This window comes from Coturnix japonica, chromosome 1, assembly GCF_054131305.1.
Source record: "Coturnix japonica strain WE chromosome 1, WE-NBRP24, whole genome shotgun sequence".
NCBI lineage: Eukaryota > Metazoa > Chordata > Aves > Galliformes > Phasianidae > Coturnix > Coturnix japonica.
Window position 1 is genome coordinate 51,612,573 of NC_140663.1, and position 121,615 is coordinate 51,734,187.

The 121,615-nt window shown below is 45.8% G+C and overlaps 8 protein-coding genes across 37 annotated transcripts; 3 read left to right on the forward strand and 5 right to left on the reverse strand.

Moving 5' to 3' along the window:
* Positions 1-11,276: 11,276 nt before the first annotated feature.
* LOC107313755 (cytokine receptor common subunit beta-like) lies at positions 11,277-19,939 on the forward strand. Its single transcript, XM_085539732.1, has 13 exons — positions 11,277-11,527; positions 12,136-12,265; positions 13,243-13,427; positions 13,736-13,881; positions 14,366-14,531; positions 15,021-15,150; positions 15,257-15,417; positions 15,863-16,008; positions 16,112-16,283; positions 17,005-17,095; positions 17,370-17,439; positions 18,424-18,527; positions 18,810-19,939. Exons 1-13 carry the CDS (start codon positions 11,413-11,415, stop codon positions 19,441-19,443), a joined length of 2,250 nt encoding a protein of 749 aa, XP_085395858.1. The 5' UTR covers positions 11,277-11,412; the 3' UTR covers positions 19,444-19,939.
* A 16,406-nt stretch (positions 19,940-36,345) lies between these two features.
* Positions 36,346-42,148, reverse strand: CIMIP4 (ciliary microtubule inner protein 4). Of its 2 annotated transcripts, none has more exons than XM_015862424.3 (6): positions 41,020-42,148; positions 39,483-39,558; positions 38,298-38,920; positions 37,661-37,802; positions 36,729-36,839; positions 36,346-36,523 (listed from the first exon to the last, which is right to left on the reverse strand). In XM_015862424.3, exons 1-6 carry the CDS (start codon positions 41,035-41,037, stop codon positions 36,438-36,440), a joined length of 1,056 nt encoding a protein of 351 aa, XP_015717910.2. In that variant the 5' UTR covers positions 41,038-42,148; the 3' UTR covers positions 36,346-36,437. The 2 variants fall into 2 exon arrangements, with proteins under 2 accessions (XP_015717910.2, XP_015717921.2); XM_015862435.3 differs by having other exon boundaries at positions 41,029-41,266.
* Positions 41,730-48,061, reverse strand: TST (thiosulfate sulfurtransferase). Its single transcript, XM_015862467.3, has 2 exons — positions 47,455-48,061; positions 41,730-42,213 (listed from the first exon to the last, which is right to left on the reverse strand). The coding sequence occupies exons 1-2, from the start codon at positions 48,038-48,040 to the stop codon at positions 41,915-41,917; spliced, it is 885 nt and encodes a 294-aa protein (XP_015717953.1). The 5' UTR covers positions 48,041-48,061; the 3' UTR covers positions 41,730-41,914.
* Positions 48,062-48,222: 161 nt separating this feature from the next.
* On the forward strand, positions 48,223-50,995 carry MPST (mercaptopyruvate sulfurtransferase). 3 transcript variants are annotated; one of them, XM_085539883.1, is made up of 4 exons: positions 48,223-48,345; positions 48,475-48,630; positions 48,837-49,470; positions 49,995-50,995. In XM_085539883.1, the coding sequence occupies exons 2-4, from the start codon at positions 48,628-48,630 to the stop codon at positions 50,291-50,293; spliced, it is 936 nt and encodes a 311-aa protein (XP_085396009.1). In that variant the 5' UTR covers positions 48,223-48,345; positions 48,475-48,627; the 3' UTR covers positions 50,294-50,995. The 3 variants fall into 3 exon arrangements, with proteins under 3 accessions (XP_085396009.1, XP_015717935.2, XP_015717943.2); XM_015862449.2 differs by having other exon boundaries at positions 48,223-48,278; XM_015862457.3 differs by lacking the exon at positions 48,475-48,630 and having other exon boundaries at positions 48,223-48,278.
* A 5,034-nt stretch (positions 50,996-56,029) lies between these two features.
* Positions 56,030-109,363, forward strand: KCTD17 (potassium channel tetramerization domain containing 17). Of its 15 annotated transcripts, none has more exons than XM_085539920.1 (8): positions 56,054-56,137; positions 57,672-57,744; positions 58,220-58,328; positions 60,070-60,161; positions 61,150-61,245; positions 61,581-61,706; positions 62,355-62,499; positions 63,887-64,599. In XM_085539920.1, coding segments are annotated over exons 1-8 (711 nt in total). In that variant the 5' UTR covers positions 56,054-56,135; the 3' UTR covers positions 63,955-64,599. The 15 variants fall into 15 exon arrangements, with proteins under 15 accessions (XP_085396101.1, XP_085396080.1, XP_085396046.1 ...); XM_085539964.1 differs by having other exon boundaries at positions 56,060-56,137; positions 62,427-62,564; XM_085539970.1 differs by lacking the exon at positions 56,054-56,137 and adding an exon at positions 56,194-56,329.
* On the reverse strand, positions 64,809-83,267 carry TMPRSS6 (transmembrane serine protease 6). 7 transcript variants are annotated; one of them, XM_015862379.3, is made up of 18 exons: positions 83,082-83,267; positions 81,527-81,683; positions 81,211-81,353; positions 80,954-81,021; positions 79,631-79,815; positions 76,667-76,708; positions 75,728-75,932; positions 75,225-75,361; positions 74,252-74,364; positions 73,617-73,726; positions 71,990-72,135; positions 71,077-71,175; positions 69,432-69,545; positions 69,204-69,320; positions 68,644-68,812; positions 67,714-67,985; positions 66,476-66,612; positions 64,809-65,780 (listed from the first exon to the last, which is right to left on the reverse strand). In XM_015862379.3, the coding sequence occupies exons 2-18, from the start codon at positions 81,672-81,674 to the stop codon at positions 65,622-65,624; spliced, it is 2,364 nt and encodes a 787-aa protein (XP_015717865.2). In that variant the 5' UTR covers positions 81,675-81,683; positions 83,082-83,267; the 3' UTR covers positions 64,809-65,621. The 7 variants fall into 7 exon arrangements, with proteins under 7 accessions (XP_015717865.2, XP_015717856.2, XP_085395941.1 ...); XM_015862370.3 differs by having other exon boundaries at positions 82,674-83,259; XM_085539815.1 differs by having other exon boundaries at positions 71,080-71,175; positions 82,674-83,240.
* Positions 86,391-98,428, reverse strand: IL2RB (interleukin 2 receptor subunit beta). 2 transcript variants are annotated; one of them, XM_015862409.3, is made up of 10 exons: positions 98,291-98,428; positions 97,074-97,171; positions 96,641-96,767; positions 94,893-94,995; positions 93,619-93,727; positions 92,572-92,720; positions 92,040-92,211; positions 90,195-90,291; positions 88,844-88,928; positions 86,391-87,442 (listed from the first exon to the last, which is right to left on the reverse strand). In XM_015862409.3, exons 2-10 carry the CDS (start codon positions 97,153-97,155, stop codon positions 86,639-86,641), a joined length of 1,728 nt encoding a protein of 575 aa, XP_015717895.2. In that variant the 5' UTR covers positions 97,156-97,171; positions 98,291-98,428; the 3' UTR covers positions 86,391-86,638. The 2 variants fall into 2 exon arrangements, with proteins under 2 accessions (XP_015717895.2, XP_032300821.2); XM_032444930.2 differs by lacking the exon at positions 98,291-98,428 and having other exon boundaries at positions 97,074-97,294.
* A 140-nt stretch (positions 109,364-109,503) lies between the features above and the next one.
* Positions 109,504-117,645, reverse strand: C1QTNF6 (C1q and TNF related 6). 6 transcript variants are annotated; one of them, XM_032444923.2, is made up of 4 exons: positions 117,437-117,645; positions 114,409-114,587; positions 113,473-113,710; positions 109,504-112,649 (listed from the first exon to the last, which is right to left on the reverse strand). In XM_032444923.2, the coding sequence occupies exons 3-4, from the start codon at positions 113,702-113,704 to the stop codon at positions 112,102-112,104; spliced, it is 780 nt and encodes a 259-aa protein (XP_032300814.1). In that variant the 5' UTR covers positions 113,705-113,710; positions 114,409-114,587; positions 117,437-117,645; the 3' UTR covers positions 109,504-112,101. The 6 variants fall into 6 exon arrangements, with proteins under 6 accessions (XP_032300814.1, XP_015717996.1, XP_015718002.1 ...); XM_015862510.3 differs by having other exon boundaries at positions 114,409-114,584; positions 117,437-117,596; XM_015862516.3 differs by having other exon boundaries at positions 113,473-113,591; positions 114,409-114,584; positions 117,437-117,569.
* Positions 117,646-121,615: the final 3,970 nt, after the last annotated feature.

The window sequence follows — 121,615 nt, forward strand, 5'->3', positions numbered from 1 at the left end:
GACTGTGGGGAATCTGGATGTCCCTCAAGGACCTGAGGGAGGTGTCATGAGTGCCGGTGTCCCCTACTCAGTGAACTTCTTGAGTGGATGGCTGGGCTGCAGGATGAGATTACCAGGCTGAGAGGTGCCTGGGAACCAGCGAGAAGGATGGATTGGGTGCAGTCTGACCCATTGCGTGCTGACTGACAGCCCTGTCCTAAGTTCCTACAAGGGGAAGATAAACCTGCTTCTCCCCGGAAAAGGGTCACAGTAACACACAGAGTGAAGGGGGATGGACCCTCATCTCTGCTATTCACTTGTTCTCATTTAAGTTGGGTGTCAAGAGGCTGTGACAAGAATACTGCAGAACATTAAAGGAGACTTTGCATCCCTTGGAAAAACATGGAAGGGTTTGGAAGCACAAGTAGTGTTCTCTTCTGTCCTCCCAATTGGTGCTGAGATCTGGAAAGAGGTAAATAGATCAGGTAAATGATTGGCTGTGTGGATGGTTCCAGGATCAAAGCTTTGGGTTCTATGATCTTGGAAAGACCTTTGAGAAACTGGGTATGTGGGCATCAGATGGAATGCAACTGAGCAGATGGGGCAGAAGTATTCTGAGAAGTAAGCTGGCCGGACTGATTTGCAGGGCTTTGGACTAGATTTGATGGAGGAAAGAGATGGAGTTCTACATGATAGGGAAGGTCCAAGAAATATGGGTAATTTAGGAAACAGCAGGGAAAAACCTCTGAATTGTCCCAAAGGTTCTTGTGAGTATTTCTCAGAGTCCTAACACTGCTAGTAGCCCGACTGAAGTGCTTCTACATCAATGCACACAGCCTGGGTAATAAGCAGGAAGAGTTGTAAGCCACGATGCAATTAAAAAAGTATGACCTAATTGCAGTCACAGTCATGCATGATACACATGACTGGAGTATGATGACTGAGGGTTAGAAGGTTTTTGGAAGAGATAGGCAGGAGGAGTGGGTGAGTTGCTCTCTAAGTTAAGAGTTGGAGTGGGAAGAGCTGCATCTGAGAAACAACCACGCTCAGGCTGAGAGCTTGTGGGTGATTATCAGAGACTGAACCAAGAAAGGACATTTGGTGGTCAGGGTTCTACTACAGGCTGCCTGATCAATGGGGAGCCTATGGATAAGCCCTTCTTGCTTCAGCTACAGGAAGCGTCATGCTCACAGAAGATACTGACAGGGGATTTCAGCCACCTGTAAGTCTATGGAAAAACAACATGGCAGGCTGCAAGAAATCCTGAAAACCCCTGCTGCATGTTGAGGATAACTTTCTGCTGCAGGCATTAGACAAACTGACTAGAGAATAAGTGATTATGGACCTGGTCCTCACTAATGCAGAGTAGCTCATTAAAGAGGTTATAAGATGGGAGACACTCTGGACTGTAGTGACCATGACTTGGTAGAATCTGTGATCTTGAGTAGGATGAACCTGGCAAAAAGCAGTCAGGACCCCAAACTTCAGGAGAGAGAACTTGAGGCTATTTTAGGAATCAGTAGCTGAGTCCCCCTGGAAAGATGTCCTTAGAGACAAAGGAGTGGAGCAGAGCTGGCAACTCTTTATGGATGTCTTTCTGTGAGCACAAGAGCTCCGTGTCCTCCTTGATATAAAAACAGAGGAAGCAGGAAACCAGCATGGCTCAGCAAGGACCTGCTGGTCAAATGGAGGTAGAAAGGACACGCACAGGCAGTCCTAGGATGTGCCAACCAGGAAGAGTCATAGAATAATAGAAACATAAAATGGCCTGGGTTGAAAAGCACCTCAAAGATCATCTAGTTTCAACCCCCCTGCCACGGGCAGGGCTGCCAATCACCAGACCAGGCTGCCCAGAGCCACATCCAGCCTGGCCTTGAATGCCTCCAGGGATGGGGCATCCACAACCTCCTTGGGCAACCTGTTCCAGTGCATCACCAACCTCTCTGTGAAAAACTCCCTCCTAAGAATACAGGGATGCTGTCTGGACATGCAGAAAGCCAGGGTGCAGATGGAACTAAACTTGGTGAGGGATATAAAAAAACACAAGAAGGAATTACATAGGTACACTGGTCAGAAAAGACACGCTGAAGAGAGCATACCCCCTCTGGTAACTCAGAAAGAACTGACTACAACAAATATGAAGAAAGCTGAGGTACAAAATAAGTTCTTTGCCTTGGTCTTCACTGGCAGCCAGGATTCTCATGTCTCTACCGTCTTTCACAATTCTGGACCTCACATCCCTAAACCTCTAAAGAGCAGATGAAATCCAACACCATTTCACAAGGCTGAATGTCTATAAATCTATGGGGTTGGATGGGATGCATCCTGGAGTTTTGGGGGAGCTGGCTGGTGGCTGACAAACTGCACTTGATCATATCTGAAAAGTCACAGCTGTCAGGGGAAGTCCTTGGTGACTGGAAAGAAAGAAAGGAAGACCTGGGGAACTATATGCCAGCATACCTCACCTCTGTGCTGGGGAAGATCATAGAACAGATCCTCTCGGAAAACATGTTAGAGCACTTGTTAGGGATGAACAGGTGATCCAAGACAGCCAGTGTGGCTTCAGGCAGATTGTGTCTGCATGGGGCCCTATCCCAGGAAGGACATGGAGTTGTTGGAGCAATTCAGAGGAGAATCAAGAGGATGATAGATGCTGGGAGAACCTCCCCTATGAAAGCAGGCTTAAGGAGCTGGCCTTGTTGTCCGTAGAAGAGGAGGCTCCAGGGAGATTGCATTGTGGCCTTCCGGTATTTAGAGTGAGTTATAAGCAGGAGGGAAATCAACGTTTTACAAGGATAGATACTGATAGGTCAAGGGCAGCAATTTTAAACCAAAGGAGGAGAGATACAGATTAGATGTCAGGGGGAAGTTATTCTCTGAGAGGGCGGTGAAGTGCTGGAGCAGGCTGCCTAGAGAGGTTTTGGATGCTCCATCCCTGGTGGCATTCAAGGCCAGGCTGCATGGGGCCTTGGACAACCCTATCTAGTGCTTGATCTAGCAGTTGGCAACTCTGTCCATGGCAGTGTCACGGGTTACTTAGATTTACCTATGCCCGTGACAGGGGAAGCCACCCCACGCCCCCCCCCCGGGGCCTGGAAAGGAGGGGGAAAAGGGGAGTGGGATAAAACAGCGACAATCTAAGGAGGAAAAACTTATTTTACTAAATATGATATCGAAATACAAGATAACACAATATAATATAATTAAGGCTAACAAATCAAACGAAACAGAGAGAGAGAGAGTCTCCGAAAACCGAGAGGCCTACTGTGAACTCTAGGCGACACGGCTGGAACGCTTCCCACTCTCCGAGAAGTTCGAGAGAAGAAGGAGGGCACTCCAGCCTGGGAACGAGATTATATAGAGTCCTGGTCCCGTGACTTATTGTTACTCCTGTTGTTCTCTGGGATATGTAGTCTTCTTCTGTGGACTGCACATTCAACAGAAGTATCCATACTTGACATGATGTTATGATGTGGAATACTGATAGCAAAATTACAAAATTACAAAACCATGACATTCCACCCCTTATTCTACATTATTACATCATGGTTAATATATACATATATATACATATATATACACGTATGTAAAATTGTGATAGCTAAATAGTAGAATTGCATGTAACATAACTAAATGTACAACTATAATAACTAAAATACACTACACATGCAAACATATATATATATATATAGATACATAAAATTATTGACTGCACTCCCCCAGCATCAAATTCCCTTGTGGCACACATTGAACATCCCCATCCTTCTGCATTACCCACCAAGTGCACCCAGGTCCCTGGGCAAAGACAGTTCCACGGATAGGTTTGCCCTTTCCAGAAGCTGGAAGGACCCAAACAGCTTTTCCCAACATGTTCTTTACATGTATAACAGGGACCTTATCTCCTTCTACAGTGTGTAGGGGGCTAGATTGACTAGGACCATCACGATTGACAGATCCTCTAGTATTGACCAGCCAAGTGGCTTCTGCCAGATTCTTCTCCCAGTGCTTAAATGTTCCACCACCCATTGCTTTCAACATAGTTTTCAACAACCCATTATATCGTTCAATTTTACCAGAAGCTGGTGCATGGTAGGGAATATGATAAATCCACTCAATGCCATGATCTTTGGCCCAAGTATTTATAAGAGAATTTTTGAAATGTGTCCCATTATCAGATTCAATTCTTTCTGGGGTGCCATGTCGCCACAGGACTTGTTTCTCAAGACCTAATATGGTGTTTCGAGCAGTTGCATGGGGTACTGCGTATGTTTCAAGCCACCCAGTGGTTGCCTCTACCATAGTGAGTACATAACACTTACCACTGCGAGATCGTGGCAAGGTGATATAATCAACCTGCCACGCCTCCCCATATTTATACTTTTGCCATCGCCCTTCCTCCCAGAGAGGTTTCATCCTTCTGGCTTGTTTAATTATGGCACATGTTTCACAATCATGAATAACCTGCGCAATAGCGTCCATGGTTAAGTCCACCCCTCGGTCTCTGGCCCACTTATATGTTGCGTCTCTTCCTTGATGGCCTGAGGTCTCATGAGCCCATCGAGCTAGAAATAATTCGCCCTTATTCTGCCAATCCAAGTCGATTTGAGCCACCTCAATTCTAGCAGCTTTATCTACCTGATGGTTGTTTTGTTGTTCTTCAGTAGCCCGACTTTTGGGCACATGTGCATCCACATGACGCACCTTTACAACCATATTCTTTGTTCGGGAAGCAATGTCCTTCCATAGTTCAGCGGCCCAAACAGATTTTCCCCTCCGTTGCCAGTTATTTTGTTCCCACCGCTGTAACCACCCCCATAAGGCATTTGCCACCATCCATGAGTCAGTATAAAGATACAGCATTGGCCACCTCTCCCGTTCAGCAACATCTAAGGCCAGCTGGACAGCTTTTACCTCTGCAAACTGACTTGATTCTCCCTTACCTTCAGTGGCCTCTGCAACCTGTCGTGTGGGGCTCCACACAGCAGCTTTCCATTTGCGATGCTTCCCTACAATGCGACATGATCCGTCTGTGAATAGGGCATATTTCTTTTCATTTTCTGGTAATTCGTTGTATGGTGGGGCCTCTTTAGCACGTGATACCTCTTCTGCTGGTGATGTTCCAAACTTTTTATCTTCAGGCCAGTCCATGATTACCTCTAGGATTCCTGGACGATTGAGGTTTCCCATTCGCGCTCGCTGTGTAATCAGCGTAATCCACTTGCTCCAGGTGACATCAGTAGCATGATGGGTGGAGGGAACCTGTCCTTTGAACATCCAGTTCAGCACTGGCAGTCGAGGTGCCAAAAGGAGCTGTGTTTCAGTCCCGACTACTTCGGAAGCAGCCCGAACCCCCTCATACGCGGCTAAGATCTCCTTCTCAGTTGGAGTGTAGCACTCTTCAGACCCCTTATATGATCGACTCCAGAATCCCAGGGGTCGGCCTCGGGTCTCTCCTGAGGCTCTTTGCCACAAACTCCAAGTGGGGCCTTTCTCTCCAGCAGCAGTGTAGAGGATGTTCTTTACATCCTGTCCAGTCCGTACTGGCCCCAGGGCTACAGCACGGGCTATCTCTTGTTTAATCTGTTCAAAAGCCTGCTGCTGCTCAGGGCCCCATGCAAAATCATTCTTCTTCCGCGTTACCTGATAAAGGGGGCTTACAATGAGGCTGTAGTTTGGAATGTGCATCCTCCAAAAGCCTACTGCACCCAGGAAAGATTGTGTCTCTTTCTTGCTAGTTGGTGGAGACATGGCAGTGATTTTGTCGATCACATCTGCTGGGATGTGACGACGTCCATCCTGCCACTTTATACCTAAGAACTGAATTTCCTGGGCAGGTCCTTTTACTTTGCTTCGCTTAATAGCAAAGCCAGCTTGTAGAAGAATCCGGATTATCTGCTCTCCTTTTGTGAAAACTTCTTCTGCTGTATCGCCCCACACAACAATGTCATCAATGTACTGCAGGTGTTCAGGAGCACCACCCTGTTCCAGTACAGTTTGGACCAACCCATGGCAAATGGTTGGGCTGTGTTTCCACCCCTGGGGCAAACGGTTCCAAGTATACTGAATGCCTCTCCAGGTGAAGGCAAACTGTGGCTTGCATTCTGCGGCCAAAGGAATAGAAAAGAAGGCATTGGCAATGTCAATGGTGGCATACCATTTGGCTGCTTTTGACTCCAGCTCGTACTGGAGTTCCAACATGTCCGGCACAGCAGCGCTCAATGGGGGTGTGACCTCATTCAGGCCACGGTAGTCTACTGTCAGCCTCCATTCTCCACTGGCTTTACGCACTGGCCATATGGGACTGTTAAAAGGTGAGTGAGTTTTACTGATCACTCCCTGATTCTCCAACTGGCGAATCAAATCATGAATGGGGAGCAAGGAATCCCTGTTGGTGCGATACTGCCGTCTGTGCACTGTCTTTGTAGCAACCGGTACCTGCTGCTCTTTTACTCGTAGCAGCCCCACAACAGACGGGTCCTCTGACAGGCCAGGCAAAACAGACAGCTGCTTAATGTTGTCCATGTCTACAGCAGCTATCCCAAAGGCCCATCGATACCCCTTAGGATCCTTGAAATGCCCCCTTCTGAGGTAATCAATACCCAGTATACATGGAGCCCCTGGGCCAGTCACAATAGGATGTTTTTGCCAGTCTTTGCCAGTGAGGCTTATTTCAGCCTCCAGCACAGTCAATTCTTGAGAGCCCCCAGTCACTCCAGAAATATGGATTGATTCTGTCCCTTCATGACTGGAGGGCATTAGGGTGCACTGTGCACCGGTATCCACCAGCGCCTTATATTCCTGTGGTTCTGATGTGCCAGGCCATCGAATCCACACAGTCCAATAAACTCTATTATCCCTTTCCCTCCCCTGACTGAGGGCAGGGCCCCTCTATTGGTTACCTGTGATGACTGGAGCAACTCCACTGGTGGTTGGTATGTCTAGCAGTTCTTTCACCCGTGCTCGTAGTGCAGAAGTAGGCTGATCATGCCACTTCCTCATGTCTTCTCCACGGTCACGTAGGTAGCGCCACATGGAAACACGCGGTGCAATCGTACTGTTGTTCTTTGCTCGAGCTGGGAAGCGTGTGCGTTTAACAGCTGAGACTTTTGATGATGCAGGTGGGGAGTAGGACTGGACTAGTTTGATCAGATCCTTCATTAGACCTGGTGGCCCGTACGAGGATTGACCTTCATCAGTTGTTTCTGATACTATTACAGGATCATTACAATTAGTTGATGGAAACAATTTCTTGCACATTTCATCTACTCGGTTTTCTAGCCGTGAGATGGCAGAAACTGCGGCATGCAGTTGGGGGAGCTGCTGATCGATGGTTTGAAGCATTATAATCAGCTCAACAACTCGGGGCCATCTGTCCACGAATCCTTTAGATCCTGATACCAATGACTGTGCAATTCTCTCTGGTGCTGTACTTGTGATTTTCTGCCACATGTCAGGATCGGCCCTCACTCTCTCAGGGTCAAGTTCGCTTGGATCAGGGCTGTACAACATTTTCGCCATGGCCAATTCCCTCAGGCGCTGAATACCTTTTTGGACGGTATTCCAACTATCAAATTTAGGCTTCAAAGCATCCTTATAGGGGTACCTTTCTCTCACGGCTTCTAACAGCCGCAACCAGAGAGTGGCAGCTCCATCCGAACATCTGCTAATCCCTCTGTCGATACCTGCATCTTGGGCAATGCTTCCTAGTTGGCGAGCTTCATTACCATCTAGAGACAAGCTGTTGGCCCCGTTGTCCCAGCAGCGAAGCAACCAAGCAAGGATACCTTCATCTTGACGCCGTGTGAACTCCTTTCTTGAGCCTTGGATTTCAGTCAGCTTCAGAGGTCGACAATAGGTGATTTCCTCCTCATCATCAGTCTCTTCTTCATGCCTCTTGGTTTTTGCCTTTGCTTTTTTCGGTACTGCTCCATGCCCGGCACCTGGGTCTTCTGCAGCCCCCCCCTGTGCTTCTCCTTCTTTTCGTTCTAGACGCGTGGACACCCGTTTCCATTTCTTGCCTTCCACAGGGGCAACTGATATTGCTACTGATGCCTCCTGTGACTGATCAGAATTAACTTGGGCTTGAATCTCAGATCGGAAACTCTCTCTCTCCAGAATAGTATGATACAAAGCACGGTATGCATAAGCCAAACCCCACATAAGGTTTACCTCCTTAGATCTCTGACCCAAATACTCACTTAATTTCTTAGGGTCCCTTAGGTGTTCAAGAGTGAAATCCCATGACACTGCGGGTCCCCATGCTTCTAAGACTTTTCCTAAACCTTTCCATATTCCCTGCCAGTCATCATTCTCTGGTTCTGGAGGGGACTTCCGCATAGAACGAATGCATAGGAACATATATGCATGCATTGATAGTGATAACATGAGTGCAAGTATGAACCCTATCTCAGTTATTGAAAAGCGTGTGGAAATCTGAGAGTACAACCCAAATAAAAAGGGTTTTTTTAGCCTGTACAATGAATTAAACATGGTGGTTTTTGTAAAATTGCCTGTTCCATCTGGGATGCAAGTATTTGTAAAATTGCCTGTTCCATCTGGGATGCAAGTGTTTGTAAGATTCACAATTCCATCTGAGGTGTAGATGCCAAAATTCTGACCATACCACATCTCGTAAAAGTACCAGGCAGGTGTCTCCATCAGTATCCACCTTATTAGGCTATATATCTGCACAATTCCACAACACCAAATTATGGTGTTAATAGTTGACCAATACTTTAAGAAGATCATAATTGCTTTCAATCCCTTAAACAGAGCAACTGGGATGAAGAGTGGATTCATAGCTGGCAGGCTCTGTAAAAGTCAGAGCTAGCTAGCTTTGCTCTAAGGGAGAAAGAAATCCCTTTGTTTTCTACACAAAAGTTAGATAGCAATGCTGAGAATGTGCAGCAGCCCTTAATGTTGACAATTTGTCTGGTATTTCAAGGTCACGTTCTCTGTGAGCAGCTACGGAAAGATAACACTCCCAACACTCCCGTAACGAAGCTCTTTAAGAGCAAAGAGAGAGTTGTTCTAAAAGCTAAAAAGCTCTATGCCCGCATTCTCCACCAAAAATCTGTCACGGGTTACTTAGATTTACCTATGCCCGTGACAGGGGAAGCCACCCCACGCCCCCCCCCCGGGGCCTGGAAAGGAGGGGGAAAAGGGGAGTGGGATAAAACAGCGACAATCTAAGGAGGAAAAACTTATTTTACTAAATATGATATCGAAATACAAGATAACACAATATAATATAATTAAGGCTAACAAATCAAACGAAACAGAGAGAGAGAGAGTCTCCGAAAACCGAGAGGCCTACTGTGAACTCTAGGCGACACGGCTGGAACGCTTCCCACTCTCCGAGAAGTTCGAGAGAAGAAGGAGGGCACTCCAGCCTGGGAACGAGATTATATAGAGTCCTGGTCCCGTGACTTATTGTTACTCCTGTTGTTCTCTGGGATATGTAGTCTTCTTCTGTGGACTGCACATTCAACAGAAGTATCCATACTTGACATGATGTTATGATGTGGAATACTGATAGCAAAATTACAAAATTACAAAACCATGACAGGCAGTGAGTTTGGAACTCATTAATCTTTGAGGTCCCTTCCAACTCAAGTCATTCTATTATTCTATTATTCCCTTATTCAATATATATATATATATATATTCTATATTATATGTATATGTTCTTTTGTATATTGTAGGAGTTGTTGTGAGTGGCTATATCAGCTGAGTGTGGTTTTGGTCAGATTTTAGAGGTCTAGTGGCTGTGAAAAACAAACAGACTGAAGAGTTACATTCTGTATCTGGGGACCCATCTCAGCCCCTTGTACTTTACTCATAAGAGCACAAATCTGAGTATGTCTTTCATAGAACCACAGAATGGTGGAGATTAAAAGGAGCTAAGCCCCAGTTTTCTGTTTCCTCTACGTATTATAAAAATCATCATCAAGTATTAATTGCTGAAATCAGTAAAACGTAGATGGTTTTAAAACATTGCTCAAATTAAAGGATCACAGCGATAAAGGTAGTCTCTCTAGCTTCAAATTACATATATGCATACAAACACAAAGTAAATGATGATCCCATTCTTGGAGCTTTTTAAGACTACAGTAAAGCAAGAAACAATACTGGAGTAGAAAGAAGAGGATTTCTTCCTATACTTTCATACATTTACTGCAGTCAAACCTTTTTCTGCCCCTTTTTTCTTCATAAATACACTAATCCCAAGAACAGATAACTCTTAACGAACAGATTAGCAGTGACATACTTCCTTCCCCGTATTTCCTGCTTAAACAGTCCACACTGAGTAAGTGCTTAGGAGCTTAAAATAGGAGAAACGTGATGATGCAACTACACAAACATCTGCTTTCCTTGAAAGGGTGTGGTCTGCTTCTTCAAAACTGATATACAAATGTATGGAAGGTACAAAAATCTTGTAGCCATTTACAGATTCCTTTGTGGCTGGTTGCTGTATCAGAAGATTCTCAATACTGCTGGGGAAGCTGAACAGTGAGGGTCATCCATCTGGTTTTATCATCTGCCTCCTGGACGGCTCTGAATGCAGGTAAGGGAACTTCCTTCTGGGGAAAGCAAAATAGCAGCCTTCTCTCACAGAAAGTCTTGAGAGCCCTTAAGGGAACTCTTTGTGATGATTATGCAAGGGCTCATACAGCTGTTTCTGGTGTCAAGAAGCAGCATTCAGGAATCTGAAAGTCAAAAGGAATTGAAAAGGAGATCTCTCCATGTTCCCCAGCAGTAGAAAAGAGCTAGAGACTGTGTGCTCTGTGACTGTAGGGGTCTGACCTCTGTAAGTTTATTATACTTTTGAGAGAGCAATGAGAGATGGCCAGAAGAGGTAGTATTCTAGTACCAAAGAATGTGGACCATGGCCTTCCACAAAAGAAAAGAAATGATTTATTTTGAATTGTTGCTAAAATTTGCAATTTGTCCAGGGAGTACTCTATTCAAGAACAACCGGAAAAAGAATGAATATGGAAATCCAGTCACATACTCTGGAGGTATGTGGTTATGTAACATATTTTTAAGGAAAGTAACAAAACAGAAGGAAGACAAGGAAGACTAGAAAGAGCATAAGGACGAGTGAATTTGCGAGATAAATTTATTCACAGAAAATGCATGTTTCTTGAGAATAGCTGAAAGAATCTGTGCACTTCCTTTCTATGTGCACATTTACTCTTCACTCTTTGTTCATGTTGCAGGTTCACACAATAAGAAGACCAGGTTTCTGCCCATCAGTAAAGGCTCTGTAGACATTCTATCTGAATTTTATCATGGCAAATTAGTGGAGGGAGTTCTTGCCGAGCATCACTTCAAGAGAGTATAAAGCCTAAGTTCCCTAATTCAGTTTTACTTCTCTTTACAAGAAATGAAAACAAGAAGCTCCACAATAAGACAAAAGCAGAGTGGGCAATGAAAACATTTATTTTTGATAAAAATATGTGTTCAAAGGACAGTATGAAGATGAAAGTGTTTTGCATTTTTTTTCTACATCTGTCATTGGGCTTCAGTGACCAAGCCATTAAAGGTGAGTTTCAGATTTATAATTTCTTTTATTTGATGCTTGCCTTCTTCTCTTCTTTTTAAAACCGGTCTCCTCTCATTAGTTACTCTTCCTCATTTTCTACTTTTTCTTGTTCCTTTGGGTCCCTTTTTCTCTGCTGTAGGACAACAAGCATTCTGATAAAAAGCAAACATTTTGTGGCAAGTGTAGGTGCAGACGGATGGGTCAGAGTGTGGAGGTTGGTTGCAAAGAAATCCCATAGAAAACACACAAGGATGAGATAATCACCACATTACTGCTGACTGTGATATTCACTACGCCCAGACAACTGTCTCTGCTTGGAAGTGATACTTTGGCCAGAAACACATCCAGCAGGCTGAAGGGTCTCACTTCACTGTTGTTGTACCTTGGCTTGACCCTTCTGTACTGTGGAGATATGCAGAATGAACACAACTTCAAACATATTTTCACCAAGGGTTATTTTTTATGATGCCACTGGAAGAGTGCTGCTATCAGTGCCTTTCCCATTCTGATGGCAGAATCATTCTATTTCCTGCTGTCATCTCTCAGTATTTCCATTTGTAAGCAGTGCATCTTTATTTATTTATTTATTTTTTTGCATGCCATTTCAGAAAGTGTTCCAATGAAGAGCTTGAAATGCCACAGTGACTACAACTCACTTGTGACCTGCACATGGAAGGAACATTCAGAGGCTCACGCCCTACTTGGTTTGACTCTGTACCAAAGGAATGATATTCAAAAGTAAGTATTGATCAGTTCTGAAGACCTTGAATAAACTATGCATGTGAAAGTGTGATTATAGGTAACATCATCTGGGCCATGAAACTTAATCCAAGAGGAGGTTGATACAGGAATCATGACTGGTCGGTCCCATCCTTACTTCAGAAATATCTCTGGTTTCCTTGCTAGTAGCCAACATTGACAGTTATCAGTACAGCTGAATAATGACTGCTGACGTACAGTTGGCTCGGAGACCTCATCCTCTCCTGATGGACAGTAGTTTGGCACATATATCCACGGCTTTATCTGTACAAGAACAATGGGCATGAAGTTGTAGGCTCATGCAGAAGTCCAGAGGGTACAAAAAGGAATATCGCATCTCTTCAGCAGCTCAGACCATCGCAAGCTCACAAAGCTTATTCTCTTATGATCACGTTTTTTGGTCTGGAGAAAGGCCACCTAAAACGATGCCTAACATTCTGAAGGAAACTAATGAATACATAAGGTCTCTTGACAGAACAGAACTGCTAAGGCTACAGAAGTGCATTTTGGCTGAATTAAATAAAATGTTTAACTGTCTTTCTGGGACTGCCAAAGGAATTCCTTCCAGAAGCTGGGGATCATCAGAAACTTTCTTGCCTTTCACTCAAAGTAAAAGATGCATTTCTCTGACATTATTTTTCATCAAACCACCACTCTCATAAAATTCTGAGATTATCAAGGGTTAGACTGACAACTAAGAAAGCCATGCTGATACAAGAACAGAATACTGTACGGCAAAATTGGAAATGAAAATGGAATTGATAAAAGAATAATGGCGATTAAAATGTTAGAAAGAGTAACTGATGCAATATGGGAATAGTAGTGATAATGAGGATATAATTTTCCATGCAAATTAGATAAACATTTTGGGGTGGAAACATTTTCAAACATTTATTTCTGCATGAACTGTATAGCACCAGATCAGATCTTTATAGATGACTTTTTTACACACACAGTGACAGTCAGGAGATGCATTGCAAAAAGGAGCTGGAAGAAGACATCCATGAGTCTTCAGATCCCTACAGCCATTGGATTTGTTGGAAAAAAGCAGAATATTTTGGAATTGGAGTGGATGACTATTATAGCTTCAAACCCAAGCAGATTCTTGACGTACAACTAAAAGTTCATCTTTTCCAAAACGGTAAGGAAAAAATCCCAAGGCAGCAATTTTTCAAATGCTTTTGGGGGATCCTTGAGAACTTTTTTGATGTTCAATTAGGAGATGAATTGCAATGATATTGCAAAAACTGACAAACATCTCTACACTGAGATTGAAAAGGTTGAACGTGAGAACTGGTGGACGTTGGAGGGGTACTCAGCAGGCAGCTTCCTATTATAGGATCTGATAAGATATTGTAGAAATGAGAAAGTTAAACTACATGTTATCTTCCCCGCTTCATGTCCCTGTCTCCAATATTGCATCTCACGCATTGTACTTTCATCTTCCAGTTCAGCCCCTTCCACCTCAAAACCTCTTGGTCACAGAAAGTTCAGGAGCCTTCCTGCTGACCTGGACAGCACCTGATGGAAGCCAAGGTCTGGGCTGTGCATTGGAATATGAAGTTGCTTACAAGCGGGAGTGGGAGTCCTGGGAGGTAAGAGCAGGAGGAGCTGGGCTGTCTTGGCTCTGGCTGCAGCCTTTTGTCTGGTGGTGGGTCTATGTTAAACACCATGCAAATGGGCAGCCTTTCTGTTCTCTGGCACTACGAAGAGTTGCAATAAATGCTGAATTAGGCCAGCTGGAAGAGGCTTTCTTCTTTCTGCAAGTTTCTGTCTGCAAGTGGTTTTTCCTGGTGAAATACCACTTGTCCTGACTTAAATGCAAAAATCAATGCTTCACTGAGAAAAAGCAGTGCAATTGGGTGTTGAGTTGGCATGTATTTAACCCTGCTTCTGTCCCTCATGAATTTAAAGCCTGTTTGAAGAACAGCCTGTGGGGTCACATGGGAGAAAGGCAAAGCAATGTGGAAAATGTTTCATGTGAACGGGACTGCTTGGAGAAGCATCTATACTCCTTCTCTGCCTTCCCTTCATCCCTCACCACTGATTCCTGTTCTCTCTCCTTTCCCCTGCTGACAGAAGGCTGCTTCACATCGGCTCTCCAACATCACTCATTGCCATCTCAGTCACCTCGTTCCAGGGAGTAGATACGTTGCCCGTGTGAGAGCCAGAGCAGAGCAGAGCACAGGCTTCTCTGGGCAGTACAGCGAGTGGAGCTCAGATGTGTCCTGGGAGACCCCTGAAGGTAGGGGGAGATGGAGCGGGGCTGTGCAAGGGTGGGAGATCCTGCTGAGAAGCCAGGGCAGGTGGGCAATCCTTGTGGGTCCCTTCCAAATTCAGAAATTGCAGGGGAAGCCCTTTCTAGTTATTGCTTTCTCTGTGGCAGCCTCAACACTTGTTTCACTGGGATAATCTTAGCAGTGATTAAATGGCTGGGGGCTGTGCCCCTCTGGGGGGGACTGGAGCACTCCATGGGGCTGGTTGTATCTTGAGATGTGTGGCTCATGCAGAAATCTCATCTTACTGCATTCCGTTTTGGTGCTAGGCTTGCTACCACTTGGAAAGATAGGTATGTCCTAGAAGAGCATAGAGAAGTTTGGAAATGCAAGCAAGAGCAAGTATCCATCTTGCCTCTTTCAGTGTTTCCACCCCATTGTATGATACCTGGTCATGCAAGACAAAGGCTTTCACTGGACTTTTCCTTCTTCTCAGCTCGCTCTGATCTTCTCTGTAGGTGGCATTCATCCCAGGAACCTTCGTTGCCTCTTCAATGGTGCATATCTGATGTGCAGCTGGGAAGTGAAAAAAGCAATTGCCACCTCTGTCATCTTCGGCTTGTTCTTCAGGGTCACTCCAGCATCAGCGTATGTGATCTGCCAGGGGCAGAATACTTACCCCTGCCTGTCTTATTGGGCTTCTGCTCTGTACCATTCCTGCTGATCTCATTGCCACCTTCTTTTCACCCCTCAGGGAAGAGGAGTGCTCTCCTGTGTATGAGAAGGCTTTGCCCCATGTCCCATACGTCGTGCAGAGCTGTGAGATCCCTGTTAGCAACATCAGGAATCGAAGCCAGTACCAAGTGTCTGTGAGAACCAAGATGGAGGAGAAACTGATAGAAGCCTCCAAGAACAGTGAGTTGCTCTGTTGTGTCTTCTGTCTCCTGGGTGTTTTTGGAGGGGTTCCTGTGTGTAAAAGATGTGCTGAGGACATTGGTAGTGAGGAAAGGTGTCTGGGATGAAGAAGAGATCTGACTTGGAAAGGGAAGCATGTGGTTGATGTGGTAGGTGAGACCCAGTGGAGCTCTGGGAGGTTTGACAGCGATCCCTGGAGCAGGGTAGGAGATAGGGCTGATATGCTGAGTGAGGTGAGCCAGGTGGACTGTGTCAGGCTGCATGCATCTGGAGGTGTTGGTGATGTTTCCACAGACTGGAGCCAGTGAGAGTTCCCACAAACGAAGAAGATGTCGCTTTATATGTGAAAATCTTTGTAAATGTGATAGATGATTATGGAAGATGGTAAATGGATTTACTGGGTCTGTGTGCTGGTGTGTACTCTGAGATATTCTCTGTGTTCTAGTTAAGGTGCTGCCACCTGCAAATGTGTTAGTGGAACGGATAGAAAAGCAACAGTATGAACTGAGGTGGAAAAAACACACTTTACGGAATGGTTTGATAAAGCAGCAGTATCAAGTCCAGTTCTGGGAGCACAACCAATATGAAAAGGTGAGTAATGGAAAGTACAGGAGTCCTGGGTTTCTCTTTGCTTTGTGGCTGGCCATGACACTTCCTCTCACCTCTTTCCTTCCTGCTTCTTTCCTCTCCCCAGACTGTGCAGACAATAACAATTACCAATGATGAACCTCCCTTCATCTTCACTGATCAGATGTTGTCACCGTCTACAAAATACAGGGGAAGAATGCGTGCAATGGTGAATACTCAGGATTACCAGGGATACTGGAGTGAATGGAGTGAAGAGTTCACCTGGGAAACTCAGAACGGTACTTCTTCCCCTCACCAGGCAAATACAGCTAGCTGGAAAGGTCTGCACATGGTGGACCACAGAAAGATCCTTGCCAAAGATCACTGCTGTTTCCTGATCCCAGAATTTTATTCTGCTTTAAGGAACTGAAGAGCCTGAGAATGCAGGCATACAGAATAATAATCATCCTTTTCCTTTTAGAGAGCAGCCATGGCGTTGGGTAAAAGACACACTGGAGCGTAGTGGAGATGCAGATCTTATCATGTTTATGCAGATTCTGGAGTTAGAAGCAGAAGGCCTGTGATTACTGTGGTCACATGCCCAAAGTTATGCAACATTATAGAATTTGTCCCTAGGGAAGTAGCAAGATGTTCATCTTGTTTTTCATCTATATACCTTAGTAGTGGCAGCTCAGGAGAACTCTGAGATTCCCATCTTTCCAGTACTGCACAAAGTTGGGCAGCCTAAGTCCTCTGAAAACATCTAGTTTTCATGGTGAAGCTAGGTACCTATCTAGGCTTTTATTTGGACAATTTTTTTCTCCTATGGGATTGAAACATAGAAAAAGGATCAATGACGGAAAACATGTCTTCCTTTGGTCATCAATAAGGTACTCAGGGCACATTTGTTCACTTCTACTTCCCTGATATGCTTTCATGAAGAATGACCTGAATGCCAAACCTGTTATGGGAAGTGGAGCCTCAGATGTTGTTTCCCCCTTTCTTTTTTCTCTCTTTCAGTTCTTTCACCAGTGATTCTCCCACTGATGCTCCCAGTTATCATCATCACTTTGCTCATTGCTGCTTACTGCAGCTTTAAATACTTCCTCAGGTAAGTTTGTTCTGTGAGGAGGCTATTTAGCTGCGTGTTGGCCATGGGAGTGGAATAAAGGGTGAGGCACTGCTTGTCTACCGTGGGAGTGGTCTGTGCAAAGAGGAGCCTTGGTGTGCAATGTCAGCCTCGTGCTTGGCTGGACAATGGTGAGAATTTGCTGCTGGACTCCCGGGCCATGGTTGGGCCATGTAAAGCAGCACGGTGCATGAGGTATAGTCCCTTTCTTTTGTCACATTGAGACACAAACCTTGAAATCTTGGTGTTGTTGCAGGCAGAAGAAGCAGTGGGAGGAAAATATTCCAAATCCCAGCAAGAGTCTGCTCTTCCAGAGCTACTTAAAGGTATGCGGGATCTGTATCTTTGAAGGTTCATTTTTTCTTTCTTCTTCATTAATCACAATAATTCATAACTCCTCTTTGTCACCTAATCTGCAAGGGACATACACTTTAATTAGCCCGTTCCTTACTGCTAGAAGTTCAGTCCATACGTAAGCTAGGAAATTTTCAGATGTTTTAGAACTTAACTAACTGAAACAATCCAGTGTCACTGGAAATTCATTATCTGTTGCTTCTGCTTGTCTGCAGATAGTAACTATTCAAAGTGTTTTATAGTGAGATGGTAGATGTGTTTAAGAAACTTTCGTTTTGAGGGGTTGGATTTTCTGGAATTAATATTACTACATGTCTGTCTTTTACAAAGACAATCATTCTGTCTTGGAATGAGACGAACACACTTAGCATTTGTTCAATGAAGTTTCCCTCCTTCCACCAAAAGTGGAAAAGGAAAAAGTGGAACAGGCATCTCTGAATTTTGGTGGTAAAACACTTCAGTCTTGCATGAGTAGAATTTCCAATTCTATAGTGTCCTCACTCTACTCCCACTGCACTTCCAAATGTGTTTTTGTCCAACAGTTACTCTGTAAACTTTATATATATTACATGGCAATACAATACTTTATGTTATTACATGACCTTTGTGTGAGGCAGACACCATATCTGCATTTATGTGTGAGTGAGTGCCAGGACCTTGCACTTGGTCTTGTTATCAATTGGCCTCAGCTCATCAATCCAGCCTGCCCAGATCCCTCTGTAGAGATTTCCTACCCTCAGGCAGATTTGACACTTCCTCACAGGAAGTGTGGTGTCATTTGCAAATTTACTGACGGGACACTTAATCCCCTTGTCCAGACTGTCAATAACAATATTAAACAAGGCCAGCCCAATACTGACCTCTGGAGAATGCATCATCTGCATTTACTCCCCTCCCCTCCCCTCCTCTCCTCTCCCCTTACCTTATGTTACCTTACCTTACCTTACATTTTCCAGAATGTTCCTCTAAGAAACAAGCATGCAAGAAGTCAGCTGGACGTCAACAAATGCAGCCTTGCAGAGAACATGGATCAGCCTAGCTTCCTTCAAGTTGTGGACAGGTGAATTAAGAGAACATTGCAGCCACACTGTGAATGACACGCTCATCAAACTCCCTAACTCATGGGAAGCCATAGTCAAACGTTCTGTCACCAGAACTGCCCATGGCAGTTACTTCTGAGCTGGGGATACAATTCTGTGCTATCTGGTTTAACTTGCTCCCCTATACAGATCATTCTAGCCATGTGCATAGCTACTTCAGTTTTCTACTAAGCTTGTGTTTCTGCTTTGTGCTTACCACAAACATATATTTCATGAGCAACTTTTAACTGTTCCTCATTCAGGCAGACGAAGATTTTGGCAGAGTCCCCTGAAGCACGGACTGAGAAGACAGCTGCATTAGACCTACAGAGCCAATACCAGGCTATAAATGCCCTAGTTGTCTGCCCAAGGACAAACTGTGCTGATGCAAATATGACTTCCCAGACAGCAGTCACTTGCTTTGCATTCAATGGCCCATATTTGTACAGCCCAGTGACATCCTCTCAGTCTGAGATGCATCAGACACTGGAAGTGACCTCGAATCCAATGGAAAAACAGGAGAAAGCCATGTCCCTGCAGTATGTGATCCTTCCAGACAAAGACAGTCCCCAGGCTGCACAGAGGCAAGAGCAGTCAGGAGCAGGTCCTCTGCAGCCCTTCCTTCTCCCAGATCAGAAGGAAGTGATGCGTTATCTCAACTACAAGAGGGAAGTTTCACCACTTCCCACCAGCTGTGGGAAAAGCACAGATGTGAGAACAGAAGATCAGAAATCTCCAGAGGCTCGTGGCTGTCCTGCATTCCTTCAGCAGTGCTCCTTGGAGTACATCAGCACAGACAGCCTGTTACTGCCATCAACCAGCAATGCCACACACCTGCCATTCGTCACTGCTGCGGGGAAACCCTGTGATACACAGGAGCCCCAGCAGACCATTTAACTTTTCAGAAACTTGAAATCAGATGATTACTTCTCCTGGCAGCAATCTTTTGGATCACAGAAATCTGCTGAAGGAGCAAATGTCAGTGAATAGCAAAGCTAAGAGTAGCTGAAAGAGGTGGCAGCTATCTGATAAAAATGGACTCTGCAATCTAGGAGCAAATATACAACAATTGCTTTTTCTATCTTCCAGTGCAACATGTTGAAAGCCATTGCTTGTTCTCATCGTCAGTGACCTTTGCAATTTTGTCATAAAAGACAATCTAAATGTTGCCATGTTGAGAGACATGGTGTTTTTTGATCTTTTTTGGTTTAACATGGAGACATTACCGAGACATATATTACTGTAGAAAATCCCAAGGACATGGTACAGTGAAAAGAACAGAATGGGCCAATAGAGGAAAATGATGAGAGAAAAGTTGTGAGGATGTATAAGCCTGTGTCTGGTGGGGCTTCTCCATTTCTGTATGTTTAAATACAAAATGATTTTCTTTTAAGTTCATTGGTTTAGGTATGTTATAATTCATCTTAACTATATGGTGTGTTCTTTTTTTCCCTTTTTTCTTCATAAGCTGTATTGTAAAAGAGGAACCACTTTTTGGGGGTCATGAGTAAGAAAGCCAGTTTCTTCCAGGCTGTATGGTTGTGCCCTGTGTAGGCTGGTAATAAACTTAGATGTTCAAATTCATATGAAAATCAGGTATCTGGATTCAGATCTCTGATATGCATCACCTTGATTAGCCTAGGATTGCTACAGTTTTAATAACCAAGAAGAATAGGCAGTGAAAGAATTTCTGCTCCACTCAGGGCTTTCAAATGAAGTTCATTTACACTGTGATTGGAACTCTGAGTGCTGTCTTTTCCTCCTGCACTTCACTGGGCGTTTGAAGAGACAGCTCTTGGAGACAGGATTTATGGATACAGAGATGTTTATATGACCCCACAGAGCAGCACGAATAATGTGAAAATTACTTGAGGAGCCTGGAACTTGAAGAGTAACATGCCGTTGTCCAGGTAGGGGAGCTGAATGGTGGTTTTCATCAGCAACTATTAAAATCATCTTGGAACAGAAAGAATTTCTGCTAAAAAGATTATCTGTGCAATATTCACCTAAGCATCATTAAAGAAAATATGTAATGCACAGTGGAAGGAGGCAAAGGACTTCTGGCTACTCTGTGCTAGTGAAGTCCTCTTATTACACAGTTACAGAATCAAGGCTTCTATAAATTTTGTTTTTGTCTTACATTCCTTTCTGCATGAGGCCTAGTTGCAGTTGGAATGCTAAAATCATGCAATTCTGTGTTTTGTTGGCTTTGGGACTGTTGCATGTTCTAGTTCTTAGCTTCCCTGGTCAGTAGCTCAAGCCCCAGAGTTACTGTGCAAAAGGAGGCTGCAGCTACCTTCTGTTATGCTAGGTACTGATATTCAGGAAAGGAAGCATTATGATGATTGGACTGTAAGACTTCAGTGGTCTTTCCAATCTTAATGATTCTGTGATTCTGATGACACAAGATGCACTTATAATAGGCTTCAGTGATTAGGTTTGCCACAAGGCAGTTCAAGTCCCTCACCCTGTGTATCTGAGAGGTGATTTCCTGTATTTCTTAGGTAGCCAAAAAAGGAGAAGCAGTTTAAATTTAAAGTGTGGGTCACCTTTTATAACTCTCTGACTCAAACTTCACAGATTCTGCCTGTGTTTTGACAGTAAAAAATTTTCTCCTTCTTTCTCTCGGCTAATAACTTTATTATTGCTTTATAAGAATAACTCTCAACCAGAAATATATTACCTGACTGTGCATAAGGTTAAGATGCTAAGTATATTGTGGCCTCAATGGTTCCAATGACAATCCATGTGGAACTAGTCAGCTGTTTTCTTTCTGTGAGTCTGGGGGCTGTCTTTTACATAAAGAAGGAAACTGAGGGTGAGTGGTTTAATAGAAAAAAGAAACAGCAATGGAAAGCCCACAAAGAACAGAAGCTGGAGAATTTCTGAGAAAACTGTATCTGCAGAGTAATGCAAAACAAGCCCAACCCACCCGGCCAACTGCTATACACCTGTGTATACACTGTCAAACACATTTGTACACAGTCTTATTCCTGTACATCTCCAATGATTAAACTCTGACTCCTCTCACTCCCTATGCTCTCCCTCAGTTCTCACGGTAGAGCTGAACTTTCCATGAAAAGAAACCCTCTGAATCATCTTCTGTAAATGGAGAAGAGCTATAACAATTATTTCAACACCTGTTTTGTCCCCTTGTAACATTTTCCTAGTGGCTCCCAGTATTCTCTAGCCTCAACCATAACAACTCCTCACATTACTCCATGGATACTTCACCATGGTATTAAGCAGGTGGGCTCTGACCATACAGACTTGCTCTATGTAAGCCGGATTTGGTCCATAGCTTTGCCGATTCATTATGTCCTTTTCAGCTCATTGATAGGGGAATGTTTGGTTCTCACCACTGAAGACTAAATTGTTTGTCTAAAACAGCAGATGTAAAACTATCTGAAACAATTGGCTGACTTTTTCCTATCTGTAGTAGAAATGCTAAGTCACAGCTGGTGGGAAGGTAGGGCCAGCCCAGGGGAGCTCAGCTGCACACAATACACCTGAGTGACCAGAAGGGGTGGATCCAGCATCCATTCTTTTTCAGACCTCATTTAAAGTTGGACATGGAGAGACAAGGGTATCTTGCTAGAGGTCCCTGCTTACCTGTGGTCTTCTGTGCCCATGGCTGTTGCATTTGTGTGAATCCTACTTGTTGCAGCCTGAGATCTCACTTCCTTACTGTTATTGTTGTACTTTCCCTTGTGTTACACTATCCTTATTTCAAAGCCTTCTAGCACCTTGTTGTGTGCATTTCGAGTGGAATACTTCTGCATCTGCTGGTGTCCTATAGTATATATTTTATCTAGTTATCTGTCTTTTGCATTCAGAAGTCTGTGGGATAGCTATGGATATCTTGAGTTTATTTTCATTATTGAAGACTCATGATGGATTCATGACCACAGAATCATAGGGGTTGGAAGGGATCTCAAGAGACCATTGGGTCCAACCTTCTAAGCAGGCACCTCATAGTAGATTGCACAGCAGTCTGGAGACATCATTTTCTTCTCTTTTACATGGAGCAAAGTCTGTGATACTGAAATGCAGAGAAAAACATAGTGGGGCTAAACAGTCATTACATCCTTTCTGATATTCTGACTGCCTATAGCTTACAGTGGATGCTTAAAGCAAGAAAATTGAGGCTACAGAAACCCTACCTTTATAGCATGGGCAGATTTGCAGAAGGCTTAAGTTCTCTTCCAAGTTCCTAAATGATTATTTAAACAGCTCATTTATTGCTTCAGACATTCGACACTTTAAATAGCTTTTTGGGCTTCTTCTTGTCTCGTTTGTATGTTGTTGTTTCAACTTGTACTGGGTCTTGTTTATTGTTTAGGATTAAATGATAGTTTATCATTTTTTCTTGCATGTATGTTCATAAAATAACTCCAAGAAGCAATGTGATACCTACATCAGTACTGGGAAATAAATATCTTAAGGACAGAAGATATGGGACAATCATGGAACCTCCACATACCCAAACTCTTCCTCAGTAGTAGGAGGGGGCCTTTTCCACACTGTGTATTGGAAATTGTCTTTGACTTGCTTATTGAGATGGATAACAGACATATTAAACTGTTTGCTAACATCTGAGTGAAGCCTGTGATCACAGTCCTGAGCTCAAGCCTTTGTCTTGTCCTGGTGTAGTCCTCCAGTGCAGACAAAGTCTGCGTCACAGTGCACTGTTATGTTTACCTTGTCTAGTGTGATTGGAATGTTCCATTGTTATAGATTGTCTCTAGCACCAAAACCTTGATTCGGTCAGATGATTGATAGCACAGCACCAACAACATACTGCTCTTTTTATCATGTAACAAAACTGCACAGCTGTTGAAATTCTGTGTTACAACACATACTGTTTGTCACCATACACTCTTTAGCATTAATGTGTAAAAAGAAACAGTTTGTCTTATATGGAATCTGTTTTCCATTATTAATGTTCCAGTGAAAACCTTCCTGTCATTGAACTTCCATCACTAAAGTTCCCCTATAAAACAAATATGGGCATCCCCCAGTGCTTCTGTCATTTCATCTATTTTAAAGTTGAGATATTTGAATGGAGATATTTGGACATTTGACTTGATCTGGTTGCTTATTTTGATGTGTTCTCATTATTTGGTGTATTAATTGCTTTTCTTTGTTTTGTTTTGCTTGTTTTTCAGTACCTTCTATTTTATTGATTTTTTTTTCCTAAGTCATTGGTTTTCTGTGATTCCAGACCACACAGATATATCACTCTGAACAATTTACTTTCCACACTTGGCATGTTTTCCTCGGTTTTCAGTTTAAAATTATCTCATAGCACTTTCAATCTTAAATGTCAGCAGCACCGATTCTATTTTGATTAGGTAGAACCCATCTTATATAAACTCTATCTACCTCAAAAATTTACCAGACACTTGTAAGCATAATCTCCTTTTCTGTACACAGTTTAATCAATCATGCACTGAACCTCTGCTGTCTGACACAGCGTATGTGACAAGGACCACTTTGAAAAATGCTCCTATGTAGGACTGCATTTTTAGTTTCTTGGTTTAAGCTTTCTTTCAGGACCTCTCCAGCTGATCGTGTTATTCTTGTTCACCTGGTTAATTACCATTGATTGTTTCATGAGTATGAAGATGTCTGAATTCCTCATGCTATGTGCCATGTTTCCAACTGTATGTGCTTTTTATAGTAAAATGTTTGTGTTTGTAACTTTTTCAAGATCTTGTTTAATTTTGTTAGAAATGAAGGAGGTCTTTTTCTCCTGAAGGAAGGCCATCTTTCTTAGGACATTCAGCTACCTTTGAACTGCATGATATCTGTTGGGTAACTTGCAGTGAGCACTCATAGCTGTCAGGATCCCTTCTTGAAGGTGATCTTGTCCTGCAGGTGAAGATCTGATCCAGTCTGCCCTCCAGGGATATCTAGATGATGCCCTGTCTGTGATATAGCATGTCAGACAGAGGTTCCATTGAGTGCAAGGAAGGCTATAGATGACCTATGAAGATATGACAAGATTCGCATTGTGTCTGAAGGATGATCTGGCCTCATCCTCATGTTCTGTCTTGGAGGTGAAAGTCCTTGTCTATCCTTTCAGCCAAAGTATAACTCATTTGGGGGTTAAAAAATACTGTCTGGCTAGTAAATTTTTGGTGTGTTACCAGTTTGTGACTTTGGGTTTTCTAAAAGAATGAATTTAAGCCTTTCTGGTCAAGGATCCCATCCCAAGTGGAACTTAGTAGTCATGTATATGTTGCCATTGAATTTGTGACTGTCTGCTCACTGTCTTATACATCCATGAAGACTGATTTCACTGTGGCTCTGTTTGTAGAGCAGAGGAAATCCAGAATTTAAGACTCATCTCTCCTACCTGTTCTTTTTACCAGAAGAATTGTCTTCAATGTCTGTCTTAAGCTGTTGTGAAATCTGCTAACAATCTTGAACTTTAGGTTGGAAATTAATGTATGTGCAACACTGGCCTATGCATGTTCCATGTAAGATGAAATCACTCTAGCAGCCTTACCAAAGAGACGTGTTAGTTCCAACCACTTTCTCCTTTCAAGGCTCTGCAAATATGTGGCATTATTTCTGTCCATTAAGAGTAAAAAAAGGATAAACTCGCATCTTTTTTTTTTCATCTTTGAAAGAAGTGTGAAGGGAAGGACAGTGCACATTTGACCTTCAGTGACTGCAAAGACAAGTCTCCAGTCTCAAGCTTGTGTGCATGTAGCGTGCAGTATTAGCTTTGAGTTTTAATCCCTTATCTGTGGTCTTCTTATAAACAGAATCCACACTTCTGATGCTGCTATTTGTATGGAGACAGCATTACAGGAGTCAGGTTACATCAGTAAGATGACATTCACAATGTTTTATTTAATGACTGTTTGACTAGGTGGCAAAGAATTTTCCTTTCCGAAATCATTGCACACAAGGAGAATGGTGAGTTAAAGGGGGGATTTTGAGTACAACTCGGCAGAAGAGAGAACAAATTGCATGTCTTTTGCCGAAAGATTAGCCTCTTTTCTTGGGAAGTGTTTAAGCAGAACACTGAAAAGTACTTCCTTCCCTCTTCTTCATAATTGTATGACATCTGATCAGGCGCTTAGCTGTTGAACTTATGCTGTAAGCTGGAAGGCTAGAGATAGTGAGTCACACATCTGTCTCTTTGCTGAAGACAGTAACAGCATTACCAAAGAGCAAAGAAAGTACAGGCTTATGCAAAGAGGTAAGTCTGGAAGTGTCCCAACAGCAGTTGTATTTGCACCAACTCACTGTGAGTGGTAAATAAGAAAGTCACACATCCACTTTCTCTCTGAAGCACCTGTCTTGAAGATCAGTCAGCATTCCTTTAAGGCAAGTGGGAGGAAGGAACTGGCAGTGAACATTCTCCCTTCAAACAAACAAGGGCTTAAAAGCCCTATGAATCAGGGCTTTTTGTAATGGTAAGAAGTACATGGACTGTATCTCTCAGCTTGCCAGAACTGTATTATTGTAAGGGGGAGTGGTAAGAAAGATAAGGAAGTGCTTCCTTTTGAACAGGTTTATTATTCACAGAGGGTGTAATTTGTGTGGATTGGGAGGGTGAATCAGTGTGGATAATTAATTCCTCCTCATAAAAAAGGGTTTATTCCTTACTCTCAAGGTGAAAGAAAGTGGTCAAAAACCTTGTCATCAGTTCCAAAAAGCAAGTTTTGATGTTGTCCTTTGGCAAAGATGTAGAAGTTTTTCTTCTTAATAAGCATCTCCATATTAAACTACTTTGAAAGGTCACTCCAGTGCTGATGAAAAGGTAGTCTGGGGCCAGGAGGCCGCCCATGGCTTACCCAGAAAACCACATGAATTTTGCTTCCAGCTATAGCAGATGGCAAAGAATGATGTAGAGTAGCTGTAGAGCATAAAGGAAAAACAGTCAATGATGCAGGGAGTTGTTGCATGACAAATCATGCTTGTGTGTAAAGATGTGAAGATGACAGAGTTAATCATTCTTCTGGCTCTATGCATGATTTAGGGAAATAGAACAATTAAAAGTGAATATTTGTCTTTGTTTATTCCCTTCTTTCTTCTCTATTGTTGTTTTTCTCTTATCAGGACAATTTTTCCATCCTACTTTCATCTTAGTGACAGAAAGAGAATGAGACTGAGTGCACACGTGGCTACCAGGGCTATACCAAGGGCTCCAGATGTACATCAGTGGCAAGGCTCTGAACTGTATTTAGGTGTGACCTCAAGCTTCATGGGGCAGGAAACACTCAGTCTGCTAGTATTTTTATTTACACAATTTATTTGTGAAATCTCAACAGTATGAGTTGAACTACACAGAGGGTGTTCCCAGCAAAGCCTGTAGCCCCATTCCTCACTCCTCTCTCTCTGTTTCCTCCAGCACAGGAGCAGAGTTCATGTTCCTTTTACTGTTTCCTACTACTAGCTTCGTGCCCAATTTGTCTTTATTTTCTCCTTTCAGAGAGCATCCCAATGCAGACTTCATACTATCATGATGACCACAACTGTCCTACAACATGCAGAGTACTCAGAGGCACATCCATTCCTGAATGTGACTGAATTTTAACTATAGCCACGCAAAGTAAATGCCTGGCTGGTGTTTTGTGAAGAGTCTGGAGGGGCTTGGCTGCTGAACCTGGGAGATGGAGATGGGCAATAGGACAGTGGCCTGGGCTTCAGTTAGAGTAGTATCCAGCATACAGACACAGATGTTATGTTCTGGCTCAGGAGAAAGTTGGATCACTACAGGATAAGGAAAAATAGTATGCACAGCGTGATAATCAAGGACACATTAATTATTTTGCTTGAGTGCAGAAGAAAGTGCTACATCAGATACAACTGTGTTAACAGCTAGGTAGTATGGCATAAAAGGATGCTTCTCTGTCCTTATGCTGGTAAGAGCACAGCTACTCGGAAATAATTTCTTAGAAACAAGCCATGAGAAAGTCACAAGTCACACATGTTTGTCTCACTGGGTTTCCTTTCAGAGATGCTGGGTTGTGACCGTCACTATCTTTTCACTACTTCTGCTTCCTTTCAAGAAAACACAGAGCCTGTGAACTGGAGAGTATGAGGGAGAGGAAGGGACGGAGAAGGAGGAAATGATAGAGGAAGGAGAAAAATAGATAGCTGAAGCAGGAGATGGAGGGCTGAACATCAGATAGATTGAAGGGTATTAAGAAAACGTGTGAAATGAGAATGGAAAGAAGTTGTCTTGGTTTTAGTTCTGAGAAAGAGCTATTGGATTTAATCACAATCCGACATGACAGCTGATGTAGTCAATGGAGATAGTGCCCCTTACAGTAAAATAAAAAGTCGATGGGTAGAGAATCACATCCAGAATTTGAGCAGTTCTGTGTTCTGGGGGAAGTGTGACATTGTGCAATGTTGCAGGAAACCAGCAGAGCACCTGGGGCGGGGGGGAGGTGGTGGTGGTGGTTGGTGCAGTGGTCCCTGGAGCACGGGATGAGAAAGAGCTGCATTGCTGAGTGAGGTGTGCCTGATGGATCATGTCTGCCTGCATGCATCTGGAGGTACTGGTGATATTCTTCACAGTCTGGAGCCAGGGAGAGTTCCTGCACTGGGTGAAAATAGTAGGTTCACATAAATGCCCCTGGAGATCAACATGCTGAAGAAAATTTACCAAGAACTGGGAAAACACCCTGAGCATTAGTGGATTTTACATGCATAAACTAGCACTCATCAGTCTTGCTTCTCATGTGATTCACTCACACAGGGTAATCTTTTTAATGTTTCATATGTAAAAAGACACTCTTTCCTCATAGCAGCTTTTATCTCCTTGTGAGAATACGCTGTTGTTCAGGCATGTCAGACCTGCAGCCTTGCCCTGGGCATGGGACCATTAATCAGCACCAATGGAACATTGATGCACTATTAATGCTGTCTGGGCTGAAAACAGGGCATGGAGAGGGTGCAGTGTAGTGCTGACTCAAGGTATGGCAAATAACTGTATGCCACCAATACTCTGTCACATTTTGTTGCTGTGTGACACTGTGGCAGCAGAGGGGCAGTCTGACAAAATGGTGTCTGACATAGAAGTGTGTATGAAGCAAAGGTGTGTCACTGAATTCCTCCATGTGGAAGAAATGGCACTCATTGACGCTGAATGTTTATGGAGAGCAAACACTGAGGTGCTGGCACAGGCTGCCCAGAGAGGCTATGGATGCTCTGTCCCTGATGGTGTTCAAGGCCAGGTTGGATGGAGTCCTGAGCAACCTGGTCTAGTATTTGATATAGAGGTTGGCGGCCCTCTCTGAGGCAGGGGGGGTTGGAGCTTGATGACCCTTGAGATCCCTTCCAACTCAGGCCATTCTGTGATGCGAGCCCATTGAGGTGGTGGGTGCTGTGTTTCAGCAGTGGTGGCAGTAATGGTGGTGGTGGGTGCTGTGTTTCAGCAGTGGTGGCAGTAATGGTGGGTCACCTCTGCTGATACAGATAGTTACAAGCACAGCATGCAGGCTCTTGTTGGTTGGGGGTTGGACACCCACGCTGTTCTTTCTGTTGATGGCCTTATGCCTATTGCTTCTTTCTGAAAAGATCATGACAGCACAGTATGACCAAGCACACCCCCGGGAATGGAGCCAGCAAGAACACTTTCTTCGATGTGGGAAAGGAGAGAGCGAAAAGTAGTGTGTGTTCTTTGTACAACCTTATCTTTGGAAGCACTTTAAGAAGTAAATGGCTTTCTATTCTCCATCTCTCTCTCTCTCAGCCATTTCCTGATCTCATCTGTAAGGGCCATGCAAATCTTGTGATCTGTATAACTGATATCGCAGTAGGTGGATATCACCAAAACAGGCATGGTGTGATACATACTTCACATTTTATGAAAATAGTGCCTGAGTTCCACTGGAATTGACTCTTGTGTGTCTGTTTCTTACTAGCAGAATTCCGCAGCTTTATCTATCTGCACGTCTCCCCTAAACTGCTGGATGTGTATTTGATCTCACATCTGTAACATCTCTATCTCCTTAAGGCAATGTTGCTAATCTCTGTTCCACAGACAGAGATCATGCTATTTTTGCCTCTGTGTATTATCTTCTACTTAAGCTAATTGACTTCCACCTGATCTCTGGCTCCCTGCAGTCTAAGTCAGCAATGCATAACTGTAGGGAAGGGGGGTCTTGGTAAAGATTAACTTCTCAGTTACCTTTCCAGTCCCAATACTTTGAGCTTTCCACCCCTATCTTCAGTATCAACCTCACCCCTTACCTTGAAGATTCTTCTGTCCCATTTCATCCTTTGCTCTAAAGAGGAGCTTTGCTTCCTATTTCAAACCCAGCTTTCCATCTGCAAGTGCTCTCTATTCTTTGTCACGTGGCTGTGAGAATTTAGATGTGAAGGAAAAGTTTTCTGAAGGACAAGAATGTATTTTGTAGCCGTGAAAGTGTGATTGCTTTGTGTTTTGCTCCTTTGTGGCTTGAAGATTGAAGACAAACAGATCTCATCTTGTTTTGACAGGCGAATGAAGGCTGAAATGTGAAGAGGACCTGCTGTTGGAGCAAGGACAAAGGAGAGAAAAGCTGGTAGAAAATGTTAGAACAAATTGAAAGGATATGAAGGTGCCAGGAATTTATTCACACTGACAGTTTTTAAGCCTGTGTCAATCTATTAAAGATGGCCCGTAGCAATGTTACTGCTGTGTTTAGATAGGGAAGCAGCGTGGCCCTTCAAATGAGAGTGCCAAGGTTGTTGGGACAGAGTTTTCTTTGAAAAGATCGCTTACGAAGCACAGGTTGATAAATTGTTAAAACTATAGAAGGCATTGACCAACTAGGGTGGAAGTCTTGCCTGAATTCCTCCTATTCCCTCTGAGCATAGCCCCCCTCTCAAACAAATATGCATATTCCTTTACCTCTTTCTCACTCAGAAATGACACATTCTCAGGTCATTCAAGCGAAGACTGACTTTGATATGGAGAGTGCACACAGAACTGCAGAGGATCCAGCCACTGTGGCTGATCAGTAATAGCTCCAAATTGTTCATACAGCCTCAAATATGTGCCAGGTTTTTAAAGGTGAAGGGGTGACCACAGTGCTCTGTTAGAGGCTGCAGAGCAGTCAGGGGGAAGCTGACATAAACAAAATGACTCTTGTGTTTTGTGGTTATATGTTTCTTAGGGGAGAGATCATCTCTTTTCAGTATATGCTTTTGTAAGTCATGTGAAGGACAGATGGGTTATGTTAATTATTTCATTGAAATATTACTTCTCCTTCCAAGCACCCTGATCTAGTTGTAGATGTCCCTCTTCATTGCAGGGGAGTTAGACCAAATGACCTCCAAGAGTTCCTTCCAACTCACATGATTCTGTGTTTCTCCTTTTATCAAGCTTCACACTCAGTACATGTAAGATTCCTGAGACAAGGCCCTTTATTTTGAACTGCAACTGCAAAGTACCACTGAAAGCTCTAGAGCTGCATAAATGCAAATGCTAGCAGTCACATTGCCTGACTCTACACTACTAAATAAATCAGGGCCAAGATGTAGTATCAAGCACTGCCTTGTAACTGCTCATACTGCTTTTTGCTGTCAGCAATCTCTGGCCATGGTTTGGCCTCTGCCAACTAATGCTCCCCAGGGCAACATCCTGGTGCAATTTGAGAGATAGCAAAGGGCAGTCATTGTTCCCAGTGGGCAACACAGACATCCTTGCAGCAGGTTTGGCTTTCTGCAGTATCCTTCAGTAGAATTCTAGTAATTTTGTACCCAGGCCATGCAACACACAGTCTTGCTCTCATACTGCAAGTACAGCTGTAAGAAAGTGCTCATGAGGAAGAAGGGCTTTAAACTAAAAGAGCGGAGATTTAGGTTAGATGTTAGGAGTAAAGTTTTCACTCAGAAGGTGGTGAGGCACAGCACAGGCTGCACAGAGAGCTGTGGGAGCCCTATCGCAGGAGGTGGTCAAGGCCAGGTCGGATGAGGCCGTGGGCTTCTTGATCAGGTGGGTGGTAGCCCTGCCCAGGGCAGAGGGTGGGACTGGGAAGGCTTTAAGTTCCTCTCCAGTATAAGCCTTTCTATGACTCTAGTCTGTGTTTTAGACTGTAGGAAAACCATGGGAGACCTGGCAAGCAAGCAGGGCTATACACTGTGGACATGGCCATTTACAATGTGGTCCAAAGGATGGCCCCTGGCTCTTTTTCACTTACAATAAAAGCACAACCTTTCTCAAAAGCTAATTTGTGCTTGCATGTCTTGGCATAGAGTTGGTGTTGGCAGTAGATACTTGGCACCTTGCTGTTGCACAGAAAAGGCTGAGGTTTGCATCTTCTGAGGAAAATACAAGAGATGTGGCCAAAGATTCCTTCTGGCTTCCTGGAAGACTGAGCAGCCCTTTACAGGAGCTCCTGTTTGTTTGCAGAGATCACTTCAGAGAGCTGTCAATTAGGGAGCTGTCAATTAGGGAGCTGTCAATAGCAGCTATTCCCTTTGCTTTTCACCTAAACAGGGTGATTAAGAACATCTGAGCTGAGTTCCCTAGAGCTAAGGCAGAGACAGTGAAGGTTCCCTGTTCTACACTGATTCTGCAGATCTCCTGTCAGACATTAGAAGTGCCAATTAAAATTTCACTTTTGTTAGCTGTACTTGCTTGCCCATAGAATCAGAGTGCAGGACAGTGCTGCCTATTGGTCAGACTTCCATGCATGAGTGCTCCTGATGCAAGTATGGCTTCTTAGACAGCAATCCCTTGCTTGGCCTCCAATGCTCCATACTTCTACAGCCCAGTGGTGTCTTCCCAGCCTGGAAGTGGACCCAGCAAGAAACAAGGAGAAATTGCTGTCTGTTCAGCCTACTCCTTTCTTCCATATATGTATTTGGTAAAAAGGGGCAGGCTGTAATTCTAATATACCTGCATTTATGTAAGTCTGTTTTGCATGCCACTGATAGAAATGATTGGCAAGGGAAAAAGCCAGATTTAGCTATGGCTTCTTTCTAAAAATAGGTAATCAATTTCAGCTCAAGCGTCTCAGGTTATAGGAAAAGAAAATGATTTTGCTTGGGCACATAATAAGCTTGGATAATCAGTTTTCCTGCATAAAAGCAATGAATCCAAGTGTTTAAAAGAAAAGGAATTTTATTAAAAGGGGTAAAATGGAAACTCAAAATGAACAGTGGAAGGTCTGTTTACTGATGTCACCAACAGAACCCAACAGAACCTGAAAGCATCTTGGTAAAGTAACCTGCTCCCACATTTTGCTGGGAGTTTAGAGAGTCCTTTGTTCATGTGTAAGGAAATGTTGTTCTAAACCTCTCTCTGCTGTTCACAAATGCAGTGATTCCATCTCATACGCTGGGCAGCTGCTGTAGCAGCTCTAGCCCAAAAAACCTTGGTTCACTGCCCTCACACATCCTTCTCAACATTTCAGATCCTCAGGGGAGGAGTCATTGGCAAACAAAATCCAGAGACAACCCTCAGAAAATAAAATAAAATTAAATGTCTTCCCCCATAGCTCCTTTGTTCTACGAGTATCAACAACACAGGTAATTCCTAATGCTCAAAACATTATTCTCTCCTAGTAGGCAATGATGGTTTAAATACCTTCCAACATAAGACACAATTGCATTTCAGTCCCAGTGCCCAAGACTGAAATCCACTGAAGTCAATTCACTTGCATTCTCTTTGCTGGGATCCCCAGCCACTTTGGGAAGCTCTGGATTTCTCTTTTATCCCATTATAGGCAGGATTAACAGTAAGTACTCCATTCCTTTAGGAATACTGGGTTTATCTCCAGAGAGATGTAGCTCTGAGTTTTATTTCAGTGCAATCCTTACAGTATAGTGAATTTATAGCAGGGTGAAGACTTTTTGCACTGACATCTTACAATTGTTAGGATTTCTTCAGTGAGCCATTCTAAATTACTTGCAGCAGAGATATCAGAGATTGGAATCGTTCAGCATAGGACAGGATAGGCAGAAGTCGGAGGGCGAATTGAAAAAAGACTGGCTGGAGAACAGAAAATCTTTCTTAATGGTGATATCCTGCAGAATCACTTGTTTCTCTATTAGAGGGATGCATAAACCTAAAGTAGGAAATATCATTTACTGCAGGAAAAAACTAGAAAGTAGGAGAATCTCAGAATCATAGGTGAGTTGGAAAGGACCTTTAAAAGGTCATCTGGTCCAACTCCCCTGCGGTGAACAGGGACACTCACAGGTAGATCAGGGTGCTCAGAGCCTGAACCAGCCTGACCTTGGATGTTTCCAGGGATGGGGCAGCCACCATTTCTCTAGGCTGCCTGTCCCAGTACCTCACTGCCCTTATGGAGAAAAACTTCCTTATATCCAACCTAACTGTCCTCTCTTTTAGTTGGAAACAATTTCCCCTTGTCCTATAAAGAACCTTGGATATATTTGGTCTCTCCAGTTTCAAACGTCTATAGTATGGTTATATTTCAAGTGCATTAACTGTTTATAGATGACTGAAACAGCACTTGAATAGCTATTTTGGTAAACAGTCTAAGCAAGTTAGAGAATAATCCTTATTTATTTATTTATTTATTTATTTTGTAAGCTCTTGCCTGCCAGATAAAACATTGGCTCACAGCTGCCACCCAATGATAAGACCGGGTAAAATCACTGAAATGCATTGCAAACTGCTTAGTGAGACTGTACAGCAGAGAGCAACTTACTTAATAAAAAAGGCAATGAAAGACATTTACCTTTCCACTTCTTTTCCACTCCTCTTCCCCAACATCTGCATAGCTCACCACTCATTGCCTTACCTGTAATGTGGTCTTTTCCTTAACAAGCTTGATTTGTTAACTTTGCTTTTCTTTCCCTTCTGTATTGATCTTCTACTGATCATCAAGTGGAACTGGTTCAAAGTATTGGCAGGTAAGCAAGCAAGAATGAATAGCTGAGAGGAGATGAATGGGTAGAAGGGAGACTTTCAGCTGTGGTGAGAGCTTATTTCAGACCAATTCTTGCCTACTCTCATCTAACATGCTATTTGGAGATCCCCAAACTGGCTTAGAATATGCATGTTTTGGTACCCAAAGCAATCCAGTCATCATGGAATGCCACATAGCAGTGTTCCTAGCCAAGATTCTGGCTAAATTATTCTGTTCAGCACTCGGAAACTTCAAGTATTGATTGATTCCAGGAGCTGAGCTGTCTCCTTGAAAGCCATCTCAGTTATCTCAGCAGCTTTTGATGTGTCACCTATCACAAAGTGTTTGCCCCTGTCTGTGTTGTCATTTGGTGAAGCAGTGGAGATGAAGGGGGATTGTCACACGTGTGTGTTCAGTTGGCATCAAACAGCTGCCACCCACTCAAGTCCACTATACAGTGTCAACTGTTTTGAATCATTGAACTGCTTATAAATACAATATTTTATTTTATAGGAAGCATGTAAAATGACTTTGCTGCTCTTCGCTGCGGAAGGCAAACAACATGGTTTGTGACAGCATGTAATGATACAGCAAGACCTTCCAGTCTGTTTTCCTTCTCACCGAGTCTCTTCATTAGCCTTTCATGGGTAGCAAAGTGCATTTTCTCCAAGCTGTAGAGTAATTCTGCAGTCTGTCTGCTCAGACATTAGGAAGAAAACTGTAAAGTCTGTATGCTGATTCAGCCCACATGTTATGTCTTATGTGTGTATTAGCTAACCATACCCTGAACTGCATACTTTCAGCATGCCAAGCAATATTGGTATATTTCTGTTTATGTTTACTGGATTAGGATTTGCCCCTTGCACTGTTTCAGAAGATGGTATTTATTATGTACCTGGATACACATTGGTCGTCAGAGACAGATGAACCCAGAACGGGGTGTTCCTATAGGGCAGTGCAATGTATGATGCTGTAAGGCCTCCTCCTCCACCCCCCTCTGATCAGGGCTGAACAAACCAAGGGACTTCAGCTACCCCTCATGCATCTTGCCCTCCAGACCCTCATAATCTTTGTAGACTTCCTTTGGACACTCTCTAATAGTATTCTATCCTTCTTATATTAGTGCCAAAAACTGCATGCAGTATTTGAGATAAGGCTGCACTGGTGCAGAGCAGTTCATCCTTCACTGCTTTTATGCAGCCAACGTATTGTTACCTAATCTCCAACCAATGGAGTGCAAAGTAGAAATCCTCATTCTACCCCCAGACAGCACATATCACTTAGTGGAACAGCAGTCTTTTAAAACTGTGAAAGCTTGGGACCAGAGGGGATGACTCAGGACATCAGTATTTGCAGACATGAATTGCTTTACTGCACTGGTACACTTTATGGAGCTGGAAGGACCAATCCTGCAGTAAGAACCAACAGGAATCCCCAAATACCCTGCACATCCAGCAGCATTCAAACCTCTTGGTGATCCTAGGTTATTATTCAGACACACTTCCTGAACTTCAGATTGTATAGACTGCGTGGTAGATGCATCCAGTCTGGTGATGACGCTTCTCTGGGAGACTGGGAAAGGGCTAGCACAGATGAGTACAGTTTATAAGAGTTTTAGTAGGGGTCCATTCACACTGTGGATTCAGGAAGGGTGACATTCAAAAGCTCTGCTTACTTCCACCTGGACTTCATTCTCCCCATTCACTCGGTGAGATTCCTAGCCCTGCCTCATCAGTGCTACTCCACCTTATGAGCTCATATGGCCTCCTCTCACATCCTTCTACCTTCTGAAATAGCATGTACTTCACACCTAAGTCAGACCCACTTTAGCAGCGACCATCAAAAGTGTGTATATATATATATATATATTTGCATTAAATTTATCTTGCACTGCTCTATGAAAGACACACTAACTGAGAGGGAAGAAAAGCAACAGAAACAAATCTGTAGCTGACAACTATTGAGCAGTGGGTTCGTGCTCTACATGGAGGTTTATTAGATGGCCGAGGAAGATCACCTGGTGAATGCAGGTCAGTACTTAACCTTCATCATCTAGGGCTGGGCTTTTTTCTTCCCGTATTTATTTTCCAGTGCTTTCTGCAGGCTAAGATTTAAGGCATTCTTCTGATGCCACCTCCCTGTAAAGAAGAAAATGATGGTTCAGTCACAGTTTCCCTTCTAATGTTGTTATCCCTCGGGGATTTTTCTAGTTGCAGAAATCCTCTCTTGTGTAAATGCCAATTTGTAGTCCTCACTCTTTGCCCAGATTCATCCATTCCCCCTGGCAGAAGCAGAACCCTTCTCAGGAATTCAGCAATGAACTTTTCCTGGCAGATTCCATACCTAAATCATCAATCCTCCTCCCATGCCAGTTCCTGGGATCCCTGATTGACTTCTGAATTACATCAGGGGTGTAGGAATCTTTCATCAAGCTTCTGCATTCCAGTGGTCCACCTACAAGGAACAGTACATGAGCAAATGTATGCATATATCTCCCTAATGCAGTCCTGGGATTGAAGCAGGGGAGCCACATTAGCAGTTTCAAGGGCATGGGAAAAGTCATGTGTTGACTGCAATACCCTTGGATCAGATGCGTGGCTCAGTGCTGAATAATAGTTTCATCATCACCCAGGAGGGAACTTATGTTTGCCGGTGTATCTGCTTTTTGTTCTTAAAGATGAGACATGTACAACAAGGGTATCTCCTTTATTTGTATCCCAGTGCACTTTCTTTACTTAAGTGCCCACCTGATCTCCCTTTGAATCTCCTCAACCAAGTGAGTAGCTTCCTACTCAGTTTCACAGCTCCACTAAAAGCACCATCACACCACTCCAGGCCTTCCTGAGCTCCTATTCTACCGTAATACTTATAATTATCTCCTAACTGTGACTTCCCTGTTTACTGTCTCTTGACTTCTGGCCATTTGGGGAGCATTATTTTTATTCTCTCCTCCTCCGTTTCTTTTATATTGCACCCTATCCTTGATAATAACAATTTTGAGTTACTTGGGAGATGTTTCTCCTTTCTATGTGACAAAGCCCAGGACAATGCAATCTCCAATACCTAACAGAGTTTTGAGAAGACATTTCAAATGTTCATATATCTAAATATCGTGAAGATAAGTAATGCTAGTATTGAAAATTGAGGTAATTTGAGACAAGAGATGACAGGGAACATTGAATTCCAAATGGTGTCCATTTAGCTCTGAACAGGGAGAACTGGGGTCATGATACAACTTCACTTGAAGGTCAGGTATAGGTACAGGCATCCCTTACCTTGGAAGATATTTGACCTCAGGTTAAAACCCAGCTCATTGAAATCACCAAATGACTCCAGCTTCCTTTTTAGCATCCCAGTGCGGTCACTGAGTCTTTTCTGTCCCATGATGAGTGCTGTCAGGCACAGAGACCGCCGCTCCTGGAAACACAAACAGCAAGGAACAACCATCTTTCAACACTCCCTTCATGCAAGAGACTCCTGGAGTTTCTATCCCTGCATAAGATTTTGAGCTACAACTAATCCCTGAGACTTGAGTTTGCCCTTGAGCCTCCTTAAGCAGATTCTATATGCACCGTAATTGCATGGGACATTTGGAAATAGTAAAATAAGTGCAAATCAGAAAGGGGCAGGGGTGTTGGGCTCTGGACTGGGTCCAGCTGCCACCTTGTTTCACCTTGCTGAGCTACTACACTGCCTGCCTATGGGAACCTTATAAATGAAAAGGTGATGGAAAAACAAAATGAAAAAAACCCAAAGAGATGTGAAAGGATGTTTGTGGAACATGTCACCGCCCCTCACTGTGAAGCCCCAAACCATCCCTCCTCTCTCTGTCCTATAGAAACTGCTAATATTTCACTCTACATCATTAAACAGTGTGCCATAAAGGAGACGTAAAACATCTTTCCTCAGTACCTCTTCATTGCTGGCAAATTCATCTACACTGGCAAATTTATTTTTGCTGTTGTCACGGGTCACACTGTTTTTCTTCTCCAGAGGCTCCTTCCACTCTGCTTTCCTATCTGGTGCTACTGCTGTCAGGGACTCATTCGTCTCCTTGGTTTTTTCACATCTGGCTTTGGTCAGAGATCCGGGCATTTTAGAACGTGGGGTTTGCTGCCGGCCTTCTACTAACTCTTTGCCAGTGGGCATGGATTTGGTGTTCTCTGCCTCCCTCTGCCTGGATGAGGCAGATTGACTGGAAATGCTGTTCCTGCCTCTTTGCTGAAGCCTCGTCCTTGGATCTTTGGTGGCAGAAGTATCTTCTTCTTCCTCTTCAAGTCTTCTTGAATGATGATTCTGTGTGTGGGGTGTTTTGGCTTGGAGATGCTGTTTACTCTGTCTTCCATTCTGAATATCCTTTACAGAAGGAGATACCTTGGATTTAATATGTGTGGAGTTCTTCTTAGTTGTTCCTTGAGCTGCTGAGCTCTTGGAGACTTTGCAGGAGACTCTGCTGGGAGTTTTATGGGATGTTCTCTGTCTGGTGGGACTTAAGCCTGCTGGAAGACGCTCCTTTTTCTCTTCCTCAGGTTCCACTTAAAGACAAAAAGCATAGCTCAATGAACTTGAAACTGTCTGGATGATTGATAGGGAGTAACATAAACAGAGCTGGAAAAAAACCAGCATGTCACTCTGTCATTGGCAGACAAGAAAAGAATTAAAGTCTCAAAGAGAGAAAGAAAGCAGAAATGAACAACAGTAGCTTTGTGTCAAATTTCATGCCAAACCAGAAGGTGCCTGAGTAATCTTAAATGTTTTTGATACATGAACAGGCACAGAAATATACAAGTAAAAATCTTGTGGTCAGACATGCACACACAGGTCTGTATTTTCTTACATGTGGTTGGCTTTTCCAACTCATGATCATTGTCACATTGGTGAAGATGCATTTAGTGTCTGTCACTCATTGGTATTTGTTGATGAGTTTACTGAATAGCAGCAGCTTGCTGCACAGGGAGGTGAGTTGGGGAAAACACACTTGGGGATCTTAACCCACCAGCCTTCTCAGAAGGCAGAGAGGGAATGACACACTGCATCACAAGCTGTACTGCAAAGCAAGCTGTGGAGGAGGGACAGCTTCACTGCCATCTTGCTTACCTGATGCGTTGTTGGAAGGCACAGAGTCACTTTGGGCCACATCAAGTCTGGGGGATGTTGGGGACTTCGTGATTGCCTTAGAAGAAAAACAAATGCTGTGTCAGGTGCCGAGAAGGGAATTAATGGGATGGTGGCCTTGCTCCTCTGCTCGTCTTCTGGTGACTTTATTCTCAAGCAAACAGAGCATAGCCAGTTTCACTCAAGTGAACCCTGTGACAGGTTAGAGCTGAAGCCATGCTCTATGATGGTGAACATGTTGTTTGTGAATCTGCTGGCACTAGCATCAATACAAAAGTGATCTGGATCAGGAAGGGATATATATGTCTGTGTTTGTCAAATGAGCTCAGGGTATGTCATACATGCTTTGTTTCTGCTCTTAAGGCTGACAGATACCAGCTGAGGGGGCAGGAAGCCCACTGCTTCAAAGTTAGCCCATGGGAACAAACAGGGCTCATCTGAGCCAGCAACTTGGAAGAAGTACACCACTACACCAGTACTTTGCACCAGCATGTCTAGTACAACACTGGGATCGTGAAACTGGAGCTGCTGTATAAGTCAGACTCCAAATAGAAAAATGCCTTGATATGCAAAGAAGGTAGCCCTGACTCACATGGTGGCTTCTGCTTCTTTTCTGTATTGCTTTTATAGAAGAGCTAAACATTTAAACATGTGCAGGAATCTGTGTTTCTAAATAAACTGTGTTAGCTCCCACCTCCTACTTAAAACAAAATCGTGTCTGTTATTATTACTATATTCAGTGGAGAGAACATTGCAGCTCGCTGTTGTAGAAATTCCTCCTCTCTCCATTTCAATGCCCCTTTCTCAATGAAGCAGTTTCTGAGAACAGTAGCAGTGTTCTAATTTCTCAAGCCCCATTCACTAATAACCTCAATCTCCCCAGTTCATGCTGGACAAAGTGATGCTGAAGTCCTGCAATTGCCCTCACTTTCCTTACTTGTAATTGGATTTGACTTTATTGCTATTGTTAATTGTTCGTTTTACTTTTGAGCCAGAAGGTCCAAAGTCAGAACACCGTTCTGAGACTCCTAAATATGAAGGACTCTGAGATCATTTTGCTGTCCTCCTAGATAACAGACACCACAGAACTATGTCTACTTATTCCTTTGCTAAGCCAATTATGTGAGGGACAATACATGACATACCAGAAAAGACATTTATTGGTCAAACAGACAAAAATGATTAAATTTGATACCTCCTTCTGAAAAGCAAAAGTGTTTTTATAGTCTATGACTTTCTTTACATAGAATCATGGAGAAAATACAGGTGTACAAATCAGCAGGCCATTCTCACCCAGTCAACAGATGTGATCAAGCATGGTCTTATATGCCTTCTGCATCTGGCTCGGCCTCCAAAATATGAGGATATTTAATTGACTTTCCAGACCTGAGAAGTTCCATAGGAGTCACAATGTAGTGGGATCATTTCTATCCTTTTCTTTCTTTCTTTTTTTTTTTTCTCTCTCCAATATAGAAAAGATCTAAGGTTTAACAAGGGGCAGAGGCCCTTCCATAATTACCTCTCTCACCTGGTCCATGGTCCCTGATGTGGTGCCACTGTGATTCCTGCAAGCAGGCAGGTCCCTCTGGGTATGGAGGTGGTCTGAAGGTTGAAAGGAGGGAACAGTTGCTAGGGAACAACCCTCCCTCTATCTATGAGCTGTAGTCACCATGGGAACCAGAAGAAACAAGACAGGGATGAGCAGCATCCTTGCTGATCAAATACCAAAACCAAGCCAACAAAACCAGAAAAAAAAATCCAAAAAACAACATAGGAAAGAGAGTAAAAAACTCATGTCTGTAAGTCTTCACTACATGCATAGGATTTCTTGGAGACTTTCATGAGGTAATCCTGATTACGAACTGGATCTTATATCGTTTCCAGATGGTTCATGTGAGCTCAATGAACCCCATCAGAGAAGCAGGGAAAGGTGCCCCCATTTTCCACATTGGAAAAGGGAGTTGTTTGGCTGGCAAACAGCACCACATCCAGTCAATAACAGAATCAAAGCCCGGCTCTCCTGTTCTCAGCACTCAGAGCTATAATTTAATCCCAGAATTTTCACCTGATGCACTACACTGTGGACTTGCATTCTCATAAGGCCACAATAATTTCTGGAAGCCTCAAGTGAAGAGAGCAAATCTCCCTCAATGCTGCAAAGCGGCTTTTCCCACCCAGCACACAGAAGTCAGGGGCAACAGAAAATGATTAGAGACATTCCTAAGTGCATTATTTTAGAAGCAGATTTTATTTCACTATGAGAAACTGCAAGCTGTGATAGAAAATTTCTGATTATTCTGAGAAAAATAGGCAAAATATTAATCAGCATGATTTTTTTTTTACCTCCTTTTTCTACCTCCTCCCTTTCCTTTCTGCACCATGGGCTACAGACAGCCTAAGGAACAACTCGCCCTCTAGCCCTTGTTGCGCTTCACCTCAGTGACCTTGTACTGAGGTGGGGCACGGTGGAACCATTCGGACCAGGAGCCATCATAAACTGCCACATCAGGCTTGCCACACAGGTAGGCTGCCAAGGCAATGTGACATGCTGTGACACCTTTGCGGCATGTGGCAGTCAGTGGCTTTGAGAGATCCACTTTCTTCTCGCGGAACATCTGCTGAATCTCCTCAATACTCTTCTCATGGCCGCTTTCAGATAGGAACGTTGAGAAAGGCATATTCACAGCACCAGGGATGTGACCAGATTCCAGCCCTACGAGAGCGAACAAGAAGACAAAATATGAGCAAGGAGTCATTAATGTAGGTGATGAAGGACACCTACAAAAGAGACACAGCTGCAGATACTCCCTAAATTGTTCAGTTGTTTCAGGTAGTGATGGAAATGCAAAGCAGTATGGAGCTAAAAAGAGGGCTAAAGTTATTTAGAAAATTGTTTCCCCCTGAAAGCAATAGGAGGTAGGAACCTGAAAGCCTTGGCAGCCTTAGATATGACAAGAATCAAAGAACCACCACAGGAAAGATCCTAGCAAACGTGTTAAGCACACCAGCACAAAGAGAAACATGGCAGTATATTTCTGACCTGCCCTAAGTAGGCCAGCAGCATGTAGGGACACAGCTTTCAGAAGCATGATATGTGGCTTGTACGTGAAATTTGTGAAGGTCGTTCGCTGTTTAAAGTTAAACTCCTGCGACACATTAAAATCATGCTTCAGAAATGTAAAGCAACCTTAAAGTGATAGACATTACTGATAGGGCAGATATACCAGGGCAATAGTGTCAGGGGAGTAAGAATTTAGTTTCTTCACTTCTTATATCTACCTCATAGATGAAATCAGTGTGAGTTCTGTTTCTCTACTGGTATAACTAACCAGTTAAGCTGAAACTTACATCTCAAGAAGAAGCTCCCTAGAGAGAAGCAGGTACAAAAATACAACAGATGAGATTTTCATCACATCCTTGAAACACTCACCGTAGGTTTAATCAAAGTCTATTACATTCAACTCAAGTTTTTCCACTGACTTTGAAAAGCTCTAGATCAAGCCTTGTCAAAGCAGGAAACATTAAGTATTACCTTGAATGGCTCCTTGCTAGGTTTGAATTTCTAACAAGATAGCCCTGGGAAAGTTGCAAAAATGGTAATCTCTCATTTATAGCTTTCCACTTCCCTAAGGCATTAGAGTAGCTGATCTCAGGAGATGGGAAGAGATTGGAGCAGGGAATCTTTGCTGTAGCCAAAAGATTAAAGTAACATATGGTCAGAGACTGGCATCACCATAATGATGCTGCAGATTCATCACTCATGCAAAATGATGTCATGACATGACAGGACATGCCACAAGGAAACAGGATTATAAAGTGCTATTAAAGAGGGGATTTTTGCTTAGCTGGCTAAAAGTAGGAGCTTATAGACAGCAAAAGCTACCTCTAGACATCAAAATCTTTCACTGTTCAAGACATACCCTCATTGTCTCTTGATTCATCCTGAGCGTCGTGCAAACCTGACACTGCTGCACCAACACAGATGAGACTGTGAACCACATAACTGCAGCCTCATACCATCCTGGGGCAATGGGGAAGAATTCTAACGTCAAGAAATCCTGGGGGCTGAACTAGAGAGGCCAGCCCCTGCTGAAAGAAGCTTGCTGGATCACTGATTCAGTTCTTAGCTGCTCCAGGTCTAACGGTCATGACAGTTCACAATAAGTACATTTGCATCCTCTTACTGGAGACCACAGTCTTTTATGCACCGCCTTTAAACAAATATTTAGTTAGGAGCAGGGCAGATCAGAAAAGTCTCATTTTAGAGTATTTTGGCTTTCATCTGTAGAGACATTCAAAAGTTTGTGAGAGTCAGAAAGACAGTGCTCATGCTCTGCAAGTGAAAGTTGAGGAAATCTGTAGAAACAGCACTTACTCTTGTGTGTGGGTGCTCAGCTAAACAAACTAGCTGACACTGCACAATCACAGCTCCTTGGACTGCTGAAGAAGTGCTCTTGAGTGGCTGAGGAAGTTTTATCAGCTCCCTCTCTTCTAGCTCCCTCCCTTGAGTATCGAACAGTACTTGTGTTACTTTCCCCCTCCTCACATTGAGATAATAATGGCCCCCTTAACCTTATGTCCAAAGTATCAGTGAGGCTTTAATGGATCAAATCTACTTTGAAGCTGCTTCTAATAGCTGGAAGAAAGGATCAAACATTACATTCATGCGTATGTATTTCCTTTTCTCTAACTTTGCAAATCAATTCTGTTGTCAAATAAATTGAGCCCTTAGTAGGAGTGCAAATTTACCAAGGTATTTTATTCAATTCTGCTTTCACTTCAAATATGTTTCCTTGAAAGGTTTTTTGAAACCATTACAGTCTATCAACGTTACATTATTAGAGCAACAGTTACACAGGCCATTCTGTACCTCCTATCCTAAGTAAAAATACAAGCCTTGCTAGTGTTTCTCTCCTGCAAAACCATCTGCCTCACAGATTTGAGCACATGGGTATCTTTTTGGTTATATACTCCATTTAAAAATGATAATTTCTGCCTCTCTCCCCTTGCTGTGCTACCATTCACACTACTCTATAATAGATTATATCCTCAGAGGAAAAAAAAAAACAAAACAAAAAAAACAACCAATAATGACAACAGAAAACACTATATCAAAATACTATGCATGTACAACAAATAAATAAACAAACAAATAAATAAATAAATAACATCCAGGAAACTTAAAACATCCAACAGCACAGCCTCAGTATTATTCTGAAGCTGTACACAGTCTTTCACCCGAAAACCCAACTAACTGCATAGCAATCTTGTTTACTCTCTCTCTCTCCTTGTTTTCTTTTTATTCACTTTGCTCCAGCAGTTTTTGTTGTTTTAATTTCCTTTGCCAAGTCTCTCTCACTCAGCTTGGCTTCTGGCAATTCTTCCTCACACTTTGTAACCTGCAATATGTTATCTTCTTCACTGTTTAATCCCTTTTTCCACATCTGTTAGGTTCTTTGCTTAAACCTCTCTTTTTTATTGGCTATTTATCTAGCTGAGAGTACAGTTCCTTCTCTCCAGACTTTCCCTTTGTGACAAAAGCTCCAAATGGAATTTCTTCTGGGCAAAAAGATAAAAGATGTGCCTTGTCCACATTTAACTCCCTGCGGTCCTGGAGTTAGCAGAGTACAAATAGTTGTTCCCTCCAAAATCCCCCTGTTGCCAACTTCTTTCTCTCTCTTCCACTCAGACTGTATGTTTTCAATGGACCGTTTTATTCTATATTCTATTAATGATTACATCCAACCTAATGTGAACTCACTGGAAGGAACACTTTACATTCAGTCCTGACCTGATACATCCTTGTAGCCAGATCAGTAAGCCTTTGCCACCAGTGTCAAAACACTGTGCATGTATATGGCCAGAAGAGTTGACTTGAAGAACTGTCATGATGCTCATTGTGGCCCCTGATGTTTGTCTGTCTGGTCAAAAGACGGACACCTTTGACTGTAAGCTCTTGTGGAATGAAACAGACTTTGAAAGTCTCACTCTCCATGTTGTGCCTCAAGTACTACTTCACGAACAATGTAGAGTCAGTGTGCATTATGCTACAGACTCCTCTTGAAGAAGAGAGGGATATAGTAGGAGCATCTAATTCACCCTCTCACTGCCACTGAACGTTTCAGCTGAGCAAAAGCTTTGTCTGGGAGATCTGAGAGCTTGGAAAATGGGCAGAACCCAAAGAGTAGGGTACATGAATGGGAGACAGGGATGCAGGTACCTCCAGGGACAAAGCAGCATGTAGGGACACTTAACCACTCAGATCGGCTATAGACGCACACCATGTACAAACACCAGAGCTTCTTTTTCATCCAAAGCAATACTTGTATTTAAGACCTATGACATCCAGCTTAAAGACACATCATTTATCTTTCTCCACCCTGGCAACCTGTGTAAACCTCTACTAGCAAGTAAAAATGAAACATGTATCGTGGCTTATTTCAAACATTACAGAGACCTAATTCCTATCAAGGTAATGGTTATATAAGAATAAAACAGGGGCAGCTAATCCCTACCACAAGGAGCTGAAAAAATTACACAGACAAAAGAGTCAGCTGAAATTAGCCTCTTCTGGAGATGGAGTTCATGGAACTGGAGAGATTAATGGACTTAATTAGGAAGTCAAGAGCTGAGGCAATAATTAAACTGAAATCACGTAAGAACACATTAAGTTCCTTAACCTCAAGACCATTCTTCCTTTCTAAATTGCAGGCTTCGTTTCTCCTCCCTGATTGAATGACCCCTGTAATTAATCAGCATTGATTTCAAATTGCTCTTTTAGGTGTAAGCACTACCTTTTACCTACCACTGGTTGTAGCACAGCTATTGGCTAGCTTGGCTCAGAAAGCTGTCGAGCTCTTGCAGAATGAGCAGCTGCAGATGGAGTACTTACCCTGCTGGATCTGCTGTGGGAAGCAGAACTGGACTACCACAAATAAACTGTTTCATGCTGACTCACTTCAAAGGAAAAATCTGTTTCCAAGATGCTGTCAGGGGCTGCAGTATTTGCCACCCAGTGACAACGCCCACTTCGGGAATGAGAATATGAAATTCATCACCTCCATCAGCAAGGAATGCTTTATTCATGTTTTGAGGTTAAAACTCAGCCTTCACTTTGATGGGCTGTAGTAGGCAAGAAAACAGAATGAGCAATAAGCCTAACTACCTTCTCTCTCTGCAACAGCCTCCTCTGTTACTCCTGCAAACTCTACTACCTTTCACAGTGCCTAGCAGTGGTCAAGCATGTTTGGGGTTCACCACAGACTCTTGGGCACTTAGTATCTAAAGAGGAGCTATAAGAAAGAAGTGGACAGACTCATTAGCAGGGTGTCTTGCAATATGACAGAGGAGAGATTTAGACTGGATGAAAGGAAGAAGTTTTCTACAGGATGGGTAGTGAAGCACTGCAATAGCTTGCCCAGAGAGGTGGTGGTGGATGTTTGGGGCTTTCCTTTCTTGTTAAGATTTATGGCAGAGAGCAGAAGCACAGTGATTACAACCAGAAGTTCACTACTTGTTAGGAATCAGAGCAATAAGGACAATGTCTCCTGAGTTACAGCACTGCCTGAATCAAACTGGGCTTTCACTAGTGTATTCATTAATGTGAGAAGTGCCTGGATTAATACTGAACATTTGTGCACATCTGATAGTAATAGAGTAAGCCCAAAAGAAACCTCTGGAAGCTCTCATCTCCCATTCTTCATTCTGAAGCCAACTGACTACAGACTTCTGAGCATTTTTCATTCCCTTTTCTGCTATTTTCTCCTACAGCTTTACAACAAATTACAAGAAAAAGCATCCCGTGAGAGTGCTGGAATCCAAGTGCTCAAACACAGATCTGTTAAGGTAAATCCATGAGCTGGGTTGAGGCACCTGCTGGCTGGGAGAAGCGGTTCCACCACCAACGCTCATCCTGCTACAACACAGGGAGCAGCTGCTGTTCACTCTACTTTACCTTGGTCCAGCTCAGTGCCCTGAAACCGGCCCGCAGGGCGGGAATCCACCACCTGGAACTTCTTGGACCCCACGTTCTCCATCATCTCCTCGAAGGTCTTTAGGAGGGTTTTGTCCAGCTTGGCCTTAAAGACCGCTGGTGTGGGCTGGCTGAGCTCCGCCGTCACAGGGTGGCCTTCCTTCACCCAGTTCTTGAAGCCACCGTTCAGCACGGAGACCTCGCGGTGCCCAAAGACCCGGAACATCCACCAGGCACGGGGGGCATAGAAGGTGCCCAGCTGGTCACCGTCATACACCACCACGTGGGTGTCGTTGCCGACCCCCAGGCGCCCCACGTAGTCGGCGAAGTGTGCCTCGCTCGGCAGCATGAAATCATACGGGGAGGACTTATCCCGGCACTCCTCGATGTCGAAGAAGGACGCGCCGGGAATGTGCCTCTCCCTGAACTCCTGCCGGGCGTTGCGCTCTTGCGGGGGATACCAGGAAGCATCCAGCACCCGCAGCCCGGCCCCGACCCTGCCGGCCCGCACGGCCTCGGACAGCCACTTAGCGCTGACCAGCGCGCGGCCCAACGCCTGCGCCGCCATCTCGGAGCACCGAGGCCGAGCACCGAAGCGGCGGCCGCAATGGGCCGGACCGCGAGAGGGGGCGCGGCCAACCAGCCTGTACGGGCGGGGCGAGGCCCACCGCTATACACACACACACACAAAATGGCGGCAGGGGGGCGGGCGGCACCGCCCCGCTGGGAGGGTCCTGGCTCCCACCCCCTGAGGCGACATAGGCCAAGGCTGCCCGGGAGCTGCTCGGCAGAGGCCCGGCGCGGAGGTACAGGGCCTTGTGCATTCACCCTCTGTGCGCGGGGTGCGCGGGGTGGTTGGCAGCAGGGCGATAGGTGGGCTGTCCTCAGGGTTCTTGGGGCTGCCTTGCTCCCTTGGTGCTGCTGGATGTGAAGGGCCCTGGGTATAGCTGCTCTGCTTGGTGCAAGGCTTGGGTTTAGCTCTGCGTGACTCTTTATCCCCAGGGCTGAAGCACTGTGCCAGCAGAGGTTCGGATTGGATATTAAGAAAGATTTCTTGGAAAGAGCGGTGCTGCAGTGGCACGGGCTGCCCAGGCAGGTGGTGCAGTCACTGTTCCTGGAGGTGTTCCAGAACCATGTGGATGTGGCACTGAGGACATGGTCAGTGGGCATGGTGGGGATGGGCTGATGGTTGAACCGGATGATCTTTGTGGTCTTTTCCAACCTTAATGATTCTGTGATTGCAAACTTATCACTGTATTCTTAGCTAGCATCTCAGTGCATACATGGGGCTTTGGTACCTAAACACATCTTTGGTTGCTTTTTGTGAGGCTGGCCTCTAATTTGTAGCTTTCTTGCTTTTGCAGGCAGGTGTCTCCGGTAATCTTAGTCAGGATTTGGGAGCGATGTCGCAACAACTCCTCTACCGTGCTCTGGTCTCTGCAAAATGGCTTTCAGAAGCCATCAAGTCCAAACAAACTGGACAGGCTTTGAAGGTTGTGGATGCATCCTGGTATTTGCCGAAGATGAAGCGTGACCCAAAACAGGAGTTTGAGGAGCGCCATATCCCTGGTGCAGTTTTCTTTGACATTGACCAGTGCAGTGATCGTACTTCACCTTACGATCACATGATGCCTAAGGCCAATGAGTTTGCTGAGTATGTGGGGAAGCTGGGTGTAGGGAATGATTCCCATGTTGTGGTGTATGATGGCAGTGACCAAGGGCTCTTCTCAGCACCACGGGTGTGGTGGATGTTCCGAGTCTTTGGACATGAAGCAGTTTCCCTTCTAGATGGTGGCCTGAAGAACTGGCTGCGAGAGGGATTTTCAGTGAGTTCTGGGAAAACCCAGGTAGCTCCAGCTGATTTCCATGCCACCTTGGACAAGTGCATGGTGAAAACCTACGAGGACATCTTAGATAACATGGATTCCCATCACTTCCAAGTCGTGGATGCGCGTGCTGAAGGGCGGTTCCAGGGAGTAGAGCCAGAGCCCCGAGATGGTAATGTGCCTGCACAGATACTGGCGTAGTGAGCCAGGGTAGTCGGGAGACTTAAGGTGTTTTGACTCCTGTAGAGGTAGAGCTGGGAAACATTGTTCTTCATTGGGTAGTACTTGAAACAATGTATTCACCTTTTCTCTTTGCCCTTTGACTGGCTGCTGTTCTTTGAGAACTCTGGAGTGGGGAAGCTACTGGGGTTGTTTGGTTGGTTTTGCTTTTCTTGAAGGGCTGGGATGAGAGCAGTTCTCATACACCTCAAAGTATTGATCTCTCCATGTACCGGTGCTTCTCTTCCATTGGAAGAGCCTGTGGAAATGCTTCAATGAGAGACTGCAGCGTGAGTTTCTCTGATGGAGGGAAGATGTGGAGGGAATTGAGAGGAAGAACAGAACTTTAACAAAAACTGTTATGCTTTTTGTTTAGACAAAATACATTAAATACACTGTGAAATACAGAATGAGTTTTGCACTAGAATCCTCCCAGACAGTAGAAGTTAATTCCTATGTGTACTGCTTTTCTTTCAGGAATAGAGCCTGGTCATATCCCTGGCTCCCTGAACATCCCCTTCACCAGTTTCCTTACGGAGTCTGGATTAGAGAAGACTCCAGAGCAGATCAGAAGCCTGTTCCAAGAGAAGAAAGTGGACCTCTCAAAGCCTCTGGTAGCTACATGTGGCTCTGGGGTCACTGCCTGCCATGTGGCTCTGGGGGCATACCTCTGTGGCAAACCAGATGTTGCTGTGTATGATGGGGCCTGGGTGGAATGGTACATGAGGGCACAGCCTGAAAACATTATTTCTGAGGGAAAGGGGAAGACTGTGTAATGAGCTGTTTCTTCTCTTAGTCATATGGATAATCTGCCTTGAAACTGTATTTGGGAAAAGATGAGTTTATATGTTCCTGATTATGTGTCATAAGGTGAAGGTGTTGGGGAACATGTATTGGCATGTGGTGCTTCACACTTTTGCCTTCTCTGACCCTTTGGGAGCATAAAGATGACCTGACCAGCCTGCTCTAGGTGACCATGCATGAGCAGGTGGTTTGTCCAAGATGATCTCCAGAGCTCTCTTCCAACCTCAACCATCCTGTGGATCTGTGACCTCTTTGCAGTTCCATATGGAGAGAGCACTGGTGGTAGTGTGGGAATGTTACTGTGTCAAGCTAAGCTTATGACTCAAGACATTCACTATGTTTAATCACAGGATGGTCATATTCGTATAGCTGTGCCTCATGGTCTTACTCTCTGCCTCTGCCCTAGAAGCCAGCCATACATATCAGGGCTGTTTTGGGTGAAAAGCCCAAGAAGAACAAATAATAAAGCTTTTAAGGGAGGAAGTGTGTTTTCCAAGTTGGCACTTATCAAGGTTAGAGATTTAGTTTGCATTTCTGCTTGTATTTGGAGTCTTAAGTGCAATGTGTATATTTTAGCCAATTTTGTACCTCCATTGCTCAAAAATCCCCCCCTTAAAAAAAAATAATAATTCTGGACTTTTGAAAAATATCAAATAAACATTTGTTTCAAGGTCTTTCTGCTGAATGGAACTTATCTAAGTGTTGCTTGGATGAATTCTTTCCAGGAAATTGTTTAGATTATGGGGTGTTTCCTTCTTCCTCCTTATGTGGGTATAGGCTCCATTTTTGTGTATCTCTTGTGGAGTAAAGAATTCTGCTGTTCAGGTCATGTCTTCCTTTTTCACACATACGTTATGCCCCTTTTCCACCACCCTTCCCTCCCCCCCACTTCCAGTGACTGAAAACATTACATTTCTTTGGTTGCATTTTGTCTAGCAACTCAACTCCTTAGGGTCTTGGGGCTGACACTGCAGAAAGCACTGAATATACAGAGTACATGGGAGGCTGAAACAAGTGATTTTTAAGGAGGGAGAGCAAGACTTAGATTAGAATAAAATAATAAAACTTTATATTTGCCAGCTTCCATGTAACTCTTTGGGATTCAACTTCCCGAAAGAGCTTCTTTTTGCAAGTTTCATCACAGCTTGAAAATTGTGAAAGTTTACCATTCTGGATCGGCTCCTCATCTAATTGGCTGTTTAATTTTATTCTTCCTGCTAGGGAAAGATTTTCTACTCCCATGCTTTATGGATTTCCCCACCCATCTAATTGCTGTGTTTGCAAAGGCTGGTAGCAACACTTTGCTTTAATCCAAGTGGGGTAATTTGCTAGCAACTGTTTCCTGCAGTAGAAAGGGAGGAACTGGTCCATATGTCACGTAGGACATCTGATGCTTTTTCCAACTGGTGGCACTTGAAAAAGGCTTCTTAAGCTGAATTATGGTACTGGGCTAAAAATGGAAGGATAAGCACTGGTGTGGATCAGCTGGTAGGTTCTAAACTTTCTGTGGTTGGGCATCCCAATGTGAACAACAAGAACCCTGTTTTTTAAGACACACCTTAAATATGTTTGTACAGACAGCATTGTCTAATATGCGATCTTAGAAGGGGCATGGCCCTCTAACATCTTTTCAGGATTTTCAGCTTTTCAGTCCATGAGCCAACCTTACCTGTGGTAGGTCCATCAAGGTTTAACTTTATGGGTGCAGTGGGGAGGTGTGGCAGATTTTGTCAATATGTACAAGTGGGCAAGCAGGAGCACTGTGCTTTCCCTGCTTCTCCATGGAAATTCATTTCTTAGTGACAATGAATGCATTCTTTCAGTCTTCATCATTTACAGTAGATGTAGGGGGCAAGCTTTGTCTTTTGTCCTTTCAGAGTATCTGGCACACTGCTGTGCTGCCCTTGTTTCCTTATGAGACAGAGCAGTCCTTGGTGTTAGTGAGAATCTTTAGTTTCCTCTTGATCCTGAGTTTCTTTCCTTTATCATGTGTATCAGGCAGAGGTGTCTGGTGTAGCCCAGCAAGTCACCTGGAGATGACAAAATGAAAGATTTCCTTCTCCCCATGCTCTGTGTTTTGACTGTGTGACTCCGTGGCATCCAGCAGGGCCCTTTCCCTCTCTGGTAAGTGTGCCAAGACTTGCAGAACTCAACTGCTCTTTTTCTTGCTGCCTTTAGAATTACAAAATCTTCTCAGCAGTTTTTCAGCTTCCCAGCTTTCAGTAAATCTTTTACCAAGCACTTTGCTTTGCTCTGACTTCCCCTCTCAGGTGAAACAGAGAACTTCCTTTTCACACCAAGATATTTTGTGCTTTTGGTGTATGCCCTGTTACATCATATACCAAAAATCTGTCCCAGACAGTCTTCTGATGTTTTCCCTCCCTTTAGCTGAGATCTGTTCTCACACTGCGAAGAACTAGGAACACTGTGGGAACTGAGACTTAGTTTTCAAAGCCTGGATACTGCAAAAGCCTATTTTGAGCCGTAACAGATGCTGCTGGACATATGGAACAGCTGAGGGGACTTGCACCAGGACTAAAAATGTTCTGCAGATCTTTATGTCTCTCTCACAGTGGGTGGGTTTCCTATGGAACTGGAAACAGGGGAGATGTGGAGATGAGTGCAAATCACTAATGTTTATAACTCTGCTCTGGAAAATTTGCTATTGGGAAAGAGGAATAGCATATCTTGGGTAACATAGCATTCCTGATGGAAGAGAAGTAGTCTGAAAAACAAACTCGATGTGGGAAGATATTGATTTGTGGCTAACTTCAGGCTTGAGCTTTTCCAGCTCCCCCTAAATTTTAGGAATCTGAGGTCAACATGTAAACATTTAATTGGTATATTTTACTATCTGTAATGTTTTCACAGACAGTAAAAGCAGTTTGGGACTTGTGAACAAACAGTCTGGTCAATGAATAACCCTGTGCCTCTTTCAGAGCACAGCTCAGCTTTGAGAGTTTGAGTATCCCCAGCCCTGCAGGGATGAGACCACGGTGGCAGTGCCTTGGATCTGCTCTGCACTTGGCAGTGTAGCAGTGTGCGCATTATGTGAAGCAGTAGTAATGGAGAGGGAGAGGAAGCACCGCAGCTGCCTGGTAAGTCCACTTGTGAATCTGAATTCAGCGGGAAAGGAAAATCATAGAAACACAGAATTATTAAGTTTGGAAAAGACAACTAAGATCACCCAGTTCAACTGCCAGCCCATTCCCACCATGCCCACCAACCACGTCCCTCAGTGCCACATCCACACGGCTCTGAAACACCTCCAGGGACAGTGACTGCACCACCTCCCTGGGCAGCCTGTGCCACTGCAGCACTGCTCTTCCTGAAAAGAAATTCTTCCTCATATCCAACCTGAACCTCTCCTGTCAGAGCTTATGACCATTCCCTCTCATCCTATTACTGTTACCTTGGAGAGTAGGCCAACCTCCTCCTTGCTATAACTTCCTTTCAGGTCATGAGAGTGATAAGCTGACTCTCCTCCAGACTGAACAGTCCCAGCTCCCTCTGCTACTGTCTGTAAAACTTGTGCTCCAGAACCCTCACAGTTCCATTGCCCTTCTCTGGACACGTTCCAGGACTTTTACCTTCAGTCAGCTTTCCAGCCACTCTGCTCCAGTCATGTAATGCTGCATGTGGCCAAAGTACAGGACCTGGCATTTGGTCTTGTTGAAGCTCGTACAATTGGCCTCTGTCCATTGATCCAGCCTATCCAGTTCTCTGTAGGGCCATCTGCATACTCACTGAGGGTGCATTCAATTGCCTTGTCAATAAAGTTCTTAAGCAGGGCCAGCCCCAATACTTACCACTGCACAATATCACTTGTGACTGGTTCTCATCTGCATTTAACTTCAAAATGCCAAAGAATGGGCACTGTTCTCCTCCTACAATTCCAAATCATTGTGTAGCTCATGTTTTGACCATAAGTCTGGCCATATAAGATACCCTGCTGTCCCTGCAGTTCCCTCTCAATCCCTTTTCCCCAGTTCTGGTGCCAGTCATTCTGTCACATATAGAGTTTCTCCTCACCTTCCAGGAACATTGACTGTGTCCCTCACGTGCACCTCCTGCTCCATTTCATCACACATTTGCAACACAGCTCCACCTTTTATAGGGATTAAGCATGAACAGTTCTCTAACAACTATCCTACAGTCTCACGTTCTTCACCTGTCTTCTTTCTCCCCTGCCACCTTCTTCCTTCCCTTCTTCTGTGCAATCCTGTTGCATTATTTCACGCTTGACTTCCCTGTGGGCCATTTGTTCCTCCACAAACTTTCCCAAAGACCACCGTCTCTTCCTACACCATTTCTTCCTACTAATGATTACTTCATGAGCGATAGTAATCACTGTTACCTGTATAGGTTTGTCTTGGTCCTCCCATCTCTTCTGGTCCTAGCACACAACTAGGCTCTATTTACACCCTATTCTGTACACAGGTACATTGCTTATAGGGACTGGAGAAAGATCAGCCAGCCTGTATGCTATGGAACCTTTTCCCTCCTGGTCCGACACGCCTGGCTCAGCTGGCAGTCAAATTGAGCTCTCCTGGTTATAAGTTAACTGTCTTCCTCTCATCAGCATGTCCCATCTAGGGATTTTCCTTTGCCCAATTTGCAGTGGGCTTAGAGGCAATCTGAGTGTTACTTGCTTTCCACATAGAGAAGAGATGGTTTCTTCTCCAGTGTCTCATGCCACAGTATGTTCAGAAGAGATTTTCACTTACAATGAGAAACTCCCTGGCCTGAGGGAGTTTCAGTAAAGCTCATACTGTATATTGCAGGACACAAGGGATGTGGTTGTTGTACCTTGACCTCTTTTCTTACTTACATGTTACTACTTCAGATTGAATTACTTGCCTTTCACCCCATTGGCCTGGGGTGAGCAAGGGTTGGCTACAGATGGCAACTAACATTGATGGAAGAAGGTGCGTTCTGAATACAGGCCATTCCTGACCCATGAGCAGCATTGGCATGGGAGAGATTGGAGAAGAAGGCATCAAAACCAAGGGATTGTATCTAAAATGGAGAGAGAGACTGAGGGGCTGTGAAACAGGCTTGGAGGAAAGGGAGGCAATTTGGACCCTTTGTAGAAAAAGGAACAAAACAAAGGCAGGGCAGATTTCTTGGAGGGGTAGATAAGGGGCAGTAGGTTGCCACCTTCAACCGCTGCATTCATATCAGGGAGCCACAGTCCTCCCTTGTCTGCTGCAGCTGTGGGCAGAGCTGACAGGATCTCATATTCCTAACACACCAGAGTGTAATGCAAAGCTCTCAGATATGCCGTGGCTTGACTCAGAGCCAGAGGTAGGAAGGAAACAGTCTCACAGCCCAGAGTTATGTTGTACTGTCTGATGCTTCACCTCAGGTTGGTGACAGTCTGAGCATCCTTGATGTCTTCTGCTGCTCAGTGGAGAGTGGTCCAGGGGCTGGGGATTAATTTATTAATGGACCTGCTCAATGCAAATAGGAAAATAAAAAAAAAAAAAAAAAAAAAGAATTACTCTCTCCCTATTAATAGTCACTATAGAGCTGGCAAGCTCTCAATGTAAATTAAAGGAGACCCTGCAGCAGATGATTTGTTCATGTGCTTAAATTAAACTGGAGGTCAGCAATTTCAAAACCTTTTCCTTGTTACCTTTGCTTTCCCCCCTCTGCTTTGCATTCCTGCACTGAAGGAGCAAAGTGCAGTTATACCATCTTTGTGAAGAGAATTCTGGGTAACTGGGGGGAAGGGTGATGCTATGCTCACGTTCTGTGATGATAAAAGGGAGTGATTTTTAAGCACAAGAAAAGAGAGGATGAGGAAAAGAAATGTGAGTAAAGCACGATCTTTGTCTTTTTTCCACCCCCTCTCCCCCAGTAACTCCCGCCTGGAAAGACCCAAGATCTAGGTGAAAGAACGAAGCGTCCACAGGGCAAACGGCGTTCCTGCAGTGCTGCATTGCCCTGGCAAGGAGGAGCCAAGTAGTTGTTTCAGGTGAAGGAAGACTTTGGGCCACATTCAGGTGAAGCGTCAGCTTTTCCTTTCCATCCCCAATGTGCCTGAGCTGCTGGCAAGCACAATTGTGTTTCAGAGGGAGAGGAAAAAGCAGAGCTGCTGGAGAAATAACTTATTCAGGTCATGACCATGCCAAGGAGTGCATTTGAATGGAGTCCCATGAGTATGAGCTGCCGAGCTCCATGCTTGACTGGCAGGAGGAGTGGCAGAGGCAGGGCTGTGCTCAGCAAGGAGCAATTGACACATTGGTATCAGCATGCGATATGCCTGAGGCAGAGGTGAAGATCCATGCAGGGCAGGGTTAAAATCTGAGCTCTTTGCAGCCAAGACAATATCAGACCTGGGAAATAGTTGGTGGTCTCTGGAATGGTTTGTGACTGTAGAACCGTACAGGGAGGAGGGGGATGGGGTTGGGGGGAGGGGAGAAGGGGAACATTTGCTGAATCGGTGACTCTTCTGAGTCAGAAGAAAAATTGTTCCTGCCCCCCTGCCAGCACTTCGTGCAGATCCAAGATACCGTTCCCAGAAGAGTCCCTACATATGTTAGCAAGAAGACAACTGCCTGCACATTTTGCAGCAAGAACAGTGTAGCAACTGATGCAGCGCTGTGCTGTGAGCCTGGGGTAATGTATCTCCTGGAGGGAAAGCTGCGGAGAGCAGTGCTGATGGGCTTAGTCTGCTGACTGCCAGAGATCAGAGATCTTCTTTCTGACTCCAGGGGCGCTTGCCTGCAAGATTTGCAACTCAAAGCAAGCAAATGATTAGCTGTAGTTTCAGGGTAATGTATTACAGCATCCCCTTGTGTGGGGACAGCAGGCTGGAAAAACTACAGTTCCCAGCACCCTTTTGTGCACATCCCTGCAAACTACAGTTCCCAGAACCTTTTCATGAGCCGGGGAGGGAGGGTGTACGTGGAAGTAATTGCTGAGGAATTTTGCATCGCTCCCCATACTTTCAAAGTGCTGCCCAGCCCTCGGTTAGTGAAAACCGAAACGGAGGAAAAGCCAAGGAGCGTTGAGACTGTGGTTTTACCCACCCCTAATAACTGCAGCACTAAGCATCCTTCTCGCCCTGGAGTCTCCCTGGGCAGACGCAGGGAGGATTCTTGCCCCTAAGGGAAACACGGCTGCTGCGGAAGGAGAGCAGACTAACTACAGATCCCAGCATTCCCTAGCAGGCAGCACCTGCGGCAGTCCCTGCGTGCCAGGGGGGATGAGGATGTGGATGGAGGGCGGGGAAGAGATGAAGGGCGCAATGGGGCTACGCTGCGGCTGGGACCCACCTCCCATTGATGCCCAGGCCAAGTGGGTGAGGCTCAATGTGGGGGGCACCGTCTTCCTTACCACCAGGCAGACCCTGTGCCGGGAGCAGAAATCTTTCCTGTGTCGCTTGTGCCAGGGCGAGGAGCTGCAATCGGATCGGGTAAGGCAGCTGTATTGCCTCCTGCACCATGCCCTTCTGAGCACGGGGAGGGCTGCAGGGCTGGAGTCAGATCCCAACAGCTGTAGGAATAACCCAGAGAAAAATACCTTCATTTTCTCCCCTTATCCTAGCGAGAAACTTCTCTTGCCAGATACTTCCTGGCTGTGTTGTAGCCCAGTCCCCTGCACCCCTGCTGCTCCATCACCGTGTATACCCTGAGGGTACTCCCCAGATGTAGCAGCCTGACTCAACCCTTTTTTCACTTCGAGGGATTTCAGCTTCCTCACACCGGGCCTGTACTTATAGTTGCAGGAGCCTGAGGTCATGCTGAGGTGGACATTCTGAGCATAATAATGCAGGAGTTAATATCTGAATGAAACTGTCTTGGCTATAGTCTATTATAGAGATGTTGCAGGTAGGTGCAGGTCAAGATGCCCCGTGTTTTTTCATCTCATGGTCTACCTCTTGTTGATAGGATGAGACTGGTGCATATCTAATAGACCGGGACCCTACTTACTTTGGGCCCATCCTGAATTTCCTCCGTCATGGGAAGCTGGTCCTGGATAAAGATATGGCTGAAGAGGGTGAGTCTTGGAGCTCAGAAACTTACCACTTAACCACTGCTGGAGCAGCACAGTAGGGTTTGTAGTTGACCTCCTTGTCTTTTGTTATCCTTCTGAAGATTGGTGTGGGAGATTTGAGAAGGCCATCCTTGCAGCTCTTGGAAAGCATGTTTCCTTCTCTAAGTGGGAATGGAGCAGGTGGAGAAGGGATCCTGCATATATTGAGTCCTTATGGCTGTTAGTTGAGCGAAGGTGTCACGGAGATGGAAGCAGACTAGGTCTCTCATCCTTGAAAAACTGTTTTATTACCTGTTCCTGATACACTTTTAACCAGGCTTTGTGACTGAGGTTTGTACTAATGACTGAGTGTTTCTAATTAGGAGTGAAAACCCAGAAGACCAAACAGACCAACTGACTGTAATAAACCCCATAATTAATCAGTGACACGTAATGTATGCTAATAGTGCTCTGATGGGTTGTGGACTGCAGCAATTCCAGTGGAGCAAGCCAAACAAACCAATCCCTCATTTGATGTTGACAGGGAGTCCAATAGGATAACTCAGTAACATCATCATGGTGTTACGAGCCAGCGATCCCCAGTGCCTCATTATTTTTTGGATGTTAGGGACTAACAAGCAGCCAATTTCAAAGACAGGCTGTGCTGTCCAGCCCTTGCCAAGCACAGTTTCTGCAGGTTCATTAGCCTTCTTGCCTCCCTTACATATTTTTACCAAGGAGTGTTTTATTCAGAATCATTTTATGACTTATAATGCAAAAAATATATATCTAAGAAATAGTACAGAATTGTAATCAACACCATTCAGAGATGTTTCTTACTTATCATTGGTTGTCACCCTCGTGTCAGACAGAGTTCAGCCGAGGCTTTTAATACCAGATCTGAAACGTAAACAGGAGTTCTTGTTCTGTTCACAGCTTCCTTTTGCTCCTGCCACAGGACAGGCTGGCATGAAACCAACCTGTTTGAGGGTATGGCTGAATGGCTGAATGAGGGACTTATTCTGAGTTCTCATGTAGAGAAGGATCAAACCCATACCAGCATTGTCTGCATGCTGATCTGGGTACCCATGAATGTCGGTTCCTGGCCTCCTTCCCCTCACTAACCCACTGAGAACTCACCTCCCTTTCCCTGATGGCTTGTTAGCAAGCAGTAGTATCTCAGGAGGGGTGAAGGATGCAGATACCATGCAGAAAACTCAAAACAGTTCTCTGTTTGCCTGCTTTGTGATGAAGCATGGGTGAGAGAACCAAAGACTGAAGTCATACAGGGATGCAACTCTAACAGGCCTGGGAGGAAGGATGAAATTTTCTTTTGCTGGAGAAGTCAGAACAAATTGTGGTTCCCTGTCTTCCAAAGAGGGCTGGAACAAAACAAAAACTAGTGGTCACTGAGAGCATGGATCCTACATTTATTCTCCTTGGCCTGTAATCTGAAAGTTGATTTTGGATTCTCAGGGAAATCCTCCTCTTCCCTGGGAATATAGTAGCAGACCTTGGTACCAACCTGCACTGTTTCTGTAGTAGTAGGCAGCATAAAGAAGTTGGGGTGAGCAGTAGAACACAACATGAGAGCCAGTGCTCAGTTCTCTGCGGTAAAGGTTTCAAACCTCTTAAGTTCTGAGCAAGGCTTGAGTATCATTTCATCCAAGGGTCATAACTTTGGGAAGTGTATTTAGAGTTGGTTTTTTGGCTTGCAAAACAATCTGGCTGTTAACTTTGTGGTTTCTCTGCCATTCTTTCTTAGGGGTCCTGGAAGAAGCGGAGTTCTATAACATCGGCCCTTTAATCCGGATAATTAAGGATCGACTGGAGGAGAAAGACTACACAGTGACTCAGGTATGGTTGGAAATGGCAAACAAAGATAGTGAAGGAAGGAGGAAATGCTGAAAGAGAAAGCAGATGTGGCAGAGGCAGCGAGGAGTGGAAAGAAGCAACTAATTAGAGTTTATGTGCTAATCTCTGTTCAGCAAAATCTTGCTCGGGGAGAGGCTGACACCAACTTAGTCACCATAAACAAATTCCACATTTGTTTTGCAGCTCCAGAGGTAGTGTTGGATGTAACCTCTGAAACAAAATGGGCTCCTGGAAGAAGCTCGCTAGTTGCTGTGGTTGGCAACCCTGCACACGGCAAGGAGGTTAAAACTAGATGATCATTACAGTCCTTTTCAACCCAGGCCATTCTATGATTCCATGATTCTGTGTTTGTAGTAAGGCAAGAGATGTTGTGGGGAGGAGTATTTTGGTATGGGGAGATCTGAGGATGTAATCACAGTGAAGAATGTGGGGATACTTCTAGAGAAACCTGGAGGGAATGGGTGAAGAAATGTCTGTAGAAAAGAAATGCAGAACACGAAGCACAAGGAATCAATCCTGTGGCACAGTCACACCTTGTCTTGGCTAATAACCTTTTCAAAGCTATCTTCTGGGAATCCTGACTGATATCTCACTTTTCATAATGTCTGCCTTAGGATGTAAGCCTCCAGCAATGCAACCACTTTGTGCTTGCAAAACTCCATCAACATTTATGGCATTTGAATAAATTACTTTGTAATGACAAACTCCCTGTTGGAAAGAGGAGGACACTTCTGAGGACACTGAAAGAAGCTCTCAGTTCAGTCCCTTTTCTCAGAAAATGAGAGCATTTTTCTTTCTCCCCAAAACAGTACAAGGCTTGGTTGTGGTTTCCTCTCCATCTTGAATCTTGGACATGGTGAGAAGGAGAGCTCTGTAAAGAAGGGGTGCTATCTCTTTCTTCTGCAGGTGGGCAATGGCCTTTAGCATTTGACCTCTGTCAACATCTTTGTCTGCATTTTTTTTCTTTCAGGTGCCTCCTAAACATGTGTACCGTGTACTACAGTGCCAGGAAGAGGAGCTCACTCAAATGGTTTCCACTATGTCTGATGGATGGCGCTTTGAGCAGGTATGGGGAGGACAGAGGAGGAGGGTGAGGAGTTGTCTTTTGGAATACAGATGGATGGTTGTATGGATACCATATAGCCCCCATGCAAAGCATCTTCCCTGGCTGAGAATATTAGGTCAGTTGTTGATCATGCTGTCACACCTACTATCTCTCATCTCTTTTATTGAAGCTCAGAGGACATTCCCTGTTCTCTGCACTTGCTCAGCCTAGTTATAAGGCCTTTCTACTGGGGGCAGGGACTGGAGTCCTGCTGTGTGGTGGGCTTCCTCCCTTACTCCCTAGGTGAAGTGGAAGCTTGCAGTAACATTTGTTATTTCTTTTCTGGTCTTCTCCAGCTTGTGAACATTGGCTCGTGCTACAGCTATGGGAATGAGGATCAGACAGAGTTCCTGTGCGTGGTTTCCAAGGAACTGTACAACTCTTCCAATGGCCTGAGCTCTGAGTCCAGCCACAAAGCCAAGGTGAGACCAACTTCACTATGGTCTTTTTCCTATTGCTTATGAAACAGTTTGCTCTTGTTCACCCCCTTTTCCTTTCTTCTCTCCACTGTGACCATGGAGCACTCAGTAGTGAAATAGATGGTGATATACAGGGTTTTTTTTTTTCTGGTATTCAGCACCATGACAATATACCAGTGGCCCAAAACAGTGCTCCAAGTGGTGATGCCTAGCTGTGTGTGGCAAATAGCTTTACCAAGTGACCCTGGCACTTCTCATGCTTCTTTAAAATCTCCCTCATACCTTCTCATGATCATGCTGCGCGTGTGTCACCCTACCATAAGGCTGTGATTTCCCCAGAGTTTCTGCAGCATTCTCATTCCCTGCTGAGTCCCATCTAAGAGACAGGAGGTCAGTTTCTCTCCTTTGGAAGGCAGGACAGGAAAATGTGGCATTGCATGACATCATGTAGATACCTAGATTCAAGGAGGAGCACTAGAAACTGATGGAAGCTGTTGGGCAGTGGGATCACAATACTTGTAAGGGCAGCCTTTACATGATGCTCCATAAGAAAAGCCTCTTGGCCCCCTGGCCCAGAGCTGTCTTGACTGTGGGGAAAGGTCCCTTTCTAGTTCAGCATCATGACCATTGCTTTATGCCCTTCTGTGTCAGCAAGAACTGTCATGGCTCATCTTGCAAGTGTCTCCACTATTTCTTCCCTTTGTCCTGCATGCTGGCCCGCAGAGCGCAGAGGAGGACGTGGAGGAGGAAGAGCAGGAGATGGAGGAGGAGGCAGAAACAGAAGCAGAAGAGAAAGGTGCAGCAAATCCTTGAGGAAAAAAATAGACTAACCCCCCAGGCATAGACCCATCCACCTTTCTGGTGAGAACTCCCAGCAAGCAGCAGGGAAGAATTAGGGCACATGTGGGGTGGAGGGGATGTCCTCCTAAGGAGCAGGAGTTTCTCTGGAGATAAAGCTAATAGGGAGGAGTTGTTACCTTGGCTGCTGCTTTGTGTTTTTGACTGTTTGGTTTATTTATATTATATTTTTATTTGCAGACTGTCCATGTACCAGACACTCCCTCCTGCTCCCCTCTGTCTCCATCTCTGCACTGTCACCTGCCTGGGGCACCCTACCCCATTCCCCAATCTCCAACATTCTTCTCTTTGCTCTCTTTGCCCCTCATGGCCTCCTTCCAGCAGACCTGGTTCCCGTCTCCCCTTCCAAACCCAAGATTCTGTGTTTTCCCTGCTCAGGGCCCCATCTCTCTCTGCTCCTCAGTTTTCCTACTCTGCAGGTATGTGACCTGTCTGCACTCTTAGATCCTGCCAGTTTGAGCTCTGCATGAGTAACTCACATCCTTCCCTCTTGTGGATAAAGTCCTGGTTTGTAGAGCTTGGGGAGGTGGAAAGCTGGGGGAGGCTGAGTCATTTCTAAGGTGGCTTTTCTGATTCTCATCATACGTGTGCCTTCACTTGCCAAGCAGTTCTTACAGCTCTGGACTGGAGGCTCTGGCAGCAACAAAGAAAGTGCAACCAGGAGTAAGGAGGAGGGCTGGGGAAGAATGCAAAGCAGGCAGGGGTGGCACAGTGGAATGCCTGCTGTGTGGCTGCCTGCCATGCATGTCAGATCACATTTCCCGATTGCCATCCATTCCTGCAGCTCCTTTGCCCCTCCCTGCTCATGCAGTGGCAGAAGGTGGTGAAGGTGCAGTGGAAGCTGTGGGTCCCTAATCCAGATGTTCCTGCAGCTGTGCTTGAAAGGGGCCTCTGTTCTGTCTTTCACTGAGACAGGCTGCCCATCTGCAACTGAACAAAGAAAGCTTTCATAGAAGGACCACTCTCCTTAGCTGGAAAACAGATTTCTTGTTGAACTGGTGATGCTCAGTGCCACTTTCCATCCTAACGGGGGGCACTTGTTAGCTGGGTGGCATTTCTCACTTCTCCCATTCAAAAGCCTCCTTGTTCATGGCTATGGGACCTGAGTGTTATTGTCTCAAAGGGCAGTGTGTGTTAATCACAGACTTCTCCCTCTTCGTTCTCTTTTCACCCCACCCTCAATCCTCTTCCTTTCCTCCTTCCTTTCCTTTTCCTTTTTTCCCCTTTCCTTTCCTTTTTCTTTATATCTTGTTTCCTGTCAGGTGCTCATTCCCTTTTCCCATTTCTTGCCCTCTTTGATTTGGTTTCTCTCTCTCCTTCTCTAGCTGTTACAAGCCAGAGGCCTGAGGATGCGATCCTGACTCTACACTCCAGCCTCTTAATTTCTGCTTGATATCTTTATTTTTGTACGGTAGCATCTTGCAGCCCCTTGTGCCGCAGTGACACCCGCAGCCCCCTTCACTCTCCACACTCGGCTGTTGACTTTTACAAACTCTGCCCGGAGGGGGGCAGATGCTCCAAGGAGAGCTGCAAGGGCTGGAGCCCCGTCCTTTGCCTAGTAGAATGGCTTTCTTTAATGTCACAGTGGCCCCTGCTGGGGACATCAGTGATCAACCACTGCAGAACTTTGCTCCCTTCCCGAACACCGGTACCCAGATGTGGTGGCATCTGCAGTAGGACCACTCCTTGCCCGTTCACAGTTGCAGGCAACTGGTCTGGGCTTTTCACCAGAGGGGTAAATGCAGAGACACTGCTTTTTTTTCTTCTTTTCTTTTATTTTTCTGGACCACCTTTGCTGCTGGTGGAGTGTCCCTGTGCTGGATGTCACCTTGCTGGTGTCTCACTCCCTGTTCCCCTAAATATCTCCACATTGGATGGGTGAGTGGAAGCAGCTGTGTGCTGCCTGAGTACTTGTGTGGGATGTGCTGGCACTTGACAGAAGGTCTGGCAGGACCTCAGGGAGCCAGGGGTTGACTTCACCGCTGTGTCTGAAGATGCCACGTTGTAGACCCTAAATAAATCTCACGCCTTCTTCCTCCTTGCTGCCTCTCATTTCAAGTGTTAGAAATTTGGTGCTGGGAGGATGCTGAGCCTGCCTGCTGGGTACAGGGGTATTTCCTGGGCAGCCTGTGCCACTGCAGCACTGCTCTTCCTGAGAAGTTTCCCCTAATATCCAACCTGAACCTCCCCTGGTGCAACTTGAGGCTATCAGCTCTCATCCTAAATAGTAGACAATAATAAATCAAATTAAAGAAAAAAAAATCAAATTATTTTTATTTCTATTTCCAGAGTGGCCATACTGTATATATACATATACCTACTTATCTGTGTATATATATATGTGTGTGTGCATGCATTTCTTCAGTATAAAACAGCCAAACCCATTGCAGTCACTTTCTAAAACACTATGCCCCTAATTCTACTCCTTCACCTCCTGGATTATCTGAGTTAGGATTCTGAAGCAGTTGAGAATCACCCATGTTAGAGATGTTCAGAAGGGCCAAAGGGAGAGAGTAGGAGGGTGCTCTAATAGTTTTATCGCAGGTCTGGGATATTCTGTTCCATCAGGGAGGCAAGGCACGATGCTGTACTTGTGTATGAGAGTCAGTGAGACATGAAGAGTTGCCTGGCGAAGCTGAACAGCACACACCAGCTAAGAAAATAAGCAATTAGGAAGATGGAAGAGGAGGAGTGATGGGAGGGAAAGGGGGAAGAAGGACAAGCAGCAGGAAGGAAGAGGGAGGGAGATTGATTTCACAGTTACTGGAATCTCTAACTACATCAGTCACATTTTCTTTCAGCAGACATTCCAGCGTAAGACTGGCTGAATCACATGGTTCATGGAAAGTTCAGCTCTTCTTGTACATGGGTACACTTGCTTTCCTCTGCATCCCCATAGTAAACTTCTTTTTTTTCCCCCCCGCCCTGCTCAGAAGAGCATCCTGGGGCTGACAACATCCCATACAGAAACTCTCTCTTTGGGAGGCAAATGAGCAGGGTCAGAAATGAGTGCCGTTGTGAGCGTAGATCTGATGTGGAGAAAGTAGAGGTGCACGTTTCTTAGCTCATGGTCTGGTTCATCCAGCCCAGAACTTGAGTGATCCTGGTGTACACTCCATAGTAATTTGGAAGTCCACACCCCATTCCCCAGCTGACCAAACCAGCCAGAAACCACCTGCCACTGGGCTCCTCACAGGCCAGTGGACCTCCAGAATCACCCTAGAGAAAGGGAGAGAAAAACAGTGTAATGATGACCCACCAGCTTCTCCTACTATGTGTTTTTCATTGGCTTTGGAGTCCCTATGCACATATGTCTCCTCAACTCATGTCTGGGCCATTCACAACATCCCTTATGCCTTAGACAGATGTCAAAACTGGCTCCTGCGCAAACATCTGATGTATTGCTGCATCCTTTCATCATGCAAATGATGTATTGCAAATCCCTCCCCCTTAGCCAGCTCCCAGGCAGCTGGCAGATCTATTGTTTCCTTCTGCTCCATGAGGCATGTGCAAATACATGGAAGCTGGTGGAACTTAACAGGATGTCCTGAGGGATGGGAAACAGAAGAATTTCTTGAGATTGATTTACTGTAATGAAGGAACAGACTGATTATTGTGTCTGACAGATGCTAATGAAATGAGAGGGGTAGAGACTGATGTAGACATGTGACTTTGAAGGGGGAGGTGAAGAGTGGAAAACAAGCTGGAATAAGAAGCTGAGAAGTTTCTGTGTATTAGGAGGCAAAAATACTAGGAAGAAGTTGCCCTGTGAGCTGCTGAGATCAGAGGAAGGACTGGGGATTCAGGTGCTTTATGGTCTTCTCACCCTCATTTCAGGCTATAGAGTGCATTTGGAAGGCGCAGGACACGGCTTACCCATGTTACCCACCCTGCTCCCATAACCCCACTGTCACCTGGCAGGCATCCTTCTTGCCCTTGTTGTAGCCAGCACAGATCATCCTGGGAGAAATCATGTAGTGATAGGCCTCACTGCAGATGTCCTGCTGGATGATCTGCACATCCACCTTCTGCAGGATATTGCTAATGTGCCCTGGGGATAGAGAACCAAGAGCAATGCAGGTGAGAAAGAGTGGAGCTTCCCACAGCTGACTACATTCCCCCATCTTATTGCCTACTGAAAGCTGCTACCTGAATTTCTGTTCTTCTGTCCATGAGCATCAGAGTTTCTGACTTTCAGCAGAGCACTCCACCTGCCTGACAGGAATAGCATTCCCCTGCTTTCCATGTAGTCATGGGCATCTTAGCTTTTGGGACAAGGAAGATTCTGGTATGGGCCAACCTCTTGAATGCCATCATTTAGGTTTGCTTCTCACTGAAATGGATTTTAAGCCCTTCTGGCAAAGTAATGTAAAGCCAGAAGTGTTCAGTTCTGGACAGAATCCTCTGAGTATTTCCATTTAGGAAGCAAAGGGAGGAAGTCTGATTGTGACTGAAGACACAAAGCTGAACTGAGTGAGCGTGTACGTATTCCTGTGCCATGCTCTATGAGCAGTCTGGGCCTGTTTTTGGTGGCCTTGTGTGAAGGAAATGTGAAGGGTTATTCCCATATAGCTAAACTCTCTTTTCCTCACCAAACAAAGTGGACTGTAGGAATGATGGGAACATGTCTTGGACCATGCTGTCTCCTAGCTCTGTGTATCCAAACTATGCTAATGTGATTCTTGGACATCACTCAGACCCTGCACTAAATTTACTAGTACAGTTGTTGCTTGGGAAGGTATAGCTGATAGGATCTTTTATACGGCATCCCCAGGAGAGACAGCACTGGTTTGATGAGTAGTAGAAAAATGTGACAGGAGCCAACATGCCTGCATAGCATGAAGTTGGGCTTTGGGTCTGGGGCTGCTCCATGACCATGGGTAGCCAGACTAATAAGTTCTGCAGGGTTATTCTAGACTTTGGATGAAGGAACATATTCTGTCCTCAAATATCTTACTAGACTTTCAAACTTACCTCTTTGAAAGAGGTTTTGAGACATTCAGCAGGTAAATTGTAACCAAAAAGCCAAGGGAATGAAGGATGCATAATACTTTGGGGTGAGCAAAAGCCTGTTCTACCTACTCTACATGTGAACCTATGTTTCCACCTTGGTCTTGCTGCTGTAGGCCACCAACAAAAACATTGCACTTACCACCTTCCTTGAGGGCTCCCCAGCCAGTGATCCAGCAGTGAAGGCCAGGCTCAAAGAGGTGGGAAGCGGCAGGCAAGCAGATGGGCTGGATGAAGGGCGAGATGATCACAGGATGGTCCAGCTGGAGCAGCGCCACATCATAGTCATGGCTATCCTCCTCATAATAAGGGTGGAGGAAGAGGCGGATCACTTTGAAGGACACCTCTGTGTGGCTGGTGGTGTTTTGGAAGTATTTGCCCAAGTAAACGGTCCAGACAGAGGGAGATGCCAGTCTGTAGGATGTAGCAGAGAAAACTCATCACATAAACAGGGAAGGATGGGAAGAGGTATCAGTCAGGATGATACCTCTAAGAAAATCCTATCTCCAGCAGGACGGTGAGGAGCACAGGGGAACTTTCCTGGGGCCTAAGCAGAAGGAAGCAGGAAAAGATTGTTTTACACTTGAAATTCTGTCTTTTTGCCTTACACATGCTGCTTTCTCCTACACTACCTCTCTGGGTGCAGAGATCTCCCTGTTTTTGTATGGCCATCTCTCTGTTCCTCTTTTCTCTCCTTTTATTAATCTCTCACCTCACTTACATTGTCTCCCTGTCAAGTGCATGCACACACATACCATCTAACAGGGCTGCACTAGCTTTATCCATTCTGCATCAGGATTCCTCATGATGACCAAAGTTCATGTTTCCTCCTGAAAGGACAGGCCCTGGGGATGGGCAGTGTGGGAACCAAACAGCATCTTCAGCAGGTGGTGGTATCCCAGTCCCATCCTACCACATGCTGATGTGTCTAGGGCAGTAGCAGCATGGGAACTGGCCATAGCCAAAGGAAAGGAGAACCTATGAGGTGTCCTTCACTACCATTCTTCACCCAATGCCACGCAGTGAATCTTAACATCCTTCTCTGGTCCATCACCCTCCCCTCTCTATATACCTTTCATCCTGGAAGCAATGTGCAGCTGAGACCACCCAGCGGTCAGCAATGAGTGTTCCCCCACAAATGTGGCGTCCCCGGACTTGCAGGCTGGCTTGCCATGGCCATTCCCCTTCCACAGAGTTAGCACCACCGATGATCCTGCTGAGAGGGGCCTGCAGCCCACAGTCTGTGCAGGAGAAGACATGGTTCATTCTTTAGTGGATGAAGGAATGAGAGATATTGTGTCTACCCTTCCTTTTCTGTTTCATTCACTGAAGAGTTTGATCATCTGATTGTAGATTCCTGGAGGTGTTCAAGGTCAGGTTGGATGGGACCCTGGGCAGTCTAATCTGATGGGTTGGAATCTGATGGTCTTTGAGGGCCCTTCCAACCCAATTCATCCTATGACTCTGTGATTCTACGATTCTAATCCTCTGGACCCTTGCCCTACCTGGCAGTGTGGAAGTTCCAGAAATACCAAGAAGGGCAATCAAAGCATAAGCTCTCTCCCTGCCCAAATTGGGGTTGTGGGGCATCCTGAATCTGCTTATCTATCGTGGGGCTGAGCATTTTCTTACCGCAGTACTTTTCATCAGACATGTCCTTGCAGTCCACAGTGGCATCACACAGTGGGTTGGGTTTCTTCACACAGGTCCCATCGTCACAACGGTGGGTGAAAGGACCACAGGGGACCCCTGTGAAGATGAAGGGGAGACGGGGCTGGGGGAATGTGAGCTACACTACCAACAGCCTTGCTCTGAGAGCAGGACAAGCCATGTGTCAGTCCCTCCCTGTCCCTTCCCTACCTTCATTGCAGTGCTCCTCATCACTCCCGTTGACACAGTCCCGCTGCTGATTGCAGACCCTGCTGAACTCAATGCAGGTGCTGTCCTCTTGGCATTGGAACTTTGCAGGGCACACTGCACAGGATGGAAACAACCAGAAATTACATATACAAGACATAGTTTTAGGTGTGATTTCACCAATAGGCTCCACAGCCTTTTCTCTGCCTCATGAGGGCCTGGCAGCCTGTGCACAAGGCATTTAATTTCAGGTCCTCGTTGTTGGTGTTTGCCTGAGCAACACAGTTGGTATTTCTGCACCACATCTTATACTGTGCTCATTTTGACCTGGCTTGCCTTGATTTCTTGGCTTCACCTCAGACCTGCCTCAACACTGTGGGCTTGTCTCGTGGACCTTTGACTCTGAGTTGACTTTGGTTACCAACACTATAGCTTCTCTACTTACCTTGCTCAAATTCTATGGGGTTGCACCCTGGCTGCTGAGGTTACTGTTCCTCCTCTTTGCTCTCACCATTAGCCCATGGATCACCTTCCTCTGCTAAGCAGCTGCTCCTCCTACTCTTTGCTAGGTGAGACCTGAACCTTGATGGATTTCCTGGTGTCCATGATGTTTGGTAGTTGCTCAAGATGGAAACCAATGCCTACTCATCACAGCAAGAACTGTTGTTTTTGTTGTTTTGCTCTGTTCTTTTGTGTATTTATGTAGACCACCAAACATGATGGATCTCTACCTCCTAGGCATTTTCTTACTGCAAAGACTCTAATTTCTTCACATTGTTGCAGCAATGTGATGAGCACTCACTCATACCAGTGATGGGATATGGTTTGAATTAAGTGTCTTGTCTGAGTCTGAACAGCTCTTCTTATGAGAACAGGACTTTGCAAGAATCCTGGGCTACTGTGGGCAGTGTCTGAGTCAGTACTAACTGGTATTTGTGCTGAGAATCGGTGGTTGGTCAAAGACTTAAAATATTTCCCAAATCATTGGCTACATGTTGTTCAGAATTTATGCATTTAATGTGTCACAAATGGCCTGGAGGAATGAGGAGGAAGCAGTGTGGATGATGGTTTTGAGGAGGCTCTGATAGGGAGGGGAGGGTTGGGAAGGGGACACTGAGTGCAAAGACAGCAGAGGGGGCTGTAGACCAGGGCTGAGATAGATTGCTAGGACGGGATGGTGGAAAGCAGGACAAGGTGGTGGGCAGATTGGACAGGAGGATCTTTCAGACTATCTGAAGCTTTTGGTGCACAGTATTGCTTTTCCAGGGATGACTGCACTATGCACAGGAGATGTAGTGGATGGTCCATCCCTGGAGACTGGGTCAGGCTAGAGAGACTCTGAGCAACCTGATCTAGCTGTAGGTACTCTTGTTCATTGCAGGGGAGTTGGACCAGATGCCCTTTAAAGGCCCTTTCCAACTCAAACCATTCTATTCTTCCATGAATAATTGCTGCTGCTCCTTCCAGAACAATCTGAAACCATTTGGCAGTGACACTTTTGTGGATACATAAATTTTATCTCTTGAAGGGGGAAGCACAGGTTGTACTCTGGTCAAGTAGATCCTCCCCCATCTCTCCCTACCTTTGGAAAAGCAAGGAGTTGTGTCCTCCTGGGATCAAGGACAAGCAGCTAGAAGCCATCACTCACCACAGTTTCTCTCATCCAGCCCATTGGGGCAATCTTTGATTCCGTCACAGGCTGGGACGCACAAGCCATTCACAGAACACAGGAACTCCCTGGGACAGGCTGTGAAACCACCAGAAAGCAATCAGTCCCCACTGACTGGAAACCTTGAAGCAGAGCATGGTGGCTTAAAAGTGGAGCATGGAACCGCATACCTTCCTGACTACACGCAAGCTGCAGCAGCTTGTATCTGGCTTCACTAAAACCCCCACGTCATCCACCTGCCTGGCACACTCTACCTCTGATCTAGCACTGTTCCCTGACTCCTGAGCACTGCAGCAAAAATGAAGTCGTTTCTTTGGGGCTGCGATTATATCTTTGTCAGGGCCACAAAGGGGCTGTTTTTAGACGTGTTGCCAGGTGCACATATTCAGGGACTGTTGTGGGTTACAGCAACCCTATAGGAGGGAACTGGAAAAAAAAGTGGAAGGTGCACAGTTGCATACGTATGTGTGCATATTCGTGTGTAGTTTCCTTTCTGCCTCACTTGCACCTATTCCAAGTCGAGCAGGAAACAGCTCTAAGTGCTCTTATGATCAAAACAAACACCACTTCAAGTCAGAAATGGCCTCCCATTGAAATCCCAAGGCCAATATGTGCTGTGGGTGCAGGGATGAGCCAGTAGGCAATGTTCTGGAGCTGGACCTTGGCACCAGAATGCTCCGGGAACATGAGTCAGAGATAAGTGCTGAAGCAGCTTTAGATATAAACACTTCTTTTTGGGCGATCAGTGGTGTGTGCATGTGCCTGAAGAGAACTTGGCACCTGGAGCTCATGGGATGTGCCTTGTGTTTCTCCTAACACAACCCAAGCACACAAAGGGCTGCTGGTAGCCATCTGGGACCCCCACCACCTCTCCAAGGAGCAAAGGACTTACGATCAGATTGGTTGTATAGGCTGTAAGCTGCCTGCACACCAGGGCCAGTTAAGGAGATCTGCGAGGTGAAGGTGATGGCAATGTCAGCTGAGGATGTGGCCGGGATCCTCTCAGCATAAGTTTGTAGGGTCCGCAGGCCGCACAACCTGAGGAGCAAACACAGATGGGATGTTGCAAGCAGTGAGAGAGAAGACAGCCAAGTGGGGCAAGGGGGTATTTTGGGAGTAGGGGTGATGGGAAGGAGACCACATAGATGGGGTGCAGGAGATAAGGCAAAATACTTCAAAACGGTATAAGATTATGAAGGAGCAGTGGGAAAAGGCTGTTATTTACACCTATGCCTAGTCAACAGGTAGGGGAGCTGACACTAGATCTTGCTTTGCCTGATTGAATCTTGCTTTTCCTGGCCAAAGAACAGTGGCTGAGCAAGACCAGGAGGGGAAAGAGTAACCCTGCAGAAACAAGAGGTCCTCTCTGGGCACAAAACATTATAACTAAGCCAGGACCTGCCCCAAAATGACTGAAGAAGGTGGGTGATGGAGCCCCAGAGATAAATAGGAATGAAAAAACACCACAGACGTATGCTGTGGTGGGAACTGATGCAGAAAAAAATGGAAACAAGTAGAAAGGCCAAGAAATTCAAAGCTAAATATCTGGGCACAACAGAGCACAACTAAGCCTGATGAACAAGATGAGAACAGCCGATACATATTGTCACCCAGTTCTACTCTCTAGCCATATACGAGTCCAGAGTGACTCTATTTTTGGACATTTCCCACTTTGGGGGTGAGTGTTGAAGTCAGGCTACACAAAGCAGTTCAATTCTTGTATATATCTTCCCTAAGAAATGAGGTTGTAGAAACTGTAGCTCCTATGGTTTCAGAGAGGAAGGTAAGTTGAGAAAAAATGAAAATCCTAAGCCAGGGGAATGCAGTGTTCAGTAATTTCTGGATCAGATCCTTCAGGGGAAAACGAGTTACCACTGCAGGAGTGGCAGAGAGGAAATCAGTGAGACATGCTGGGGAAGGTTTTGGAGAGAAGAAGACAATCTTGCAGCGATTCTTAGGAAACAAAAGGGTCCATCCAGCTCCATGCCCGCTTTGAGCACTGCATCTGTGTCTCCTTGCACATAGGTGGTGGTGAGCAGCAGCCTATGTATGGAGGCTGATTATGGGAAGTCCCACAGGGGTATGCGGTTCTAATCAAAGCAGGAGGATCTGGAGCTTGGCGGAAGATCTGTACGGAGGTGGATGCGAGGCAACGGCACACACAGATAATATTGCAGAGGTGGTGACAGGCAGATTTGCAAACACAGGAGACGTGGGAGGACACCAAGGTTACACACAAAGGGGAAAACTAGGAAGCATGACGCAAACAGCAAGACAGAGAAGGCAGGATGGTAGTTTGGAGAAAATTTATAGGAAATGTGTTCACTAGTGAGCTTGTGAATGAGAGAGGCCGAAAAAGAAGTAGGCAGGCAAGAAAGAGGCACCGTCCCAGATTGTGACCACTGAGCAGGGTGATGGGATCTCCTTTCTTAGACTTGGTGGCTGAATTGAGCAGGGAACTTGCAGAGGTTTCTCCCCAGTGGGAAGCAAGAGACAGAAACCAGGACACTAACACAAACCTTCTGTTCTGAATTATCCACTGGCCTTGTGTACAGGGAAGGTCCTGCTTCTGTCTGCTGAGTGCATAGGCGTCGAACCACAGAGTGACCCCATAGTCGAGGGATGGGACCTGCAGGGGAGGGAGTTGAGAGCAATGTGGAGATGATGGCTTCCTGTGAGTGCTGCAGCCCACCCCATGCAACAGAAGTGAGCAGGGTAGATGTGAAGGGGAGAGCTACTAGATCGCACATTGCAAGCCAGAAGGAAGGACCACCTAAATTAAGGCCATATTATAGCCAAAGGTGTCTCTGCTGCCAGTCTCAAAGTGTGGTAATTTCTAGTAATCTGTTTTTGCCTTGAAGAACAGCTCTGGGCCAAGATTCCAGATTCCTGCTCAGCAATGGCATCTCTGCTCTAGCATGCAATATGAGACTCCCTTGCCTCCAGAGACACACATCAAGCACAGGCTAGGTAGGTTGCTGCCATCTTTTCCTGATTATCTTATAGAGAGAACTGGCCAAGTATACCACCTGAGTCACAGAATCACAAAATCATGGCATTATGGATTTATAGAATCACAGAACCACAGAATGGCGTGGAATGCTGCAAGGATTTCAGGGAGAAGGTGGATGCTCTTGTAGGGGCTGGCTCTTACCGACATGTGCCAGGTGCACTGGGTATTGGGTGAGTAGTAACTGGGGTAATGTGGGGTGCTGATCTTCCCCTGCAGCTCCAGGCCTTCCCGCAGGGTTATATTCACTCCGCAGGCTGTAAACAAAGACATTGAAAACCCTGCTACCTGTCAGCTCAGACTCCTCCTGATATATCATGTACTTATCCAACTGTGGTAGCGAAGAAAAGAGAATCTAAGATCTGATGCTAAAATTCATAGAATCACAGAATCATTGAGGTTGGAAAAGACCTCTCAGATCAAGTACCATCAGCCCACTCCCACCATGCCCACTAACCATGTCCCTCATATCCCCATGGTTCTTCAACATCTAAGATGGTGACTCCACCACCTCCCTGGGCAGTCTGTGCCACTGAAGCAACGCTCTTTTGGAGAAGTTGTTTTTTCTAATATCCCACCTGAACATCCCTTGGCACCACTTGAAGCCATTAGCTCTTGTGCTATTGTGGTTACCTGGGAGTTGAGGACAACCCGCACCTCGCCACAACCTGCTTTCAGGTCATTGTTAAAGAACCCATTGTGGAATCCATTTACTGAGATATGACCCCCTTTAAGAGGCTATTTCCACCTGGTAAGACTTTTAGCTTTCTCCTCTTGTCTGGAGAAGCACAGCTTTTATGGATTTTGTTGCTTTAGTTTCTTATATTGAATTTACATTTATCTGAGTGTAGCTGGATGTGTTGTCTGGCCTGTGCAGTCACAAGAGTTTGAGCTTGCTTCTGAAGTATCTCTGCTTGTCAGAGCCTGGACTTCCTAGTTTTGAGCCAGATACTGATAAGTGAGCCCAGGCCAGTGAGCAAAATTTAACTTGCTTTTTGCTCACCAACTCTACCTTTGCAATCTTGGCCCCTAATGGGAATGGAGCACCACTAGGTGCATTGTATTGTAGGAGATAACCTTTCTGCACTTATGGCCACCCTCATCTAGCCTTCCTCACCTTTGAGGGGCACCACCTGTGCTGAGAGGACAAAGGGGTCATAGTAGCTGTACAGGGCTTTCTTCCACACAATGGACATGACAGGGCCTGATGAAAGGACTTCCACAACAGGCTCCTGCCGGCTGCAGCCATAGATCCTGAAAGGAAAGAGGAAACAAAAACATGGGGAAAAAGGATGTGAGTGAAGCAAGCAACAAACAAACAAAAGAGAAGAGTGAGAGAGACAGCAGAGGTCTGTGTTGTCCAGAGCATGCCCATTGTGACACACTAACTGAATCAAATACAGGGCCAGCAGAGAGACAGCTTGTGCTGCTGTAATCTATCAGACTGCAGGGCTGCCTGCGTGCTATCCCACATCAGTGAGTTCAGCTCATCAGTGAGAGACAGGTTTTTCATCAAAGAGAATTTCCTCTGATGAAGTCTAACACCTTCCCCTGCTGTGGTGTGTTCTGCCATCCTGCCTTGCCTCCCCACCGTGTCTGCCTTGCTCAGGAGCTACCTACGAGGTGATGAGGTGTTTCTCCAGGGGACCAGCTGCGTCATACATAGCCAGACGGTCCCTGCAGTCTGGCAGAGTCCACTCTAAGCGTAGCTTGATCATGTAGCCCTTGAGGCCGTGGAGGTGCCAAAGACAACTGGAGGCCAGGTAGTCAGGGCCTTCCAGTCTTAGGATGTCATCCTCTTGGACGTAACTGTATCTGTAGCAACCTGAATGCAGAGGAAAGATAGACGGTTTTAAACCTCAGGGTGATGTAACTGGAGGAAAGAGAAGCTTAGGGGTGGTTGTAAAGGAACTTAAGATATGGGATTGTCACTTGGGATATCCGTGTGGGCTCTATTTCAGGGTTAGGCTGAATCATCCCAGTGATCTCAGTTTACTTTCACACATGTCTCAGTGACACCAGTCCCCTCTTACTGATGTCCCAGCTTCCCTCTGTAAGAACTGTCCCTGCTCCCTTGGATAAGCCCATACTGTCTCAGGTTTTAAATATCACAATACAGTCATCATCCACTGGTTTCCTTTTCTTTAGCATCTCTTTCTCCTCTCTTCCCCATATTCTTCCCAGATTTACAACCCCCGTGTTCGCTTTCCAGGCTTCAGCTGCCTCCCAAACCTGCATTTTTGAGCAACAGTCTGCTTATAGGTGAGTTTCTAATAGTAGAGCTAATGCAAATTGCCAGCCACAACACTTAAAGCACCGCCCACAATTACTGAAAGCACTTTCAATCATCATTAGGAAAATAGATTGCACCACATTCAATGCAGAGTCATGGAGGGAAACCCCCAACTTTATACAATAGATTTTCTTGTGCTCTCTTGCTACTGCTCTTATCTCCCCTTCCCAGGTTTTACAGCCTCAAGAAATTAATAGACCTTCTGTCCTCTGTAAAAATCCCTCCCCAAGGTAATAAACGCAAAAGGAAAGTAAAAAGTAGCCTACCCAGAGTGGATTTCAGCACCACTATGTCTTTCACAGTGGATTCTGTTAGAAAAGAAATATATAAAGGAAGATAAACAAAAACAAAAATGGTTGTATCTGAGTGCTAGCATAACAGGTGATGACTGCCTTCCTATGTAGAAGACTTGCTCAAAACTTTGGCTTGGGGCACTCTCCATGTACTTCTGTCTGCTCTCAGAGACCTGTTTCAGTCATGCATTTCTCATCCCATCCCACTGGAAAATCTCCCTGGCCCCTTTACTAAATCCAACATCCCCAATTCATTCTTTCCAGCTCACTAAAGTCTTCTCTTTTTTCCCTTTCCCACTCCCTGGTGCTACCTCAGGGGCTTCTCTTTCTTATCAGGGCTGGACATTGCATTAGGCACTCTCTTCCCTGGAAGCCACACCACAGATCATAGCCTCCCATCCCAGAGCCTCCACCTTGCTCTTTGAGTTCAGATAGCTCTCACTGAAAAGCATGGGATTTATTGACGGTAGAGAAGCAGATTTCTTGATGGTGTGTTGTTGAGAGCTACTGAATAGCTTACAGCATTCAACTCTGGGGAATCATAGAATCATTAGGGTTGGAAAAGACCTCCAAGATCATCAAGTACAACCATCCACTCATCACCACCAAGCCTGAGGAGAGTGGAGCACAGGAGTGATGCCTCTGGGCTTTAATGTGTGTTTTGGAGGTGCTGGCAGCTCTGCTTCCTGGACTGAATGCTCCTGGTATCCTGGTTCTAGTCCCCAGATCAAAGAATCATGAAGGTTGGGAAAGACCTCTAAGATCATCTAGTCCAACTGTCAACCTATCACCACCAGGCCTGATAAACCATGTTTCCATGTGTCACATCTCCACTTTTCTTGAACGCTTTCGGGGATGGTGACTCCACCAAATATCCAGGTCCCAGCTGATACTGAGGTCCAGGTCCTGAAATTTTGCATCTGACATCACGGGGTAAATCAGATATCCTCCCTCTTAATTCTGTTGCTATAGGTTGACAGCTTGTGCTACATGGCAAAGTCACAGGAAGGCTCTGCTGATATCTGTGTGAATAACCACTGTTTTTTAGGGTTAAACACAGTAACTCAATAATTCAAACAATGTCTCTGAGCCTCCCCTGAGACCACTCCCTGGTGTAGGATAGACTCTTGGGGAGAGGTTTCTGGGGATGTGATGGAGAAAAGCACCAGCATGGACTCTACATTTACACAGAACAAAGTTACAGGGTATGCAACCCTGCAAGGAGAATGAAGGAAGCCCTGATATTCACTGGGGGTAATGAGGGACTTGAGGTGAATGTGGTTGTTAAAAATAAAGCACTGGAAGGCTGGAAAATGTTCCTGCGCTAGTCAGTAGTCCACAGCTCTGCATATTATGGCAGACTGCAGCAGGAATTCATATTTAGAGCTAAGCAGGTCAGCAAGTGAGACTGTCAGAAAGCAATGAAGTGCTAATGGCTTGCTATTAGCTAGCTGTTTTTTCACTTTGCTTTTAAAGAGCAAAGGAAGCCAGAGGTTAAGCCACTGGACTGAACTCACTCTGGCCCTGCAGTGTAAGAGGTTGTGACTTAGACTGGAATGCAGGAAGGATGAGAGAAAGCAGAAAAAGCCAGAGAAACTATGACTAGCGTGTTAACTCTAAAATAGGAAGATGTGTGTTCTGCTCATGCAAATCTACCTGAAATGAAGACAGCAGTGAAACAGGTGCAAAGGGAATAAGAGGGAACTGGGGACAGATAAAAAAGTGGTACATCATTTGTAATTTTTATGAATTAAATAAACAGAAAATGCAAGATGGTCTGAGTGTAAAGCAGTTAGCATTTTGTCTTACGACATCTCTCTTAAGAAAGTTAATTTAAGTTGGCTGAACATAAGGTCTAGTATGCTGGAAACAAATTATAGGCAGAGACAAATGATAAGCAGAAGTGACTAATTCTAACTGCAGGCAGAGAGGTGTTCATGGGATGCTAATGCAGTTTCAGCACAATATCTTAACACAAATATATGGATGAGGGAGTGAGATCATTTTAAGAGAATCAAATTTACTTTAGGGACATCAGAAAAATTACAACCAAATCAAAACAACTGAGATGTGGAGGGAAAAGTTAAAGAAATATGAGTGAGATATATTAACATAAGATTTATCTTTGAAAAACGCAACATAATGTTGTCTGGGGAAAAAAATCCTTGGAGCTGTAACATTTAATGTGAAGAAGAAACCTGGGAGTGAGATACTGTAGAGGAAAGAAGAAACACAATGTGTTTTAAAACCTCTGTGGTTTGGGGCTCTGTAGGAGGGATCAGATCAGGATGAAACTCTACATTTCATTATAAAGGCTAAATACAGATTCCATTGAACTTAGATGCACTGAATGTAGACACATCCTGTAGTCCCTTACCTAACATACACTTAGAGAAGTTCTGTAGAGATTTCTTTTTAAACAGGCTGTGATTTTACTTTGGGAAAGAATCGTAGCTGCTGCAATGTGTTGTCTCAGAGTAAGACTAGTGGTGACTGAAATATGCTGACCTTGTTCTTTCAGTCAAGTAGACTGGCATATGAAAGGAGACAATGAAAGGAGACAACTTAATTGATAAGCTCAGTTCAAAATTTACAAGTAAAGTCATGATCTGTGTAAGATGTTACTTCACAGAAGCCAAGGCTGACTGGGAGAAGGTGAATAAAACCCACAATTGTTACCTAGCTGGTCATGGTCAGCTGCATCTCCAAGAACATTTAATCCTTCAAGGGAAGGATGATCATTATGAAAGTTGAATTCCTCTATGAGGAAGAAACATGTAGTTGTCTTGATCCTTATTTCTTCCTTACCCTCTTAGATTTGTCCTATTTCCTTCCGTAGTGACTTCTGTCCACTTCTCATGACCTTCCTTCAGCACCTTTGGCCAACTTTGGGCCATTTCTGACTGCTTAGGTCACATTTGGGCAGCTGGTACTTACCCAGCAGAATCAGTGAGTCTGGGTTCACCGTGTATTCTGTCTGGTAGGACAGGCTGCCTGAGCTGTTGAAGCTGTTGGTAAGCTCTTGGCGTAGCACTGCATTTACCCTCTCAGCAGTCATCTCCTTCTGCTGACTCTCAGGAATTTGGAGGGTAAACCAGAAGAAGAAGGTCAGAGCCCCCTCCCTAACAGAGAAATGACATGTTAAATATCTTCTGTGGTGGCAAACCCCAGAGATTAAACCCCCAGTGTTTATCCACAAATACAAGCATGTCTGAGAGGACCCTCAAACTCATTGCTTTGACTCAGAAGAATCACTGTGACCGGTGTGGAAGAGCTGCTATGGCCACACTACTAGTTAAATCTCAGGCCTTTGAAGGAGGAATCCATTTGATACCATCTGCCTTTAGTGATGACCATATGCAGGCAAATTTATGTAACCAAGACTGGTTAAATGAGTAGTATCATTTCAGGTAGAAGTGACCTCTGGTTACTGCTGGCCCAGGGCTGAAATGACACAACTCAAATCTTCACTGTGTCACCTCTCAGTGGTGACAAGGGGAAGATGTACCACTCATTACCTTATCACAAGCCATTAATGCTAAGGAGGCTCAAGTGGTGTGGAAGGTTCTGTCCAACCAGCTGACAGAAAACTGGGTGGTGGTGGATGGGGAAGGGCTGGGAAAGGGATGTTGAAGCAAAACTTTCTTCAGTAAAAAGCTAGAGGAAGTATTGCAAGTGAAATAATTCCTTCCTCTATTGAAAATAAAGTTACATCAAAATTGGATTGTGTAGTTTTCCACAGGAAAAAAAAAAAAAAAACACAACAAAAACCCAAAACACAAAAAACAGAAGCAATTGTATATATCAGTTTGCAGGTTATTCCTGCTTTCTTGAGTTACTGTGATGGTCCCACATCTGTCCCATTCTGCTGTTACCCTGTTCCCAGGTGGATCACGTCTTGGCCAAAACACCTTTTCCAAGGTGCATTCTGACCTCCCCATTTTGGTGCTTAGAATCAGGCCACAAAAAATGACTTCCTTGAATTAGAGAAATTAATTTTCAGCTGCTTAGTTTCTACTGAGAGTGCCAAGCCCAGATTTTTAATATCAGTTTTGGCTTTTCACCTAGACCGTAGATGAATATGAACACCAAAACAACCATAGTTCTGTCATACTGGAATGACTGCACATGGACTGCCCAACCTAGTCTTGTGCTCATGGTGGGAACTACAGCAGCTTGTCTTGTCCAGATTTCAATGAAACCAATGTGCAAGGGAACATTCTCATGCAAACAAGTGAAAATACTGTGGATGCTACTCACCCAAATGCATACACTGTGCTTGAGTTGTAATATCGACCCAGCTCTGTGGAATGAATGAGATCCTTCAACTGCAATGAGAGAGTCACTTGATAACAATCATGCAATGATTACAGTGAAGAAGTACATATGTCCATCCCTCCATCTCTCTTGCTGCATAGACACACCAGGTCTGTTACTTGGATGAGGATGGCTAACCCCTTCCTCTTTCACTCACTGAACTGCCTCAGGGCCAGCTCTGGTCATAATATTGCTCTCACCATGTTCTGGAGTTTAGCTGACTCCAGCCAGAAGGCTCTGGATTCCACCTGCCCAAGCTCTGAGAAGTAACGGCGATTGAGGACCTGGAGGCTGCCGGAGTAAAACTGCAGGATGGTTGGTTCCAGGTGCCATGGTCTGTAGTCTGCCAACAGAAGACATTTATAGATTACCTTGCTGATATGTAGGAGAGAGGGATTTGCTCAGTAATTTGCCCAGTTTTCATCTGTAAAAATCACCAAAAGTCACAAGCGCTCTTTGGCCTGGATGTTGCCCCATTCACCTCCTATGTAGGGATAAAATATGTTGAATTTTTACCTAGGAAGTACCATGTTGCTGCAGCAGCTCCAGCCAGCAAAACAAAGACTATTCCAAGAGATACATAGCGGAGGCAGACACGTGAGTTAGTCTCCGAATCACTCTTTGAGAGGGAGCTGGCATCTTCCTCCTGCTCCTCGGCCTCCATCAGGGTTATCTATTGACAGAGTATACCACAGTCAGGCTGAGTTTCCAACAGCCTCTTACATCTATCTTGGGAATTGCACTGTCAGCTTTGTGGCCACCTCCCCAGATCTATATCCCCAAGACATCTGTGGGCTAACCATCAAACACTTTGCTCATCGCAAACGCAAGATTGGTGTCCTCTCAGGCTAGGGATGGTTTTAGAAGTGGTATATTGTTGACCTGGAGATCAACACAAAAGCAAATTGGTGCCCTCAGTTTCATAAAGAGGTCGCACACAGCAGCCCCAGTCTGGGAGCTTGCAGTTGCACTTTGCTCTCAGTCCCCAAAAGCAAACAAACTGTGCCATTCCCACCCAGACACACATCCCAGGGCTAAGCCCATGCTGGCCCTGACTCAAAAGCTGTGCTAGCACAGGGAGAGCATGCAAACACCTTTCATCCTTGGGAGCATTCACAGGGCAAAGACTTCTCAGCCTGCCTCCTCTCCCCCCATTACTGAGCCTTAACACTTCAGGCTGGCTTGCAGCATGGACACTTGCTCACACAGTGTAAACACCAAGCAATTTACTCCAGAAAATCAAATTTAGCTTGATCAACACTCTGACACATAGCAGCACATTGCTTGCTCTGAGGCAGTCTTCCAGAGGGGCATGCAGTACAAGCAGGCCTAGCAGGGCTTCCCTGCATGGTCACCTTTCTCTGGGCTCTCCTCACCAAACCCATTGGGCGGTTCAGGGGAGCTGCTACCAAAGGATCTTTTCAGCAACAGCAGACATAAGCAAAGAACCACAAACCAAGGGGCAGGGCGAGAGGAGGAGAGCAGGAAACAACAGCAGAAGAACCTCTTTGTTTGAAGGTTTAATTGTAGACACAGGGGTTTCCCCCCAGAGCTGCAGACCTACCTTTGAAACCCGCTGCCGCCTTTTGAGGCTGAGCCCACACCCCCCATGCTAGGCAGCTTGCACACACACAGGGAGGGAGAGGAGGGGACACCTATTTACCCAAGCTCAAGGTCTCCTCAGGGATCAATAATTGGATGCCATGTCTCTTCAGCTCGGCCTTTGTCCTGCACTGTCCCGCTGCGGTGGGTCAGCACACCCTGTGCACTCAGAGATGGAGATTTTGGAGGCTTGCTGAGGGGAAAGATCTACAGGTTAAGGAGCACCTCCAGCTGTGCTGAGGCAACCCTGGAGGCTGGTGAAGGTAGTTAGGCTGTCCTCCTTAGGGGAAAGCGAGTTGCTGAGCAACTGCTGTATGTCTCAGACACCCTCCTTGGTTCCATTGGGTGCTGGCAGGCAGAACTCCCTGGCTGACAGGCAAAGAAGGCTCAAAGGAGGGAAGCAGGCTGCATGCAGTGACGGCAGTGGTCATGCTGATGAAAGCAAAGCACGGTGTCCATCAGTACAGACCTGCAGCAGTCCCTCTGGTCTTCCTGGGCTCCTTGTTGCCTTTTCTCCTGCTGTGGTGCTCCCCACACTCAGTTGCACCACTACTCACTCTTTCCTGCAGCATCTGCTGCCTTCTATTCCCAGGTCTTTCTTGCCTGCACTACCTTCTCCCTGTGGCCCCACAGCATCGTTTGTGCCCCTTATTTTTCACAGTGTAAATAGAGCTATCCAGTCAATAAAGCTGGGAGGAGGACACACGGTCTACTCTTGACCCACGACTGAGTTCCAGCCAATAGGAGACCAACTTGCGTTTGAGTGGCATTCTGAACCTGCCTGACTGATGCAGGACTGAGCGCTTCCTCCTTACAGTTTGCAGAGGTGTCGTGCAGCAGGTAGGGTTTCTTCCCATCATCACTGCTGTAGTTGCCTTATGGTGGGTTTTAGTAGAAAAGACATTAAGCGTGGATGAAACCTGCAGCGTTTGACTGGGAACGTGTCAGTGTGGTTATCCTGACTAAGTCATTACTGCACATATAGGAAACTGAGGCATGCAATGACAATAAGAAATGCTTTCAGAACTGTATAAGAGATTTAAGTGACAAGACTGCACTTTCAGAAATGTCTTTGAGCCAAAATTTCCCTAGATAACTGAAAACTGGCTGCATTTCTAAGTGTATATGTATGGTTTTCCAAAACTTACACTACAAAATTGCCACAGTGGGTCAGAACCCAGCTGAGGGTATTTCCCAGTGCCAGAGATCTTACTTTTTTCTATTCATCTTTCCTGGAAAGAAGCACCTTCCTTCTCTGTTGATTTCAGCAGAACAAATTATACAGGATTTCAATCTGATCTATCTAAGCATACCACATCTATCACCACAGCCTTTTGAACCAACCAAGAGCCCAAAACCTTGATCAGATTTGACTTCAGAGGAATTCCTTTATTGCAGATACTCATTTTTTTACTGCTTCCCCCCCAGCAAAAATAAAAATAAATACAAACAACCAACAAACAGGAGCCATGTGGGATGTGGCTGAGAGTGATGTTGCAAATAAAGTATTCTGGAAAGAGGGAAATGGGAGATGTGACAACAGTCTTTGTTACCTTCAGGCTTGAGATGAAGAGAAGACTGGTGGCTGTAGCTGTTAGCTGAACTGCTGTTCAGTTTCGGTATGAGTCTGGTACTGATGGACACTGTCATCTCTCTGTGGTCTGACTTTGCACTGTGTGTTCACATCAGTTTGGGAGGGGAACGTTCGCCCTTGTGATATTTCCAGAGAGCTCTCGGGGACCCAGAAGAGAAAGGGCCCCGTGTCACCGAGTGTTGTGTCACTGGCATTCACAAGCTGGGTTACTCACATATGAGACCACATGACCTCGTCTTCCTGGAAGAAAGTCCAGTTATCGACAGATCTTATGTTGAGCGCTTCCTGCCTCAGAGTGTCACACATTCACACCCAGTGTGGCTGCTAATGCAGTGCTAACACCTTCCAGTTCGAAAGCTGTCAGCATTTTCACAAGGGGGAAAAGTACTGAACCAGCAGGATGGTCCTCTGGACCCTGCAGTAGGATTCACTTCCAGCTCTTCTCTTTGGGAACATCTCAATAAAACTGCTACCTTCTTATGGCAGTATCTGAAGAATTCACCACTTCAAATCTCCTGTCACCTGCCCCAAACTTTCTGTGTTTGATGTAGCTAACACTTCTTCCCTTCTGTCTTAACTTTGGCAACCTGTGGAGTGGTGCATCTCCCTCTCAAAATTCAGTCTGACCCTATTCCTCTTTGCCTGAGTATTAGAGCTGACTCAGAACCTGCTGAATTCCATAGGGGAAGTGCTGTTCACTACGAAGGGCTTTGGATGGTTTACTTGCATCTGAGTCCTCCAGGCAAATGTTTTTTGAAACATCCCCTTTCTTTGCCCTGGCCTCAAAACCCACTTGCCCACACAGTGCAAATACCCTGTTTTAGGTGGTGGTGCACCTTGAGATAGGGAAGAGCAAGAGGTCTAAAGATATGTTTGTCCCACCATTACCAAGCTTTACCTAGTTCCGTATTTAGCAAATCTTTTAGGTGTCCCCCCTCAACTCCAAATAAAACACTGTAGATTCCTTAGTATTTCCTTTATTTACAAAGAGTAAAAAGGGGTAGGTTTTTTATACTCATCATAGCAGCTAGAATAATTGAGAAGCTTATGAAGATCTACACAGGGACAGGAGAACCATCAATACAACTAGGATCCTTGGCCTATGTAAGATATCTATTTGCCTGTTGGATCAAGGGATTCGGTGTCTCTTTTTGAGCTCCATCTGGAAAGAATCCCAAAGCACAGAAAATAGCTGTGCAAATCTTGTGCTTGCTCATATGGGAAGCTGTGGGGTTTTCTTCACCTGCTATTTTCTGGATGCATAGAGTTGGTCCACATCTTGAGGCAGATGAAGAAGTTGATGAGCAGAGGATAAGGACTGTCCCAAACCTCTCTGTTGTAGGCAGGGTCAAGTCTTTTGAGCAGCTCCTTTGAGGTGATACTCAAAGGGGTGGCAAAAATACCAAGAGGTTTGATAACCTTGAAAGATTTTGATCTTAATAGAAAGTTCTTTAGCAATGGGTTGGTGTTTTCTCACTACTGAGTAGACCAGAGACATGGCAAGAGAAGAGACAGACAGTACAGATGTTGGATGCAAGGATGGATGGAAGCAGAACAGATTGTCTTGCTCTGCCTTAACACATCTCTTCTGTGTTATTGCTGTTTATCAACCCAGTTCAGCAAATGCAAAGAAAAAAGTAGTCTTTGCAGTCTTCTTTTTTTTTGTGCATGAAGTTTTCTTTTCAATGAAGGTGCTGATTTGTGAGTCAGATTTCTGGGCCCATTTACCATATCTTTGCTGCTAAGTAGGAAATGGTTTCCCCTGAGCAATGGAAGGAATGGGCAGCACCTTTACGACGTTTTCCACTAATACAGGATGTGGAATGAACTACTCTGCAATCAGCTTATCGTAGTCAAATAATGGTATTTTGCCAGAAGGGCAGAAAGGCTTTCGATTTCATGAAAAATATTGCAGCAAGAATGGGAAATTGTGTGTGTTCTTTTTACTGCCATCATCAGACTTGGGGGAGAAAGTGGAAGGGGAGGGGGATTTCCCCAGTATTTTTAACCCAATAATGGGAATTTCTTTTTACACTGCACTGCTTAGACAGCTGACACAGTTATGGCTCTGAGCTAATCTTAGAGACCTGAGTCTACAACTAGACTGAGCAGTTCAGAATGTGCTCTGATTAAAACCTGAAATGAGGAAGAACATAATAGGAAAACAATAAAAGACACTCTTGGTTAGTCAGGAAGAGATGTCTTCATGCATTTTGTCAGCAGCCCCATCTATGAATTTACACCTTGTCCACCATATTCCTTCCACAGTTTTGCATCCCTCTAGAGTAACTCTGTTCTCAAGCCTCAATAAAGAACAGTTCCAGTGGTTCAGTGACTGGAGACTATATTCACGCTCTGAATAGGAGAAAGTTCCATCTAGTCTTCCCTGCATATAAGGTCTTTCCTGCTTGTAGACTTCCCCCATGCTGATCCTAGACAGAGCCATGGCTGTATTGGCTTTGGAGGTCCTTAAGAGAAAGGTAGGCACCAGTGATTGGCACTTGGCTGGAGAAGGCTGTTCTGCAAAGATCCTCATCCTGGGTTTGCCTTAGAGTTGTAGGCTGAGAAAAGGAAGAGGTAGCATGTATTGCTGGGGCACTGGGATCAATTGGAGGGCCTGCTTTCCCACTTGATATATCAGAAGTATTGTTGTCATGCAGGTCTGGTGAGTCAGGAAAGTCTATGTCCACCTGGCATGGGGCCTCAGAAGATTGTAAAGCTGCTTTGTCAGTCATCTGCTCATCCTGCCTCACAGCTGGTGTTGGTGAGGTGCTTGCTCTTGACGGGGAAGCCACGGCCCACTGGGCTTCACCTGGTGTCTCTGCCACAAAGGAGATATTTTGGAAGCCTTGGATCCCATTTACACAGTGCAGAAAATTGTAGGGCAACACTGGCATGTCCTCTGCCAGTGTGCAGAGGTCTGGGGAGGGAAGATCTTGGTAAGTCTCACTGTCTTCGCTGCCATTGTTCTCCTGGGTGAAAGGGTCATATGTGAAGTAGACCTGACAGGGCTCAATCTCAAAGGAGTTGGGAAGGTGGAAGAAGAAGTAGCCCTGGTTGGTGAAGCAGCTGGACACAGAGTGCCCACTGGTTTCTGAGGGAGGATCAGGTGCCAGGGTTTCCTTGGAAAGCTGGGTTTCCTGATCATTCTTCTGCATCACCTCCAGCATTGAGATTTCTGGGGCTGTATTGTTCACACACATGGAAGATGTGGAGAATGGGGAGGAGAGCCATTTCTAATGGGAAAGAAACATGGGAGAGAGACTGTTATGCCCAAAGTACAACACAGCGAGGAACAAAAAGCTTCTCCTTCTGAGCTATTAAGTGGCCTTTTCTCTGCCCAAGCAATTGGAATTGGGGAGAGAGAAATCCATGTCTGTGATGTGCCAAGTGCAGTGCTTTAGAGGTACTATATCTTTCTGCCACTATAAAATCAAGAGCAGATCTTGCAAACCTGTTTTGAGATTTGTGGAGGTAACTGAGGATGAATGACTAAAAGGAAAGGAAAGGTGAGGAGAGGGAAAGAGAGAAAAGAGGAGAGGAAAAAAGGGAAGAGAGTAGAAGAGGGGAGAGGAGATGAGATGAGAGGAAAGGAAAAAGATAAAGTGACAAGACTGTAATGAGGAGTGGAGGTGGAAACACAGAAAGCAGCACTCAGCTGTGCCTCATGAAATCTATTCCTAGAAGATGAACCAATTTTTAATAATCTACATGGCCACATGCAACTCTCTTGTCTGAACTGCTCCTCCAGTGTGATTGTGGCTGGACTTCCACACTCTACAAATTACATCCTGCATTGTGCCAGGATGTAATCCAGTTTTGATAATATCCAACTTAATCTCATTTATGGTCAGTGAAGCAAATTTTCTAGTGTTTTCAACACTGGGAAAGTGACTCTGATGCCCACTGCACCTCCCTTCCTGGCACTCTTCCCTTGTAAGTTGAGCTTTCAAAGGCTTTTTGCACTTAGGCTTTTTTCCAAAGCTTTGCTGTCCTATGGATCCTCTGCATTTTGTCTCCATCCTTCTTATAGTGGGATTGCTCATGGGACCACCTCCCACATCTTTCATATGATGCTCCCTTTAATCCTGCATAGAATGGTAATTGTCTCCTTGCAGCTGCCCATATTCAAGAAGAAATCGGGGAAGGGAGAAAGAGGAGAAAGACAGGTTTGGGAAAGAAAAGAAAGAAGAATGTAGAAAATGGCTAAATATCATCCAGAATAATGGCAGTTAACAGCAAGAGCAGAGGTAAAGCCTACAGCCAGAAGAAGGGAGAGAAAGTAGAAAATCTGGGACAGGTGGAGGGAAAGAAGGAGGCTGGAAGGGGATCTGAGAGGCCAAACTGCCTCCCACAAGTTCTCTTTATTTTCTCAGGGTGTCCTGTCAGGGGAGCAGCGTGCTGAGGTTTGCGTGGTTTGCCGTTTCTCAGTTCTGAAATCAGAGATGCATAAACCGGGTGTTGGGTTTTAGGTCAAAAAATAAAACTCAAGCAGAGGACGCAGCATCTGGTGCTACAGGCACATGGGCTGTGTGTGCACGTGTAGGTCCAAGCACCCGATCTCTGCCCCAGGCATGTGCAACTGGACCATCCTCTCCCTCATTTCTCCCTAATAACCATCTGGATCCTTCCCATACCTGAATGTCACCTCCATGAACAGAGATGAGTGGGGGAAAGAACTTCTCAGGATCTGGGATGTGAATCTTCAGGATCTTCTTAAACCTTGAGAAAAGAGAAGGAGATTCAGAAACAAAGTAGGGCCTGATCCTAACCTGTCGTGGTGGAGGAGCACTGCAGCTCATGGGTACTACCTTGGCATGGGGGAAAGGTAAAGTATAAGAGTGATCCCAAAGGCTCACAACCAACAGTTCCCAGCCTTCTCTACCTTGGTGGTCACCTTAGAATTTCAATTGCCCACTGCTCATTTATAGGTCTGAACAGAACTCTTGTTTCCACGGCTCAGCTTCTGCAAGATGTCCCCCTCTTTGTTTGCTCACACAATAACTCACTGAACAACATGGAGTGAACAGTACCTCTCTGTATGATACAGCTGGAACTTATTGGATGTGCAAGCCCATGTGAGCATGCCATGCAAAAGTAGTATGACTTCTGGAAGCCCTACTGGAACCAGTGTATTGTCACTTGAGGCAGCATTAAGTGATTTAATCTGCTCCTTGGTCCCTCTGAGAGGCTGGCTGATCCTGTTACCACATTGTTGGTGCTTTGCTGTGGGATGCTCAGAGAAGGGACCCTTTTGAGTTCTGTAGGCAATCAATAACACTGTCTGAAGCATGAGAATTTGCTAGTTTTTAAACATAAACTAGCATCACTTGAATACAAACTTGCATCACTGCAGATGCTCTTTTTATTCATTCATGTCTAATTTTTCCTTGCATTTTACCTCAGCATTATCCTTACACTGTGTGAAGATAGGCCTTTCTGTCTATCTGTGTGCTATATAGCTAGTCCTTCCTCATATTTTATTATGACTCAAGGCAGTGCACAGTAAGCAGTGATTTTACTCTTGTCCATCTTATGTTAATACCTTTCTCCTTTCCTTACAAAGAAACCATCATGACTTCTTCTGTCTTCTTCCCTGAGAACATTTCTGTCACCAGTATCATCTGGTGCTGCAGTGGCACAGGCTGCCCAGGGAGATGGTGCAGTCACCATCCCTGGAGGTGTTCCAGAACCGTGTGGATGTGGCACTGAGGGACATGATCAGTGGGCATGGTGGGGATGGGCTGGCAGTTGGACTGGGTGATCTTTTCCAGCCTTAGCGATTCTACAGTTCTAGGATCAGTGCCCTGTTTCTCAGTTCCTATCCTGAGAAGAGAAAACCTGAAGCTGTTTCTAATCTCACCTCAAAATGCTGAGACGTGAACAATATATTTGAGTCTCTCTGTATGCTGAAAAATGTTTAATAAGATACTGTGCATCTTATAAGAAGTATACAGCAGAGCAACAAATGAGAAAACTGACACTTACCATCTTGGGGTCCGTAAGTTTATAAGGACGGCAGACCCAATGATCACAAAGATGCACGTGCTCACTATAATAGCTGGCAGGACTGGTCGAGATGTTCCTGCAGGATAAGGAGACAAAGAGGGAGTTGCAATGAACATTTAGTCAAGATTCTGGAGACTGGAGCTGCAGCACTTCAATGGCTATTTAGACTGATAAAACTGGGTCTTTCCACATTGTCATTATACAATGTGTTGCTAATGATAATAATACAATTCATTATAATAATTACACTATGATGTAGTGTAATATAATACAAAATAATTATAATGAGATAGGATAGGATTCGATGGAATTGAATAGAACAGAATAGAGTATTCAGGTCAGATAAATTAGTTCTTCTCTGTTGTGTAGGATGCCTTTGAGCTTTGATGGGTTTCACTGTCTGCTTGGCGTGGCTTAATAGATAGTTCTTGCTGAACAGCTGGAACTCCCTCTTCATAACAGCACCACAGCTGAGGACTGCCATGGATGAGGTGCCACAGTCCACTATTCCTGCCCTATTCATTGCAAAAGGAAGCAAGGGGTCCTAAATTCAGTTTAAGTGGGGATAGGGAATTCAAATAGCATCATAAGTCAGTGGGGAAATAGAGTCATGGGGTTCATGGGTATGGGTTAGAGGGCAGCAGGGCCAGGATGGACAAGGCTGGGGTCAAGGGCTTAGCCTCTTCTTTTGGATATCTGGAGGAACACTTTGAGAAGGTTACAGCTTTCCACCATGTGCTAATTTTGATACTTGAATGGTTAGGACAAAGTGAGTGAATTTCTTCATTACTGGCTCTGCCAGCACTCCTCAACCTTTTCTGGCATCATCTCCAACTTTTTTTAATCTGCCTCTTTCACACATCTCCCCAAGGCACCTTTGCCTGGTCATGCTGTTCTGGTGCCTGGCTCTTCTGCCTGCCATCCCCATCTCCCTCCTTCCCTAGGGCCCCTTGCTCTGGGCCCGCACAGCTTTTCTGGAGCACTTGTGAGGAAGCAAAGAGTTACGAAAGGAGACAGTTTGAGAAAGCCCTTTCTTTGCCTGTCCTTGAGACACTACTCAGATCTCTTTGTCTCCTCTGCCTTTGGTACCCTGGTTATCTTTGGGTCTCAGTTGCTATGACAACTGGTTGTGGCTGTATCCTCTTCATTGACATCACACGCTGTCAAAATTTGATCGCCACAGCAACGCAATGCCCTTTCTAAACATAGCTCCTCTGTTTATATCAGCACCAGGAACAACAGGGAACAACTGGGCAGGGGCAGAGCAGGGTGACGTGAAGAGGAATAACCTCTAGCAGTTTGTTTTCCAGGAAAGATGTGGCAGAGACCGCAGCCCATGACTCACTAAAGAGGCTTGTTCAGAGCCCTGTATTTCAAGGCTGTAGATGTCCACCATGCTGTGGTTCATGGTAATGACTGATGCAACTCTCAGCAGAGCTTTTTGGAAGGGACTTGCACACCTGTAAGTCTTCTTTCAGTCTCTACAAGACTTTGCTTCCTAGACTCAAGTTTCATTGCATTTTACTGATCAGCGTCTTCACTGAACTGACCCTGATTTGTACCTTCTGGATTTTGCCTGTCCTCTGGAAGGCAGAGGGGCTGCTGTCATTTAATCTGTTGGGGCTGGGTATCTTTGTGCTTAAGCCCTGTTGAGCCAGCCTGATCTGACAGATTAGGAGGAACTGACAGTTTCCAATCTTCTCATTGTTCTTCAGTCAATGCTATCCTTCTTCCAGATTTTCAGCCTGATTTGGGCCTCCTGCCTTGTTTCATCTGAGTTCCCTCTTCCCCATCCCCGTCAGGCTGCCTGACTCTGATCCTTACCTTCAACATGTGTGCTCCACAGTACTGTCTTGCTCCAGTCACTCCACACACCTCTGTAAGTACTTGAGGCACTTGGCTTTGCACGGACAGCTGCCTCGTACTTCATGTTGGGAGAGAGTCTTTCAAAAGGTGCCCACATCTGGTCCTGACTAATGATGAAAGTATTGGCCTCCTGGAATAAGGACAAAATTAGAGCATCCCTAGCAAGCCCCTCTCCAGCTTCACAGACAAAACAACTAGGATAATCAAATCCAACTGTCAGCCCATCCCCACCATGCCCACTTTTGCCACATCTCAGGTTCTGGAACACCTCCAGGGACGGTGACTGCACCATCTCCCTGGGCAGCCTGTGCCTGCAGCAACTCTCCTTCTGAGAAGTTTTTCCTTTTATCCAACCTGAACATCTCCTGGTGCAACCTGAAGCCACTGTCTATACTACAACTTGTTTCAATCTGAGAAGAATATCCTGGGTGTTGTAAGGAAGACCAGGTTTGGTATGGTGTCTAGTGCCAGTGCTCTATCCTGTACTCACCTCCCAAGACTGACTTGTGGTTCGGTACCGCACTTCATATTGCCGCTCCCCATTCAAGTAGTGAGAGGAAATATTCAGGCTCCATGTTAAGTTGTAGGTGTTTTTAGCTTTGGTGAACAGCTGAAGATTTCCTGGAGGCCACAGTTTTACTGGAAAGAGAAAGAGAGCTGGTATATCACCAGTGCACCATCAGTCTGTTACTAGGCTCTAATGGCACACATCATGACAACTGGGTTAGTGCACAGAGCCATCCATGGCTGAGTGAGATTGTTAGTGAGTTACTTCTCTCTGTTTGTCCTTCTTACCCAGTGCCCCTGGTGACAAAAGGCCTGGGACTAAAGCAGAGGCAGCTCATCCAGTAGCCTGTGAGAATGGCCACTGCATTCATCCTATCTCATCTCCTATCACAAGGCAGTTGTGTGAGCAGGAAAGGAGCATGGTTGGGGTGACAGCTTCTTTCCAGCTGCTCTTTCAGAGAGCTACAGCCATGGGGGCAGGAGTTACACAGACTATCTGGGGTGAATCTTCTAAACCCCTTATTCTAGGCTTGACTCACACTGCAGTAACTTCACTAGATGTCCTCTCAACCCACACATCCAGAAAAAAAAAAAAAAAAAAAAGAACTAAGAAGATGATTTTTGACTGAATTAGTGGGTTGAATTGAGTCAGCAGATTGATTCCTGCCAAAGCTAGCTTAAAGGAGTGTGGAAGCACATGTCTGGTAGGAGAGGCAGAGAAGCAAGACTTTGTCTCCTTCTTCTAGCACGTATTTAGCTGTCATAGACTGTTTGAAGCCAGAACTCCTATCACAGTGCACTATCATTCAGCAGTGTCCCATGTACAGAGCAGGATGGGAAGTGGCTGGCATGACACTGCACATTAGAAGGGGTGGCAGTCAATATGGTCATCTTTGCTAGTTGTAGCAGAGGACAATGAAAAGAGGTAAGTAAGTCTGCTGTGAGTGTTGCACAGTTGTAGACAGGGATGAGAAATTGAGTATCCTTTCATGGGGAAGCCTCAGGGACTATAGCACAGATGAGCACTCACTATTTTGAAGTGGTCTGAAATCTTCCAGTCGTGCAGGTATATACCTATTCTCCCCAATCTGGCAGTGCACAGACATGGTAAGACGATCCGAGGCAGTGAAGCATTGCATCTGCAAGGAAAATTTACCATCAGTGATAATGAAGCCTCATCAATAACCATTGATACTTCCAAGCATCGCCTGCATATAAGAGATTTAAAAATACTTGACATTAAGTACAGGTGACGCTAAGTCTTTGAAATGCATAAGCTTCAGTTTTGAACAGAGGAAACAAAAACTTTGACTCGTTTTTTGTTGTTGCGCACTGAAGAGCAGGGCACAAAATATTTTGGTATGGTATGTTGCTGGGATTGCCGTCTGTGCTGACCAAGCAGGAAAAAGTTACTTTCAGCAAGTGACATTTATTGAGATAAAATATTGTAACTAAAAGGTTTTATGCTCATTGGTAGGACTGAGATAACACTGGTATTCAATTTTACTCTTGAAATGAGTAGAACTCTTGAACTGATAGAACATAGTTCTGCAGTGATACTAAAGGGCTATGTACATCACACAGAACTAAATAAGAAATGGGCCAAACAGCTTGATTAGAAAGAAAACGTATGTGAAAGAATAGCTTATGGAGTTGATTGCCAGCCCTACAATTTGTCTTCACATATGATGCATGAAAGTAAAATAAAAGCTTGGCTGTTGTCAGAACGTGTTGTGACTCTGCCAATAAGGGGAATTAGCTCTTCTATTGTTTCTTTCTGAAAACACAGAAATTACAGTAATTTCTGGATATGACTGAGGGAAGTACCCAATAAGCCTGAAAAAAGAGACTGATTTAAATAACGAATGACAAGCAGAGGATTTGTATCAATATTGGTTTCATTGATGTACAGCTGTTGCATCTTGCATTGGGCACATTTTACCAGGTTCCACAGTAGTTAATAATTTGGGAAATGGTACTGAACTCTTCAAGGAAGATGAGGTCTAGAGGTGACCTCAGTGCTAGGGATCACAGTCATTCCTCCTCAGAGGAAGAGATGGGGGCCAAACCTAGATAAATATGACATGGGATACTGCACACAACCTACCCTGCACTTCTTCTGGATGAGTCGGGGCATCATGACCCAGCTCACAATGAAGCCAGTCCCCACACAGGGCAACACACAAGAAGCCCAAGCCCAAAACTGCAGTCAAGGCTTGGGCTTTTTTATAGTCACACTCTATATTACTCAACTTGACATACCATCCTTACAGTTAGGTAGGACATCCTGGAGGAATTACTCACATTATAGTCTTTGCTGAAAATCTTGATGCATCTCCTCAGTCCAGTCATGTGCTCTGCCTTGGGTAACGCACAATACTCAGATCTTTTAGATGATGAATATGACCTGGGTTTTAAACAGGAGAATTCCAGTAAGCTGGGGAGTCTGTTTTACATGTAGTCAGATTTTAGCTGATGCTAAAGGCCTTTCAAAGTATGCTGCATCTTTCCATACTCACTGAACAGCTTACAGGTAGGATATAGTCCCTCTTTCCTTTCCCACTGCATCACTCAGTCAAGTTTTATGTGTTGGCATATGGACAATGAACACATCCCAGATATTTCAAACCAAAGATAATAGGAGGCTTCCATACCTCTGTCTAACTCCTCTGCTACATACTGATTTGGGATCCAGTTGCCAGTTTCAGCTACTTTAGAGTTTTAGTCATCTCCTTCAAGCCACTGACAGCCCTATAGCATCTCAGATACCAGGCAGGAGGCACCTTCTGAACCAGGCCACATCCCAGCCAGACAGGAACATAGCTTACTTTTTGATTCAATCCCACAGGACATGTTTGGTTGTCAAGGTCCTTGTACCCAGCCTCAGAATGTGTCTGCCTATCTCATCCCACTGGAGACATCTCTACTGACAGTAACTAGCAAACTATCCATGCCAGAACCAAACTAATCTTATGACAGGCACCCAGGGAATCCCTGGGTAGACCAGTAACTCCTCTTACTGAAAAGGTCATTCTTGGAGACCACAAAGAAACAGCCCAACCCCTGCTGCAGTACTGGCCACATACCTACCCCTGCTCCTTTGGGAGAGGAAAACATCGTAGAATCATTAAAATTGGAAAAGAGCTCTACAATGATCTAGTCTGACTATCATCCCTTCTCACCATGCTCACTGACCACATCCCTTAGTGCCACATCCACACAGTTCTTGAGCACCTCCAGAGATGGAGAATCCATCACCTCCCTGGGCTGCCTGTGCCACTGCAGCACTGCTCCTACTGAGAAGAAAATTACCCTAATATCCAACCTGAACCTCCCTGGCACAACTTGTGGCCATTCCCTCTTGTCCTGTTGTTGTTACCTGGGAAAAGAGACTGACCCTTACTTCACCACAACCTCCTTTCAGGTCATTGTAGAGAGCAATAAGGTCTCCCCTGAGCGTCCTCAACTCCTGACTGAACAAACCCAGTTCCCTCAGCTTCTTCCCATCAGACTTGTGCTTCAGACCCCTCACAGCTCCGTTGTCCATTTCTGGGGTATCACTGATTCAGAGGAGCATAAGGGCCAGGGGAGAAAAATGACAGGAGAACAATATACTCCTTCACTTACTGCTGCTCAGTGTGTAACTTTCCTGTCAAGTCCGTCTCACTCTGGCAATGAGCAGAAGGTCCCTATATAACTTGAATTCCACCTGTTCCATTCCTGTCTTTGCATGCACCCCTGTTCTGTCAAAAATGGCCTTTAATACAGAGGGCTGTTACTAGGGAAGAAGGATTTTTGGAAAATGAAGGACAGCATTACAGAGCTGGGATATAAGCAGTTCTAGGCAGTTTAGAACCCTCAGATGGCAAACACTGAGCAGTGACCAAAATCTCAGATCACCTGGGGTCAGAGACAGACAGATCTGAAAGGCAAACCCTTCAGCTGTGTGACTCTATCACACTTGGCTTGTTAGAAGGAGACTACACTGATCTTCCCTCCAGGACACTTTTCATTCCAAGCATTATCTTCCCTCAGCCTTCTCAGTCACCCACCTGTCACAAAATTCAGACTTGGATATAATCGTCAGATTGCACGGTGCATCAGCAAGGTCCCTGCCAGATTTCCAGTCACAAAGGAGAGCTGCCCTCGAGTCGTACCAACAAGAGAGACTGGAGTTGCCTGTCAGCAGGGAAGAGATGGACACTCTTGGTTGAATTAGCAATTACTTGACTTTTGGCTTTAAGCAGCAACCACTAAGCTCAGACAATTCTACCCCATCCCAAACCACAGACAGACTCCTCAGTCAGATAGTTAATAGCTGTCTCCCGGTAAGAAAGGCAGAGCCATTCACTCCTCTGTCTGCTCTCTGCCCTTGGAGGTTGGAGCGCTCTTAAAGGCTCTTGCATTAATGCAGCCTCCTCCGGTTGTATGTTACAACGTGGGCATTACTCAACAACAACACCAACACAGGACATCATTTCTTACCTTGCTTAGAGTCTGATGCCAAAGAGAGAGGAATCAGGCTGAGCAGCCAGAGGTGGTGCAGAGGCAGTGAGAAGGGCTTCATCTGTTCTGGGAACACACTGAAAGAGAGAAGGTCCCCCCCACACACAGCCTCATTCAGCAGTGCTAATTAAGAAGCTGTCAACTCACATTGGGTATCCACTCTCCCTGAGCTCAGAACAAGTGTTTGTCTTCCACACTCAGAAACTCCTGCCCCTTCTACTCTCGTCTGTTTTTCCTCAGCACTTCATCATTCTCCTGCCTTAGTGTTGCTTTGCTCAGCGCTGAAACCATCCACAGAGCAACACAGATGGACTGTTTGCAGAGTTGATGCCTTCTGGAGACGTGTGTGAGTGCACAGTACTCTGCACACACTGTTTCAGGCTGCTGCTGACTCAGGTGGAGAGTGCTGCCGTGGTTACACGTGGTTTTTTTCGGTAAGCCCTGGGACTGAAATCACCAGGGGTCTGCTGAATGAGAGGGCTGCAACTACCAGAAGTTGGCTTGGGAAGCAGATTTTGATTGGCTTGCTTGGGACAGAAAATAAATGATAAAAGCAGGGAAGTTTACCAAGTTCTGGAAGAGTAAAGATTTACCATAGCGTAAAATATGACAGTCATGCACAAATTATGCTCCATTCTTGCCAAGCAGACCCCACACTGCCTTGGAAAGAGGTGTGCTTTCAGGTTTGCAATCAGGTAATCCCTGCAAAGCCTGTGCAGCCAATCCCCATACACAGGCTTATGAGCATCATCCCCCTCTCCATCCACCTGCACACACATACGTAGAGGTTTGTCACTGCCTGCAGGAGAAGGAACCATCCTCACCTCTCCATGCAGACAGGGCTGGGCACAAGGCACAGCACTGCTGAACTCTACTGGGGAAGTGGGAGCTGGGTTTTTTTTAAAAGGCTGGCATGAGGCAAACCATAGATCCCAGTTATGATAAAAGATTAGGATCAGAGGAAGAAAAACAGAATGACAGCACATTCATAGACAAGCGGGGAGAGAAAGGGAAAGAAAGAAACCAGACGACGTTGTTTTGAGATGTGGGGTATGATTTGAGAGGATTGTGGAAAGACAGAGATAAATACGCACTCAGCCCTCCCCACTGACAAAAATCAGCCTGTCAGACCGAAACTCCATCCAAGACACTTCTGAGATCAGCCACCCCCATGTGGCTGGCATCGCTTGCATTACCTTCCAGCTCCAGGCACCTGGCGCTCCAGAGATGGGGTCGCGAGGACAGATGAATGCAGGTGCTGTTGTCCCAACTAGGAGGGGAGCGGGGAGCTGGGAGAGGGGCTGGGGGGCAGCTCTGCTCAGAGCACATCCACCCACCAGCCAGCGCTGCTGGCATGAGAGGAAAGTATCAGGTCTGCTGTGGAGCTGTTCCTCTCGTGTGTGTTCGGTCTTTGTCTGTTCCCTCTCACCTTTGCACAGGAAGCTGCTGCCTGCTTGCCTTGTCAGAACGAGACGAGGCCCCGAAGTATCGAAAAGGCTAGCGAGGCCGAGAATAAAAAGCCCCAAACCACGTCCTACTTCCTGCTGGTAAAGCAATAGGTGCAGAAACAAGGGTGGAGAATCAGGTGTTAGCTCGCAATGCTCAGATATACTAGGGACAAGTTTATAACTACTACAGGGAAGTAAAAGAGAGGGAGAAAGACCTGTCCTCTCCAGTCACCATCAAGAGACCCATAACTTCCTTTTTCAGGTACCCAGAGAGGCTCACTTTCAGGGTCTGCATACATGCACAGGTCAATTTGAAACTGAGGAAGGAGTCAGTCTGCTGTAGAAATACAAAATGAATCACTTAGTGAAAAATAGCTCCAGTCATTAACCTAAGCAACACCAGAATGAAACCAGCCTTGCCATCGGTGCCCCAGTTTCAGAGGATCCATCCTGGGTCAGAGCTGGAGTGGAACAGCGCTGTGGCTGAGAGAGCTGGCAGCACAGCCCTCGCAATTCAGATAGTGTGACACCACAGGAACACCTGTCCTGTCATGTGTCTACCCAGCAAAACACCCCACTCACTCCACAGAAGAAAGAACTCTTCCTTCTGAGTCGAACTGCTCAGTTCAGCCAGGCTATGCTACCCAACAACAGCTGCAGTGCCTACTTCACGTGGCTTAGTCCATTCAAGATGCAAAAAATACATCAATTTTCTTCTAATGCTCAATCTGTCCCCACAGTCCTCCAGGAAACAGTTAATATTAGAAGAGCTGCTCACTGCAGGCATCTTCCCAACACAACTTGCCCTCCCAGACCAATGCAGGTGCACCAATCCATAGCCCCACCAGTTGCCTGGCTCATAAACAAACATGTGAACCCACACACCTCTCTTTTTCCATACACAAATAGAATTCTCTGAAACACAACACCTCACATTTCCTGTTTGGTCTGGACAGTACAAAGATGGCCACTGGTGTGTGGCAGGAAGATGAGAATCTCCTTTTATGCACACAGTGGTCACCATTCTCTCTCTGTTCCTCACTCTTCTCTCCTAGAGCAGCTCAAGGCCAAGGGTCATGTCTGCCAGTACATTTTTCCAACCAAATCCCAGGTCCCCAGGCAGTTTCTTTTTGAGGACTAAATAAATTGGAGGATGGGGCCTCCTGTAACAACAAAGGGATGTTAGTTTCAGCTAGTGGAAAAGGTGTGGGAGGAGGATGGGTTCTTAGTCACATGCAGTCCAGCCAGAGAGCAGGTCTCAGAAAATATCAGATCTTAAGAAGAGAGAATGTTGGAGCAAAACAGTGATTTAAAAGCATAGGCAGAGCCATTTTGAAGGAGTTTGCAATGCTGGATCCTGAAAGCCATTTCTGGCAGAGCATTTCAGTTCAGACTGCAACACAGCGTCAAGCATGTGGAGTGGTCTGGAGCGCACCTCCTATCTCCTTGCTGTTCTTGACACAGTCCAGAGGTCTCAGAGGTGTCATCTGGATGTACTTTCTGACAGTTTGAAGACTGACAACAGAGAAACTGGGGAATGTGACCAGCCAGCACCTGGTGAAGAGGAACATGAATGGGAATGGACCGTACTCTTGCTTGCACTTGTTGTTACAGACTGCAAAAGTTGCACCTTGAAGGCTCCCACCAGGGTTGAGGGAGGGACAGGGAATGGGTACCTTGGGACATTGAGTACCTCATAGCATTTCTACCAGCACCTGTTCAAATCAGATCTACAATTCCCAGAGAACTGGCTGTGCTCTTACATGTCCCCAGGATACTGGGAACAGCCATTGGGCCCAATGTGTGACACCTTCTCTCAGCTTCTCCTGAAACAAACTCCTTTACATTGACGTTGTTAGAAATGGTGCCATTTGCAATATAAAAAACCAAACAAACCACACCATCAGTGACACATGTGAGGTGTCCTAGTGATTGCCTTCCTGTCCTTACAATGGTGACTGAGGCATGTGAGCTCACCAATGAGTTCAGCTGTGCAGTTAAAGCAGCAGGTAAAAGTGCGCAGTGGGGTTTTGGTTAAAGGTGTTGTTTGGGCCCAATCAGTGTGCCAGAAGCAATGCTCAGACTGAGCAGGAAGCATGGAGATGTGGACAGAGATGGCCCTGATGTCCACCAAAGCTTGCTTTCTGCTAGGATACATTGTGAAGATCTCTAGACGCTCTTCAAGATATTTTTGGTACTTTCCAAATAATGTTCTCTTAACCTTTACTTTGAATTTCCTGCCCTGCACATACGAGCGCTTCTCAAAACTACAACATTGCACTATATCTGCTGTTATCTTCCCCTTAAACTGTGGTTCTACTCCGAAAAACGACTGTTAAAATGGCTCTGCGGGGAGCCACTGTTTATTGTATCAGTGATCTTTTTATTGAATTTGTTCACATTACCAGTCCAAAAGAGGCTCTGCTTTGTACCAAAATGGCAACCTTGGCGGGGCGTTAAAGCACCAAACTGCTTTTGTTCCCCTGATCTAACATCCCAAGTGACACTTCTGGTATAGACTGGGCACTGCCCTCAGGTTAACTGATGTAACTGTGTTTAAGAGGATTGGCACTTAAATGATGGAATTTAAGTTCTGGGATCACGTACTGCAGTGGAGTCGCCATGCTGGTCAGCAAGTCCAACTTCTGTCCCACAGAGAGCAACCTGATAGAGTTACCTGATAAATTCAGAAGACATCAGGTATACAAAGAAATACACAAAATATTCAAGAAGAGAAATTCTCTAGTCCTCTAGGCTGTGGAAGAACATGGATAAAAGTAGTAGCAAGCTGAGTAATTCGCAGATGCTCTCACATGTGGCAAGTCTGAGGCTGTAGGTGGGAGGAAGTGTTCACTTTCCCTCCCTGCCGGTGATGGTCACAGGCCCAGAGAAGAGAAACAAGATTGGGAGGGGAAGCAAGCTACTTTCAAGCAGTTTCACTCTTAGCCTGTTTGGTCTGATCCGCATGAACATGAATATGGAGCAGTCATGAGATCCTCTCCCTCATGGCATTTGGGGACATGGTTTAGTGGTCAATACTGTGGTAGGTGGATGGCTAGACTAGATGATCCTAGAGGTCTTTTCCAACCTTCTGTGGTTCTGTGATTCTACACCCTTGGGCTCACTGATCTGAAAGAATGCCTGTACCTATGCCCATTTCTGAGCATATGGACATACTGTGGGGAGGAGAGCATGTGTTTGAGGCAGAGCAGTGTGACAAATGGCTGCTGACTTGTAGTGTTTGCAGCTGCGGATGTTCTTAGCCTGGGACACCTGCGATGGAAAGCTTATCAGTGTCAAGTGGAAGGAAGGTGACATGCTTATGGGACTCCTGACGTAGTTATACAGCTCTCACATCCTCTCTCTCAATTACTTCAGCAGAAAAAGGGGTCTGAAGAATGTTTCCTAACTTCTTCAGGAATTGAGACTCTCAGGCCAGGGGCTGGATCCTGCATGACAAACAGGTGTCCACTGACCAGGTCTGAAGGGACACTATTTAACTTTTATGAAAGTGTGCCTATGCAAGTTCCTGAAAGTTATCCAGGCATTAAAGGCTGAAGATGCAAGGCTGGAGCACCTTGTGAACTTGCTTACAGACCTGTACTAAAGTATATCTCAGGATATGTGAAGGATATCTGCTCCAGTTATGCGATCTTGAGGTATGTAGAGCTGGATTCAGAGATGCCTAAGCTGTACCTAAGCACAATTAGCATTCACTGACCAGTTTCCTATTCAGCACCAGTGACTGCTCTTTGCCTTGGGGTAGATGATTACCTTCTTACTCGGACAGCCTCAGAAATTTAAAGCCCTATTTTGTTTTGTAGCTCGTCAAGGTGTTATATCTCTCTACATTTAAAGTTGGAAAGCTTTGTGTGCAAATGCTTGACAAGCCTATTAGGAAGCAATAATGGCTTCCAGACCGAATAAACTGAGAAGAATTCAGAGATCTATTTTACATTCAAAATTGCTTGAGGGCAATATATGATGCTGCAAGGAGATTCTTGGGAATAAACTCTCAGGTCTCAGATAAGCAAGGCTTCCTCTCATTTCCCTTCCTTCTCTGTGCAAAATTAATTACAACAGCAGTGTCCATTCTGATCAGAGTTCTCCTTGTTCCTTTTCTGTTTTCTTCATCTCTCTCTGAGTAGTGGTTAGAAAGGGATTTATTAGATTGTTTATTCTATTTTCAAATAAGTTTGATGATGTCATGCTTAGCCAAAGGCCAAGTTCCTACTCCTCCTTAAGCTCCTCTGGGGGTTACTGATTTGCAACTATAGCAATTATTAATTTTAATGTCATTAACATGCCTGAATTGAAAAAAGACTTGTTTGGAAGCTGCCCTCTGTCTCCCTATTGCTCTGTGCACTGGATTGTGCTCCTTTCTCTCCCCTTGGTTTAGACAGGAGAGACATTTTTCCCCCAACTCTGTGGCTTCCCAGGTTTTACCCCTCTAATTCCTTTGCTACTGAATAGTCTCCTCCTTATTCCTCACCCTGAGAGGTGAAAGATTTGATGAGAAAGGCAATTGCCACAGCCAGGGATCCCATATGGATGGAGTGAAAGGGAAAGGTGAAGTCTGGGCTTGTGACCAAGGACTGGATGGCACTTCAGTCTCCTAAGGGATGTTCTGCCTTGTGGAACATGTTATCCTGCTCGAGAGTCCACTTCTGGCCCTGGTTCTCTGCAGACTTTTCCTCCCAGGGAGTCTGAAGTAAACCACCTGTAGCAGAGCACCTCTGCAGCTTGACAAGACTTCAGGTGACGCAGAACTGAAGGGTCAATTTTCTAGCTGGGGATGCTGACATAGAAAGGTCTTCATGGAATCAGAATGGCTTGGGTTGGAAGGGCCCACAAAGACTGTCCAGTTCCAACACTCTGACATGGTCAGGGCTGCCACCCACCAGCTCAGGCTGTGCAGGGCCCCATCCAACCTGGCCTTGAACCTCCAGGGATGGGGCACCACAGCTTCTCTGGGCAGCCGGTACCAGTGCCTCACTGCCCTCTGAGTAAGAATTTCTTCCTAACACCTAACTGAAATCTCCCTTCTTTTAGTTTAAAGCCATTACCTCTTGTCCTACCACAATCATACTCTGTAAAAAGTCAGTCACTTCCTTTTGATGCTGAGACAACTGACCTAATCCTGGTGAACATTTCAGGATGATCACTTGGAGGAAAAAAAAAAAAGAATCAGCATGGAAATAGCTATTTTTCCCACTGTGACCTTTGAGAAGCCTGAAGGTTTTGCATGTGAGATAGAATTGTAGAATTGTGGAATTATAGAATCACTAAGGTTGAAAAGACCACAGAGGTCATCTAGTCCAACTATTTGTTATGCAGAGTATTTCACATGTGAGATTTCAGGTTTGTTGCTATGAATACAAAGACCAAGACACCTCCCATCACACTAGCCCCATTAACTGTGCCTATACCTGTAAATGGGATGTGAAGGTCTCAGAGGAGATGGGACTTGGTTCCTTGAGATGAGGATAAGAGCAGGATGCCTCTTTCCTCTGCTTTTGGTTGCTGATAATGGTATGCATGAACATGAGGAAGAGGCTTTTTAGAACTTTGTTCCAACACTTCATGCAAAAGAAGCAGAAAGGTACACAGAGCACTGAAGCAGTTAATAGTTTCATTCTCCTGCTCTCTTCAGCTCAAAAGAGCAGTGATGTCTGTTGCAGCCAGTGCTGGGCTGGGACGGCTGCTTTGGGCAGGGTACTGTGCTGCACGGCTGGGAACAGGCTGTGGAGAAGGCCTTGGGGGGAATGCCCATTACCTGCACCTGTGCACACATTCACACCAACAAATGCACGTACACAGGGGAAATGCAGCCAACTGCAGCCAACAGGGGAAACACAGAGGGGATTGAACGCTTGGCTCCACTCGAATGCTTTCCTTGGAGACAGCCCAAGGACAGCATGCATCCACAGGCACCAGGGTCCCATTGCTCAGTCACAGCTCTGCAGGTGAGACCTGAATTCTAAGGGAAAAGTGTACCATTGCTTCTATGTTTCATGGACTGGAATGCCAATGCATTTATCTGACTGACCATCAGCAAGGATCCCCCCTTTCTTTCTTTGCAAGAAGCAGGTTCCTCCATCAGAGGTTCCCAATGCCTGGAGGGAAGTCGGCTGTGCAAAAAGACTTATCTGAGGCTTTTATTCCCCTTCCCCCTTGGAAACGATGCTGGCAGCCTCGTGCAGCAGCTTCCCTCCTTCCCCCTCCCTTGCTTCAGCCCCTATAAGGGGGGAGGAAGAGCGTAGGCGGTGGAAGGAGTTGTGGTCCCCAGATGTGTGAATTGTTGCCGAGAAGAAATAGCGCACCGCGGACAAACGGCAGAGCAGCTCAGCTGAGGGAGAGCCATCGCGCTGGGCTTGCGTCACTGACCTTTTCCTCTCGCCCTTCTCAGTCCTCACCTGACCCTCCCACTGCTTCCCCTGCACTTTGTACTCAGCCATCTCTCTGCGCAGCGCTCCGCAATGGTGATTAAAGCAGGCACGGGAGCTTAGAGAGGGGGAGGAAAGTGGAAAAAAGAACAACAACTCTAAAGCAAAAAGAGGGCATTGCAGCAATCATCTCTTCATTTCCCTTGAGTTCATATCGTCCATCCCACCGCTGACCCAGCACACTGCAGTCCCTGTGTACCGCAGCCATTGCAATGTAAGCACAGTGATTCTGCCTCTGTTGGCAGCACTATGGATGTAGGAGGAGTAGCAAGCTGCCCTGGGGTCAGGGGAGTGCTTCGGACTGAAGTACATGAACAAATGGGAATGCTAAATATATATATATGAGAATAACCTTGGAAATGTGGTGAAATTTCAAACGCCTGTGTAAGTACTCTTGAAACTCAAACAATGCCACCAACAGAGTAGATCTCAGAACCATAGAATGGCTTCAGTTGGAAGGGACCCTCAGAGACTGTTTAGCTCGAACCTCAGACAAAAAGAAGTGGGAGTCAGTATGTGGAGAGGATCTGGGAGGTGTTTTGGACCATGTGTAGTGTGGTGTGTGGGTCCTCATACCAAAAGATATGGATGTGTCTGCAGGGGCAGGGCTGGGCTTCCATCCTTTCTAGTGATTTGCTCCATCCCACTGCTTCACAAGAAGAATCAAGGACACATGGAAAAAAAAGTGTGTGACAAGGTGGGAAGTGAATGGGAGGGTGCCATGAGCATGTATGAATCTCAAGCAGTGAGTTTCAGACACCCCATGAAGCATGTACCCATTTTGTATGCCCAAAAGATTCCTTTGCTCCTTCTTTCAAGGACTGTGTGGATGTGGTGCTGCGGCACGTGTGTGTGGGCATGGTGGGTATGGGATGACGGTTGCACTAGATGATATTAGTGGTCTTTCCAACCTTAATGATTTTTTGACTCTATGATTCTCTTTGCCCTCCCACCACCATGTTGGACCATGTGTAAAGAAGGCTGGAAAAGGGCAGAACAACAGAAAGTTCTCATCCTGTTCCTTTAGAGGGGCTTGGCCCAAGTCTTGCATTAGGATACTATTCTATGAAACACCCAGAGTGTGTTCAGGGCTTTAGAGCAGGGAACCAGATGAGTGAAAATGGTGCCTGAATGATAAGTATCAGTGAGGCAAGAGACCTGCTGCCTTCCTTCTATTTTGATGGGTGTTTCCCACCCCTGGCTTCTTTGAAGCATTGCAACTGTCCTCAATATCAACCTGTGACCTGTGAACCATTCTCACTCCACAGAGGTAAGCTGATGGTTATGTTTTCTGTGTTTTGTGGTGGTTGAGGCACATTAACAGCTTTGGGGTTGATGGAAACAAGCCTTGCTTCTCATAGGCATGGCTGCAAGTAGGTTAGCATGAATCAAAAGCCAACACAACCCCTACTTCCCGCTCACCCAGGGCTGGGTTTCCAGCCTTGCATGCAGACAGGCAGCTCACTGCCCCTTCAATTTTTGGACCTATCTGCTCTTCATCCTGCTCCCTTCCATCTTAGCCACTGCAAAAGGCATCTGGAAAAGCGTGAGATTCTGCAATAGTTCCCTGGTCATTTGTGAGTTGGGTGACACAAACTCAAGAGATTGGACTGGCCTGTGGGTTGAGAAATGGTCAGAAGCTTTTGAGTGGGACCTTCTGCCTGCTCCTCACCATGGTATGTTTAACTGAGGAGGGAGATCGTGGAGTCTTGTAGGAGTGGAGGGGACATGCATCAATGGGAGCTGTACTAGTACAGGAGCCTGGTGCCTCAGCCCCCCTCTACTTACCTTCTGATAGCATCTTCAGAGCAAGATGGGCTTGCAAAGGGCAATGGTTTCCGTTGGCAGGAAGGCAAGAGATGTCCATATGGGGTTGGTATGTGTTTGTGTACATATGTGTGGGTGTGACAACAGAGCACATCTCCAAGCTGGCCTCTGAAGCCTTGCATGGCCCAGCAAATGCCTGTTTAACCATTGTGGAAAATTCACCCACAAAACTGAGGTGTGAATGAATCTGGTTATCTGGGTGGTTTGGGAAGGAGAGCAGGCTGGAGCTATGTTAGAGAGCCTCCAAAGCATGGCAGAAATCCCCTATATGCGTCAGACCCTGCACTGTGGCTGGATGCTGAGCTGAGGGGATGCTTGAGACTTTCCCCATGACTGCCCCATGGTGCTTTAGGTGCAAGCACTCACACTTGTGTCCTTGCGGGCTCCTGCTGCAGAGCTGACAGTCTCCTTCTGGGCCTCCCACTCCAGTACTAACTCTATTCAGCTCTTTTGGCCTTTCACTCCCCTTTTCTTGCCCTGGTCCTCTCTTACCCTTTCCCACAGCTACCACAGGACAAGGAATGATTACAGGGTCTCCAGCTTCTCCTGAGCTGACCCTGACATGCACTTCCTCTCTCAGAGACAGAATCATCTCCAGCCCTTTACCTCCTCTCTCCCCCATCCCCCCTCCTTATACCTTCAAGACCACAAACCCGCAGGAAACCAGTTTAAAGGGCCAACTTCGTGGAAGATACCTTTATAAGATTTTCATGGGCCCACATCTCAAGCTCGATATACAGAAGAGATTTCTTAGTATGAGTGTGGATAGATACTGGGAATGTTGCCCAGAGAAGTCATGAATGTTCCCTCCCTAGGAAGCAGGTTGGTTGGGAAGTTTAGAAACCTGCTCAAACCTAATCTGGGAAGAAGTCTGTGCCCATGGCAGGGGGGTTAAAACTACACAATCTTTAAAGGTTCCCTCCAAACCAAACCATTCTGTGACTGTATAATTCAATTCTACACCTTGCAGAAACATGAAGCAAAGACATGGAGCCCCTTGCAACAGGGCTTAGATCATTCTCCTTCAGGGGAGAAGTGAGGTTCCCATCTCACAGCATGCTTCCTGCTTCACCCAAGAGAGAGGTTTTGGTCATCGCTCACATGTTGCAAAGCAGCTATCTTGCATGGTGAACACAGCACTGGGGGTGAATGGGGTGACTGGAGGTCTCACGGCTTTCAGGGCATGGCTGTATCTACTGACTAGGCAGCAGAGATGTCTCCAGCTTTAGGACTGTTCTTTCTACAGTACTGCAGAGTCCGGATTGCCTGAACTGAGTCTCACCTGTAGCAGCTCCCCAGCCAAACCATGGTGTAATGGGTGGCACTGGCCACAGACTCTGCCAGTGCTGAATGTATAGGTGTATAGCCTTGAAGAACTGAGCTGAGCAGATTGTTCAGACAGCATTCTCTCCAAGTAAACAAGCTGAAGGACTGAATTGCAGAAAGCTTTCCTAGAAGGTCTGACTGCATATTTCCACTCCCCACCCCCCCCACCCCCCCCGCCCTTGATCCACATATTTTTAAGTGTGAAAGAAGCACCTCCAATCTACCAGCATCTTACCTCAGGGGGCCAGGAACACACACAAGCACAACCATGGCATTTCCTGAGGACACAGTTCTCAGAAGTAAATTAAAAACAATGAAAAAAAGTCTGGTCTCAGATCTGACAAAGTGTCACATTCACTAGCATACACACAGTCCAAACTCTAGGCCTGATATGGGACCAAAGAGGCCTGTAAGGCATATGGTTATGTTTTCCACCCCTTGCCAAATAGACCATCTGGTACACGTCAAATGACAGCAGAAGCTATTTGAAGATGAATGAGTATCAAAACAGAAGCTCCTATATGGGCATCTGCTCTTGTTTTCTTGTCCGTTTCTCTACCCAACCAGGAGTGTTTGCCCCACCGGTCCAAACCCCAAAGATTGATTTACCTCTTCTACCCATACTGAGACCTCCTATAAACATCATCTCCCTCCCTGGGACTCCATCCCTTCTAGATCTTCCATTCAAGACTCCAAGCCTTCCCACACACTAACCCTCAATTTCACCATTTTCCCCAAACTTATGTGCAGTTGTCACTTGTCTTTACCTCTGACCTGAACCTGAAGTCTTTGCTATTACACTCAGGTCCTCTAAAATAGGTGTCCAGGATGCATCTTCACCTCTCCCACTGCTAAATGTACAGATGTCTAGTCAAAAGTTTAATGTCCCCTTTGCCTATACATCCTGACTTTTACCTCTTGGCAGAGAAAATAGAAACACCACAGGGAAAACATGCTCTTATCATGCTTACTATGTGCCTGATGGAAGGATGTGCCAAAACTGAAACAAGACAAAGAAGCTGATCCCCTTTGGAAAAGTCCGGCCTTTCCCAGTAGAACTAGTTAAGTGCTTGAAGATTAATCCTAATTCTTTTCTAATCCTTTTTTGTGTTATTTTCAAAGCATTCTGCCCTGAATTTGCTTAAAACTTTCCCAGAAGAGAGAAGACAGCTGTCATAACTGAAAGTGTCTGTAAAGCAACTGTCTTTAAGGAAACAGAAAGGGATTGCCAAGGATTTCCTAAGGAAGTTTCACAGTTGAATTAGATTTTGTACCTGTTTCTTTCAGATCGGTATCTTTTTCACGGCACTGTTTAGCCATAATTGGCAGTAGAATGAATAGGCTGTGAAGAAAAGACATATCTAAGTGCAAAACAACCAAGGAAAGAAAGTTTAATATCACTGGAATTTTATAAATTTATATATATATACACATCGAAAAGTTCTCTGAGTTTTTTTCTATAACATAAAGCACCATTAATTCCACAGTACATTACAACTCAGCCTACTACACCTTCCAGAAATCACCCAAAACATCTGAAAACTTATTTAGCACCAAGGGATTGCCATCTTGTTTAGCACCAAGAAGCCTGTTAAACATACCCTTTGGCCTGCCTGCCTTTCTCTACCACATGCATCAAGCACCATCTGGATGCTCATGAGTAACATGTGAGATTTACCACTGGAATTAAAAAATAACAAGAAGCAAACAGAAAAGGAGGAAAAGAGAAGTTTGTTTCTGGAGATATTCAGTGTTAGAGAGGCTCGCTTCTCTTCAGGCAAACATGGAGCACTATACACTGTAAATACACAATACCTGGCTTTGCAGCCTGTGGCTTAGGAAGACAGAAAGGGATTCAGTCCTGAGCATCACTTTCAGCATGCTTCTTCCTTTCTACTGCCTGTAATCCTGTCTCTGAGCAGCTCCATATAGTTGTCCTGCTAAGAGAGAGGAAGAAGCTCAGCTTCCTTCAATTCCCATGATCTTGCTATCATGTAGTTCCCTGGGAAAGACCCAGCTTTATGTCAGTGAAACCTTGTTTTTATACACATTGTATCAGTGACAACAGTGGGGAGGATCAGGGGCCAGAAAGTGCCTGAAATTCATTCCAGTCTGCGCAGCTTCTTTTGCAGAGCAGGGAGGGTAAGTAAGCAGAGCAAGAGAGAAAATGTCCTGCAATTCTCTCAAGCATTTACAATAGTTAACTTGTGATCCTGCACCTTTGCCATCCTGGACTGAGTGTACCTGATTGAGTCCTAATATAATAATTTGATTTGTATCTCCAATGGGAGATCTCTGATAGTCCCAGTACTATAGACAGAGACTGTGGCTAACCATGAGACTGCGGAAGCATAAGTCAGAAGACTTCATTATCAATGATGGGCAGCAGAAATACAGTTTCTTCTGCTTGTCCTGCCCTGAGACTCAAAAAAGAGACAACTGTTGGTTCTGCTGTTTGTGGCAGCATCACAACACATGGAAGTGATTTTCCCAAAGTGCTGAGTCAGCCTCACATCCCCAGAAGGATGTGAGTGAGGGCAATGTGAGGCCAGTATAAATGGTACTAGAATATCCTACCACTGGCATCCTTTCCCTCAGCAACATCTCTGTCCTGACAAGGAGAGGAAGGATTTGCTTTAGCCACACGTTTTTCTCAGTTGCTCTAAGGAGATTGCCAGAAAAAGGCACACAACATGTGGCAGGGAAGCTTTTAATATGGGTTGAGTTGCTGAAGTCTCACTTCCTTTCACACTACTGTTTTGCCTCTATTTTTTTTTTTCCCCATCACGTAGGCAAATAGATGCCAACTTGTCCAGGTCTGGAAACTGTGGTTTAACTGCAATTGGCCTTGCAGCCAACAGCTCATGTCATGAAACAGCAGTCTCTCAACATCAGTGTGAGAGAACCACCTTCAGGAGGAATGACATAATGGCATGCAGGAGCCAGGGCCATGCCATTGGTACCAATGGGTGCACCTCTCACAGAAGTGAGCAGAATCAGGTTCACCAAAATGCACTTGGGAAAGGGAAAGCCCTTTCTGGACTGGGCTGGCTTCCCACAGCTGGGGAATCAAGAGCAAGTGGCATCCCAGCAGGTCTGGGAGGGAGGTTTGTGGCGTACTCTCTCCTGTGCTTCTGGCTTAATGGAAACAGAATGGTAGGATCTACTCATTCAACAGCTGATATCTCTGAATTATCTGGCTGAATGTCCAGCCCACTACCTCCAAGAAGAGCTAGAGCTGGCACAGTGGAATACTGTCCCCCCCCAGGCCACAATTTTACAGCCAGCCTGGGGAAGGACCACAGGACCCAGGAGCCTGGGCTAAAACTTGAGGGCTCTGAGACCCAGAAGGGTGTCTACAGAAAGTCAGTGACATAATGGGAAGGCCAACAGACCTTTCTTTGGAAAGACAGTATCATCTCCCACCACTCCCGCCTCTTCTTCTGTTCTGTAGAAGGCCAGTAGACCCCACTCCACTCTCCAGACTACAGGTGTGAGTGCTGGCATTAGGGCCACATTGCAGGCTGCAAATATGGCATGTGCAGTTGGGACAGAAAGAAGCCAGCACGCACCTGGGCAAAAAGCACTTTCCAGACCTTACTATGGGAGTCCTTTGTGTAGGAAATCCCAAGGAAGGACACATCCCCAGGAGCAACATCTTAGTTTTCTTCCCACTCTAGTACCCTACAAGCCAGCCACATCCTGCTCGTGGATTTAGAACAAGCCAATCACTTAAGCTGGGTCATGAGATGAGGTGTGAGAGATGATAGTGTCATGTTGTAAACGCACAGCTGCAGGCCTGACTGCTAGAGAGCATGGGGCAGGAGCCAGAGCAGCAAGTTTTACACTCAGTGCCTGAGACCTCACAGGCCCATTTCCAAGAGATTTGCAGTGGTTGCGGGCAATAAAAAGAGAGAGAGAGAGGAAGGCCAGAGAGGCTTTGGAAGGGAGGAGAGGCAATTATTCAACGCTAGGCTTGACCAGATACCCACTGAAGGTGATGTACACATCAACATCATCACTGTAAATGGCATTTTCCCGCTCCCGCTTGTAGAGCCTCACCCAGACCTCATCATTTTCTTGAAGATCCAACATGAGGCTCTGGCTCTGCATGATGCTGCGGTCACTGGGTTGGGCATACAAGATGACTACCTCTTCTTCATTGCGCATGATGTGCATGTAGGTCTCCTTGAAGTTCCAGGTGTGGACGTTGAGGCTGAAATAGTAAAGGCCAGCCACAGAGCAGTAGAACTTGCCATTGAACATGTCAAAGTGACTGTAGAGGTTGACAAAGACGGTGTCAAAGATCAAGACCTGGAAGCCCTCGCTGCTGTGCAGCGCTTTCCTGCGGCCAACAGAGAATGCAGCATACTGGTGCTTGCAGGGATCTCCTGCTGTGCCCATCTGTCCTTTGCTGCCTTTCTGGCCCTGGGCACCCCGCTCTCCACGTGGCCCTTCTTTGCCCCATTTCCCTGGCATCCCAGGCTCTCCTCGATCTCCTTTCTCTCCTACAAGATGAAGCAGAGAACACAATCCCTGTGTGATATCAGAAGGAGAGATTCAAGAAGTGGTGAGAAAACCCAATGGGGAGATGGGGGATTGCTAAAGGATGGGGGAATGATAGAAGAAGGAACACTCTTTGATGGTCACAATATTGCACTTTATGGGAAAGGAACCAACAGAGCTATGGATGTGACTAGGGTCTTTTTTCTTTCTAACCTTCTGTTCACTGCCTGGTACAGCTTTGCTAGAAGTACTGGGGTCTACTCCTGGGAGACTCCAGTGCAAGATGGAGAACAACAGTGCAAAGTACTGCTCTTGTCCTTTTCTTCATCCTCCACACTCCCTTACCCCCACCACAGTTTCTACCCTCCTACAAACCTCTTCCAGGACCCAGTTATCCTGCTCTTGCTACATGCTGGTAAAAGGTGGAGAAGTGTTGATATATTTAGGAGAATATGAGTAGAGAGGAGTAAGGAGTGGAGTTGAAAGCAAAACATCCAAGACTAACTGGTGGCTGGGAAAAGAGCCAAGCTGAACTTTATGAGTGTTGCAGTGTAGGTTAAAGGGCTGGTACTTTGCCAATACAAGCATAAAATGGGCAGCCTCTTTAATTAATACTGTAGCTTTACCCTGGCGTCAGTGTGTTGCTTGTCATAGGTTTGGGCAGACATTAAAACAAAGAGAAGACCGCCAGAACTTACTTTTTGTGTATAGAGAAGGTCAGAGCAGACTCCAGCAGAATTGCTAGCCTCTCATATTTAAGCTTTGTTTCCCTGTGTGTGCTGGGTTAACTGGTTTTGGCACTTTGGGGCCAAGACAATCACTCACCCTTCAGTATGGTGATATTGATATAGGGACGGATCTCTGGCATCAGGTAGGGCAGGTGGTGGTGGCTGGAAGGTGGTGGTGGGGCATCTGCAGAAGAGTCCGGTGGGTCACAGCAGCGCCTGCAAGCACCAGGGGCAGGTTCTGTGAGGTGGAGTTCATCAGTGGGTGCCCCAAGCACAATAAAAGGAAGAAGAAGGAAGGCCAGGGGTGTGCATAGGTAAATTATGTCCATGGTGACCTGGGAAGATATGAGAAAGTGCCAGAGTAAAGCATAAGAAGGGAAGGACATGGGGGATTAAGCAGAGATCACCAAAAAACAATAAATCTTGGTGGCTGGAGCTGGTGGCAGGCCAGAATTGCCCTGTCCTGTGAGAGAGATGCATGTTTTGGTGTCCCTGGAGACTCAAGGCTGCAATCTGAGTAGTGAGCACATGGCCCCAGGAGGATGTTCCACACCCTTCAGCTCAAACCAATGGAGATTGGCTGCTAGCCCCAGTGGAAGGCTTGAACCTCAAAGCCTGTCACTAGGCAAACCACTGGAGCCACTCAAAGCTGCCAGGCTGGGACAGAGAAAGAAGGTGCAGAAAACCACACAGCTCGTTCAGCAAAAGCACATTCCAGTAGGATGCCGAATCTATGCAGACAGCTGTGAAAAACTTCTCCAGACCTCCAGTTATTAACTGTCAGCTATTCACAAAGTTAACTCAATATCCCAGCAGGAGTCAGACCCACGTCTCCCTGCAGAGAGACTTAACTCCAGCCTCTCCTTTCCCTAACACCAAATCCCATCCCTCTGTGTTCCTTGGCCCCCCACCACAGAACCACAGAATTATTTGAGTTGGAAGGAACCTTTAAATGTCATCTGATCCAACTCCCCTGCAACAAACAGGGATACCCAGAGGTAGATAAGGGTGCCCAGAGCCCCTCCAGACTGACCTTGAATGTCTACAGGGACAGGGCATCCACCACCTCTCTGGGAAGCCTTTTCCAGAGCTATTCCAAATCCTGTCCCAGTGCTCAGTAGCGTCTCAACTTCTCGCTTCTCTTCTGTCACAGGAGGAGAGCCAAACACCAGCACCTTGTCCAAAAGGATGACTGACTCTTGCAAAAGGCTGCTGCGTTGGAGAGAGGAAGCAAGCAGAGTGGAGCAGTCAGCCTTCGGAGAAGTATGTATGCAAGAGACAGACTTGCAGGCATGCTCAGACACACCCCCATCAGCTGCTGCCCACCCTGCTTCTGCCCACACCCCAGCGCAGTTCACCCTGTGTGCCAGGGGCTCCCGGCTGTATTCTCCAGCCCTCCTTCTTGCTGGCTGCCCCCTGCCTGCAAAGTCAGCCTCGGGACCCACGGCTTTAAGAGCCCGCGCTTGGCAGTGGCTTCTGAGTGCTGGCAGGGTGCATGGCCTGGGATTGGACCTGCTCCCTCCCCCCTCCTCCCCCTCCTTGGCTTTGGGCACTTTGCAGACCGGCTTGGGTTGCAGTGCCTCTTAACTCTTTCCTAGGTGCCTCCCCTGCCTTTTGTCTTCCAGACTAGATTGCACTCTCTACAAAGGGTGGGTAAGGCAGAAGGGGAGCGTCCCACTCCAAGCATCTTGGGGTGCAATGGTGCAGGATTCTTCCCTGTCTGCCAATCCCCTGTGTTAGCCCTCATCAGCCCTTCACCTGACAGCCCCATGCTCTCTCCCAAACTTCATCTTTCATTCCCTCCTGCATGGTTCCTCACCACAGTTTCTCATCCCAGTCATGCTATTTCCAGCAGGCTCATTTGCCAACTGGGAGAGGCACTGTCTTTTTTTCCTCTCTGGTCATCCTTCCCCAGGCAGAGCCCCAAGCCTCACACTTGGGCACGTGTCACCGCAAGGTCACATCCCGGGCAGGAGGGGTGTGCCAGCCCCAAGCTCAGCCCTGTTGCTGCTCTTCAAAGCTGAGGCTCTGCAGCAAACCACAGCGGTGGTCTCTGCCCCAGCCTGATGCTAAGTGGTTTCTTTGTGCCCTGCGGATGAGAGCTATGTGGCTGCACTGGGAGTTTTGGAGGGAGGAAGGCTTTAGGGTTCCTGTGCTGTGGCAAAGCTGGATTTAAGATTTTATACCCTATAGGAGTATACGTGGCAGGAGGGAAGATGGGCAATAATTCTTTCTGCAGGGGCCCAAAGTGCCAAGTCAGCGCTGCACAATTGCCAAGAGAATCTGGAGAAAACTCCTATATTTCTGCAGGGAAAAGGGTTTTGTGCGTGTCTATGTGTTCCTGGAGATTTGTTTTTGGTTTTGTTTTACTTCTCCCAGTTATGCGGTTTGGGAATGGGAGGCCCTCACATCTCAGAGAGTGGCTGGCGCTTGGCAAGACCCCAGCACCACTGGAGGAGCAAGCGGAAAAGTCTGGGAAAATATGTGCTGTGAACTGGGGGATGGGAAGGAGGAGGCTGGGAAGGCTGGAGATACTCTCAGGCTGTCTGTCAGCCTGCAGCTTAATGAGCACAGATCAAACAAGCATCCATCCGTGGTCAGAGGAGCCCCATGGAACTCACTGCCATGTTTATGAGCTCCCATCATGGAGTCCCTCCCCTCTCTCTGAGATTTCCCTGCATGTCTCATTTCCAAGCATGACATTTCCCCTTCTTGCAGCTCCATGCCTCACCTCTGCCTTATCTCTACCTTTTCAACACAGCAGGCAGAAGGAAGGTGTTTGCCCCCATTTCCTTCCCACATCTCTGTCTGCACACTATATTTGCTCTCAACCTAGCAAATGTTCTTCACCAAGAATCACAGAATTATAGAATGGCTTGGGTTGGAAGGGACCTCAAAGATCATCTAGTTTCAACCTGAGCACCCTGTTGGAAAGGCCCCTCCCATATTCTTGTCTGTGAGCAGGACTTTTTACCTAATGTCTTTCCCAAACTGAACTGAGACTCTCAAGGAGCCAGTAGACAAAGACAAGGGGAAATGGTTTCATACTAAAAGAGGGAGGATTTAGGTTGTGCGTAAGGAAGAAGTTGTTTACAGTAAGGGGTTGTGAAGCACTGGAACAGGTTGCCCAGAGAGGTGATGGACATCCCATCGCTGGAGACACACAAGGTTGGGCTCTGGAGCACCCTTATCTACCTGTGGGTGTCCCTGCTCATTGCAGGGGGGTTGGACCAGATGGCCTTTAAGGATCCCTTTGAACTCAAACAATTCTAAGACTTGCTCTGGTAGCATCACCCTACTGGGCAGCAGTTAATGCCAATAGAGACACCCTTGTGAAGGTAACATTGCCCTTCCCTCTGAAAGCAATGGGTTGCACCAGCAGTGCTTTGCTGGTGCAGACACTTTTCCAAGAGGTTTTGGCTTGTGTGGCCGAGTGCTCCACTGTATGCGTATCTGAGAACACTCTCCTCGGTCCACGAGCCAGCCACACTGCTGAGTGTAACCCAACAGGCAGAACCCTGTGTGTGTGCTCTGCTGCCCTCCAGCTCTCTCCTCACACACTGCCTTGGAAACAGCCCAGAGAAGCTCTGGCCAGATTGGACAACAGCAATCCTTGCTCAAAAGCAGCTGCTTCCTCTTCCTGCATTTCCTCCCTTCTCCTGCAACCCTCTCCACAAAGGACAGAATCGGGGTAGCCCGGTTCTCCCTCAGCCACTCCCCACATCCTATTAACCCTATCTGTCGCAAGCACAGAGGGAAGGAAGCTCTTTGCTGTTTACTCCCCTTCCCACCCCTTGTGCACAGCTCAGATCCTCCTGCACACATGGACCCCCTGCCCTGCTGCCCATGCATGTAACCACAGTCACCATTGTGCATCTCTTCCATCTGCCAACCCCTCTGGAGCCAAGGCATTGTCAGCACCAAGATACAGAGTAGCAGCCCCTTCCATTCTCCTTCCTGGATGCATCCCCTGGAGAAGGGCAGTTTTTCCCTTCCCCACCTCTCTTCCCCTGCTCTCCCAACGCAGCACAAGCCAGAAGTGGAAGCAGAAGAGCTCTTACCTCCGTGCCCTTCCACAGAGAAGTCCCGCGTTGGGTTTGGTGTATCCTCAGCTGCTCCTGGTTAGCAGTGCAGGGAGGAAGGGAGCGAGAGAGGGAAGGATGGAAGGAGGGAGGGAGAGCTGGCGGGGCCCAGCTGACTCCAGCCAGATGCTCGCCAAGTGCTCTTATGTAATTATTGTCCTTTCCATCCTGCCTTGGAGGCCTTGGTGCCTCCCCCCACACTGCCCTGTGTCAGGCTTGGCTCACACTCCCTTCCTCCTCCTTTCTACGCGCCTCATGCTTTGCTCAGCTCAACAGCTGATCCTTTCTGGAAGCAAAGTTCCTGCTCCTGGCTACTGCCTCTGATGCCATTAGGAAAAGAGAACACATGCTCCAAGAGCACGGGACCAGTGAGCAGCATGGCTCTGTGCTCAGCTCCTCTCCACCACTGCTCAGCCCTGTTGATGGCCCCCATTTTGAACCCAGAAAAAAAGCTGCACTGACACTTCCCTCATTATCCCTCTCATTTGCCAAAAGTGGAAAGTGAGGCACAGACAGAGGTGGGGTGTTTAGTGCCTGCAGATGAGGAAAAGGAAACTTGTGGTACTGAGAGGCAACAGCAGGTTTCCATGCTGCAGTGCTTTGGGGTTCTCCCAAGTCACCCCATAACATCAGCAATCCCCTCGTGTTCCCTGAATCACTGATCATTGCAGGCCAAACTGCAGAGTGGGATGGGAAAACAAACCTTGCCCAGCCTGCAGGCTTGTGCATCAGCCAATCCCTGCTCACCAGGAGCTCCACCACTGTGTGAAACCCTTTGGCAGGGACAGCTGAAGATGTGCAGGCTTGCTAGAAGCCATCCGCGTGGCTGCATTTCACTCATAGCTGCTGCTCAAGCAGGGCCTGGCTCAGTGAGCAATGACACGTTCCTTGGACTTACGCAGGCGGCCACAGCATGTGAGGGCACTTCTGCCAGCAGCAATTCTTGCTGGAGCTGCTCCATCAGCGTGGCGGCCTGGGCTTCCTCACACACACATCAAGGCCTGCCAAAGCTGCTGCACTTTCAATTCCTTCCACCCACCCCCCCCTTTTATTTTTTCCCTGTGCATTGCTTAAACGCCACGTGGCTGAGGAGCAGCTAGGAGAGTTGTTAACCTGCACTTGCAACTTGTTTTCTTCTGTGACTCCTCATTAGGACCCCTCCTGCCTAAGATGAGTATGGAACCAGCCTGATGCCAGGGGTCTGAAATCAAGTGTTCCCACTATTGCTTCGTAGCCATGTCCTGAACTGGTCCTAAACCTGGTCAACAAAGTCCTGCTGTGTTCTTTGGGCATTTGGTCCATCACAAGACCATGAGTCAACAGTGTTCCCTTATGGCCAAGAAAGCCAATTGTATTGTGGGGTACATTTAGAAAGAGCATAGATGGAGGGGATTCTCCCCTGCTTCTCTGCCTTGCTGAGGCCACATTTGGAGTGCTGTGTCCAGTTCTGGGCTCCCCAGGTCAAGAAAGACAGGGAATTCTAGAAAGAATCCAGTGGAAGCCCACCAAGATGATGAGGGGACTGGAGGAAAGACTGAGAGCCATGGGACTGATCAGCCTGGGGAAGACAAGGCTGAGGGGGAGTCATATCAATGCTTATAAATATCTAATGGGTGGGAGTCTACTTCTCTGGAGATGTTCAGGACCTGCGTGGACACTTTCCTGTGTAACTTGCTATAGGGAACCTGCTTTAGCAGTGGGGTTGGACTAGATCATAGAATCACAGTCATTAAGGCTGGAAAAGACCTCTAAGATCACCTAGTCCACCTGTCAGCTTATCCCCACCATGCCCACTGACCATGTCCCTCAGTGCCACATCTACATGATTCTGGAACACCTCCAGGGACAGCGACTCCACCACCTCCCTGGGCCTCTCCAGAGGTCCCTTCCAGCCCTACCATTCTGTGATTCTGTGATTACTCCAGCCTCCAGGCAGAGGGCAAAGGCTCAGGCTTTGTAACGTAGCAGTGCAGCAAAGCACCGTGTTTTTACAGTAACAGATCTCTGGGTGTCTCAGCATGGGGTGCCAAGGCTGTGTGTCCCCAAAAGGCAAAGGTGGCTGGGGATGGCATCCCAGTGAGCGGCAGCAGGGCTGAGTGCTGGGCTCTCCTCTGCCAGCTGAAAGAGCTGCGAGAGGGCACAGATGAAATCTCCGTGTTGTGCACACACACAACATATGAGTCAAGGCATATATATTTCCTCCCTGCATGTCCCCATTTGTCATGTAGAGAGGGACATGCTGCAGCTGGCTGCACTGACATCCCAGTGTGTGTGTTTGCGCATGACGCACTAAGTGCGAGATCCGAGTGAGCCGGCTGCACGCTGCGTGACGCTTGCATATTTTATGCTTGGGAAGGCAAAGCACACCAAGTTTTCATGAGCAAATATTTGCATATTTTCCACTCGTTCGAGCAGATAAAGCATTTAGGTTCTCTGCTGTATCCTCGGGAGATGCACAAGCATCTTCTTTTCAGGGGTATTTCCATTTCTTGATCTCCCTGGCTCCCTCATTGCCCCTTTAACAACTGGTTAACTGCCTCCTGACCCCTCCCCACAACCCCCTGTTCCAGGGTCCCATGTAGCAGCTGAAGGAGAAAGCGGATGGTACTGTGTTTGCCTGAGCTGAGCCACTATGTTACCCTGCTGATTACAAATACACTGGCTCCCTAACAACAGCTTTCAATTACATCAAAGTGTGGGCTACACTGGTAACAGCCCTGAAACTCACTCCCTTGCCATGCTGCAGGACTTATTCCTTTAGCACCATTCTCTGCCTTTCCTGTGAATGGATACAAAGCTGCCCTGTGCCACAGTTAGGGTGGCAAAATTGTGCTTGGGCACTCATTCATCCACGTTTTATGTCACACACTCACAGATAACGCATGGATTAAAAGCACCCACAGACGTGAATATATATGCACATATTCACACATACCCACACGTGCAGCCACGTAAATACTTATTTGCATGCACGCAATATGCCTCTCAGTATCTGCTCTCTGACGTGTGCACACGAGCTCTCGGCAGTGTGGGCTCCCTGCAGCTCTCACACCCTTCTCCACGATCAAACATTTACTGGGAAGAAGCGTTGCACAACACTGCTGAAATCACTGCAGCCCTTTCTAGTCCTGCAGCTCCAATCTCTACGTGATGAGAATAAAACCCTTTGTGCAACACAGGGCTTGATGGAGCCCTTATCTCCATGCCTCTGCACCCAGAATAGAAAAATCCATTTCCACATCTGACTGGAACAAATCCTCCTGAACTTGCCCATCATTTCACTGCGCACGGTCCCTGTGGACCCTGGGGTGCCCAGAAGCAACCTCACTGTCCTTAGGAGGATCAGAAGGGTATCTGGATTAGTGCTGTTGTCACAGAGAAAGCTGAGAATTCACCAGGAGGGAGAAGGAGCTGAGCTGAGAGGCTGGAAGTGGGAGGCAGAGAGGTAAACTTCGTCATTCCCAACAGCCTTTAATCGATGAGAACACTTTGCAGAATTTTTAACGTTTGTTTTATCCTCATGAATTGTAGGCAAAAAATACACTTCTATTCTCTTCCTCCAGCCTTATTCTCGGTTTATCTCATTATCCCCCCCCAGCCCCCCTTCCTCTCCCCCCCAATTTGTCACTGAACTACAGCGGGGAGAAGAAAACAAAAGACAGAAAAATACAACCATAAAATCATAGAATCATTGGAGTTGGAAGGGACCGTTAAAGGCCATTTAGTCCAACTTCCCTGCAAAGAATGGGGACACCTGCAGGTAGATCAGGGTGCTCAGAGCCTCTCCAGCCTGACCCTGGTTATCTCCATGGACAGGGCATCCGCCACCTCTCTGGACAACCTGTTCCAGTGCTTTCCTGCCCTTATGATACTTGTGACCCTTTTTCTTTAAATTCCCATTTAAACGAAACACCCCAATGTTGCTTTCTGCAGGTGAATCCCTTGCAGAGCTGCATTCCTACTGGGCTCACATTTGGTGTACCAAAATGATGTCTCCTTGGCATACCCACTCAGTGCTGGCATTAAAATGCTTGGGCTCTTCAGGGATGTAGGTATTTTAAGAAGTCAACCAGTTGGTGGAGTTTCTCGAATGGTGACTTGAAGCAGATGGAATTACAAAGGCGTGTGAAATAAAGCCTTAGCTCAGTTTAGTAGGGA

What these genes read in the sequence shown, in the direction of transcription:
- TST (XM_015862467.3), bottom strand. Translation starts at nt 48,040, where the DNA reads ATGGCGGCGCAGGCGTTGGGCCGCGCGCTGGTCAGCGCTAAGTGGCTG. An exon ending in GGGCACTGAGCTGGACCAAG is followed by an intron (nt 42,214 to 47,454) that starts GTAAAGTAGAGT and finishes TCGCTCTCGTAG; the next exon opens with GGCTGGAATCTGGTCACATC.
- KCTD17 (XM_085539906.1), top strand. Translation starts at nt 57,535, where the DNA reads ATGAGGATGTGGATGGAGGGCGGGGAAGAGATGAAGGGCGCAATGGGG. An exon ending in TAAAGATATGGCTGAAGAGG is followed by an intron (nt 58,329 to 60,069) that starts GTGAGTCTTGGA and finishes ATTCTTTCTTAG; the next exon opens with GGGTCCTGGAAGAAGCGGAG. An exon ending in AAGACTACACAGTGACTCAG is followed by an intron (nt 60,162 to 61,149) that starts GTATGGTTGGAA and finishes TTTTTCTTTCAG; the next exon opens with GTGCCTCCTAAACATGTGTA.
- MPST (XM_085539883.1), top strand. An exon ending in AGAGCCAGAGCCCCGAGATG is followed by an intron (nt 49,471 to 49,994) that starts GTAATGTGCCTG and finishes CTTTTCTTTCAG; the next exon opens with GAATAGAGCCTGGTCATATC.
- C1QTNF6 (XM_032444923.2), bottom strand. Translation starts at nt 113,704, where the DNA reads ATGGACATAATTTACCTATGCACACCCCTGGCCTTCCTTCTTCTTCCT. An exon ending in CAATATCACCATACTGAAGG is followed by an intron (nt 112,650 to 113,472) that starts GTGAGTGATTGT and finishes TTCATCTTGTAG; the next exon opens with GAGAGAAAGGAGATCGAGGA.
- CIMIP4 (XM_015862424.3), bottom strand. An exon ending in AATTTGCCAGCAATGAAGAG is followed by an intron (nt 37,803 to 38,297) that starts GTACTGAGGAAA and finishes TTGTGTTTCCAG; the next exon opens with GAGCGGCGGTCTCTGTGCCT. An exon ending in GAGGAGGATTGATGATTTAG is followed by an intron (nt 36,524 to 36,728) that starts GTATGGAATCTG and finishes TCTTCTTTACAG; the next exon opens with GGAGGTGGCATCAGAAGAAT.
- IL2RB (XM_015862409.3), bottom strand. Translation starts at nt 97,155, where the DNA reads ATGAAGCCCTTCTCACTGCCTCTGCACCACCTCTGGCTGCTCAGCCTG. An exon ending in GGCATCAGACTCTAAGCAAG is followed by an intron (nt 96,768 to 97,073) that starts GTAAGAAATGAT and finishes CCCTGCTGACAG; the next exon opens with GCAACTCCAGTCTCTCTTGT. An exon ending in TTCATGGAGGTGACATTCAG is followed by an intron (nt 87,443 to 88,843) that starts GTATGGGAAGGA and finishes CTTTCCCATTAG; the next exon opens with AAATGGCTCTCCTCCCCATT.
- LOC107313755 (XM_085539732.1), top strand. Translation starts at nt 11,413, where the DNA reads ATGAAAACATTTATTTTTGATAAAAATATGTGTTCAAAGGACAGTATG. An exon ending in CAAAGGAATGATATTCAAAA is followed by an intron (nt 12,266 to 13,242) that starts GTAAGTATTGAT and finishes TTACACACACAG; the next exon opens with TGACAGTCAGGAGATGCATT. An exon ending in AGGGTCACTCCAGCATCAGC is followed by an intron (nt 15,151 to 15,256) that starts GTATGTGATCTG and finishes TTCACCCCTCAG; the next exon opens with GGAAGAGGAGTGCTCTCCTG.
- TMPRSS6 (XM_015862352.3), bottom strand. An exon ending in GGTGCTGAAATCCACTCTGG is followed by an intron (nt 75,933 to 76,666) that starts GTAGGCTACTTT and finishes CTCTGCATTCAG; the next exon opens with GTTGCTACAGATACAGTTAC. An exon ending in AGTGCACCTGGCACATGTCG is followed by an intron (nt 73,727 to 74,251) that starts GTAAGAGCCAGC and finishes CCTCCCCTGCAG; the next exon opens with GTCCCATCCCTCGACTATGG.